This window comes from Salmo salar, chromosome ssa11 (assembly GCF_905237065.1).
Source record: "Salmo salar chromosome ssa11, Ssal_v3.1, whole genome shotgun sequence".
Taxonomy (NCBI): domain Eukaryota; kingdom Metazoa; phylum Chordata; class Actinopteri; order Salmoniformes; family Salmonidae; genus Salmo; species Salmo salar.
The window spans coordinates 1,205,032-1,329,335 of NC_059452.1; the positions used below are offsets into that span (position 1 = coordinate 1,205,032).

The 124,304-nt window shown below is 43.1% G+C and overlaps 2 protein-coding genes and 1 long non-coding RNA gene across 9 annotated transcripts; all 3 read left to right on the plus strand.

Moving 5' to 3' along the window:
- The first annotated feature begins 3,116 nt into the window (after nt 1-3,116).
- On the plus strand, nt 3,117-45,969 carry LOC106561879 (lactoylglutathione lyase). Of its 2 annotated transcripts, none has more exons than XM_045688933.1 (6): nt 3,117-3,547; nt 23,458-23,564; nt 24,076-24,216; nt 31,146-31,213; nt 31,632-31,721; nt 45,527-45,969. In XM_045688933.1, exons 1-6 carry the CDS (start codon nt 3,479-3,481, stop codon nt 45,616-45,618), a joined length of 567 nt encoding a protein of 188 aa, XP_045544889.1. In that variant the 5' UTR covers nt 3,117-3,478; the 3' UTR covers nt 45,619-45,969. The 2 variants fall into 2 exon arrangements, with proteins under 2 accessions (XP_045544889.1, XP_013981631.1); XM_014126156.2 differs by having other exon boundaries at nt 3,129-3,547; nt 23,482-23,564.
- Nucleotides 45,970-57,764: 11,795 nt separating this feature from the next.
- On the plus strand, nt 57,765-60,920 carry LOC106562029 (uncharacterized). Of its 2 annotated transcripts, XR_001318955.2 has the most exons (4): nt 57,765-59,198; nt 59,435-59,554; nt 59,912-60,010; nt 60,219-60,920. It is a non-coding gene; the product is annotated as an uncharacterized lncRNA (long non-coding RNA). The 2 variants fall into 2 exon arrangements; XR_001318953.2 differs by having other exon boundaries at nt 59,912-60,920.
- A 7,216-nt stretch (nt 60,921-68,136) lies between these two features.
- LOC106561880 (BTB/POZ domain-containing protein 9) lies at nt 68,137-87,184 on the plus strand. Of its 5 annotated transcripts, none has more exons than XM_014126157.2 (11): nt 68,137-68,336; nt 73,717-73,929; nt 77,552-77,915; nt 78,205-78,475; nt 82,704-82,923; nt 83,253-83,372; nt 83,632-83,741; nt 84,430-84,619; nt 84,777-84,884; nt 85,946-86,051; nt 86,863-87,184. In XM_014126157.2, exons 2-11 carry the CDS (start codon nt 73,745-73,747, stop codon nt 87,034-87,036), a joined length of 1,848 nt encoding a protein of 615 aa, XP_013981632.1. In that variant the 5' UTR covers nt 68,137-68,336; nt 73,717-73,744; the 3' UTR covers nt 87,037-87,184. The 5 variants fall into 5 exon arrangements, with proteins under 5 accessions (XP_013981632.1, XP_045544893.1, XP_013981634.1 ...); XM_014126159.2 differs by lacking the exon at nt 68,137-68,336 and adding an exon at nt 68,864-69,125; XM_045688935.1 differs by lacking the exon at nt 68,137-68,336 and adding an exon at nt 68,864-69,027.
- Nucleotides 87,185-124,304: the final 37,120 nt, after the last annotated feature.

Below are 124,304 nucleotides of genomic sequence, written 5' to 3' on the forward strand. Positions count from 1 at the left end.
TGGGTGGAATATACACTAGAATGATAAAGAACTGACCGAATTCTTAAGGAGCTCCACATCTGATGAGCAGTGATATCTGCTCCACGCTTTCTCGAAATAAATGCAAAATCTTCCTCTGTGCTTTTTCCCATTGCTCGCATAGTCTCTGTCAAGCCTGTATGGTGTACCGAATGTCCAAACTAAGCTCGGAGTCAATGATTGTCTCATCTAACCATGTTTCAGAAAGTAAGACAGATAAGGCTGGCCTCTCGGTATGCCCATTGGAACATAACGTTGGCATGTAGCGTATCCATTTTATCACAGAGAGATCTTTGTTTGTAAAGAAGTATTCATACAAAAAGCTATGTTTTAAGTGAAATATTAGCTTTTGTCTGAAGCGGAAAAAGACTGGAAATTCTAAAGCTAATTTTACCTATGCACTAACAAGGCTTTTCAGCATAAGCAGCTTGACTACTGCTAGAGTACTGTAGCTTTTTTTGATCTACTTTACCTCAACAACAGATGTACTCACATTGGATGGGTTGATTAGGATTCAAACATTCTCTCAAACAGCCTATTGCATACTCTTAGAGGAGGTTTAGCCATTAATATACTTGGTACTGTAAATAGGATTTTTCATGTAAGACCTCATCCCATTTCACTCATTTAAATATTATGGGGAAGTTTTCCCAGACACAGATTAAGCCTAGTCATGGACTAAAAAGCAAGATAAATGGAAAATCACCAGCCAAAAGGATTTCTAGTCCAGGGCTAGGTGTAATCTGTGTCCTCGAAACTGCTCGTAACCCTTCATTTGACCTAGCCTAATAAATAAGCCTTCAAAGTAGTTGACAGCTTTTAACATATTTTGAAACTATACATGGTTTATATTCCTATTATAAACAATGGAGTAATGCAAACTTATATTTTGGTTTATGATAGGGTAAGACATAAGTTATAGTATTTAAAGCACAGATACACAACAGGTTCAAAAGTGGTATGGCAAAATTTCTACGTGTCTTTTCTGGGGCCGGCAGTTTTTCCTAATCTCATGACCTTGTCAGGTAAACCTTTGGTTCCTATTTATAGGCTATGACTGGGTCCAAAGCTAACTTTTTTTCTCACTGGCACGACCAGGCCAGCTGGCCAAAAATCTACTGGCCGAACAGCATTTCTACTGGCCCGGACATGGTGTAGTTTTTAATGCAATGGGGTCATGCAGGGCCTATAGGTTGGCATGCTTTCTCTCTATTTGCAGCTATTAATAGGCTATATTAATAATAAATAAATACAAATAATTTGGTGGGTTCTTATGTTTGTCCAACCCCAAATATGTACTTCTTCAACTGAATTGTTTGTAAACAATGTAATTTTTTGTAATTGGTATGCTGACTGCAGGAATGTCCACCAGAGCTGTTGCCGGAGAATTTAATGTCCCATTATCGTGCCATTCTTCCGCTGCTATCACCTCATGTTTCAGCATGATAATTCACAGCCCCATGTTGCAAGGATCTGTACACAATTTCTGGAAGCTGAAAATGTCCCTGTTCTTCCATGGCCTGCATACTCACCAGACATGTCACCCATTGAGCACGTGTTGGATGCTCTGGATTGATGTGTACAACAGCGTGTTCCAGTTCCCGCCAATTTCCAGCAACTTCGCACAGCCATTGAAGGAGTGGGACAACATTCCACAGGCCACAATCAACAGCCTGATCAACTCTATGGGAAGGAGATGTTGCACTGCATGAGGCAAATGGTGGTCACACCAGATACTGACTGGTTTTATGATCCCCGCCCTTACCCTTGTTTTTAACGGTATCTGTGACCAACAGATATATCTGTATTCCCAGTCGTGAAATCCATAGATATGGGCCTAATTTATTTATTTTGACTGATTTCCTTATGAACTGTAACTCAGTAAAATCTTTGAAATTGTTGCATGTTGTGTTTATATTTTTGTTCAATGTATGTAAATGCATTATTTATACATTCTGTCTGTATATTCTGTGTATTGTCTGTCTTTTACGTTTATTGTGTACATTCTGTTAATTGTGTATATTCTATTTATTGTTGCAGCAACATTTGACCATGTCAAATTCCTGGTACATGCAAATGTACTTGGTGAATAAAGGTGTTTATGATTCTAAATATTATTTCCATTATACCCATTTTCACCAGATTTGACCTTTGATCATTGAAAATGCCCTTAAAAATCTAAATTTAACTGACAGCAGATCTATTATGGATGACAGCCTGTAACAAAAATAAATTCAAGCACTCCTTTCAGGCTGGTCTACTATTATACTGGGTTATATTCGCTGCTCTGGCACCCCAATGCTCTGGCACCCCAATGGTGGAACAAGCTCCCTCACGACGCCAGGACAGCGGAGTCAATCACCACCTTCCGGAGACACCTGAAACCCCACCTCTTCAAGGAATACCTGGGATAGGATAAAGTAATCCTTCTAACCCCCCCTTAAAAGATTTAGATGCACTATTGTAAAGTGGTTGTTCCACTGGATATTATAAGGTGAATGCACCAATTTGTAAGTCGCTCTGGATAAGAGCGTCTGCTAAATGTCTTAAATGTAAATGTAAAATGTAACTATTTTAGCTTGTGCATGCACTAAACTAGTAGGCTAAATGGTATTTAGTTGTACTATGCCTTCATCTTGTGGCAACATTAATAAACTAACTTCCAGCTGTCTTCATTATTCCATATATCACGGAAAAGTTACTGCATATTAATGAAAGGTTTTAATTATTTTATGAGCCGTGTTAATATAGCAAAGTACAAATTAAACAAACATTTGCATATGTATTGAACTTCGGCGCTTTAAATTTCTGTACAGTTTTACATAATACGACGTGGCCAAAGATATGTATAACTAACCCAAGATAGTTCATCTGTGTAGTTTACAGTGGGAGCAAATTAAGCAGAGTGGGCAGAACAAGCAAGGACGTGGGCAAAGCCATGCACGAGCTAGAGATCCTATTGGCGAGTTGTAGCATATATTTGCATATTTCCGTTAGTGAACGCCTCTTCTGAAGTGCGCGTGTGCACAAACTCAATTCGACCTCGCACTCTTTCTAAACAACACCATTTTTTAAAACTTTGGCAAAGCGTCAAGTCTATAAAACTTAGTCCACTGTGTTCGTAATATATTATAGTTATGGGAACATAAAAATGTATTGAGATCAGATGTTTCATAGATGAGAGAATTTGCAGAATGTCGGCCCAGTCTCACTGAGTTCCATCCTCTCCCACTACCCGCGACTGGACTTTCTCTCACTACTCCCATATATGGTGGTGAGAACACGTTCTAAACGGTTGCTTAGCTGTTGAGCCCTGACTGACATAGCTGGACGCTCCCAGTCGAGCAGTTTTTGGAGGTGGCTCTTTATTTCCTCACTTCAGTGGCCGTGCCTTGCTGCTCACCGCACACACTAACAACCTAGCACTCCTCGGTCTTCTAGAGGTAGATATCCAAGCAAAATGACCGACCAAGGGTTATCAGACGAGGCCGCGGCAGCAGCTTGCAAAGATGGAAACCCACTTACGAAGGTGAGTAGCTATATCTAGTAGCCCACACTTGAATTCTGCCCAAATGCAACTCGCAATACTAAAGTTAGGCACATAGGCCGGTTATGCAGTTTCATAGTTTTACAACTGGGCTCACGCGCAGGTGAACGTCTTCTGCCAGATGCAACGTTTTCGAAAGTGAAATTACTCTTGCTGTTTGCGTCTTATTTATAGACTTAGTGCATTCTACTGATACACCGTCCGCAGTGCTACTGACTATGAAACTCTATACTTCGAAGTGACATTTGGACTTTGGAAGGGTACATCCGACCATGTATGTTTGTTGTGCCTCTGCCAGCACTGCTAGTGTATGCAACTGCAAAACAGGAACTCAGAGTAGATTTTTTTTTGCATACTCTCCTATAGAAATTGACACACACACTTATAGATAGGCTTTACATTTACTTACTTTACTATATTTCTGTTATGTAATGATGCTGTTTTAGTATTTTTGTTTATTTGCCAGCCAGACCTAGGTCTGTGATAAGCAAGTCCGTGTTGAGCGCTTGTGTAGGCCAGAGCGTCCCTGTATTACTGATACTTGACTATATATGATGCTATTACAAAATCGTATCTACAGTGTTTGTAGTTGCAACAGTTTTTTTTAAATAACTTAAATGCTTCGTTCTCATGCACATTTCTGGCCATTAAGGAACGACGTGCTACCTTTTTGTAGCATTTCTAAGTAATATAACACCAGATCGGTTGCTCAGCAACAACACAGCTGCTTGCACCACGCTGCCACCCATAAGAATTGTATGCGAACAAGCCTAGGCTATTGTGTATATAGCTAACTGTGGTCAATCAATAAATGCAAACAGGTATTTTGATTAGCTAGCTAACGTTAGCGTGCTTGGACAAAGTACAGCAGCTAGCCTCTGACTGTAACTAGCTAAAACCAGTCAGCTGAAAGCTAACCTAGCTAACGAACAGGCAAGTAGTTAGCTAGCTAGCCAATAAATGTGTCTTTTTTTAAAAATTATCTAGCAAAGGTAACGTTATACCAGTCGGATGAGAGCTGACATTCCCTGTGGCTCAGTTGGTAGAGCATGGTGTTTGCAACGCCAGGGTTGTGGGTTCGATTCCCACGGGGGCCAGTAGGGAGAAAAAAAAAATGTATGGATAAGAGCGTCTGCTAAATGACTAAAAATGTAAATTGGCTAGATGTCGGCCCAGGCAGCATCCCTAGACGTGTCCTCAGAGCATGCGCAGACCAGCTGTTTCCTGACATATTCAATCTCTCCCTATCCCAGTCTGCTGTCCCCATTTGCTTCAATATGTCCACCATTGTTCCTGTACCAAAGAAAGCAAAGGTAACTGAGTTAAATGACTATCGCCCCATAGGACTCATTTGTCATCATGATGTGCCTTTGAGGCTCCACCTTACCTGACACCCTAGACCCACTGCAATTTGCATACCCCCCCAATAGATGATGCCTGCACACAGCCCTATCCCATCTGGACAAGAGGAATACCAATGTAAGAATGCTTTTCATTCACTATAGCTCATCAACCCCGTCCTGTGCAACTAGGTCCTGGACTTCCTGACGGGCCGCTCCCACACCTCCACTTCGCTGATCCTCAACGCAGGGGCCCCACACGGGTGCGTGCTCAGCTCCCTCCTGTACTCCCTTTTCACCCATGACTGCGTGGCCACACATGCCTCCAACTCAATCAAGTTTGCAGACGACACAACAGTAGGCCTGATTACCAACAATTACGAGACAGTATACAGGGAGGAGGTGAGTGGTACCAGGAAAATAATCTCATTCAACGTCAACAACGAAGGACCAGATTGTGGACTTCAGGAAACAGCGGAGGGAGCACGCCCCTATCCACATTGACGGGGCCGCAGTGGAGAAGGTGAAAGCTTCAAGTTCCTTGGCGTACACATCATTGACGATCTGAAATGGCCCACACAGACAGTGTGGCAAAGAAGGCGCAACGGCGCCTCTTCAAACTCAGGAGACTGAAGAAATTGGGCTTGGCCCCTAAAACCCTCACAAACTTTTACAGATGCACAATTGAGAGCATCCTGTTGGGCTGTATCACCGCCTGGTAACCTACCTGCCCTCCAGGACACATACAGCACCTGATGTCACAGTGAGGTCAAACATATCAAGGACAACGACCACCTGAGCCACGGCCTGTTCACCCCGCTATCGTTCAGAAGTCAAGGTCGGTACAGGTGCATGAAAGCTGGGACAGAAGCTGTTTTTCGGTCTCTAACTCAAGGCCATCACTAGCCAGCTTCCACACGGTTACTCAACCCTGCATCTTAGAGGCTGCTGCTGCAAAGACTTGGAATCACTGGCCACTTTAAATACACTGCTCAAAAAAATAAAGGGAACACTAAAATAACACATCCTAGATAAAAGTATTTAATAAGATTTTCTTTACATAGTTGAATGTGCTGACAACAAAATCACACAAAAATAATCAGTGGAAATCCAATTTATCAACCCATGGAGGTCTGGATTTGGAGTCACAGTCAAAATTAAAGTGGAAAACCACACTACAGGCTGATCCAACTTTGATGTAATGTCCTTAAAACAAGTCAAAATGAGGCTCAGTAGTGTGTGTGGCCTCCACGTGCCTGTATGACCTCCCTACAACGCCTGGGCATGCTCCTGATGAGGTGGCGGATGGTCTCCTGAGGGATCTCCTCCCAGACCTGGACTAAAGCATCCGCCAACTCCTGGACAGTCTGTGGTGCAACGTGGCGTTGGTGGATGGAGCGAGACATGATGTCCCAGATGTGCTCAATTGGATTCAGGTCTGGGGAACGGGCGGGCCAGTCCATAGCATCAATGCCTTCCTCTTGCAGGAACTGCTGACACACTCCAGCCACACGAGGTCTAGCATTGTCTTGCATTAGGAGGAACCCAGGGCCAAAAGCACCAGCATATGGTCTCACAAGGGGTCTGAGGATCTCATCTCGGTACCTAATGGCAGTCAGGCTACCTCTGGCGAGCACATGGAGGGCTGTGCGGCCCCCCCAAAGAAATGCCACCCCACACCATGACTGACCCACCGCCAAACCGGTCATGCTTGAGGATGTTGCAGGCAGCAGAACGTTCTCCACGGCATCTCCAGACTCTGTCACGTCTGTCACATGTGCTCAGTGTGAACCTGCTTTCATCTGTGAAGAGCACAGGGCGCCAGTGTTGAATTTGCCAATCTTGGTGTTCTCTGGCAAATGCCAAACGTCCTGCACGGTGTTGGGCTGTAAGCACAACCCCCACCTGTGGACGTCGGGCCCTCATACCACCCTCATGGAGTCTGTTTCTGACCGTTTGAGCAGACATATGCACATTTGTGGCCTGCTGGAGGTCATTTTGCAGGGTTCTGGCAGTGCTCCTCCTTGCACAAAGGCGGAGGTAGCGGTCCTGCTGCTGGGTTGTTGCCCTCCTACGGCCTCCTCCACGTCTCCTGATGTACTGGCCTGTCTCCTGGTAGCGCCTCCATGCTCTGGACACTACGCTGACAGACACAGCAAACCTTCTTGCCACAGCTCGCATTGATGTGCCATCCTGGATGAGCTGCACTACCTGAGCCACTTGTGTGGGTTGTAGACTCCGTCTCATGCTACCACTAGAGTGAAAGCACCCCCAGCATTCAAAAGTGACCAAAACATCAGCCAGGAAGCATAGGAACTGAGAAGTGGTCTATGGTCACCACCTGCAGAACCACTCCTTTATCGGGGTGTCTTGCTAATTGCCTATAATTTACATCTGTTGTCTATTCCATTTGCACAACAGCATGTGAAATTTATTGTCAATCAGTGTTGCTTCCTAAGTGGACAGTTTGATTTCACAGAAGTGTGATTGACTTGGAGTTACACTGTTGTTTAAGTGTTCCCTTCATTTTTTTGAGCAGTATATGTTTACATACTGCTTTTCTCATCTCATATGCATTCTATTCTATTGTATTTGAGCAATGTTGGAGTGGCATTTACTAAATCTAATATTTATATTTTTCTTCCAGTCTTTTACAATGATTTTTGTGTACTGTTGTAAATTGTTAGATACTACTGAACTGTTAAAGCTAGGAACAAGCATTTTGCTACACCTGCATTTCGCTACACCCGCTATATATATATATATACACACACACACACACACACACACACACACACACACAGTTAAAGTCGGAAGTTTACATACACCTTAGCCAAATACATTTAAACTCAGTATTTCACAATTCACGACATTTAATCCAAGTAAAAATTCCCTGTCTTAGGTCAGTTAGGATCACCACTTTATTTTAAGAATGTGAAATGTCAGAATAGGAGTAGTGATTTATTTCAGTTTTTATTTCTTTCGTCACATACACTCAATTAGTATTTGGTAGCATTGCCTTTAAATTGTTTAACTTGGGTCAAATGTTTCAGGTAGCCTTTCACAAGCTTCCCACAATAAGTTGGGTGAATTTTGGCCCATTCCTCCTGACAGAGCTGGTGTAACTGAGTCAGGTTTGTAGGCCTACTTGCTCGCACATGCTTTTTCAGTTCTGCCCACACATTTCCTATACGATTGAGGTCAGGGCTTTGTGATGGCCACTCCAATACCTTGACTTTGTTGTCCTTAAACCAGTTTGCCACAACTTTGGAAGTATGCTTGGGGTCATTGTCCATTTGGAAGACCCATTTGCGACCAAGCTTTAACTTCCTGACTGATGTCCTGATGTTGCTTCAATATATCCACATAATTTTCCTGCCTCATGATGGCATCTTTTGTGAAGTGCACCAGTCCCTCCTGCAGCAAAGCACCCCCACAAAATGATGCTGCCACCCCAATGCTTCACAGTTGGGATGGTGTTCTTCAGCTTGCAAGCCTCCCCCTTTTCCCTCCAAACATAAAGATGGTCATTATGGCCAAACAGTTATATTTTTGTTTCATCAGACCAGAAGACATTTCTCCAAAAAGTATTGTCTTTGTCTCCATGTGCAGTTGCAAACAGTAGTCTGGCTTTTTTTATGGCGGTTTTGGAGCAGTGGCTTCTTCCTTGCTGAGCGGCTTTTCAGGTTATGTCGATATAGGACTCGTTTTACTGTGGATATAGATAATTTTGTACCCGTTTCCTCCAGCATCTTCACAAGGTCCTTTGTTGTTGTTCTGGGATTGATTTGCACTTTTCACACCACAGTACGTTCATCTCTAGGAGACAGAACGCGTCTCCTTCCTGAGCGGTATGATGGCTGCGTGGTCCCATGTTGTTTATATTGCATACTATTGTTTGTACAGATGGACGTGGTACCTTCAGGCATTTGGAAATTGCTCCCAAGGATGAACCAGACTTGTGGAGGTCTACAATTTGTATAATTTTTTTCTGAGATCTTGGCTGATTTCTTTTGATTTTCCCATGATGCCAAGCAAAGAGGCACGGAGTTTGAAGGTAGGCCTTGAAATACATCCACAGGTACACCTCTAATTCACTCAAATTGTAGAATAATACTGAAGGCATCAACTATGAAATAGCACATATGGAATCATGGAGTAACTAAAAAAAAATAATTTTTTTTAACAAATCAAAATATTTTGGATTCTTCCAAGTAGCCACCCTTTTCCTTGATGACAGCTTTGCACACTCTTGGCACTCTCACCCAGCTTCACTTGGAATGCTTTTCCAACAGTCTTGAAGGAGTTCCCACATATGCTGAGCACTTGTTGGCTGCTTTTCCTTTACTCTGCGGTCTGACTCATCCCAAACCATCTCAATTGGGTTGAGGTCGGGTGATTGTGGAGGCCAGGTCATCTGATACAGCACTCCATCACTCTCCTTCTTGGTCAAATGGCCCTTACATAGCCTGGAGGTGTGTTGGGTCATTGTCTTGTTGAAAAACAAATGATAGTCCCACTAAGCCCAAACCAGATGGTATGGCATATTGTTGCAGAATGCTGTGGTAGCCCTGCTGGTTAAGTGTGCCTTGAATTCTAAATAAATCAGACACTGTCACCAGCAAAGTGTGCCAACACCATGACACCTCCTCGCATTGGGAAAAACAAATGCCTTGATCATCCGTTCACCCACACCACGTCTCACAAAGACATGGCGGTTGGAGCCACAAATCTCACATTTGGACTCATCAGACCAAGGGGCAGATATCCACTGGTATAATGTCCATTGCTCAGGTTTCTTGGCCCAAGCACGTCTTTCCTTATTGTTGTCCTTTTGTGGCGGTTTCTTTGCAGCAATTTGACCATGAAGGCCTGATTCACGCAGTCTCCTCTGAACAGTTAATGTTAAGATGTGTCCGTTACTTGAGCTCCGTGACGCATTTATTTGTGTTGCAATCTGAGGTGCAGTTAACTCTAATGAACTTACCCTCTGCAGCAGATTTACCTCTGGGTCTTCCATTCCTGTGGCTGTCCTCATGACAGCCAGTTTCATCATAGCGTTTTTGCGACTGCGTGTTTTCCGTGTTGACTGACCTTCATGTCTTTAATGATGGACTGTTTCTCTTTGCTTATTTGAGCTGTTCTTGCCATAATATGGACTTAGCCTTATTTGGTTAAAGACTGTCTTCTGTGTACCACCCCTACCTTGTCACAACACAACGAATTGGCTCAAACACATTAAGAAGGATAGAAATTCCACAAATGTACTTTTAACAAGGCACACCTGTTCATTGAAATGCATTCCAGGTGACTACTTCATGAAGCTGGTTGAGAGAATGCCAAGAGTGCAAAGCTGTCATCAAGGCAAAGGGTGGCTACTTTGAAGAATCTCCAACATAAAATATTTAGATTTGTTTAACACTTTTTTTTTTTTTTTTGTAATTTATTTTTTTTGGTTACTAATTTGGTTGTCTTCACTATTATTCTACAATGTAGAAAATAGTAAAAATATAGAAAAATCCTTGAATGAGTAGGTGTTATATAACTTTTGAACGTGTGTGTGTATATGTATAATTTCCATTTTAACTTATTAATGATTTCTACCCATTTGATTTTGAAAATAAAATAAATCCCTTCTGAGCCTAGTTTAACCTCTTACATCTAGACGTTCCGCTAGCGGAACACCGCTCCAATATCCAATGATGGGGCGTGGCGCGAAATACATAGTCCTCAAATCCGAAAACTTCAATTTTTCAAACCTATGACTATTTTACACCATTTTAAAGACAAGACTCTCCTTTATCTAACCACACTGTCGAATTTCAAAAAGGCTTTACAGCGAAAGCAAAACATTAGATTATGTCAGCAGAGTACCCAGCCAGAAATAATCAGACACCCATTTTTCAAGCTAGCATATAATGTCACAAAATCCAAAACCACAGCTAAATGCAGCACTAACCTTTGATGATCTTCATCAGATGACACTCCTAGGACATTATGTTATACAATACATGCATGTTTTGTTCAATCAAGGTCATATTTATATCAAAAACCAGCTTTTTACATTAGCATGTGACGTTCAGAACTAGCATACTAACTTCCGGGGAATTCGCTAACATTTTACTAAATTACTCACGATAAACGTTCACAAAAGCACAATTATTTTAAGAATTATAGATACAGACCTCCTCTATGCACTCGACGGTGTCCGATTTTAAAATAGCTTTTCGGTGAAAGCACATTTTTGCAATATTCTGAGTACATAGCCCGGCCATCACGGGCTCGCTATTTAGACACCCGCCAAGTTTGGCACTCACCAAACTCATATTTACTATTATAAAAATTGGCATTACCTTCTGCTGTTCTTCGTCAGAATGCACTCCCAGGACATCTACTTCAATAACCAAATGTTGGTTTGGTTCCAAAATAATCCATCGTTATATCCGAATAGCGGCGTTTTGTTCGTATGCGTTCAAGACACTATCCGAAATAGTAAAGCAGTGTCGCGGCGTGCATTCCTGACAATAAATTCAAAGTATTCCATTACCGTACTTCGAAGCATGTCAAATGCTGTTTAAAATCAATTTTTATCGAATTTTTTTTTTCTCGTAAAATAGCGATAATATTCCGACCGGGAGTCGTCGTTTTCGTTCAAACAGACGAAAAATGTCAAATGGACTCTTCACGTGTCACGCCCGTACTCATTGTCTCAGATGGGCCACTATCCGAAATGCGCTACTGTTTTTCAGCCTGAGACTGCAGAGTAATCACTCAATGTTTTTCCTGGGCTTCTGAGAGCCTATGGGAGCCGTAGAAAGTGTCACGTTACAGCAGAGATCCTCAGTTATTGATAAAGAGGATATAGAAGTCCAACAAATGGTCAGACGGGCACTTCCTGTTTAGGAATCTTCTCAGGTTTTTGCCTGCCATATGAGTTCTGTTATACTCACAGACACCATTGAAACAGTTTTAGAAACTTTGGAGTGTTTTCTATCCAAAGCTAATAATTATATGCATATTCTAGTTTCTGGGCAGGAGTAATAACCAGATTAAATCGGGTACGTTTTTTTTATCCGGCCGTGAAAATACTGCCCCTAACCATAACAAGTTAACTGTCGTTCTCTATCAGAACCCAAAATACAAGCTTGGTTAACTCCGATGTTAGTAAAGAAAAATTGAAAAAAAAACACAATTCTCAAAACATGGTTAAAAGGATAATTTTCATACCATGGATGGTCAGTCCGTGCATTTTTAACTCTGTCTATACATTTTAGTGGTTACGTTTCTCCAGCCCTATCCCAGCTTTTTACCCAAACAGGGCCGGGAGAGCACTTTTTTATTGTTTCAACTGCTGATTGGCTCTTTAAGAGGGTCTTACTTTGGCAGATACCCATCTTAAGTTAAGGTAACTTCATTTTTTTTTATATGTTTTTTTGTTTATGGGTATATGGACCATTGTTCATTGTTATGCTGTAAATGGCTATTTTATGGTTGCGAGTGAAAATTAAGTAACACATTTTATATCTTGCAATTCTGAGTAATTATTACTTCAGTAAGGATTACTATACATGTATTCGTTTTCTTGGCTTTAGAAACTTGTTGATGATATGATCAGTATATATTTTTTTTATGGTACTGCTAAATATTTCCAATAGATGGCAGTATAAGACCACAAATGAAATTTATGAATGTTACTAATCCCTGGAAGCACCCCCTAACCCCACCCTTCACCCTCATAGAAACTCCGCACTTGCTTTTTTTTTCTGTCCCTTTTCACGCTGCTAATGCAAGTGGAAGGACTGAAACATAATTTTAACAGGTTACTATAATGATTGTTTATTATTACTATATCATTAATTCAGTAACCTATGGTCGAGGAAAAACACATTTTCCTATTGCATTGAAAGTCAAATCAACCAGCATCGAGCCACTACAGCAAGTAGTCGTAACCTTGTTAATAATAAGTTACATGAGGTAAGACGACAATGTTAACGTGGGCAGGTCTAATTGCCAGCAATAGCAAAGCTGGCATTGTGGCGCAGAACAATGCGCTGGGAATAGAATGTTCGGAAGGCGAGTTGGTGCCATGGTGCTCAATAGAACTGTTAGGAGCTGGCAGGGTACGAAAAATGCCCCAAAATAAAGCCTGTTTTTTTCACGACTACATCAAAATTACAGAAAGCCTCTGGGAAATATGGTAATATTAGGAAACTGGGCTCCATGGCAGATGCCCCAAAGCCAACACCTCCTTTGGCCGCCTTCCAGTTCTCTGCTGCCAGTGACTGGAACGAATTGCAAAAATCGCTGGAGACTTACATTTCCCTCACTAACTTTAAACATCAGTTATCTGAGCAGCTAACCAATCGTTTGCAGCTGTACATAGTCCATCTGTGAAGAGCCCACCCAATCTACCTACCTCATCCCCATATTGTTTTATTTACTTTGCTGCTCTTTTGCACACCAGTATCACTACTTACACACCATCTGCTCATCTATCACTCCAGTGTTAATCTGCTAAATTGTAATTACTTTGCTACTATGGCCTATTTATTGCTATACCTCCTCATGCCATTTGCACACACTGTATATAGACTTTCTTATTTTTTATTGTGTTATTGACTGTACGCTTGTTTATTCCATGTAACTCTGTTGTCGTGTCTGTCGCACTGCTTTGCTTTATCTTGGCCAGGTCGCAGTTGTAAATGAGAACTTGTTCTCAACTAGCTTACCTAGTTAAATAAAGGTTAAAAAAAAGTTAATCAGAAGAAATCTTGTTATTTTGCCAAATAAGTTTTTTCATATTAAGGCTGAAGCCGTGTGTAAACTGCTGATCTAGACACTTGCCTGTAATCGGAGCACAAACAAATAAGCTGTGATAGCTAGCTAGGTAATGTTAGCTAACGTGTATGCACTACAATATATTTCTTACACAAAACATAACCAAAGTTTGGTGGTTTTAAACTAGCTAACTGCCATGTTGCTCACGTTCATTTGCATTGCACAGACCAAGCTACGGTAATAGGAGGTAGCCAGATTTCAGACAGGACAAACACTGCAGGTTACATTACATTTCCTCGACTAAGAACCAAGACCACACAAACCATAGCCGAGAACCAATTGTAAGATAGTTATGAACCCCATACAGTAAATGGTTGAACCCCAGATGCACATGTAAACAGAACCTCAGTTGTGCATGCTAGCATCAACTTACCAGACTTACAGCATCGCTGTTTCAGACATGTGTAGAATAAATTCCATCTCCAACGTAAACTCTCTCCTGCAGTCTTGTCATTATAATCCAAATTTGTGCTGACTGATCAACAGTGTCAAGTTACTTTTTAAAGTGTGTTCACAGAGAATTTTAAATCGCCATGCACAAGTAAAATGTAGTCGGCTGTCAATGGTGCACCAGGGTAAAACAACATCAGAATCATTGCTTGCAGGACATGCTTTTTGCCAGTCTGGTCTCATACTCTAGATGTGTAAAGTGTCTAGCAACCATGAGATTTGAATGTTCAAATCGCATCATGGACAACTTTAACATTTTAGCTAATTACAAACTTTGAAACTACTTTTATTGCAACTACATACTACTTGGCAAATACTTAGCATGTTAGCTGACCCTTCCCCCAACCCTTTAATGTAACTTCTAACCTAAACCCTAGCCTAGCTAACATTAGCGTTGGCCACAAATGGAAATTCTTATCGTGTGCATTGGAAATATGTAACATATGAGAAATGGATGATGGACATCCACAGTTAATATATCATACCAAATGTTGTATTTTGGTTTACAATGGATTTACGTACAGAATAATAAAAAATGATATTCAATCAGGTTGCAGCAGCGTGCAATCAAAAGAAAACAAAATTAGATGTTTTGACCATTCTTTCGTTAACCTCTTACATCTAGACGTTCCGCTAGCGGAACACCGCTCCAATATCCAACGATAGGGCGTGGTGCGAAATACAAACTCCTCAAATCCAAAAACTTCAATTTTTCAAACATATGACTATTTTACACCATTTTAAAGACAAGACTCTCCTTTATCTAACCACACTGTCGGATTTCAAAAAGGCTTTACAACGAAAGCAAAACATTAGATTATGTCAGCAGAGTACCCAGCCAGAAATAATCAGACACCCATTTTTTCAAGCTAGCATATGTCACAAAAAACAAAACCACAGCTAAATGCAGCACTAACCTTTGATCCTCATCAGATGACACTCCTAGGACATTATGTTATACAATACATGCATGTTTTGTTCAATCAAGTTCATATTTATATCAAAAACCAGCTTTTTACATTAGCATGTGACGTTCAGAACTAGCATACCCCCCCGCAAACTTCCAGGGAATTTGCTAACAATTTACTAAATTACTCACGATAAACGTTCACAAAAAGCATAATTATTGTAAGAATTATAGATGCAGAACTCCTTTATGCAATCGCGGTGTCCGATTTTTAACCTGTTGGGTCTAGGGGGCAGCATTTGCACGTCTGGATAAAAAAAATGTACCCGATTTAATCTGGTTACTAATCCTACCCAGTAACTAGAATATGCATATACTTATTATATATGGATAGAAAACACTCTAAAGTTTCCAAAACTGTTTGAATGGTGTCTGTGAGTATAACAGAACTCATTTGGCAGGCAAAACCCTGAGACATTTTCTGACAGGAAGTGGATACCTGATGTGTTGTATTGACTTTAAACCTATCCCATTGAAAAACACAGGGGTTTAGGAATATTTTGGCACTTCCTATTGCTTCCACTAGATGTCACCAGCCTTTACAAAGTGTTTTGAGTCTTCTGGAGGGAGATCTGACCGAACAAGAGCCATGGAACGGTGATGTCCCATTAGACACCTGGCGCGCTACTTCATGTTGGGTACCCTCGTTCCAATACGTTATAAAAGGCTATGCATTCGTCCACCTTGAATATTATTCATGTTCTGGTTAAAAAGGCCCTAATGATTTATGCTATACAACGTTTGACATGTTTGAACGAACGGAAATATATTTTTTTCCCCTCGTTCATGACGAGAAGTCCGGCTGGCTTACATCATGTGCTAACGAGACGGAGATTTTTGGACATAAATGATGAGCTTTTTTGAACAAAACTACATTCGTTATGGACCTGTGATACCTGGAAGTGACATCTGATGAAGAGAATCAAAGGTAATGGATTATTTACATAGTATTTTCGATTTTAGATCTCCCCAACATGACGTCTAGTCTGTATCGCAACGCCGTATTTTTCTGGGCGCAGTGCTCAGATTATTGCAAAGTGTGATTTCCCAGTAAGGTTATTTTTAAATCTGGCAAGTTGATTGCGTTCAAAAGATGTAAATCTATAATTCTTTAAATGACAATATAATATTTTACCAATGTTTTCTAATTTTAATTATTTAATTTGTGACGCTGACTTGACTGCCGGTTATTGGAGGGAAACGATTTCCTCAACATCAATGCCATAGTAAAACGCTGTTTTTGTATATAAATATGAACTTGATAGAACTAAAAATGCATGCATTGTCTAACATAATGTCCTAGGAGTGTCATCTGATGGAGATTGTAAAAGGTTAGTGTATCATTTTAGCTGGTTTTATGGTTTTGGTGACCCTGTCTTTGACTTGACAAAACATTACACACAACTCTTGTAAATGTACTGTCCTAACATACTCTAAATTTATGCTTTCGCCGTAAAACCTTTTTGAAATCGTAAAACGTGGTTAGATTAAGGAGATGTTTATCTTTCAAATGGTGTAACATAGTTGTATTTTTGAAAAATTTGAATTTTGACATTTATTTGGATTCAAATTTGCCGCTCTTGAAATGCACCTGCTGTTGATGGAGTGCACCACAGGTGGCACGCTAGCGTCCCACCTAGCCCCAAGAGGTTAAAATAGCTTTTCGGTGATAGCACATTTTGCAATATTCTGAGTAGATAGCCCGGCCATCACAGGCTAGCTATTTTGACACTCACCAAACTCAGATTTACTATAAGCAAAATTGGATTACCTTTGCTGTTACCTTTGCTGTTCTTTGTCAGAATGCACTCCCATGAGTTCTACTATAATCCATAGTTATATCCAAATAGCGGCGTTTTGTTCGTGCGTTCAAGACACTATCCGAAGGGTGACGCGCCGGCGCGTTTCGTGACAAAAAAATTCAAAATATTCCATTACCGTACTTCAAAGCATGTCAAACGCTGTTTAAAATACATTTTTATGCGTTTTTTTTTCTCGTAAAATAGCGATAATATTCTGACCGGGAGTAGTTGTTTTCGTTCAAAGAGTGAAAATGTAAAATGGCCTCTTCACGTTCACGCGCGCACCCGTCTCATTGTTCTCTGATCGACCACTATCCAAATGCGCTACTGTTTTTCAGCCAGAGACTGCAGAGTCATCATTCAATGTTCTGGCGCCTTCTGAGAGCCTATGGGAGCCTTAGAAAGTGTCACGTTACAGCAGAGATCCTCTGTTTTGGATAGAGATGACAAAGAAGGCCAAGAAATGGTCAGACAGGGTACTTCCTGTACAGAATCTTCTCAGGTTTTGGCCTGCCATTTGAGTTCTGTTATACACAGACACCATTCAAACAGTTTTATAAACTTTGGAGTGTTTTCTATCCAAAGCCAATAATTATATGCATATTCTAGTTTCTGGGCAGGAGTAATAACCAGATTAAATCGGCTACATTTTTTTTTATCCGGCTGTGAAAATACTGCCCCCTATCCATAACAAGTTAATAGTTTAGACGGCCCCCTCCCGACACGTTTATTAAAATGTATTCGGTGGCTCTTAAGAGTCTTTGGGTTTGAAGTGGCAGAGTGTGAGGGTGTGTCTTACTAGAGACCAGCTCTCAAGGCCTTGATACATTGGACATTTTTTAGGCAATGTTACTGGCAACGGAGTGGGATATGAGACACTTGAGCAATTAGCACATGGACATGAATAATAGATTTCATATTAATCATTAACTACATTTTCCCATTTATTTACTCATCTCCTATAGCTTCTTGTTGCCTGTTGACTGCCACATCTGTACTGGAATTTCTTAGCAAATAGACAAGCAACAGAGGTGTTGCCGCTGCTCTTGGCATCCACTCAATCTAATGCCGGTCAAGTCAATGGCAATGCAGACAAAAGGATAACTAGATTTAGAAAATGTTTTACTTCACAATTCTAAACTAGGAAGTATAAATGGTATTCATCAAGATGGCAAGCTTGTTAAACATACAAAAGAGAATCTAATACAAAACTAAATGTACAATCTACATGGCGACCAGAATACCAGATCTTATAGCCTTTACCATACCCTCATCCTATTCCTCCTCTGTTCCTCTGGTGATGTATAGGTTAACCCAGGCCCTGTGTGTCCCCTAGGCGCTCTCATTTGCTGACTTCTGCAACCGTAAAAGCCTTGGGTTCATGCATGTTAACGTCAGAAGCCTCCTCCCTAAGTTTGCTTTATTCACTGCTTTAGCACCTCTGCTGTTTTCAACCAGGAGCTCAGCGATCACTGCCTCATTGCCTGCGTCCGTTATGGGTCCGTGGTCAAACGACCACCCCTCATCACTGTCAAATGGTCCCGAAAACACTTCTGCGCGCAGGCCTTCCTATTCGACCTGGCCCGGGTATCCTGGAAGGATATTGACCTCATCCCGTCAGTAGAGGATGCCTGGTTGTTCTTTAAAAGTGCTTTCCTCACTTAAATAAGCATGGCCCTTTCAAAAAATGTAGAACTAAGAACAGATATAGCCCTTGGTTCACTCCAGACTTGACTGCCCTTGACCAGCACAAAAACACCCTGTGGCGTACTGCACTAGCATCGATTAGTCCCCGCGATATGCAACTTTTTAGGGAAGTCAGGAACCAATACGCACAGTCAGTTAGGAAATCAAGGACTGGCTTTTTCAAACAAATTTGCATCCTGCAGCACTAATTCCAAAAAGTTTTGGGACACTGTAGAGAATAAGAGTACCTCCTCCCAGCTGCCCACTTCACTGAGACTAAGAAACACTGTCACCACTGATAAATCCACAATAATTGAGAATTTGAATTAGTATTTCTCTATGGCTGGCCATGCTTTCCACCTGGCTGCCCCCCCCCCCAGCTTCTCCTTCACCCAAATCCAGATAGCTGATGTTCTGAAAGAGCTGCACGATCTGGATCCCTACAAATCACCCACCATTGTTGTAACCCCTATTACTAGTCTGTTCAACCTCTCTTACGTATCGTCTGAGATTCCTAAAGATTGAAAAGCGTCCGTGATCATCCCCCTCTTCAAAGGGGAGACACTCTCTAGACCTAAACTGTTACAGACCTATAAAGCCAAGTGAACAAACAGATCACTAACCATTTTGAATCCCACCGTACCTTCTCCGCTATGCAATCTGGTTTCCGAGCCGGTCACAGGTGCACCGCAGTCACGCTCAAGGTCCTAAACGGTATCATAACCGCCATCGATAATAGGCAGTACTGTACTGCCGTCTTCATCGACCTGGCCAAGGCTTTCGACTCTGTCAATCACCGTATTCTTAGCGGCAGACTCAACAGCCATGGTTTCTCTGACTGCCTCGCCTGGTTCACCAACTACTTCTCTGATAGAGTTCAGTGTGTCAAATCAGAGGGCATGTTGTCCGGACCTCTGGCAGTCTCTATGGAGGTGCCACAGGGTTCTCGGGACGCCTCTTTTCTCTGTATATAACAATGATGTTGCTCTTGCTCTGGGTGATTATTTGATCCACCTCTACGCAGACGACACCATTCTGTATACATCTGGCCCTTTGGACACTGTTAACAAACCTCCAAACAAGCTTCAATGCCATACAACACTCCTTCCGTGGCCTCCAACTGCTCTTAAATGCTAGTGAAAGAAATGCATGCTCTTCAACCGATGGCTACCCGCCCTCCCGACTAGCATCACTACTCTGGACGGTTGTGACTTAGAATATGTGGACAACTATAAATACCTAGGTGTCTGGTTAGACTGTAAACTCTCCTTCCAGACTCACATTAAGCATCTCCAATCCAAAATTAAATCTAGAATCGGCTTCCTATTTCACAACAAAGCCTCCTTCACTCATGCTGCCAAATTTACTCTGGTTAAACTGACTATCCTACTGACCCTTGACTTCAATGTCATTTACAAATTAGCCTCCCACACACTACTCAGCAAATTGGGTGCAGTCTATTACAGTGCCATCTGTTTTGTCGCCAAAGCCCCATATACATCCCACCACTGCGACCTGTATGCTGTCGTTGGCTGGTCCTCGCTACATATTCGTCGCCAAACCCACTGGCAACAGGTCATCTAAGTCTTTGCTAGGTATAGCTCCGCCTTCTCTCAGCTCACTGGTCATCATAGCAAATGCCACCCGTAGCACATGCTCCAGCAGGTACAGTTGACGTCGAAGTTTACATACACCTTAGCCAAATACATTTAAACTCAGTTTTTCACAATTCCTGACATTTAATCCTAGTAACAATTCCCTGTTTTAGGTCAGTTAGGATCACCACCATTGATTTCCACTTTTCACACCATAGTACGTTCATCTCTAGGAGACAGAACGCGTATCCTTCCTGAGCGGTATGACGGCTACGTGGTCCCATGGTGTTTATAGTTGCGTACTATTGTTTGTACAGATGAACGTGGTACCTTCAGGCATTTGGAAATTGCTCCCAAGGGTGAACCAGACTTGTGGAGGTCTGCACATTTTTATTTCTGAGGTCTTGGCTGATTTCTTTTGATTTTCCCGTGATGTCAAGCAAAGAGGCACTGAGTTTGAAGGTAGGCCTTGAAATACATCCACAGGTACACCTCCAATTGACTCAAATGATGTCAATTAGCCTATCAGAAGCTTCTAAAGCCATGACATCATTTTCTGGAATTTTCCAAGCTGTTTAAAGCCACAGTCAACTTAGTGAATTGTGATACAGTGAAATAATCTGTCTGTAAACAATTGTTGGAAAAATTACTTGTCATGCACAAAGTAGATGTCCTAACCGACTTGCCAAAACTACAGTTTGTTAACAAGAAATTTGTGGAGTGGTTGAAAAACAAGTTTTAATGACTCCAACCTAAGTGTATGTAAACTTCTGACTTCAACTGTATATTTCACTGGTCATCCCCAAAGCCAACCCCTCCTTTGGCCGCCTTTCCTTCCAGTTCTCTGCTGCCAATGACTGGAACAAATTGCAAAAATCACTGAAGTTGGAGACTTAAATCTCCCTCACTAACTTTAAGCTGCTCTGACAGCTGATGCTTACCGATCGCTACAGCTGTACGCAGCCCATCTGTAAATAGCCCATCCAACTACCTACCTCATTCCTGTTATTTTTGTCTTTTTTTCTGCTGTTTTGCACACCAGTATTTCTACTTGCACATCCTCATCTGCACATATCACTCCAGTGTAAATTGCTAAGTTGTAATTACTTCGCCACTATTGGCCTGTTTATTGCCTTTCCTCCTTACTTCATTTGCACACTGTATACAGATTTTTCTATTGTGTTATTGACTGTATGTTTGTTTATCCCATGTGTAACTCTGGTGTTTTTGTCGCACTGCTTTGCTTTATCTTGGCCAGGCCGCAGTTGTAAATGAGAACTTGTTCTCAACTGGCCTACCTGGTTAAATAAAGGCAATTTTGTATATATTTTTTATAAATAACTGGTGAGTTGACTAACGCGCAACACCTGTTGAATATGGGAAGTGTCAGTGAAGGGTATCAAAAAAACGGAATTAAATTGTTGCAAGCAGCACAGTTGGTCACTAATGCTCTGGATAACATGAAAACAGCCTAACTAGTAGCTAGGCAACTTTAGCCCGTTTGGGCTCATGATTGCCTTCGTGAGGTCAGAACACTCGCATCAACCCGACTCCTCGGCCAGAGCGTCCAGTGTGCACTCTGAACACTCAGAGCAAAACGCTTTGAATTTACGAACAGAAAATCTGACTAAGCTCTAAATTTCCTAACAGCACAGAGCGCACTCTGACACACTGGAGGCAATTTTAGGAACGCACCCTTAAAGGCGCTACATGGTCATTTCCATGTCTACATTGGCCATGCAGCATTTGCGTTGTTTTGGCCTCTGCAGAAGTCAGGGCTATCTGGCTATGCCTCCGGAGGCTTCGCAATTGCATCACACCATCCATACGGCGTCTCCGACCAGATTTTCAGATCAAGAATAAATTCTCTTTATGCCAATTCAAATGCTCGAGGTACACATGGTACTTTTGTACACTATCAATACTTAAAATGTATGTTATGTTCCAAATCTGAGTTCTCCCACCTGTTTTCATATTTATGCTGCCATTTATAAATGAGGCCATGTGCTCTTTTACTTGAGTTGGACAGCTGTTTACTACATTATTTAGGACAGTACTACATTATTTAGGACATTTTTGTAGCTGAAGTTCTTTATTCAAGGATTTAGAGCACTTGTCCAATTTCAGATTTGTAAATAAGTCTAATTGTTCAAAAGTGTTGTACACATTTAATTACTATTTTACAGGTGTTTCTCAGCAGTTTTGTTGCAGTGTTTTGTACCAGGAGTTAACAACATTGCTCTTGATGATCCACAGCGGTATGCAGGCTTTTCTGTTCAAGCCCAGTGCTACCGCACCTGATTCTACCACTCAGCTGTTCGTCAAGACTTCAGCTCTTCAACGAGACCATCATTTTGGTGTGGTTAGAACTGGGCTTGAACAAAAAAGCCTGTATAAACCTGTAGCTTGTCAAAAGCAATTGTGGCCATCCTTGAGTTATATTTCCAAAGTTGACTATCTGATGAATGTACGTGTGGTTGTACATTAAAAAAAAAAATGTTTTTGTTCTAACTCAGTTTTATTTACAGGTAATGTAGTACTAGTCCTTTCTTCAGTAAACTATAAGGTACACGTTCATGTTTTTCGCTTCCCAGTGGAAAATCAGCTGTTAGTATTGATTTAATATTATCTACATTATTTGACACATTTGTCATTATTGTTTAAGTCTACTTTTATTGCTATATTATGTTGCATAATCACCGAGGTTTTCCAGCATACAGCTTTGGCCTACTACAGTAGCTGTGTTGGTATTGCACTTATGTATGTAGGCAGGTTGCTTAGGATTCAAACCTTCTCAAACAGCCCAATTCATAATCTTCAGAGTGATAAAGGCCTTTACAGTGTCCTGCTGTTAAAAGGATGGGGGTTGCCTGAGCTGCAGACAGCTGTATTGGCCCTCTAATATAAAAGTATTTAAAGGCCCAGTGTACAAAACAAAAACATTATTTATTTAGGACAGTATGACAAATCCTGCAAAGCACGACTGTTTCGGAATGTACAACGTTTGACTCCCATTACTGTACTGAAACATAATGATTCATCTTAGATCATTGTTGTTAGGAGGATGTTTGCTCCAAAACACGTCAGCAAGCATGAATGATTATTGAAGGAAATCAAGTTGCCACCCTGAATTTACAGGTGTACCTGTTTTTCTTTCAATGCTCACTACTTTTTGAGGTGAAACATGAGTCCTACAATTAAGAATAATTCCTAGAATTGGGAATTCTTGGTGTTCCAGGATTTCATGATGCAGCAGACCATGCTGAGGGTGAAGGATCCAGTGAAATCCTTGGACTTCTATACCCGGATCATGGGAATGACGTGAGTGCCAACCGTAGCCCCACCAATGTTGTCTGGTCATTGGATCACAAGAAATACAGTACCTCTACTCTTTCAAATAAAGCTTTAACTAGATTAATTTTATGCAAAAGTTTTAACCAGTAAATTGACGAGCAGTAATAGAAATAGAACGAGCTGGAGGCACTTATTTACTAACTTGACAGTTACTTAAATGCTACGATAAGCTAGCTTTGGTACCTGACTGGTCCTGCACTTCTTGGAATGAAGATGACAAGTTGGCTAAAGTATTAAACAAATGGCATAACCCTGAAACCAGCCTGAACTCTGTGCTCAACACGTGGCACATGTATTGAGCGCAGCTGTCAGGCTGGTTCATGAGACTACTGACTGGCAATAAGCAAATGGTAAAACACTACAATCCTCCTGACGCGTCAATAGAGCAGATACTTTGTCATTTTCCAATATGTAGTGCTGTTTCTCCTCAAATGCAGTCATACAACACGGGTAACTTTTTTATGTCCCTTCCCTCAAGGTTACTCCAAAAGTTTGACTTCCCCTCCATGCACTTCTCCCTTTACTTCCTGGGTTACGAGGACAAGAAGGAGATCCCTGGCGACGTGAAAGAAAGAACGGCCTGGACCTTCTCCAGACGAGCCACCATTGAGCTCACCCAGTAAGGCCGCTTTGGATTTTGGGCGATAGGCAATAGCGCTCCTCACTCTTCACAAGAGACCTGGGCATGATCAGAAGGTCTATGATAGGCTACTCTTACTCCAGTCCTAGAGATATCCTTGAAATGGTTGTTAATGCTGGCATGGTGTGAATTATCAGAGGAGCCAGGGGGGCTCAACTCCCCTGAAGGAGACGTTGGCTCCCCTAAATGCAACAAAAGTAAAACTGGGGGATCTCCTAAATAATTCCAATTTAACCATTCTCCTATTTGTTGAAAATGCAGTGGTAAATATGAAAATGAACCGAACACCCCCACCTCTCTGTCATGGTTTAAACCATTTTATTTATGTGGCGGGGATGTCCATTCAGTAGTGCAGATTATTTATTTTTTTGCCTCGGCTGAGATTTTCATTTTCACCATTTGTTTGACATGCGTCCTTGATAAAAATAGCCTTTATTCCAATGCATTAGATGTACAGTGCATTCGGAAAGTATTCAGACCCCTTGACTTTTTCCACATTTTGTTACGTTACAGCCTTATATTAAAATGAAGTACATTTTTCCCTCGCTCTACACATAATACCCCATAATGACAAAGCAAAAACTGGTAAATCTGAAATATCACATTTACAGATGTATTCAGACCCTTTACTCAGTACTTTGTTGAAGCACCTTTTGGCAGCAATTACAACCTCGAGTCTTTTTGGGTATGACGCTGTCGAGCTTGGCACACCTGAATTTGGGGAGTTTGTCCCATTCTTCTCTGCAGATCCCCTCAAGCTCTGTCAGGTTGGATGGGGAGCGTCGCTCCACAGAAGTTTGATTGGGTTCAAGTCTGGGCTCTGGCTTGGCCACTTAAGAACATTTAGACTTTCCCCGAAGCCACTCCTGCGTTGTCTTGACTGTGTGCTTTGGGTCATTGTGTTGTTGGAAGGTTAACCTTTGCCCCAGTCTGAGGTTATGAGCAGGTTTTCATCAAGGATCTCTCTGTACTTTGCTTCGTTCATTTTTCCCTCGATCCTGACTAGACCCAGTCCCTGCCGCTGAAAAACAACCCCACAACATGTTGCCACCACCATGCTTTACCGTAGGGTTGTTGCCAGGTTTCCTAGATGTGACGCTTGGCATTCAGGCCAAATAGTTCAATCTTGTTTTCGTCAGACCAGAGAATCTTGTTTCTCATGGTCTGAGAGCCCTTTAGGTGCCTTTTGGCAAACTCCAAGCGGGCTGTCATGTGCCTTTTTTTAATTGGCTTCCGTCTGGCCACTCTACCATAAAGGCTTGAGATGCAGAGATGGGAGAACTTTCCAGAAGGACAACCATCTCCACAGAGGAACTCTAGAGCTCGGTCAGTGACCATCTGGTTCTTGGTCACCTCCCTGACCAAGGCCCTTCTCCCCTGATTGCTCAGTTTGGCTGGGCGGCCAGCTCTAGGAAGAGTCTTGGTGGTTCGAAACATCTTCCATTTAAGAATGATGAAGGCCACTGTGTTCTTGGAGACCTTCAGAAATGTTTTGGTACCCTTCCCCAGATCTGTGCCTCGACACAATCCTGTCTTGGAGCTCAACAGACAATTCCTTCAACCTCATGGCTTGGTTTTTGCTCTGACGTGCACTGTCAACTGTGGGACCTTTGTATAGACAGGTGTGTGCCTTTCCAAATCATATCCAATCAATTGAATTTACCACATGTAGAGTCCAATCAAGTTGTAATAACATCTCAAGGGTGATCAATGGAAACTGGATGCACCTGAGCTCAATTTTGAGTCTTAGTAAAGGATCTGAATACTTATGTAAACAAGGTATCTGTTTTTTGTTCTTAATACATTTGCAAACATTTCTAAAAAGCTGTTCGCTTTGTCATTATGGGGTATTGTGTGTAGATTGAGGAAAAAATGTATTTCATCCGTTTTAGATAAGGTTGTAACGTAACAATGTGGCAAAGGGGAAGGGGTCTGAATACTTTCCGAATGCACTGTATCTGTTGATTTATCATTGTTAAATCAGCTGTTTATCAGGTGCGTGCAGGTGTTTTACTTGAATACCTGATGATCGACAATATTACTAGACAACTAGCTACAGCTAGACAACTATGCATCCAATCCATCCAAGTATATATTGATGACATTAGGCCCATAGTTAACTCTTTCGGTCAGAAGCATTACATTTTGTAATGGCATTGGCATACATTTACATTTAAGTCATTTAGCAGACGCTCTTATCCAGAGCGACTTACAAATTGGTGCATTCACCTTATGATATCCAGTGGAACAACCACTTTACAATGGTGCATCTAAATCTTTTAAGGGGGGGGGGGGTTAGAAGGATTACTTTATCCTATCCCAGGTATTCCTTAAAGAGGTGGGGATTCAGGTGTCTACGGAAGGTGGTGATTGACTCCGCTGTCCTGGCGTCGTGAGGGAGCTTGTTCCACCATTGGGGTGCCAGAGCAGCGAACAGTTTTGACTGGGCTGAGCGGGAACTGTGCTTCCGCAGAGGTAGGGGGGCCAGCAGGCAAGAGGTGGATGATCGCAGTGCCCTTGTTTGGGTGTAGCGCCTGATCAGAGCCTGGAGGTGCCGTTCCCCTCACAGTTCCGTAGGCAAGCACCATGGTCCTGTAGCAGAAGCGAGCTTCAACTGGAAGCCAGTGGAGTGTGCGGAGGAGCGGGGTGACATGAGAGAACTTGGGAAGGTTGAACACCAGACGGGCTGCGGTGTTCTGTATGAGTTGTAGGGGTTTAATGGCACAGGCAGGGAGCCCCGCCAACAGGGAGTTGCAAGAATCCAGACGGGAGATAACAAGTGCCTGGATTAGGACCTGCGCCGCTTCCTGTGTAAGGCAGGGTCGTACTCTGCGAATGTTGTATAGCATGAACCTACAGGATCGGGTCACCGCCTTGATGTTAGCGAAGAACGACAGGGTGTTGTCCAGGGTCACGCCGAGGCTCTTAGCACTCTGGGAGGAGGACACAATGGAGTTGTCCACCGTGATAGCGAGATCATGGAACGGGCAGTCCTTCCCCGGGAGGAAGAGCAGCTCCGTCTTGCCGAGGTTCAGCTTGAGGTGGTGATCTGTCATCCACACTGATATGTCTGCCAGACATGCAGAGATGCGATTAGCCACCTGGTTATCAGAAGGGGGTTAAAGGAGAAGATTGTGTGTCGTCTGCATAGCAATGATGGGAGAGACCATGTGAGGATATGACAGAGCCAAGTGACTTGGTGTATAGCGAGAATAGGAGAGGGCCTAGAACAGAGCCCTGGGGGACACCAGTGGTGAGAGCACGTGGTGCGGAGACAGATTCTCGCCACGCCACCTGGTAGGAGCGACCTGTCAGGTAGGACGCAATCCAAGCGTGAGCCGCGCCGGAGATGCCCAACTCGGAGAGGGTGGAGAGGAGGATCTGATTGTTCACAGTATCAAAGGCAGCAGATAGGTCTAGAAGGATGAGAGGAGAGAGAGTTAGCTTTAGCAGTGCGGAGAGCCTCCGTGACAGAGAAGAGCAGTCTCAGTTGAATGACCAGTCTTGAAACCTGACTGATTTGGATCGAGAAGGTCATTCTGAGAGAGATAGCAGGAGAGCTGGCCAAGGACGGCACGTTCAAGAGTTTTGGAGAGAAAAGAAAGAAGGGATACTGGTCTGTAGTTGTTGACATCGGAGGGATCGATTTGTAGGTTTTTTGAGAAGGGGTGCAACTCTCACTCTCTTGAAGACGGAAGGGACGTAGCCAGCGGTCAAGGATGAGTTGATGAGCGAGGTGAGGTAAGGGAGAAGGTCTCCGGAAATGGTCTGGAGAAGAGAGGAGGGGATAGGGTCAAGCGGGCAGGTTGTTGGGCGGCCGGCCGTCACAAGACGCGAGATTTCATCTGGAGAGAGAGGGGAGAAAGAGGTCAAAGCACAGGGTAGGGCAGTGTGAGCAGGACCAGCGGTGTCGTTTGACTTAGCAAACGAGGATCGGATGTCGTCAACCTTTTTTTTCAAAATGGTTGACGAAGTCATCCGCAGAGAGGGAGGAGGGGGGGAGGGGGAGGAGGATTCAGGAGGGAGGAGAAGGTGGCAAAGAGCTTCCTAGGGTTAGAGGCAGATGCTTGGAATTTAGAGTGGTAGAAAGTGGCTTTAGCAGCAGAGACAGAAGAGGAAAATGTAGAGAGGGAGTGAAAGGATGCCAGGTCCGCAGGGAGGCGAGTTTTCCTCCATTTCTGCTCGGCTGCCCGGAGCCCTGTTCTGTGAACTCGCGTGAGTCGTCGAGCCACGGAGCAGGAGTGGAGGACCGAGCCGGCCTGGAGGATAGGGGACAGAGAAAATCAAAGGATGCAGAAAGGGAGGAGAGGAGGGTTGAGGAGGCAGAATCAGGAGATAGGTTGGAGAAGGTTTGAGCAGAGGGAAGAGATGATAGGATGGAAGAGGAGAGAGTAGCGGGAGAGAGAGAGCGAAGGTTGGGACGGCGCAATACCATCCGAGTAGGGGCAGAGTGAGAAGTGTTGGATGAGAGCGAGAGGGAAAAGGATACAAGGTAGTGGTCGGAGACTTGGAGGGGAGTTGCAATGAGATTAGTGGAAGAACAGCATCTAGTAAAGATGAGGTCAAGCGTATTGCCTGCCTTGTGAGTAGGGGGGAAGGTGAGAGGGTGAGGTCAAAAGAGGAGAGGAGCGGAAAGGAGGCAGAGAGGAATGAGTCAAAGGTAGACGTGGGGAGGTTAAAGTCACCCAGAACTGTGAGAGGTGAGCCATCCTCAGGAAAGGAACTTATCAAGGCGTCAAGCTCATTGATGAACTCTCCAAGGGAACCTGGAGGGCGATAAATGATAAGGATGTTAAGCTTGAAAGGGCTGGTAACTGTGACGGCATGGAATTCAAATGAGGAGATAGACAGATGGGTCAGGGGAAAGAGATAATGTCCACTTGGGAGAGATGAGGATTCCTGTGCCACCACCCCGCTGGCCAAATGCTCTCGGGGTATGCGAGAACACGTGGGCAGACGAGGAGAGAGCAGTAGGAGTAGCAGTGTTATCTGTGGTAATCCATGTTTCCGTCAGCGCCAGGAAGTCTAGGGACTGGAGGGTAGCATAGGCTGAGATGAACTCAGCCTTGTTGGCCGCAGACCGGCAGTTCCAGAGGCTGCCGGAGACCTGGAACGCCACATGGGTCGTGCGCGCTGGGACCACCAGGTTAGAGTGGCAGCGGCCACGCGGTGTGAAGCGTTTGTATGGCCTGTGCAGAGGGGAGAGAACAGGGATAGACAGACACATAGTTGACAAGCTACAGAAGAGGCTACACTAATGCAAGGAGATTGGAATGACAAGTGGACTACACGTCTCGAATGTTCAGAAAGTTAAGCTTATGTTGCAAAAATCTTATTGACAAATGACGAAAATGATACAGTACTGCTGGTTGGTGAAGTAGGCTAGCTAGCAGTGGCTGCGTTGTTGACTTTGTTTGAACGTGTAGCTGGCTTGGTAACCTCGATAGTTTCAGTACTACACCTTATCATGATACAAAAGCAACTATGTAGCTAGCTAACATAGCACTAATCAAGACGTTCCTTTGTAATGTATTTAGTTTCTTCAATGCTGCTCGTCGGTGATAGTTGGCTAGGTTTGGAAAAATGGCGTCGCGGGTGACAAATAGCTGGCTAGCTAACCTCGATAATTACTCTAAACTACACAATTATCAAGCTATGACAAAGATAACTGTTGTAGCTAGCTAGTGCACTAGTCAAATCGTTCCGTTGTAATGTATTAGTTTCTACAGCGCTGCTAGTCGGTAACGGTTGGCTAGCTAGCAGTGGGTTTGACGATGACTAGGTGTGTTGACTAAGTCTGGAGTCTGGACAACGGCGTCGCGGCGCGGCTGGCTAGCTAACCTCGATAATTACTCTAAACTACACAATTATCTTAGATGCAAAGACAACTATGTACTAGCTAACACTACACTAATCAAGTCGTTCCGTTGTAATGTTGTAATGTAATAGTTTCTACAGTGCTGCTAGTCGGTAGAAGTTGGCTAGTTGGCTAGCTAGCAGTGTTGACTACGTTAGGAGGACGAAAATAGCTGGCTAGCTAACCTCGATAATTACTCTAAACTACACAATTATCTTTGATACAAAGACGGCTATGTAGCTAGCTAAGAAAAATTGCTCAGATCAAACCAATGTAATGAAATGTAATATTACCTGTGGAGCGAAGCGAAGCGCGACTACTCGCTCCAAACCGGAAGTCAGAGCATACATTATTTGGGATTTGTGTGCCCATGAGAATTGTTTTTACGGTGAAATGTAATTAAATGTAAAAAATGTTTTTAATCAATTCTTGTATTATATTGAATGTGGGCTACCTATTCTGCGTGTGTTCGTGTTTAAAATTGCCTTGGCTGAGAGGGTAGGCTACCGGCAGTGGTGTAGGCCTAGTGGGGATTTTTGTTTTGTTGACTTAAAACGCAATTGAATGCATGGTGAGCGTTACTTTTTTGACTGCGACAGGCAAATCAGTCAACACTACATCACTGGCGTCTGGTAGGCCTATTTGAAGTTCACAGTAATACACATTGTAGCCTAGCCCAATAAGTTGACCTTGTGTTTAGGGTGACCATCCTGTTTTCCCCAGAACTGTTTCAGCCTCATTTCAGGTGTCCCAACTTCAGGCTACATTTGTTTTCAATTTGTCATCAAGACATACAGATGTCTATTACCATTCATCAAATGGCATGAGTAAACATGCAGTTTGGATGCTGGAATTGTTTTGAAATGGACGTACATGCTTACTTTTTAAAGTGATTTCTTTGACAATCAGATAAATGTTATGCGTTTTGTTCATGCCACATTAAAAGATCATTTATTTTTTTACAATTTCTAAATATCGGATTAAATGTGTTATTTTACAACTTTATCAAATTATAGGAATGTATTGCATTGTTTTTTTCTGTGCCTCCTAGTAACTGGGGCTCTGAGAGTGACGCTAGCCAGTCTTACCACAATGGCAACTCGGACCCTCGTGGCTTTGGTGAGTCTGTACTCTACACTGAAGCTCAGTAATCATCCCATAGTACCTTGCCGTACCACTGTACATAAAGTCTGCTGGAATAATCCATTATTTTTTTCAGTTATAATGCATTGTAAGACTTCTCATTGACATGTTTGACCCACTTTTGTCTTATTGTATATCTGTAAGAAGTACACTTTAAAAGGCCCATGCATGCTTATAACAAGTTATAAAGCATAATATCTGCAGGCTTCGTTGTTACCCACCCTGCCATTTATATGTTTTGGATTGTTAGTCATCCTAATGGATTAAGTTTTTGTTCAAGACTTGGAGAACAGCTGGGGGTATATATATATCTAAGTCGTTGAGTTGATTAACTGCATAAGTGGCGTAAACTAGTTAGTCAGCAATGTGTTATGTTCATTTTCACGCATCATAGGGCACATTGGAATTGCAGTGCCTGATGTCTATGCTGCCTGCAAACTGTTTGAAGAGCAAGCAGTCACCTTTGTCAAGAAGCCTGATGATGGTAAGAGTAGCCCCACAGTACTACTCATACTTGGCTTTTTTTTAAAGCAAGATTTGGGTGTGTGTGAAACATTTGCTTGGTTTCGTAAAATTTGAGACAAGATTGAGAAAGTGGGTTACGGTAGGTGTTTGGACACCTACCGTAATTTCCGGACTATTGAGCGCACCTGAATACAAGCCGCACCCACTGAATTTTTAAAATATTATTTTGAACATAAATAAGCCGCACAAGTCTATAAGCCGCAGGTGCTGTTTCCAACTTCTTATCATCGACTCATTAAGACCAAGCTCCCGTGCAGCAGCTCTATTTCCTTTTCCAACAGCCAGATCAATCGCCTTCAACTTGAAAGCTGCATCATATGCATTTCTCCGTGTCTTTTCCATGATGAGGGTGACAAAATGACTACCGTAATCAGAATGATGGGAAGCTTGAGCATGCTCGATTTAATCTAAACGGTAAACAAAAAAGTTGTTTGACCTTAACCCGTTCGGCAATTTCATTGGTCTAATGAAAGCTTCATGCCGCCAAAAAACTGAGCACGTCACAGAAGCGGGAAAAATCCATATTAGCAGCGTTATTGTTTAAGCCGCGAGGTTCAAAGCGTGGGAAAAAAGTTGCGGCTTATAGTCCGGAAATTACGGTACTCATTAAAGGGTTTTTATTTTTGTAGAATAATGTTGAAGACATCAAAACTAGGGGTCTGACGGGGTCTGTCTTCCCCGTCAGGCTCCCAGAGGTGTTCCCAAGCCATTTTTTTCACTTTGCTCCCGATCTCCTTCCTCCATAGCCACCTGATGGGGTGTGTGTGTGTGTGTGTGTGTGTGTGTGTGTGTGTGTGTGTGTGTGTGTGTGTGTGTGTGTGTGTGTGTGATATATGTGCGGTGGCCTTAATCAACTTTACTTCAAGATGAGGTAAAGTTGATTAATTCAGCACTGTATATGCGTTTCAACATCAATGCCCTCAGAGGATGATATCCCAACAATTTGTATAAAAAAAATTTATTTCACCTTTATTTAACCAGGTAGGGTAGTTGAGAACAAGTTCTCATTTACAACTGCGACCTGGCCAAGATGAAGCAAAGCAGTGTGACAGACAACAGAGCTTATTGTGTTATTGGCTTGTTTATTCCATGTGTAACAAGTTAATGACACAGTAGAAAAAAAAGTCTATATACAGTGTGTGCAAAAGGAATGAGAAGGTAGGCAATAAATAGGCCATAGTAGCGAATAATTACAATTTAGCAGATTAACAATGGAGTGATAAATGAGCAGATGATGATGTGCAAAAGAGCAGAAAAGTAAATAAAGTGTGGGGATGAGGTAGGTAGATTGGGGGGCTATTTACAGATGGACTATGTACAGCTGCAGTGATCGGTTAGCTGCTCAGATAGCTGATGTTTAAAGTTAGAGGACAATGTAAGTCTCCAGCTTCAGCGACTTTTGCAATTCGTTCCAGTCACTGGAAGCAGAGAACTGGAAGGCGGCCAAAGGGGGTGTTGGCTTTGGGGATGATCAGTGAGATATACCTGCTGGAACGTGTGCTATGGGTGGGTGTTGTTATCGTGACCAGTGAACTGAGATAAGGCGGCGCTTTACCACGCATAGACTTATATATGACCTGGAGCCAGTGGGTCTGGCGACGAATATGTAGCAAGGGCCAGCCGACTAGAGCATACAGGTCGCAGTGGTGGGTGGTATAAGGGGCTTTGGTAATAAAACGGATGGCACTGTGATAGACCGCATCCAGTTTGCTGAGTAGAGTATTGGAAGCTAATTTGTAGATGACGTCGCTGAAGTCAAGGATCGGCAGGGTAGTCAGTTTTACTAAGCTAAGTTTGGCGGCGTGAGTGAAGGAGGCTTTGTTGCGAAATAGGATGCCGATTCTAGATTTTGGGTTGGAGATGCTGAAGGAGAGTTTAGTCTAGCCAGACACCTAGGTATTTATAGTTGTCCACATATTCTAGGTCATAACCGTCCAGGGTGGGGATGCTAGGCGGGCGGGTGCAGGCAGCGAACGGTTGAAAAGCATGCATTTGGTTTTACTAGCGTTTAAGAGCAGTTGGAGGCCACGGAAGGAGTGTTGTATGGCATTGAAGCTCGTTTGGCGGTTAGTTAGCACAGTGTCCAAGGAAGGGCCAGAAGTATACAGAATGGTATCGTCTGCGTAGAGGTGGATCAGGGAATCTCCCGCAGCAAGAGCGACATCATTGATCTATACAGAGAAAAGAGTCGGCCCGAGAATTGAGCCCTGTGGTACCCCCACAGACTGCCAGAGGTCCGGACAACATGCCTTCTGATTTGACACACTGAACTGTCTGCAAAGTAGTTGGTGAATAAGGCGAGGCAGTCATTAGAGAAACGAAGGCTATTGAGTCTGCCGATAAGAATACGGTGATTGACAGAGTTGAAAGCCTTGGCCAGGTCAAGGAAGACGGCTGCACAGTACTGTCTTTTATCGATGGCGGTTATGATATCGTTTAGTACATTGAGCGTGGCTGAGGTGCACCCATGACCGGCTCGGAAACCGGATTGCACAGCGGAGAAGGTACGGTGGGATTCGAAATGGTCAGTGATCTGTTTATTAACTTGGCTTTCGAAGACTTGAGAGGCAGGGCAGGCTAGATATAGGTCTATAGCAGTTTGGGTCTAGAGTGTCACCCCCTCTGTAGAGGGGGATGACCGTGGCAGCTTTCCAATCTTTAGGGTTCTCGGACGATACGAAAAAGAGATTGAACAGACTGGTAATAGGGGTTGCAACAATGGCGGCGAATAATTTTAGGAAGAGAGGGTTCAGATTGTCTAGCCCAGTTGATTTGTACGGGTCCAGGTTTTGCAGCGCTTTCAGAACATCTGCTATCTGGATTTGGGTGAAGGAGAAGCTGGGTAGGCTCGGGCGAGTAGCTGCGGGGGGGGAGCTGTTGGCCGGGGTTGGAGTAGCCAGGCATGACCAGCCGTAGAGAAATGGTTATTGAAATATAAGATTATCATGGATTTATTGGTGGTGACTGTGTTGCCTAGCCTCAGTGCAGTGGGCAGCTGGGAGGAGGTGCTCTTGTTCTCCATGGACTTTAGTGTCCCAAAACTTTTTGGAGTTAGAGCTACAGGATGCAAATTTCTGCTTGAAAAGGCTAGCCTTTGCTTTCCTGACTGACTGCGTGTATTGGTTCCTGACTTCCCTGAACAGTTGCATATCGCGGGGACTATTTGGTGCTATTGCAGTCCACCATAGGATGTTTTTGTGCTGGTCAAGTGCAGTCAGGTCTGGAGTGAATCAAGGGCTATACAGTGGGGGGAAAAAAGTATTTGATCCCCTGCTGATTTTGTACGTTTGCCCACTGACAAAGAAATGATCAGTCTATAATTTTAATGGTTGGTTTATTTGAACAGTGAGAGACAGAATAACAACAAAAAAAATCCAGAAAAACGCATGTCAAAAATGTTATAAAAGGTTTTGCATTTCAATGAGGGAAATAAGTATTTGCCCCCCTCTCAATCAGAAAGATTTTTGTCAGTGGGCGAACGTACAAAATCAGCAGGGGATCAAATACTTTTCCCCCCCCCCACTGTATCTGTTCTTAGTTCTGCATTTTTGAAAGGGGCATGCCTATTTAAGACGGTGAGGAAAGCACTTTTAAAGAACAACCAGGCATCCTCTACTGATGGGATGAGGTCAATATCCTTCCAGGGTACCTGAGCCAGGTCAATTAGAAAGGCCTGCTCGTGGAAGTGTTTGAGGGAGTGTTTGACAGTGATGAGGGGGTGGTTGTGCATCCATAAAGGATGCAGGCAATGAGGCAGTGATCGCTGAGATCCTGGTTGATAACAGCAGATGTGTATTTGGAGGGCAAGTTGGTCAGGATAATGTCTGAGGGTGCCCATGTTTAGGGTTGTACCTGGTGGGTTCCTTGATGATTTGTGTGAGATTGAGGGCATCTACTTTAGATTGTAGGACGGCCGGGGTGTTAAGCATATCCCAGTTTAGGTCACCTAACAGAACGAACTCTGAAGCTAGATGGGGAGCGATCAATTCTCATATGGTGTCCAGGGCACAGCTGGGAGCGGAGGGGGGTTGGTAACAGGCGGCAACAGTGAGAGACTTATTTCTGGAGAGATTAATTTTTAAAATTACAAGTTTGAACTGTTAGGGTATAAACCTGGAAAGTATGACAGAACTTTGCAAGCTATCTCTGCAGTAGATTGCAACTCCTCCCCCTTTGGCAGTTCTATCTTGATGGAAAAAGTTGTAGTTGTGTATGGAAATCTCAGAATTTTTGGTGGCCTTCCTAAGCCAGGATTCAGATATGGTAAGGACATCAGGGTTGGCGGAGTGTGCCAAAGCAGTGAGTAAAACAAACTTAGGGAGGAGGCTTCTGACGTTAACATGCATGAAACCAAGGCTCTCTTGATCACAGAAGTCAACAAATGAGGGTGCCTGAGGACCTGCAGGGCCTGGGTTTACCTCCGCATCACCCCAGGAACAGAGGAGAAGTAGGGTGAGGGTATGGCTAAAGGCTATAAGAACTGGTCGTCTAGAGTGTTGGGGACAAAGAATAAAAGGAGCAGATTTCTGTGCATGGTAGAATAGATTCAGGGCATAATGTGCAGACGGGTATGGTGGGGTGCGGGTACAGCGGCGGTAAACCCAGGCACTGAGTGATAAGAGGTTGCATCTCTGGACATGCTGGTTATAATGGGTGAGGTCACAGCATGTGTGGGAGGTGGGACAAAGGAGGTATCAGCTGTACCAACTGTGGCTCAGTTGGTAGAGCATGGTGTTTGCAATGCCAGGGTTGTGGGTTCGATTCCCACGGTGGGCCAGTATAAAAAATGCATGAAATTAAATGTATGCATTCACTACTTTAAGTCGCTCTGGATAAGAGCGTCTGCTAAATGACTAAAATGTAATGTAAATGTATGATGAGTTGAACTAGGGGCTCCATTGTGAACTAAAACAATGATAACTAACCTAAACAACAGCATACAAGGCATATTGACATTTGAGAGAGACATAAAGCAATCACAGGTGTTGATTGGGAGAGCTAGCTAAGACAACAGCGAGTAAGACAACAGCTAATCAGCTAAAACGACAACAGGTAAAATGGCAATGAATGGGCAGAGAGGGTCGGTTAACTACACACAGAGCCTGAGTTTGCGGCTGGGGCCGACAGATAAACAGAATGGAGTACCGTGATTAATGGACAGTCCAGCAGGCATCAGCTATGTAGCCAAGTGATCATAGGGTCCAGGGGACAGCAATAGATGGAACAGGGAAGCCGCGGAGTAGTCGCTAGCACGCGGGAGACGCGCCGTTTAAAGTTAGCAGCCCGGGGCTAATAGAAGCGTCTGCGCCGACGTCCGACGGAGACCGGTTGAAGCACAGTGGATGGAGTATTCATCAGCAGACCAGTCGTGGTGGTGCGGCGGGGCGCCGTGTCGACAAAGGATCCAAGCCAGGTGGCGAAAGAGGTGTTGTAGTCATTTAGTTTGCTAGCTGGGAGATGCGCCTGGCTCACGGCTAACTGGTGCTAGCTTCAGGGCAGGGGGGTTAGCCACTATAACATCTCGGTAGCAGCGGTGATCCGGTGCCACGGTCCAGAGCTTACGGCAAGGATCAGGTGGAGTAGTGGGTTCTAGCCGTGTTTGGGTGGAGTCCGGGTGAACAACTGAGTAGGCCGGGAGGTGAGCCTCAGGGATAGCTTCGGTACTGGGTCACTCGGTGGCAGCTAGCTAGCTGTGAAGATCAGGAATAATGGTTCAGGGTTTACGGCAGGAATCCGGCGTTGCAGTGGAGAAACAGTCTGATACTGGTAGGCTGGCGAATTATCCAGGGGGGGAAAAAAAAAAAGGGCTGGTATCTGTACAGAAGGTAAAGGCTGCTAGCAGTGGCTAACAATGACTAAATAGCTTGTAGCTGATTAGCTTCTGATGACCAGGTGGTTCTGGCTATAAGGTCTAAAAATAATAGCGGTTCCATATCACATTGGGTGAGGCAGGTTACCGGAAGGTATAATTTAATTAAAATGGAAAAGAGATTGAAAATACATTTGAAATGTATACAAAACGATAAAATACAAAAGTACACGAGAGGATGAACAAAACACGTCTGCACTGCTACGCCATTTTGGATTTAGTGCTACAATGCTAATAATGTAACCCCTGCTACTACTAACGCTGCATATTTCAAAATACTCCTAATTTGCGCTGTAGTCCAGTTCATGCTGGACTATTATTTGTGGTTCACTGATAGGTCTAGGACTCGCCCTTTCAGACACTCCCTGCCTGTCTCCCAACTCATACCCGGTTCCCTAGCCACCAACATCTCCATTGACCTCTTGTGCTCTGCTACAGTCGGTACCTGTGGATAATACTTTCCTGTGCTCAGGTTAGGTACACATCGCTCATCCCAAGGTCGATCTACACCCCACCCCTTTGAACACCCTCGTTATAGTGTGAATGTTGGGTCCCAACAGTTGATAAGCAGCCACCTTTGCCGTCACTCGGTCCCAATCTTCTGGGAGATGTGTCGTGTTATCTGGCTGTTATGAATGGGGGAGATATTAGTGGCGTTGGAAGAGTGTCCAACCTTACAAAACTCTGAGTCACATGTTTCTTAATCACACTCTGCAGGAGATGTGATGCTATTATTACAGCAAACTTCCCCTTCGGTGATGTGGCCTCCTGTATACAGGGATCTGACTATTCTTTTAAGCTTTGTACCTTCTTTGACGAACCCCCCATTGAAAGTTGACAATAGTGTCTGAAATGACAACACTATCTCTGCTACTCTCACCATGATCTGGGTATGTGTGACATTCAGTTTGACTTAATAGCAGTTTCTATTGTGCACAGTTAGCTGTCCTTCCTCTCCTACAAGCTATCCCCTGTAACAATATACATATGGAAGTGGTTTAGTTCCCCAGAGACTCTTACCCACTTCCTTCATTTATTAGCCACACATATCTCCGCCCCAGTCACATTCCATTTCGCTTTCCCACTTCCCTATAATGTTAACCTGTTATGGATAGGGGGCAGTATTTTCACGGCCGGATAAAAAACGTACCCGATTTAATCTGATTATTACTCCTGCCCAGAAACTAGAATATGCATATAATTATTAACTTTGGATAGAAAACACCCTAAAGTTTCTAAAACTGTTTGAATGGTGTCTGTGAGTATAACAGAACTCATTTGGCAGGCCAAAACCTGAGAAGATTCCAAACAGGAAGCGCCCTCTCTGACCATTTCTTGGCCTTCTTGATCATCTCTAACCAAAACAGGGGATCTCTGCTGTAACGTGACACTTCCTACGGCTCCCATGGGCTCTCAGAAGGCGGCAAAAAGCTGAATGGTGGCTTTGCAGGCCCTGGCTGAAAAACATTAGCGCATTTTGATAGTGAATTAGCGCATTTCGATCAGAGACTGGAGGCGCGTGCACGAGGCGTCCCCATGTTTTTATTCTTTCGTCTTTGAACGTAAACAACGACTCCCGGTCGGAATATTATCGGTTTTTGTACGAGAAAAATAGCATAAAAATTGATTTTAAACAGCGGTTGACATGCTTCGAAGTACGGTAATGGAATATTTACACTTTTTTTGTCACGAAACGCGTCGGGCGCGTAACCCTTCGTCACCCTTGGATAGTGTCTTGAACGCACGAACAAAACGCCGCTATTTGGATATAACTATGGATTATTTTGAACCAAACCAACATTTGTTATTGAAGTAGCAGTCCTGGGAGTGCATTCTGACAAAGAACAAAGGTAATCAAACTTTTCTAATAGTAAATCGGAGTTTGGTGAGGGTCAAACTTGGTGGGTGTCAAAATAGCTAGCCTGTGATGGCGAGCTATCTACTCAGAATATTGCAAAATGTGTTTCACCGAAAAGCTATTTTAACCTGTTAGGGCTAGGGGGCAGTATTGACACGGCTGGATAAAAAACGTACCCGATTTAATCTGGTTACTACTCCTGCCCAGTAACTAGAATATGCATATATTTATTGGCTTTGGATAGAAAACACCCTAAAGTTTCTAAAACTGTTTGAATGGTGTCTGAGTATAACAGAACTCATATGGCGGGCCAAAACCTGAGAAGATTCCATGCAGGAAGTGGCCTGTCTGACAATATCTTGCCCTTCTTGATTATCTCTATCCATTACAGAGGATCTCTGCTGTTATGTGACACTTCCTACAGCTCCCATGGGCTCTCAGAAGGCAGCAAAAAGCTGAATCGTGGCTTTGCAGGCTCTGGTTGAAAAAAAGTAGCGCGTTTGGGTAGTGGCTGGTTACAGTACTGTGAGACTCAGGCGCGTGCCCGCGTCGACCCCATGCCTTGTTTTCTTTCGTCTGTTTACCTAAACGCAGATTCCCGGTCGGAATATTATCGCTTTTTTACGAGAAAAATGGCATAAAAATTGATTTTAAACAGCAGTTGACATGCTTCGAAGTACGGTAATGGAATATTTAGATTTTTTTTTGTCACGAATTGCGCCATGCTCGTGACCCTTATTTACACTTCGGATAGTGTCTTGAACGCACGAACAAAATGCCACTATTTGGATATAACAATGGATTATTTTGGACCAAACCAACATTTTGTTATTGAAGTAGCAGTCCTGGGAGTGCGTTCTGACGAAGAACATCAAAGGTAATCAAACTTTTGTAATAGTAAATCGGAGTTTGGTCAGGGCTAAACTTGGTGGGTGTCTAAATATCCCAGCCATCACGGCTAGCCATCTACTCAGAATATTGCAAAATGTGCTTTCACCGAAAAGCTATTTTAAAATCGGACACCTCGATTGCACAAAGGAGTTCTGTATCTATAATTCTTAAAATAATTTGTTTTTTGTGAACGTTTATCGTGAGTAATTTAGTAAATTCACCGGAGGTTTGCGGGGGGTATGCTAGTTCTGAATGTCACATGCTAATGTAAAAAGCTGGTTTTTGATATAAATATGAACTTGATTGAACAAAACATGCATGTATTGTATAACATATTGTCCTAGGTGTGTCATCTGATGAAGATCATCAAAGGTTAGTGCTGTATTTAGCTGTCTTCTGGGTTTTTGTGACATTATATGCTAGCTTGAAAAATGGGTGTCTGATTATTTCTGGCTGGGTACTCTGCTGATATAATCTAATGTTTTGCTTTCGTTGTAAAGCCTTTTTGAAATCGGACAGTGTGGTTAGATTAACGAGAGTCTTGTCTTTAAAATGGTGTAAAATAGTCATATGTTTGAGAAATTGAAGTAATAGCATTTCTAAGGTATTTGAAAATCGCGCCACGGGATTACACTGGCTGTTGCGTAGGTGGGACGATTTCGTCCCGCCTAGCCCAGAGGTTAACATATTTTCCTTTTTATATGCAGACTGAACAAAATACATTTGCATATTTACCAATGGGCAGGGCCCCAGCGAACTGGTTATTTCCCCTTGAACACATGACTGTCATCGTGATTAAAAAACAAACACTGCCTGTTAAATCAAAAATAAACTAATTAGAATAAAGAATCACATTAGAATTACAGCTCTTGATAACTCCATAAGGAAATAATTGTATCTCAAAAGGTAATGGTAAAATAGACTTTAGACAGATGTCCATTCATATTAAACTTATCTCACCATTTGTAATGAGGTTGATCAGGCCTCACCAGAAAGTCAGGACAACGGTCATTCAACACCATTAAGTGTTTTCTTTCCCTGTACTTCATAAACCTTTTAACAACATTTCAAACATTTTCAATCATTCTGCATACCCAGTTCACAACCAATTTTTAAGAAGACCCCATACAATAATATAAACACGATATTAACACCACTAACACATATTCATAACCTATGAGGGGGGTGTGTGTGTGCATGGTAAACCCTAGGGCTAAAGCACACAAATGGCCAGGCCTTACTTATCTGGGAGCTCCCTTTTATAGCCTAATCCGGATACCTTTATACTTATAAAACTGCAGAATTTCACTAACTGCTCTCCCAAGACCACAGTCTCGGGAAACATTCCAAAAAGATAATGACACCCCCTCTCCTGGAAGAGAAAATGTACATTTCGTTAGCATTCACTATGCTGCATCTTAATCAGCAACCCAAAAGTGAATTAATCCAAACATGATAATGATAAGTCCACTCTCCACCCTCCAATCATCGCTGTCAGAGCAGCTCACCGATCACTGTACCTGTACACAGCCAATCTGTAAATAGCACACCCAACTACCTCATCCCCGTGATGTTATTTATCTTCTTTCTCTTTTGCATGCCAGTATCTCTACTTGCAGTGTTTTCTAAATTGTAATTATTTCACATCTATGGCCTATTTGTTGCCTTACCTCCCTAATCTTCTACATTTGCACACACTGTACATAGATTTTTCTATTGTGTTATTGACTGTATGTTTGTTTAACTCTTGTTTTTGTCGGACTGCTTTGCTTTATCTTGGCCAGGTCGCAGTTGTAAATGAGAACTTGTTCTTCACTGGCCTACCTGGTTAAATAAAGGTGAAATAAATAAAAACATCATTAATCATTTGTTTTAATCCACCCCTTCTATGTATAATTTATTTAGCATGTACTACCCTTAGACACGGCAACATTCATCTCGCCACCGAGTCTAACGATTTACTCCCATATATATGACTAGTCTCTCTTCCCAATCATTTTTTTTTTGTGTATCTACAGGACCACAATGCCCTTTATGAACAAACATTTTAAATGGTAATTTTAGGTTTGGTAACCCCAATGCTGTCACTTGACAGAATTGCTTCTTTAAACTCCACTAAGAATTACTCACACTAACTCCACTCTAATTTCTCGTGACCCCTCCCTCCTCCCTCCATTCGTCAATTCTATAAATCTATTTCAGATTAAGACATAAAATGTCGGTTTCAAAAAAAAAAAACTTTGTGACATTGGCTGGTGTAAAAAGGGATTTAAATATATTTGATTTCATAATATACAAAATAAAACATCTCAAGATGTAACCCCCCCCACCCTGTCTTTTTAGGATCTATTCCCCTGGCATTTTGCATAGATTCTCTAACCCCAAAATCAGCTCCACTTCCTCCCATGTAAAATTATCTGGCTATTGTTACTGGTCCTATGATCAGAGACATGGGTAGTAGCTGGATCGCTTTCGATTCTTCCCTGGTTACCTTGCTGAATGTAACACTTTTCCCTGTCGTAAATTTTGCATATTTCTCATTGTAAGGAATCAGCTATATTTGATCCCAGGCAACTATTAGAAAGTTGTGTGAGACGTGGCCTCCTATGTCTCCCTTCACATAGAAACTGTCATCTCTATGAACCACGATTGAACGAAGGCCATACACCCCTATGTTTGAGTTTCCTGCCCCACTGCTTTCAAGAGTGTTTGCTGCTGGTTCTTTTGTCACAAATGCAAATTCCCTCCGAATGCAGCCGGTGCAGTCGTCTCATTACCATTCTACGCTCGTTCTTCCAATGGCCCCACATCTAAAGTGGGGATCTGTCACCCTACTCTACTTTTCCCTCCCTGTTTCTTTGTCTTATCTTGGCCATTGAAACACTGTTAGTGACTTTCACTAGCTGTGTTAACCCCTCGCATGACTGCGACGTGAGCGGAGTTAGATTCCACTCTCAAAGCATCCTGCTCCATTTCATCCACTACCCCCGCAACTGCAGTTTTGTCAAACCTGCCATCAAAGTAGACGTACAAATTCTGTCAATGTACTCACGTACCCAGTCTTTTTGCAGCTGAGTACATCTACTAATTTTTTTAATTTTTATTTTATTTTTTGCTAGAATGCTGACATCAAAACGCTGGTGTCTTGAATGTTCGAATATCTTCTTGCTTTATTTATTTTTTTTACCATGAATGTGGCTCTCGTGAACACGCTGTGCTCCAGTCTAATCTATTAGGGGGCTAAACCCTCCTAGGTATGCAGTACCTAAATCTCAACTGGGTTGAGGTCAGGTGATTTGTGGAGGCCAAGTCATCTGATGCAGCATTCCATCACTCTCCTTCTTGGTCAAGTATCCCTTGCACAACCTGGAGGTGTGTTTTGGGTTATTGTCCTGTTGAAAAACTAATGATAGTCCCACTAAGCGCAAACCAGATGGGATGGCGTATTGCTGTAGAATGCTGTGGTAGCCATGCTGGTTAAGTGTGCCTTGAATTCTAAATAAATGACTGACAGTGTCACCAGCAAAGCACCATTACACCACCTCCTTCATGCTTCACGGTGGGAACCACACATGTGGAGGTCATCCGTTCACCTACTCTGCATCTCACAAAGACGAGACCAAAAATCTAATTTGGGAAAAAATAATAATATTGACTCATCAGACAAAAAGGACAGATTTCCACCGGTCTAATGTCCATTGGTCGTGTTTCTTGGCCCAAGCAAGTCTTCTTATTGGTGTCCTTTTTGTAGTGGTTTCTTTGCAGAAATTTGACCATGAAGGCCTGATTCACACAGTCTCCTCTGAACAGTTGAGATGTGTTTGTTACTTGAACTCGGAAGCGTTTGTTTGGGCTGCAATTTCTGAGGCTGGTAACACTAATGAACTTAGCCTCTGCAGCAGATGTAACTCTGGGTCTTCCTTTCCTGTGGAGGTCCTCATGAGAGCCAGTTTCATCGTAGCACTTGATGGTTTTTGCAACTGCACTTGAAGAAACATGAAAAGTTCTTGACCTTTTCCAGATTGACTGACTTTCATGTCTTAAAGTAATGAACTGTCGTTTCGCTTTAATTATTTGAGCTGTTCTTGTCACAACTGATTGGCTGAAAAGCATTAAGAAGGATTCAAATTCCACAAATGTACTTTTAACAAGGCACATCTGTTAATTGAAATGCATTCCAGGTGACCACTTCATGAAGCTGGTTGAGAGGATGCCAAGAGTACAAAGCTGTCATCAGGGCAAAGGGTGGCAACTTTGAAGAATTTTAAATATAACATATTTTGATTTAACACTTTTGGTTACTACTTGATTCCATGTGTTATTTCCTAGTTTTGATGCCTTCACTATTATTCTACAATGTAGAAAAGTGTCAACTTTTGACTGGTACTATATATTTATGCCAGATGCATAAACAGACTCTTGAGGATTGTTGTGCTAGCTAAGCTGCTGGCATTCCTCAATGGTGTTAGTGTTCATAGCTTAGCGTGTTGCCAAACGGGTGAGGGAATCGTCATATTTGTCTAGAGTTCTCTGTAGTCAGGTAGTTAAAACATCAGATTGGGTTACATGTAAACATGAGAACTGTCTTGGCAACATGACATACTTTTATGTGAAATCAATGGAGGCAGTTTTGGTCAATAACATTACCACTTCATGGCCACATTCAGAGGCCACGTGATTCCTTATTCAACATGTCAGAGGCATGTTCTATATGACATATCAAAGTTCACAACGTTGGGCCCTACTGAATGTGGCCCAGGTCGTACTGTTGGTGAGTATGATTAACACCTTTTCAATGTGTATTGCTTCAGTCACAGGGAGATCATCATCCTGGTGTTTTTATGGTTATTTATGTATGAAACTGGGAAGAGAATTTCCCTTTACTGTTTGGAGCTTACAGAAAAGTTATTGTAAATTCAATAAAGTAAATTGGTAATGCAATTATTCTATAAATAACTTTTCTTAGATGCAACAGTTCATTTAGGATATTTCTTTCTCTGGAAATATTTTAATTCAGCTCATGTGCTCTTTGGATGTTAAAATTCTATTCTTGCTCCAATGTGTATCCTGACAATTTTATCAGGAGCATTTCTATCTCATGGTGTTGTCTTCTACTCCTCTCTATCGCCCTCTGCTCTTCTCTCAGGTAAAATGAAGGGGCTGGCGTTTGTACAGGACCCTGATGGCTACTGGATCGAGATTCTCAGCCCCAACAACATGGTCTCCATCACCTCTTAAAGAGGCAAGAAGGATCCCTCCCCCCAACGGGATACAGTGCCGTGGCGTTATTTGGAATGTAGATTTTGCCAACAATTTAGGAAAACCCACCCAGTTCCATGAAGGATACTTATGGGAGTAGCAGTGATGGGACAGAAGGACAAGGCTCACTTTTCTACTGTCATGAGAGCTCGTGGCAATGAAATGCAGCCGGCATTGGGAAAAAGGCCAATCGTAAATAATTAGGGTTGTATTTCTCATTGAGTTTAATGGCTAAGTGCAGGTTTGGCGGACATTTTGTTTTGAGTATACAGCGATGCCTAACTTAACCTTCTAATGTGCAGTAAAGCTAAACGCCACTGTTCAAAGCTACAGTTACTGTTGTCGTTTTTTCTTTACTTAAACTCTGTTTTACATGAAGGTAGTGAGCAGTATAACATTAGTGGTAGTCTTGGCAGATTGGAATTCTACTGTGGACCACAATGCTGTCTATGAAGATGTCATATTGTGGAATCAACCTTTTACTGCAGACTTATACAATCAAAAACCTGTCTTTCAGTTTTACTAGTCCTGGTCCCGGTTTCCCAAAAGCATCTTAATTAAGGCTAAGTTTATTGTTAGGATCCCACAGTTCTATTCTAACGATGAGCTTTGCCTTAAGATGCTTTTGGGAAACCGGGACCAGGGACTGTATCCACAAAGCGTCTCAGAGATGGAAAATTTGGTCTTAAGTGCTGAGAAAAGACATTTAACTCCTACTCTTATGCTAAAAGCTATGCATGAAGCCTCTAGTCATAGGGGTCCTACCTAGTCGACATATGTAGGACACCTCAGGAGTTTAGTTGAAAGAATGTTTTGATATTTCTGTATGAGTAATCTGGACCAACATGCTTTTGAAAATGATTTCACATGAGCCATATGATATGCCTAAATACTTGAAATTATTTTTTATTGTCACCTACACCAGAGAAGTGCAGTGAAATGTGCTAATTTACAGGGTCAGCCATAGTAGTACAGAGACCCTGGCGCAAATTAGGGTTATGTGCCTTGCTCAAGGATACTGACATATTTTTCACTTTGACATTTTGGGTATTAGAACCAGTGACCGTTCAGTTGCTGGCACAACACTATAACTGCTAGGCTAACTGCTGCCCTATAACTGCAGGTTAATACATTTTTGTTGAGTATTTAATTAACCTTAAGATGTAGGTTGTCAAATATCCATTTGTAGCGCAATAACATGTTTTAAATAAGTGCCTAAATTGGGAAATTAACATAGGCCTAGATGCGTTTAACTTTGATTCTGTAAGATGAAAAATGATATGCAACATTATCGGCAAGTGAAATGATGCCAACGGTACCAAAGCGTGTGTTGATTTAACTAACAGGCGCAACTTTAGTTTTAGAAGTGGGGGGGGCGGCATAATTTATTTTTTCAGGGGTAGATCAGCTTTTATATTGCAGATTGTGGTTTACAGCAATGTAATTGTCTGCATTTCCAATCCCCCATATTTTTTGTAAATATATATTTTCATTTTATTAACCCTACCATTCCTCCACTAATTGAAGTAAACTAATGGACACTTAGGCTTCCAGCTTATACATACTATATACATTTCACAGACACAGTATATTTGACAATAGTTATCTTGTTTTGTTTTTAGTCCCATCCTTCAGCTACACTCAAGCCCTCCCATATCTGAACACCATTGCCATCTATTTTTTTCAACTGTGCTGTGATGTTTCACAAGTTCTACAGTGAGGGGGGAAAAAAGTATTTGATCCCCTGCTGATTTTGTACATTTGCCCACTGACAAAGAAATAATCAGTCTATAATTTTAATGGTAGATTTATTTGAACAGTGAGAGACAGAATAACAACAAAAAAATCCAGAAAAACACATGTCAAAAATGTTATCAATTGATTTGCATTTTAATGAGGGAAATAAGTATTTGACCCCCCTCTCAATCAAAGATTTCTGGCTCCCAGGTGTCTTTTGTACAGGTAACGAGCTGAGATTAGGAGCACACTCCTAAAGGGAGTGCTCCTAACCGCAGCTTGTTACCTGTAAATAAGACACCTGTCCACAGAAGCAATCAATCAGATTCCAAACTGTCCACCATGGCCAAGACCAAAGAGATCTCCAAGGATGTCAGGGACAAGATTGTAGACCTACAGAAAGCTGGAATGGGCTACAAGACCATCACCAAGCAGCTTGGTGAGAAGGTGACAAGTTGGTGCGATTATTCGCAAATGGAAGAAACACAAAAGAACTGTCAATCTCCCTCAGCCTGGGGCTCCATGCAAGATCTCACCTCGTGGAGTTGCAATGATCATGAGAACAGTGAGGAATCAGCCCAGAACTACACGGGAGGATCTTGTCAATGATCTCAAGGCAACTGGGCCCATAGTCACCAAGAAAACAATTGGTAACACACTACGCCGTGAAGGACTGAAATCCTGCAGCGCCCGCAAGGTCCCCCTGCTCAAGAAAGCACATATACATGCCCGTCTGAAGTTTGCCAATGAACATCTGAATGATTCAGAGGACAACTGGGTGAAAGTGTTGTGGTCAGATGAGACCAAAATGGAGCTCTTTGGCATCAACTCAACTCGCCGTGTTTGGAGGAGGAATGCTGCCTATGACCCCAAGAACACCATCCCCACTGTCAAACATGGAGGTGGAAACATTATGCTTTGGGGGTGTTTTTCTGCTAAGGGGACAGGACAACTTCACCGCATCAAAGGGACGATGGACCGGGCATGAACCGTCAAACCTTGGGTGAGAACCTCCTTCCCTCAGCCAGGGCATTGAAAATGGGTCGTGGATGGGTATTCCAGCATGACAATGACCCAAAACACACGGCCAAGGCAACAAAGGAGTGGCTCAAGAAGAAGCACATTAAGGTCCTGGAGTGGCCTAGCCAGTCTCCAGACCTTAATCCCATAGAAAATCTGTGGAGGGAGCTGAAGGTTTGAGTTGCCTAACGTCAGCCTCGAGACCTTAATGACTTGGAGAAGAGTGGGACAAAATCCCTCCTGAGATGTGTGCAAACCTGGTGGCCAACTACAAGAAACGTCTGACCTCTGTGATTGCCAACAAGGGTTTTGCCACCAAGTACTAAGTCATGTTTTGCAGAGGGGTCAAATACTTATTTCCCTCATTAAAATGCAAATCATTTTATAACATTTTTGACATGTGTTTTTCTGGATTTTTTTTGTTATTCTGTCTAACTGTTCAAATAAACCTACCATTACAATTATAGACTGATCATTTCTTTGTCAGTGGGCAAACGTACAAAATCAGCAGTAAATCACTGTAAATCTTTTTATTCTCATAGATTATACATATTGTAAATTACGTCCCCGCCTGCTTCTGGATTGACTGCAACTCTACCACCTGTACTGACACACGTGATTGTGTAAGAGAGAAAGAGCGAGAACCTGCAACTCTGACAAGTCCAAAATCAATGTCTACCTCACAACATAGATGTTATTTAACGTGGCAAGTCAGTTAAGAACAAATTGTTATTTACAATGACGGCCAACCAAAAGGCAAAAGGCCTCCTGCTGGGACGAGAGCCTGGGATTAAAATAAATAAATACAATATAAATATAGGACCAAACACACATCACAAGAAGAGACACAACACTACATAAAGAGACCTAAGATGATAACATAGGAAGGCAGCAACACATGACAACAGCATGGTACAAACATTATTGGGCACAGTCAACAGCACAAAGGTCAAGAAGGTAGAGAAAACCATACATCACACAAAGCAGCCACAACTGTCAGAGTGTCCATGACTGAGTCTGAATGAAGAGATTGAGATAAACTGTCCAGTTTGAGTGTTCGTTGCAGCTCGTTCCAGTTGCTAGCTGCAGCGACCTGAAAAGAGGAGCGACCCAGGCATGTGTGTGCCTTGGGGCCCTTTAACAGAATGTGACTGGCAGAACGGTTGTTGTATGTGGAGGGTGAGGGCTGCAGTAGATATCTCAGATAGGGGGGAGTGAGGCCTAAGAGGGTTTTATAAATAAGCATCAACCAGTGGGTCTTGCGACGAGTACACAGAGATGACCAGTTTACAGAGGAGTATAGAGTGCAGTGATGTGTCCTATAAGGAGCATTGGTGGCAAATCTGATGGCCGAATGGTAAAGAAAATCTAGCCGCTCGAGAGCACCCTTACCTGCCGATCTATAAATTATGTCTCCGTAATCTAGCATGGGTAGGATGGTGTTCTGAATCAGGGTTAGTTTGGCAGCTGGGGTGAAAGAGGAGCGATTACGATAGAGGAAACCAAGTTTAGATTTAACTTTTGACTGCAGCTTTGATATGTGCTGAGAGAAGGACAGTGCACTGTCTAGCCATACTCCCAAGTACTTGTATGAGGTGGCTACCTCAAGCTCTAAACCCTCAGAGGTAGAAATGACACCTGTGGGAAGAGGGGCATTCTTTTTACCAAACCACATTACCTTTTTTATTGCTCTGTTTATCTGGTACCGGGTGCATCTAAATAGTTTAGTTTCTCGATTCACACTATGTATATTTGCCTGTGCTGTTATGTATGACTGTCTACACCCCATCCATCTTTAAGGCGTTAGATGCCCATTAGGGTCAGCTGAGTCACTGGGGCTGACTGACCTTTGAGCGAGGCCCACACACAGAGGTCGGCCAGGGTCAGGCTGTGGCCCACCAGTAATGTGCGCAGAGCCAAGGCCTTGTCCAGCTCCTCCCGGGCCGTAGCTAGGCCCGACTGGCCACACGCGCCGCGTACTGAACTCCAGCCAGTGGTCCACCTGGAGAGAGACGGGAGGGTATTGAAAAAGAGAGGTTGAGCAATAGTAAGGAGGGGAGGGGACCGAATGGCACACAATCTGAAATGCCTTAGATATAGCTGCATTGCAACTGATAAGACTCAAGTAATAATAAGTTGATCCATTAAATAGCAGTGAATGGCTGAATTAATTAATTTAGTGAGGGCCTCCCGAGTGGTGCAGCGGTCTAAGGCACTGCATCGCAGTGCTAGCTGCGTTACTACAGACCCTTGTTCGATATCGGGCTGTGTCTCAGCCGGCCACGACTGGGAGACCCATGGGGCGGCGCACAATTGGCCCAGCGTTGTCTGGGTTAGGGGAGGGTTTGGCCGGCAGGGATGTCCTTGTCCCATCGCGCTCTAGTAATTCCTGTAGCGGGCCTGGCGCATGCACGCTGACATGGTCGCCAGGTGTACGGTGTTTCCTCATACACATTGGTGCGGCTGGCTTCTGGGTTAAGTGTGCATTGTGTCAAGAAGCAGTGGCTGGGTTGTGTTTCGGAGGACCTTCGCCTCTCCTGAGTCTGTACGGAACTTCCAAATGGATATGATGAAAATTAAGGAGAATCTTTTTTTTCTTCTTTTTTTTTATAAACATTTATTTAGTGGGGCCTCCAAGCTCTGAGTGGAGTAGCCATGACACAGCGAGAGCTAAAGCTAATAATGCTGGGTAAATTATATTGATCGAATGACTATGACTTTGTAAATCACCCAGCAGTGCTATTTGTAGAGGGGGACATAACTTGGCAGGGGCTCTGGGGGTCCTCCCGTTTTTTGAGGCAACTTAAGCACATTTCCTGCATTTCTACACAATCTAATATGACCCATCGCCCTTCAAGCCGTCTATTTAGAACAACAAAAAGCAAGCAAAAATGCCCACAGTCATCAAGCCAGGTAAGAGGTTATTAAATGTTTGATAAGACTGAACTAGATCCATGATAATTCAATAATCAATATGGTATTGCACCTTTACCCAACAGCCTAACAAATAAACAACTCTTACAAATAAAGTACAAAGACAACTCTTGATTCTTAAGACATCCACATTTCAGCCAGACCGCCCAGCCAACCCAAGCCGCCTACATGCCTGATCCCCACCAGTTTAGTCAATAACTCAACTTTCTCCAACACAACTTCCCATCTTTTTCTCAAATTAAAGTTTTGGAAAACAAAAGTTGAGTTAAAACACACACATACACCGATACTATAACAGTACACCCTCCGTATAATTAATATCATAGGCCTAATAGTACTGTAGAGCTATTTTTGCTTGCACAGAATATATAGCTGGGTCACCCAGTCCTGCTCCTAGGGGTCCACGGCCCTGTAACTCACCCAACACACCACACTCAGCTTTAGGATCTTAGTGAAACATTCCTTACTGGTTTCATGTGTGATAGGCGAAGGCCGGAGTGACAACAGTACAAGAGACCCACAGGGCCAAGACTGAGCAGCACAGCAGCTAGGGATTGCCTAAATCTCTCCTGACGTGGACATGTTTTCAATACAGACAATTTATTTTGTACAGTATTCCAAAGAAGGCATCCAGACCTTATGAAAGTTGCACAGTATACCCTTAATCTTAAAACAAATCTAGTGATACTGAACATAACGACATTTCTTCCATACATTGTTGGACGAAAACCAACCTTCCAATTAATGGCAATGCATTTATTAGCCACTATAAATGCTAGGTTACACAGTTTCTTCTGATAAGTCTCCTGTATCAACATTTCTAAGCAAACAAAAACAGGGAGAATCTGTAGACAGAGTATGTTCTCAGAATTCAGCCAGCCTTCACAAGACCACAACATATGCAAATGTGTCCCCTTTTGTGCTTTACACCTCCAGCAGAATAATACAATTTCTGAGTGCATGATATTCAGTTTCACTGGCATATAGCACATTCTATTGATGGTCTTAAACTGCAGTAATTTATGTCTGAGATTATATGAACGTGACTGGGCATTCTAACATATTTGTATCTATTCATCATCAATACTGTCTTTCTCACATTTTTGTATCACATGTTTTGTGTCATCGGGAAAAGCCTCTATCAACCCTTGATACAGTTTGGAAATCAACTTGAGGTTTGTCCAACTGCCTTAAAAAAGCATCTGTCTTGTCCAGTGTTTGCTGGACAGAGAGAATAAAGTGTTGTGTCCGCAAAAATTCACCTCACCTCTGTCACAGTCTGGTTTTCCCTGGCTGCCTGACTCTGCTGAGACCCCTGTCACCATCTGATCCTCCTAAAATGAGGCATCACAAAGAATTACCATGGTGTACATTTATACATTGTATAATACAACAATAGAATCAATGGTTCAATAACTGAAATTACCATTATTCCCAGATCCCAGACTGTACAGTGGCTTGTGAAAGTATTCACCCCCTTGGCATTTTTGCTATTTTGTTGCCTTACAACCTGGAATTAAAATAGATTTTTTGGAGGTTTGTATCATTTGATTTACACATGCCTACCACTTTGAAGATGCAAAATATGTATTGTGACACAAACAAGAAATAAGACAAAAAAACAGAACTTGAGCGTGCATAACTATTCACCAACCCCAAAGTCAATACTTTGTAGAGCCACCTTTTGCAGCAATTACAGCTGCAAGTATCTTGGGGTATGTCTCTATAAGCTTGGCACATCTAGCCACTGGGATTTTTGCCCATTCTTCAAGGCAAAACTGCTCCAGCTCCTTCAAGTTGGATGCGTTCCGCTGGTGTACTGCAATCTTTAAGTCTTATCACAGATTCTCAATTGGATTGAGGTCTGGGCTTTGACTAGGCCATTCCAAGACATTTAAATGTTTCCCCTTAAACCACTCAAGTGTTGCTTTAGCAGTATGCTTAGGGTCATTGTCCCGCTGGAAGGTGAACCTCCGTCCCAGTCTCAAATCTCTGGAAGACTGAAACAGGTTTCCCTCAATAATTTCCCTGTATTTAGCACCATCCATCATTCCTTCAATTCTGACCAGTTTCCCCGTCCCTGCCGATGGAAAAACATCCCCATAGCATGATGCTGCCACCACCATGCTTCACTGTGTGGATGATCTCGGGGTGATGAGAGGTGTTGGGTTTGCGCCAGACATAGCGTTTTCCTTGATGGCCAAAAAGCTACATTTTAGTCTCATCTGACCAGAGTACCTTCTTCCATATGTTTGGGGAGTCTCCCACATTCCTTTTGGCAAACACCAAACGTCTTTGCTTATTTTTTTCTTTAAGCAATGGCTTTTTCTGTCCAGTCTTCTGTAAAATCCAGCTCTGTGGAGTGTACGGCTTAAAGTGGTCCTATGGACAGATACTCCAATCTCCGCTGTGGAGCTTTGCAGCTCCTTCAGGGTTATCTTTGGTCTCTTTGTTGCCCCTCTGATTAATGCCCTCCTTGCCTGGTCCATGAATGTTGGCGGCCGGCCCTCTCTTGGCAGGTTTGTTGTGGTGCCATATTCTTTCAATTTTTTTATAATAAATTTAATGGTGGGATGTTCAAAGTTTCTGATATTTTTTATAACCCAACCCTGATCTGTACTTCTCCACAACTTTGTCCCTGACCTGTTTGGAGCGCTCCTTGGTCTTCACGGTGCCGCTTGCTAGGTGGTGCCCTTTGCTTAGTGGTGTTGCAGACTCTGGGGTCTTTCAGAACAGGTGTATATATGCTGAGATCATGTGACAGATCATGTGACACTTAGATTGCGCACAGGTTTATTTTATTTAACTAATTATGTGACTTCTGAAGGTAATTGGTTGCACAGATCTTATTTAGGGGCTTCATAGCAAAGGCGGTGAATACATATGCACACACAACTTCTCAATTTTTAGTTTTATAGAATTGTTTTAAACAAGTAATTTTTTAAATTTCGCTTCACTAATTTGGACTATTTTGTGTATGTCCATTACATGAAATCCAAATAAATAAATTACAGGTTGTAATGCAACAAAAAATGAAAAACGCCAAGGGGGATGAATACACTGTATGTGCATCCTTTCAGTTACACCCTTCTCATTAACCTGTGGTGAGTTATTCACAATTTTCATTGAACAAATAAAGTTTTATATGTAAGATGGCTAAATAAACAGCAACATAATTAATTATTATATTATTATTTGTGCCCTGGTCCTATAAGAGCTATTTGTCACTTCCCACGAGCCGGGTTGTGACAAACTCACACTCATTCTTATGTTTAATAAATGTATCATGTAGTGTGTGTGTGGCAGGCTTGCAATGATGGCAAAAAAACATTTGAGAGTGCGCTGACCCTGGTGCTAGAGAAGGTACACAGCTGGAGGTTGAATGTCTGAAGGGGTACAGGACTATAGAAAGTTTGGGAACCACTGTGCTAGTGTATAAGCCTGGGCCTTCTTATCAAAGCTCCAGCAATAAACTGAGGAATGACAAATTTCAAAAAAACAACACGTTACAGTATGTGTCAGTGAGATGATTTTAATAACTAGATGAATAGCGTAGCTGTACTTCAGCACCTCAACATTTTGCCCACCATTTGTAGTTGAAATGACAAATAGACATTTGCTTACATGAAATATTGCAGTATTTAGAAACCTCAACATGATTAATTTTACCTGTTTTACAAATAGTTTTTTTTTCTGTACTACTTGTTAATTGTTGTTTGTGACTGTTTTGTTCCTGCTATTAACAGGCCAACCTCCCTGTTAAAACTATTAAAGAGATTAAAATGTACTTTTATTGGTAGTCTAGTAAATGTTGGTAAACTTTAATTGGTAGTCTGCAACCACAGACCTCAATGTTAACTTTTCTTGCACTGAACATTCCACATTCAATCCATTTAAAATAGTAGTGCAACCACACTTTTTACATGTCTTTAAAATTGGAATGTATTGGAGCCAAAACTGGAAGCCATCTTTTACTGACAAACAGAATGCCATTTCTGCCTGGGTTAATCTCTATTCAAAATAAAAACGGATGTGCTGATCCACCGTGGGCTCTGCCGCCTCAGCCATACTGTCAATCTATCATCAAATTGTTTCGTGATCTCGACAAAACAAAGGAATTTTTAAATGTTAGCTTGTAGCCTGTTAGCTAGTAGCCTGCTTCAAATTTGCATGAGCTGAATATCGTTAGCTTTCATAGTCGCTTACTTGGCTAGGTAAACACCATTATCTCACTATCTAGCTAGGTCGTTAATATTAACTACAATTGGGCTTGTGTAGTTAACTACATTGGTCATTGCATCTACATTGCTTGATTTTGCTGCAATAGTTTTTTTTCGGGGGGCTAGGGTCAGTCTGTTATATCTGGAGTATTTCTCCTGTCTTATCTGGTGTCCTGTGTGAATTTATGTATGCTCTCTCTAATTCTCTCTTTCTTTCTCTCGGAGGACCTGAGCCCTAGGACCATGCCTCAGGACTACCTGGCCTGATGACTCCTTGCTGTCCCCAGTCCACCTGGCCGTGCTGCTTCTCCAGTTTCAACTATTCTGCCTGCGGCTATGGAGCCCTGACCTGTTCACCGGACGTGCTACCTGTCCCAGACCTGCTGTTTTCAACTCTCTAGAGACAGCAGGAGCGGTAGAGATACTCTCAATGATCGGCTATGAAAAGCTAACTGACATTTACTCTTGAGGTGCTGACCTGTTGCACCCTCTACAACCACTGTGATTATTATTATTTGACCCTGCTGGTCATCTGTGAACATTTGAACATCTTGGCCATGTTCTGTTATAATCTCCACCCGGCACAGCCAGAAGAGGACTGGCCACCCCTCATAGCCTGGTTCCTCTCTAGGTTTCTTCCTAGGTTCTGGCCTGTATAGGGAGTTTTTCCTAGCCACTGTGCTTCTACACCTGCATTGCTTGCTGTTAGAGGTTTTAGGCTGAGTTTCTGTACAGCACTTTGTGACATCGGCTGATGTAAGAAGGGCTTTATAAATACATTTGATTGATTGACAGCAAAGTTGTTTGACACAGAGCAGATGAAAACTTGGTCACAAATTATGTGGTGGGGGGCTTTTGTGTCTTCAAATGGGTATAAAATAGGATATAACCTTTTAGTGTCAATTAAGGATCTACATTTGAAGAATGCGCTCTTGTTACATTATTTTGTGTAGGGACACTATGTACTTCTACTAGTAACCATTTCACTGTCCGTTTATTTTGTCACTAGGGATGTTGGTCTTTCTTTGAAATGTTTAGTATAAATTGAAACGGCTATGCAACTAATAAAAAAAGGATTGCTTCCTTTTCTAGCCTACTATTAAATACATATTTTTCCACAGGTTTCCTTTTCATGACAGGCCAAGGCTGTAACAGTGGGTAGAAAATGTCGGGCGGATGGATTGGGAACCCACCCGACACTCAACTCTGTGCCCATCACTTTGAAGATGAGTGTTTTCGCCGTGATGACATGAGAACAGTCAGCCTCACCCGGACTGCTGTGCCCACCATTTTCTCCTTTCCAGTTCATCTACAAAAGCGGTCACAAGGCCCCAGGGAAAAACAAAGGAGTAAGGTAAGCACAGAGGTAAGTGACAATGTTTATCATGCTGCACATGATCACACTTACTGTGCTGAGGTTGAAGATCTTGATGAGGTAGTTGATAATGTTGATGTAGACATTGATCACAGCGATGTCACTGTGATGCTGGATATGCATGATGATACTCATTTTGTGTCAGATGTAGGCCTACATTACAATGATATAGCTGTGATGGTGGATGTATGTGAGGAAAGTGTGGCGTCAGACTATCGATCATAGTTATGCCGTTCAGGACACCTGTTCCTGAACACAACGACACTGTGGAGGATGGAATCACCCAGAACACTCACGCGTAACTTGAGGTCAGTAGGAGACAAACTGGAAACATGTCGAAAGAAGTTTAAATTGGAGAAGGAAAAAAACTAAATATCCACTTTGTTTCCGCCAATGACGGCATCCTGCATTCGTTGTATTGATCTCTTTACTGTATCTTTGTTACAGGGATTGACGTCCCATCAACGGGACAGTTGTAAATCATGCTGCGCCTTGTCACCAACGCAGATTTTAGAGAAACAACAAATGTCGGTACATATAAGTGTCTTATATCGGTTGAAAGCTTAAATTCGTGTTAATAATGTAAATGTAAATATAACTGCACTGTCCAATTTACAGTAGCTTTTACTGCCAAAAATGCCATGCTATTGTTTGTGGAGAGCTCCTAACAACAAAACACTTTTTTCACCGCGATAGGTTTGATAAATTCACCTCTGAAGGTGAAATGTGTACTTACATTCTGAAATCTTGCTCTGATTTATCATCCGAAGGGTCCCAGAGATAACATGAAGTGTTGTTTTGTTAGATAAAATAATTTTTCATATCCTAAAAAGTTCCATATAGAATGCACGATCGATTTTGTATTTCCACTTGTTCAATTTGTAAAGAACGGAATCTGTGAAAATCTCACCCTAAACGTTGTTTCAACCAGTCAAATCGCATTCGTATGTATTCCTCAGAGATCCTAGAACGTAACCAGACTTCACTATATCATTAGAGATGTAGTATATCCTATAGGACACCATATTTGGTCAGAGAGCAATACCTTCATGGCATGCCAACGACGCGGGCTGTCTTCACTTGAACGACTGTATCTTTGTCAAATAAGCACCAATCGGGGTCAAACAAAGCTAGCTAGATAGCCAATGAGCTGGGCTTCAAGTTATCCATCTGAAACTTTGCACATGCACTGCCATCTTGTGGACACCATCGGAATTACAACCAGAGTGATGAACAGGGACCTTTCTGCTGCATTTCAAAGATGTATTGTGTTGTATTTTCTTCTACCAGATCTATTGTGTTATATTCTCCTACATTCAATTCACATTTCCACAAATGTCAAAGTGTTTCCTTTCAAATGGTACAAAGAATATGCATATCTTTGCTTCAGGGCCTGAACTAACATTGTCTTTGTCTACTAACAACCCACTCGTACCTTGACGTGGTGAGTGGGCTTCAAACCAAGACAGGCGATTCATTTATAATTTCATTAAAATGTTTAGATAACCACCTGTGTGTGTGTCCTTTCCCTCTCCCTTCTGCAGGACTACCTTCTGTATGGATCCAGGTGTGACTGTCACAGCTGCAACATAACTATTCAACATTACCGAGTGAGTAGTTATCGGACATTGAGTGTGACTTCAACTATGAATATTGCTCCAGTGTTAATGTTATGGTGTGGCACTGGGTGTGCTGTGTTTTGGTAGCTTTGGTAATATTCAGGCAACCTGACTCGGACACAGTGTGGCAGCTCTACCCACCTGGTGGCCTGTAATTGGCTGTTATCTTATCTGCAATAAGAATGGAGGCAACAGAGACAATGGGAGGATGTCGCCCAGGAGGAAGTCCTGCAAAGAGCTAATATTTTTTCCATACTTCCTTATTGGCGCGTGAGTGTCATTTACGGTTTATGTTCACATGCCACTTACCTGAGGTCCTCCTGTGTGTTCGTTTTCTGACCCCTGAAGCAACGCTGCCACCACTACTGCACCTTCAGCACAGACAAAACTTCATACTCCGCTAGCGTCTCACGTAAACGTAAAGGATGGACATTTCAAATTCCTTCATTAGAGTGTGACCGCTTACGTTGTTAATCACATGCCATTTATCCTACTTTCACTTGTGTGTTCCAGGCTGCCTGTTGCCGGAGCTCCAGAGACTTTGCTTAGCTGACTACAGTGGAGCTGCAGGCCGCTGATGTCACCAGGCTAAGTTCCCACACTTTGTCTTAGCAGAGAGGATCCGAGATGGACAAACTTAGCAGAAAATCAATGGTACATTAGTACAGCATATTGGTTAAGTGCAAAGATTCTCTTTTCTATATTTTACTCTCTACATTTGGTTATGTGTTGTCTGACTAGTACACCCTACTGTCTTTCAGTTGGCTTTAGTTCTGCATTGACTGAATACATCTTTATCATCGAGTTTAGTTTTGCACTACATACATACAGTACATTTTAAATGTTCTGTATTCTAGTGTCCCTGTGTGTCTGCTCCCACTGTCACTGAGGTTGCTGAGCTGTTGGTGAGAAACAGGGCATCGGTCAACGTAGCTGACCTGTGGAATTTCACCCCCCTCTTTGAGGCTGCAGCCAAGGGAAAATAGCGAAGAGATCTGCTGATGCTCAAGGTTAGTCTTCCTTCCTTTGCCTTTCCTATTGGCTCTTCAAAAATAATTGTTTGATTGACTGAAGGCTACTTGGATGCTTTTTTAAAAAAGAATTGTCATTACCATGCAATATATATAACGATAGCCTTTTACGTGAAATGCATGACAATCTATGCATTGTTTAGTTCAGAAAACCATCCCGTCAATCACATAAAATATCACCCATTCTGTGATGAGACATAGTGGAAAGCCTACATATGTATTAGTGTGAATGTCATCAGTCTTTAGGCATGTCATGAGGATGTTAAATCATGTCCTCTGTCTCTCTTGCTTTTTTTCTTCTGTCCTCTTCTCTCCTGTCACTTCTCTCCTCTACAGCACATGCACATTGCGGCCCTCCTGATCAAGTACAATGTCCGTATGAACGCCACAGACAAGTAGTGAGCCTCCAACCTGCTCCACATGGCAGCTCAGAATGTAAACATAGTGAATGTATGCATGTGTTATCTCTCTAGTTGAACAAAGTCTTCGTCTTGCAATGACGTAGTCTGGTCACAATAATTCCAATCCAATATATTTTTACACACATGGCTAGAGAAACCCCTTATCACCCAGTAACTCTCCCTCTGATCATGTTCTCCTCCTTCCTCATGCTGATGATAATGTATATGTGCCCTGTTGATAGACACTATTCCCCCGAGATGCAGAGAAGAGGGATCACCAGCTCAGCTCATCAAACTGTCCAATCTCTGGAGGGGACAACAGACATTTCTCAAATCTGTGCTTGCCACCCAGCCAAATGAACTAATGCATAAATCCTTTAGCTTAACATTTTGTGTGTATTTCATACAATCCTGCAGGTTCTTTGCAACTCACAGCAAATGTGTAATCATATCCTGTAATCGTGTCCCTCAGGGCTACAATGTTGATCGTCAAACTCCATTCTCTAATACGCAGAAGTGAACTGATGTACAGTGGACCAGCAGCAGTCAGTTTGTAACCTGACACCACTGGAGGTCTTGATGGTATTTGAGAACAAGAAAGAAAACAAGTAGGCAGTCAGTAAAAGCATAAAGCTTTTGGGAACTATTTACAGATAACATATATAAAAGAATACATATAAGTAGGACCAGATCAGCCTATAGTTTACAGCAACATGATCGGGCCCATATCCCTGGCCAACGCCAGGGAGCTCCCTCATCCTTATACTATTCCTCCTCCTGTATGTCCTACTCGCCCATTAGGAGTGCCCACTGAAGCTCCCTTGTCTTCTCCTGCATCACCCCAGGGTGCCGGTGGAGTGGTGGCAGGCCATCCAAAAGAGACACTCGAAGTGAGTTTACATACACTTACAGTGAGGGAAAAAAGTTTTTGATCCCCTGCTGATTTTGTATGTTTGCCCACTGACAAAGAAATTATCAGTCTATAATTTTAATGGTAGGTTTATTTGAACAGTGAGAGACAGAATAACAACAAAAAAATCCAGAAAAACGCATGTCAAATATTTTTTATAAATTGATTTGCATTTTAATGAGGGAAATAAGTATTTGACCCCCTCTCAATCAGAAAGATTTCTGGCTCCCAGGTGTCTTTTATACAGGTAACGAGCTGAGATTAGGAGCACACTCCTAAAGGGAGTGCTCCTAATCTCAGTTTGTTACCTGTATAAAAGACACTTGTCCACAGAAGCAATCAATTAGATTCCAAACTGTCCACCATGGCCAAGACCAAAGAGCTCTCCAAGGATGTCAGGGACAAGATTGTAGACCTACAGAAAGCTGGAATGGGCTACAAGACCATCGCCAAGCAGCTTGGTGAGAAGGTGACAAGTTGGTGCGATTATTCGCAAATGGAAGAAACACAAAAGAACTGTCAATCTCCCTCGGCCTGGGGCTCCATGCAAGATCTCACCTCGTGGAGTTGCAATGATCATGAGAACAGTGAGGAATCAGCCCAGAACTACACGGGAGGATCTTGTCAATGATCTCAAGGCAACTGGGCCCATAGTCACCAAGAAAACAATTGGTAACACACTACGCCGTGAAGGACTGAAATCCTGCAGCGCCCGCAAGGTCCCCCTGCTCAAGAAAGCACATATACATGCCCGTCTGAAGTTTGCCAATGAACATCTGAATGATTCAGAGGACAACTGGGTGAAAGTGTTGTGGTCAGATGAGACCAAAATGGAGCTCTTTGGCATCAACTCAACTCGCCGTGTTTGGAGGAGGAATGCTGCCTATGACCCCAAGAACACCATCCCCACTGTCAAACATGGAGGTGGGAACATTATGCTTTGGGGGTGTTTTTCTACTAAGGGGACAGGACAACTTCACCGCATCAAAGGGACGATGGACCGGGCATGTACCGTCAAACCTTGGGTGAGAACCTCCTTCCCTCAGCCAGGGCATTGAAAATGGGTCGTGGATGGGTATTCCAGCATGACAATGACCCAAAACACACGGCCAAGGCAACAAAGGAGTGGCTCAAGAAGAAGCACATTAAGGTCCTGGAGTGGCCTAGCCAGTCTCCAGACCTTAATCCCATAGAAAATCTGTGGAGGGAGCTGAAGGTTTGAGTTGCCAAACGTCAGCCTCGAAACCTTAATGACTTGGAGAAGATCTGCAAAGAGGAGTGGGACAAAATCCCTCCTGAGATGTGTGCAAACCTGGTGGCTAACTACAAGAAACGCCTGACCTCTGTGATTACCAACAAGGGTTTTGCCACCAAGTACTAAGTCATGTTTTGCAGAGGGGTCAAATACTTATTTCCCTCATTAAAATGCAAATCATTTTATAACATTTTTGACATGCGTTTTTCAGGATTTTGTTGTTGTTATTCTGTCTCTCACTGTTCAAATAAAGCTACTATTAAAATTATAGACTGATCATTTCTTTGTAAGTGGGCAAACGTGCAAAATCAGCAGGGGGATCAAATACTTTTTCCCCCCAATGTATATGTAGATGATACAGTCTTATACTCAGCTGGCCCCTCCCCAGATTGTGTGTTAAATGCTCTCCAACATAGCTTTCTTAGTGTCCACCAAGCTTTCTCTACCCTTAACATTGTTCTGAACACCTCCAAAACAAAGGTCATGTGGTTTGGTAAGAAGAATGCCCCTCTTCCCACAGGTGTTATTACTACCTCTGAGGGTTTTGAGCTTGAGGTGGTCAATGCATACAAGTATTTGGGAGTATGGCTAGAAGGTGCACTGTCCTTCTCTCAGCACATATCAAAGCTGCAGGCTAAAGTTAAATCTAGACTTGGTTTCCTCTATCGTAATTGCTCCTCTTTCACCCCAGCTGCCAAACTAACACTGATTCAGAAGACCATCCTACCCATGCTAGATTACGGAGACATAATTTATAGATCGGCAGGTAAGGGTGCTCTCGAGCGGCTAGATTTTCTTTACCATTCGGCCATCAGATTTGCCACCAATGCTCCTTATAGGACACATCACTGCACTCTATACTCCTCTGTAAACTGGTCATCTCTGTATACCCATCGCAAGACCCACTGGTTGATGCTTATTAAAAAAAACCTCTTAGGCCTCACTCCCCCCTATCTGAGATATCTACTGCAGCCCTCATTCTCCTCATACAACACCCGTTCTGCCAGTCACATTCTGTTAAAGGTCCCCAAAGCACACACATCCCTGGGTTGCTCCTCTTTTCAGTTTGCTGCAGCTAGTGACTGGAACGAGCTGCAACAAACACTCAAACTGGACAGTTTTATCTCAAGCTCTTCATTCAAAAACTCAATCATGAGCACTCTTACTGACAGTTGTGGCTGCTTTGTGTGATGTATTGTCTCTACCTTCTTGACATTTGTGCTGTTGACTGTGCCCAATAATGTTTGCACCATGTTTTTGTGCTCCTACCATTTTGTGTTGCTACCATGTTGTGTTGCTACCATGCTATGTTTTCATGTGTTGCTGCCTTGTTATGTTGTCTTAGGTCTCTCTTTATGTAGTGTTGTCTCTCTTGTTGTGATCTGTGTTTTGTCCTATATTTATATTGTATTTATAAAAATATATATATATCCCAGACCCCCGTACCCGCAGGAGGCGTTTTGCCTTTTGGTAGGCCGTCATTGTAAATAAGAATTTGTTCTTAACTGACTTACCCAGTTAAATAAATAAAGAATTTTACATTTGGACTCATCAGACCAAAGGACAGATTTCTACCGGTAAGTCTCCTCTGAACAGTTGATGTGATATGTGTTACTTAAGATCTGTGAAGTATTTATTTAAACTGCAATTTCTGAGGCTGGTAACTAATGAACTTATCCTCTGCAGCAGAGGTAACTCTGGGTCTTTCTTTGGCGGTCCTCATGAGAGCCAGTTTCATCATAGCGCTTGATGGTTTTTGCGACTGCACTTGAAGAAACTTTCAAAGTTCTTGACATTTTCCGGATTGACTGACCTTCATGTCTTAAAGTAATGATGGACTGTCGTTATCTTTGCTTATTTGAGCTGTTCTTGCCATAATATGGACTTGGTCTTTAACCAAATAGGGCCATCTTCTGTATCCCACCCCTCCTTTGTCACAACACAACTGATTGTCTCAAACATATTAAGAATTAAAGACATTTTTAAAACTATTTTGTTTACCCTTTATCTCCCCAATTTTGTGGTATCCAATTGGTAGTTAGTCTTGTCTCATCGTTGCAACTCCCGTATGGACTCGGGAGTGGCAAATGTTGAGAGCCGTGCGTCCTCTGAAACACAACCCAGCCAAGCCACACTGCTTCTTGACACAATGCCGCTTAACCCGGAAGCTAGTCATACCAATGTGTTGGAGGAAACCACGTACACCTGGTGACAGTGTCAGCGTGCATGCGCCCGGCCTGCCACAGGAGTCGCTAGAGCGCGATGGGACAAGGACATCCCTGCCGGCCAAACCCTCCCCTAACCCAGACGATGCTGGGCCAATTGTGCGCCGCCCCATGGGTCTCCTGGTCACGGCCAGCTGCGACAGAGCCTGGACTCGAACCAGGATCTCTAGTGGCACAGCTAGCACAAATTAACTTTTTAACAAGGCACACCTGTTAATTGAAATGCATTTCAGGTGACTGCGACTGAGAGCCAGACCTAATCATCCAACATCAGTGCACGATGTCACTAATGCTTTTGTGGCTGAATGCTGCAGGGACTTGCTTCCAATGTTCCAACATCTAGTAGAAAGTCTTCCCAGAAGAGTGGAGGCTGTAATAGCAGCAAAGGGGGACCAACTCCATATTAATGCCCATGATTTTGGAATGATGTTCGATGAGCTGGTGTCCACATACTTTTAGTCATGTAGTGTATATGCTTCAGTAAGATTGGCTTTTTAGCGTGCTTAGCGATGGTTATCAACTGTACCACAGAGATGGAAAGTTAGTGACAGAAAATAAAGGTTGTGGCGGGTGTACGAGATTTGACGTCAGAAGAGTTAGAGGGTGTTTTGAGTGGTGGAGTCCCGTCCTCCCAGGCCATTGGCCTGAGGTAGGACCAGATAGGTTTAAATAGTGGAATAGGGTGGTGGGTTTTCAATGAATGTAGGGTTAGATGACAGGGCATTTTCTATTTATATTTTCCCTTTCCCTTTATTCCATGCAAAGTATAAGGGATTTATACCCCAGTCTAATTGGTGGCGGTAATGCAACATTTATTGGATTCCAACCGCCATTAAACCTCATCATTATATCCAAATCTCTGGTTGATTTTACTGCTGGTTTAGACTTTTGTCTGGGCAGTGTCTTAACATCATCCTACAGCCTCTGAACTGGGATTTTTCTTCTTCTTAAAAATAGGTTTTAACAGGATTCCTAGAACCTTTTCTAAGATTCTTTGTGGATATGGGCCCTGGAATCTATCTCGTAAAGAAACTACAATTTCTGAAGACTTTCAACACTTGTGTTTGAAGTGTAGTAGGATTTCATAGAATCTGCAGAGCATTTGCAGCAACCAGCATACCATCCTGCATTCCACTGCTGCATTACTGCTGACGCTAAGCAGGGTTGGTTTTGGTTGGTACCTGGATGGGAGACCAGATGCTTCTTGAAGTTGTGTTGGTGTGTGAGTAGGAGGCACTCTTTCCTCTGATCCCAGGGCAGTTATTGGGGACATTATCCTTTGTGGGGTTCTGCATTTTGGATGGGACATTAAAAGGGTGTCCTGACTATCTGTGGTCACTTATCGTAAGAGTAGAGGTGTTAACCAAATCAAATGTATTTATATAGCCCTTCTTAAATTAGCTGATATCTCAAAGTGCTGTACAGAAACCCAGCCTAAAACCCCAAACAGCAAGCAATACAGGTGTAGAAGCACGGTGGCTAGGAAAAACTCCCTTGAAAGGCCAAATCCTAGAGAGGAACCAGGCTATGAGGGGTGGACAGTCCTCTTCTGGCTGTGCCAGGTGGAGATTATTACAGAACATGGCCAAGATGTTCAAATGTTCATAAATGACCAGCATGGTCAAATAATAATAATCACAGTAGTTGTCGAGGGTGCAACAAGTCAGCACCTCAAGAGTAAATGTCAGTTGGCTTTTCATAGCCGATCATTGAGAGTATCTCTACCGCTCCTGCTGTCTCTAGAGAGTTGAAAACAGCAGGTCTGGGACAGGTAGCATGTCCGGTGAACAGGTCAGGGTTCCATAGCCGCAGGCAGAACAGTTAACTGGAGCAGCAGCACGGCCAGGTGGACTCGGGGACAGCAAGGAGTCATCATGCCAGGTAGTTCTGAGGCATGGTCCTAGGGCTCAGGTCCTCCGAGAGAAAGAAAGAGAGAATTAGAGAGAGAGCATACTTAAATTCACACAGGACACCGGATAAGACAGGAGAAATACTCCAGATATAACCTGTGGAACTGGGTCCTGGACTTCCTGACGGGCCGCCCCCAGGTGGTGAGGGTAGGTAACAACATCTCCACCCCGCTGATCCTCAACACTGGGTCCCCACAAGGGTGCGTTCTCAGCCCTCTTCTGTACTCCCTGTTCACCCACGACTGCGTGGCCATGCACGCATCCAACTCAATCATCAAGTTTGCAGACGACACTACAGTGGTAGGCTTGATTACCAACAACGACGAGACGGCCTACAGGGAGGAGGTGAGGGCCCTCGGAGTGTGATGTCAGGAAAATAACCACCCGATGTCACAGGAAGGCCAAAAAGATCATCAAGGACAGCAACCACTCGAGCCACTGCCTGTTCACCCCGCTAACATCCAGAAGGCGAGGTCTGTACAGGTGCATCAAAGCTGGAACCGAGAGACTGAAAAACAGCTTCTATCTCAAGGCCATCAGACTGTTAAACAACCATTACTAACATTGAGTGGCTGCTGCCAAAATACTGACTCAACTCAAGCCACTTTAATAATGGGAAAATTGATGTAATCACGGTCCCGTGTGGCTCAGTTGGTAGAGCATGGTGTTTGCAACGCCAGGGTTGTGGGTTCGATTCCCACGGGGGACCAGTACGGAGAAAAAAATGTATGAAATGTATGCATTCACTACTGTAAGTCGCTCTGGATAAGAGTGTCTGCTAAATGACTAAAATGTAAAAATGTAAATCACTTGCCTATTTATATTAGATAATGTTTACATAACCTACATTATTCATATCATATGTATATACTGTACGCCATACCATCTACTGCATCTTGATGTAATTAGATGTATCACTAGCCACTTTAAACAATGCCACTTTATATAATGTTCTCATACCCTACATTGCTCATCTCATATGTATATACTGTACGCTATACCATCTACTGCATCTTGCCATCCTGATGTAATGTATCACTAGCCACCTTAAACAATGCTACTTTATATGTTTTCATACCCTACAACACTCATCTCATATGTATATACTGTACTCCATACCATCTACTACATCTTGCCTATGCCATTCGGCCATCACTCATTTATATATTTTTATTCATTCCTTTACACTTGTGTGTACAAGGTAGTTGTTGTGGAATTGGTAGATTACTTATTAGATATTACTGCATGGTTAGAACTAGAAGCACAAGCATTTCACTACACTTGCATTAACACCTGCTAACCATGTGTATGTGACAAATAAATTTGATTTGAACTAACCCTAGCCCCCCGACACATAAACTACTGCAGCATAAATACTGGAGGCTGAGACAGGAGGGGTCAGGAGACACTGTGGCCCCATCCGATGATACCCCCGGACAGGGCCAAACAGGCAGGATATAACCCCACCCACTTTGCCAAAGCACAGCCCCACACCACTAGAGGGATAGCTTAACCCCAGTGTCTTGGTTAAAATTCCCAATCTGACCATCATGGCCACTTAATCATTCCCAGTTTCCAATTGGCTCATTCATCCCCCCTCCTTTCCCCTGTAACGATTCTCCAGGTCGTTGCTGTAAATTCATGTGTTCTCAGTCAATTTACCTGGTAAAATAAGGGTAAAAGAAAAACAATTAGCTAATCTACAAAATATTATTTACAATATTTTAGCTGATTCAACTTCAAAATGCTTTATAGTCAAATATAAAAATGCATTAATTTTAGTGCTAGAAAGATTTTTTACGAGCACACATTTTGCTGTTAGGTAGGATATGTATGTGTCCTCGCCACAGAGGCGCTCATAAATGACTGATTACGTATCTGCCGCATTTCATTACTTAACAACATCCGGTTAGCATCCATAGCTACTTGTTTGCAACTGAAATCCCTGTGCTTAATTTTGCATCTATGTTATTTGACGTTTTCCACTGACAGTGTTCAGGTTTGTTAAAAGAAGGTGCTGTCACTTGAAAGGGGCAGACAAGATAACGACTTTAGCTCAGGTAAGGGAATCGATTTTGTTTGCTTGTTACGTTAGCAGAGCAAGCTAGCTAACCAGAACTAGCTGGCTAACGCTGGTAACTTTACATCGCTAAGCCTCCCGTGGCGTATGGCTATTTAATAGGGTCAGTGATTGAGTTACACGCAAATGTCAGTGAGATAAATAAACTGGCTAATTAACGTTAGATGGAAGCGACCTCAGTTGTACTAACTATGGGGTGACTAACGTCAAGATGGCGACAAGTGCAGTCGCAACAACCGTGTGCGCCTAATTTAAACTTTATCCCTCAAACTTTTTGGGGGAAGCCATGAAAAAACGTTAAAACTAAGACTATAAAGCAATTCCTCCATTAGTCGAAAGAACCTTCTAACATGTCGCAAGACGAAAATGTAAAGAAGGCTAAGTTAGCCACAAGGATGCTGTCAAGAATAGAAACGTTAGCTAGCCTAGTTACTGAACATGATTACTCCCCTTGACAGACATCCCCTTGGCCCTGACTCATCTGAGGACGAAATGTTTACTGATGCGGAAGGAGTTTTAAGTGACTCGGATATCGCAGTGAACAGACTCAAATAAACCTCTGCCCACAAGATGAAGCGAAATGATATCGCCCTTTATGATCTGCATGCGAACATCATCCAAGGAATTACGCGGTTAAAATAGACGAGAGGGCTGACAACCTGGAGAAGATGGTAAAGGAGAACGTATTATGCGTCTGTGAATGTTGCATTTAGCGAGATTCAAGTTGTCAAGAAACGGGGTTCCAGAAGAGACCAACGAAAATGTAAAGGTGATATCAGCCTGAATGTGGCACCAGAGCTTTGAAAGAAGTACATGGATAATGCTGTAGATTTTGACCATCGCCTTGGGAGTCAAAAATAAAACGGAAGGTCCCACTCGGTGGTAATCGTGTTTTGCATTCCGTTTAGCGAGTTTTTTTCTAAACCGTTTAATCACTTAATCCCAGATAAGTTATTTATTTCTCTTATTTTATTTGACTTTTAATGAATTTGAATCTGGTTACTATTTTGTATTTTGTAAAGACGGTGATGCGGATCTTATTTTTGTACAAGAGACGCATTCATGTTCGGAAGACGATACTTTTTGGAAATGTCAATGACATGGTTAGCGAACGGCTCTCTTCATTCAGCGGGGGTTGCCATTCTAGCCCACAATTTTAAAGGCGAAGTTTTAATTTCTAAAGCAGATACCAAATGACAGTGGTTATTGATATTCCTGATAGACAATGTGTAATACACTGAGTGTACAAAACATAAAGAACACCTTCCCTTTTGCCCTCAGAACAGCCTCTATTCGATAGGCCATGGACTCTACAAAGTGTCAAAAGCATTCCATAGGGATGCTGACCCATGTTGACACCACAGTTGTCACGTTGGCTGGATGTCCTTTTGGTGGTGGACCATTCTTGATACACACGGGAAACTGTTGAGAATGACACAAACCTGTGCGCCTGGCACCTACTACCATACCCCTTTCAAAAGCACTTAAATATTTTTCACCCTCTGAATGGCACACATACACAATCCGTCTCAATTGTCTTGAGTCTTAAAAATCCTTTAATCTGTCTCCTAATCTTTTAATACATAAAATGTACTTAATGGGTACATTTTTTTTTAAACTTCTCTAGGGTAGGGGGCAGTATTTTGACGTCCGGATGAAAGGCGTGCCCAAATTAAACTGCCTGCTACTCAGGCTCAGAAGGTAGGATATGCATATTATTAGTAGATCTGGATAGAAAACACCCTAAAGTTTCTAAAACTGTTTGAATGATGTCTGTGAGTATAACAGAACTCATATGGCAGGCAAAAACCTGAGACAAATCCAACCAGGAAGTGTGGAAATCTGAGGTTTGTAGTTTTTAAAGTGATTGCCTATACAGAATACAGTGACTTAGGGCTCATTTTGCACTTCCTACGGCTTCCACTAGATGTCAAGTCTTTAGAACGTTGTTTCATGCTTCTACTGTGAATATGGAGCAAACAAGAGGGCCTGGAAGTTGATGAGTGAGAAAATGACATGATCTCAGAGGCGCGCGCTCACACGAGCGTTAGCTGTGTTCCTTTCCTGAAGACATTGGAATTGTCCAGTTGGAATATTACTGAAGATTTATGTTAAAAACGTCCTAAAGATTGATGCTATACATCGTTTGACATATTTCTACGAACGTAAATATAACTTTTGAACTTTTCGTCGTGACATTTCGTGCACGCTTCCTGCATTTGGAGTAGTGGACTGAACGCGTGAACCAAAAAGGAGGTATTTGGACATAAATGATGGACTTTATCGAACAAAACAAACATTTATAGTGGACCTGGGATTCCTGGGAGGGCATTCTGATGAAGATCATCAAAGGTAAGTGAATATTTATATCATTTCTGAGTTTTGTTGACTCCACAAAATGGCGGGTTTGGTTTCGTGTCTGAACACTGAACTCAGATTATTGCAAAGTGTGCTTTCGCGGTAAAGTTTTTTTGAAATCTGACACAGCGGTTGCATTAACCTCTTACATCTAGACGTTCCGCTAGCGGAACACCTGCTCCAATATCCAATGATAGGCGAATTACAAACTCCTCTAAAATCTGAAAACTTCAATTTTTCAAACATATGACTATTTTACAGCATTTTAAAGACAAGACTCTCGTTAATCTAACCACACTGTCCGATTTCAAAAAGGCTTTACAGCGAAAGCAAAACATTAGATTATGTCAGCAGAGTACCCAGCCAGAAATAATCAGACTACCCATTTTTCAAGCTAGCATATGTCACAAAAAACAAAACCACAGCTAAATGCAGCACTAACCTTTGATCTTCATCAGATGACAACCCTAGGACATTATGTTATACAATGCATGCATGTTTTGTTCAATCAAGTTCATATTTATATCAAAAACAAGCTTTTTTTACATTAGCATGTGACGTTCAGAACCGCCGGTGAATTTACTAAATTACTCACGATAAACGTTCACAAAAAACATAATTATTTTAAGAATTATAGATACAGAACTCCTCTATGCACTCGATATGTCCGATTTTAAAATAGCTTTTCGGTGAAAGCACATTTTGCAATATTCTCAGTAGATAGCCCAGCCATCACGGCTAGCCATTTAGACACCCAAACGCGCTACTTTTTTTCAACCAGAGCCTGCAAAGCCACGATTCAGCTTTTTGCCGCCTTCTGAGAGCCCATGGGAGCCGTAGGAAGTGTCACGTAAGAGCAGAGTTCCTCTGTAATGGATAGAGATAATCAAGAAGGGCAAGAAAATGTCAGACAGGGCACTTCCTGCATGGAATCTTCTCAGGTTTTGGCCTGCCAAATGAGTTCTGTTATACTCACAGACACCATTCAAACAGTTTTAGAAACTTTGGAGTGTTTTCTATCCAAAGCTAATAATTATATGCATATTCTAGTTTCTGGGCAGGAGTAATAATCAGATTAAATCGGGTACATTTTTTTATCCGGCTGTGAAAATACTGCCCCCTAGCCATAACAGGTTAAGGAGAAGTGTATCTATAATTCTTTGAATTACAGTTTAATATTTTATCAACGTTTATGATTAGTATTTCTGTAAATTGATGTGCTCGTTCAACGGAAGTTTTGGAGGCAAAACATTTCTGAACATTACACGCCAATGTAAAATGGGGTTCTTGGATATAAATATGAACTTTATCGAGCAAAACATACATGTATTGTGTAACATGAAGTCCTATGAGTGCCATCTGATGAAGATCATCAAAGGTTAGTGATTAATTTTAGCTGTATTTCTGGTTTTTGTGACGCCTCTCCTTGCTTGGAAAATGGCTGTGGTTTTTCTTGTATAGGTGCTGTCTTAACATAGTCTAATGTTATGCTTTCGCCGTAAAGCCTTTTTGAAATCGGACAATGTGGTTGGATTAACGAGAAGTGTTACTTTAAAATGGGATATAATAGTTGTATGTTTGAGAAATTTGAATTGAGATTTTTGTTTTGAATTTGCCGCCCTGCTATTTCACTGGCTGTTGAATAGTGTGTCCCGCGGGTGGGACTCTAGCGTTCCACATACCCCAGAGAGGTAAAAAATATTTTTGGCATTGGTTTTACTATATTATTTAACATCCCTAATAGGTATAAATCGCAAATTATCAAAGTATCTAGTGTTTGTCAATGTAACTTGTCTATAGTGTAAAATGCTTTTTTTGTGTGTCTCTGGTTTTATGCATGTGCTTTTGTTGTGTGGTGTTTTGCACAATGTTCGTGTGACGCAATACAAAAAAAAACAGCTAGCTAGCACAAGTTATCTAGTACAGTGTCAGGTAGCTAATGTAATGTTGATGTCAACAATTTGATATCTAGTTAACTAACAGTTGGTATGGTCAAAGTGATTTAGAACTAACCCAAGATAGACCATAGCCTGTTTCCAATGGTAGCAAATTAATCATAGTGGGCAGAGCCAAGCATGAGCTAGTGGGATCCTATTGGCGTGTTCTAGCATTTATTTGCATATTTCTGTTAGGGAACGCCTACTCTGAAGTGCACGTGTGCAGTAACTCAATTAGCCTTGCACTCCTTCTAAACTCAATTTTTTTTTTTTTTTTTTACTTTGGTAATGGGTAAAGTTTTCAAAACGCAGTCCACTCTGTTACAGATTTTGGTTTTGGGAAACAGAAAACTGTATGGAGATTAAATGTTTCATCGATGAGAAAATTGGCAAAATATTGGCCGACATCTATCTAAATCCATCTTCTCCCACTTGCTGCCCACTGTGCTTCTTTGCATCACCATATTTGGTAGTGAGTGGAAACTCCAACCGGATGCTTCACAGTTATAGATCCAGTGAAATGTCTGTCTCATTGTTCTATCTGTGGTATGGCTGTGATAAGTTTACTGTACGTTCTCCATCAGATAGCTATGTCATCATTGCCATCTCACACCCCTTGTATCATTGCCAAATCATCAGTACTTGGACTGCACGAGTAGCATGATCTGCTGTACGTTTGACAAGTGAATTTTGTTAATGTCAGCTACTTCCTCAATAACAAGGTTACTTTCTTGTCTTGAGACTGACTTTCTGGAGCCCTTGACACACTTTAATTAGTAAAGGTGGTCTTATAGGCCTAGATTAACCTAACCTAATTGTTACTTTTCAGGAAATGGCCGTACTGTGCATGAAATCCAAATTGCAGTTGTGGTTCTGAATAATCAGTGACTCATTCAAGAATTCTGATCGCTTTGTAGCCTGTAGGCCTATCTCGGATACCAATGCCAAGAATGTGTTCAATAACATTCTCTAACCCAGTTAGTCACGTGACTTGGCTTTGATTTAAACTGAAATTCATTGAAAAACAAGCATTGAATGTAAAATTACTCCTCTCTCTCGCTCCAGATGTGACGGCGCCGTCTTGCTGTGTGCCATGAGTAACAGCCACCCCCTGCGGTCACTGACCTCGGTGTCAGAGATAGACCATCTGCACCTGCTGTCGGAGCACCTGGGCGCTCTGGTGTCTGGCGAGGAGTACAGTGATGTCACATTTGTTGTCGAGGGGAAGCGCTTCCCTGCCCACCGGGTCATCTTGGCGTCACGGTGCCAATATTTCAGGTAACTAGTAACTAGGGCTGGGACAGTTATTGGTCAGCCAAATTACTGCGGTTACCGTAATCCTTTTTTTTTTTTTTTTTTAAGACTCACATTTTATCCTCTCATCTGTTCATGACTGCATGTGCTGCTGCAGGAGAGGGGCGATGCCTAGGCATCCAAAGACTTGTTTGCAACAACATCTTGCATGTTTCAGCTAGGAGCAACAACGTTTCATGTCCATGTTAGTGTAGAGTCCATGTTACAGCAGAAACTGACTCAACCACACAAATCACGGCTGTCTGCTTTGTCAGCTGTTATGAGGCTTATTTTGTTTTTATGACGGTCTTCATCCATAATTGTTGGTAACACAGTTATACGGTAATTGTGCCAACCCTACTAGTGACTACAGGTTACTTTAGTCACTGTCTCTGAAGTCTAAACCATGAGTAGGCAAGGCTGGGTTGTGTTCATTTAGGGCATGGAGATTAGCGCGTTCTAGCCAATTGGTCAAGGTAATCCCTCCCTGTTTGTTTGGTGCCTAAGGAACATGACACTGGTCCTTGTATAACCTCTTACATCTAGAGGTTCCGCTAGCGGAACACCTGCTCCAATATCCAATGATAGACGTGGCGCGAATTACAAATTCCTCAAAAATACAAAAACTTCAATTTTTCAAACATATGACTATTTCACACCATTTTAAAGACAAGACTCTCCTTTATCTAACCACACTGTCCGATTTCAAAAAGGCTTTACAGCGAAAGCAAAACATTAGATTATGTCAGCAGAGTACCAAGCCAGAAATAATCAGACACCCATTTTTCAAGCTAGCATATAATGTCACAAAAACCCAGAAGACAGCTAAATGCAGCACTAACCTTTGATGATCTTCATCAGATGACACACCTAGGACATTATGTTATACAATACATGCATGTTTTGTTCAATCAAGTTCATATTTATATCAAAAAACAGCTTTTTACATTAGCATGTGACGTTCAGAACTAGCATACCCCCCGCAAACTTCCGGAGGAATTTGCTAAGAATTTACTAAATTACTCATGATAAACGTTCACAAAAAGCATAACAATTATTTTAAGAATTATAGATACTGAACTCCTCTATGCACTCGATGTGTCCGATTTTAAAATAGCTTTTTGGTGAAAGCACATTTTGCAATATTCTAAGTACATAGCCCAGCCATCACGGGCTAGCTATTTAGACACCCGGCAAGTTTAGCACTCACCAATATCAGATTTACTATTATAAAAGTTTCATTACCATTGTTGTCTTCGTCAGAATGCACTCCCAGGACTGCCACTTCAATAGCAAATGTTGGGTTGGTCCAAAATAATCCATCGTTATATCCGAATAGCGACGTTTTGTTCGTGCGTCCCAGACACTATCCGAATGGTAAAGAAGGGTCGCGCGCATGGTGCAATTCGTGACAAAAAAATTCTAAATATTCCATTACCGTACTTCGAAGCATGTCAACCGCTGTTTAAAATAAATTTTTATGCCATTTTTCTCGTAGAAAAGCGATAATATTCTGACCGGGAATCTCCTTTTCGGCAAACAGAGGAAAAAATCACAAAGACGGGGGCGGCCAGGTCACGCGCCTAAGCCCACAGTCCCTTGATCGGCCACTTGAGAAAGGCGATAATGTGTTTCAGCCTGGGGCTGGGATGATGACATTCTGTTTTTTCCCGGGCTCTGAGCACCCATGGAAGACGTAGGAAGTGTCACGTTAGAGCAGAGATCCTTTGTAAAAGATAGAGATGGCAAAGAAGTTCCAGAAATGGTCAGACAGGCCACTTCCTGTAAAGGAATCTCTCAGGTTTTGACCTGCCATTTGAGTTCTGTTATACTCACAGACACCATTCAAACAGTTTTAGAAACTTTAGGGTGTTTTCTATCCATATATAATAAGTATATGCATATTCTAGTTACTGGGTAGGAGTAGTAACCAGATTAAATCGGGTACGTTTTTTATCCAGCCGTGAAAATACTGCCCCCTAGCCATAAGAGGTTAACCTGTTAGGGCTAGGGGGCAGTATTGACACGGCCGGATAAAAAACGTACCCGATTTAATCTGGTTACTACTCCTGCCCAGTAACTAGAATATGCATATAATTATTGGCTTTGGATAGAAAACACCCTAAAGTTTATAAAACTGTTTGAATGGTGTCTGTGAGTATAACAGAACTCATATGGCAGGCCAAAACCTGAGAAGATTCCATGCAGGAAGTGGCCTGTCTGACAAGTTGTGTTTCATCTTGGCTCTTTTTATTGAACACTGAGGATCTTTGCTATAACGTGACACTTCCTATGGCTCCCATATGCTCTCAGAGCCCGGGAAAAAGCTGAACGATATCGAGGCAGCCTCTGGCTGAAACACATTATCGCGTTTGGCAAGTTGTCGATCAGAGTACTATGGGCTTAGGCGCGTGCCCGAGTCGACCCCATGCTTTATTTTCTTTCGTCTGTTTACCTAAACGCAGATTCCCGGTCGGAATATTATCGCTTTTTTATGAGAAAAATGGCATACATTCATTTTAAACAGCGGTTGACATGCTTCGAAATACGGTAATGGAATATTTAGAATTTTTTTTGTCACGAATTGCGCCATGCTCGTCACCCTTATTTACCCTTTCGGATAGTGTCTTGAACGCACGAACAAAACGCCGCTATTTGGATATAACGATGGATTATTTGGGACCAAACCAACATTTGTTATTGAAGTAGAAGTCCTGGGAGTGCATTCTGACGAAGACAGCAAAGGTAATAACATTTTTCTTATAGTAAATCTGACTTTGGTGAGTGCTGAACTTGCTGGGTGTCTAAATAGCTAGCCCTGTGATGCCGGGCTATCTACTGAGAATATTGCAAAATGTGCTTTCACCGAAAAGCTATTTTAAAATCGGACATATCGAGTGCATAGAGGAGTTCTGTATCTATAATTCTTAAAATAATTGTTATGCTTTTTGTGAACGTTTATCGTGAGTAATTTAGTAAATTCACCGGCAGTGTTCGGTGGGAATGCTAGTCGCATGCTAGTCACATGCTAATGTAAAAAGCTGGTTTTTGATATAAATATGAACTTGATTGAACAAAACATGCATGTATTGTATAACATAATGTCCTAGGGTTGTCATCTGATGAAGATCATCAAAGGTTAGTGCTACATTTATCTGTGGTTTGGGTTTATGTGACATTATATGCTAGCTTGAAAAATGGGTGTCTGATTATTTCTGTCTGGGTACTCTGCTGACATAATCTAATGTTTTTCTTTCGTTGTAAAGCCTTTTTGAAATCGGACAGTGTGGTTAGATTAACGAGAGTCTTGTCTTTAAAATGGTGTAAAATAGTCATATATTTGAGAAATTGAAGTAATAGCATTTCTAAGGTATTTGAATAACGCGCCACAGGATTCCGCTGGCTGTTACGTAGGTGGGACGATTTGGTGCCACCTACCCTAGAGAGGTTAACCAATGTATCCATTCGAGATTGACCCAACAAGCCTATTTGAATCAGGTACTGCAGTGCTTGGTTGAAATCCTCCCATAGCTCTTCAGGTTGAAGGTGCACCCAGCTCCCTACCCCTTTACACAAACCTGACAAGCGTCCCTCCATCCCTCCACAGAGCCATGCTCTTTAATGGCATGAAGGAGTCCCAGCCCCAGGCAGAGGTGCCCCTGGAGGACACGCAGGCTGAGGCATTCTCCATGCTCCTGCAGTACCTGTACACGGGCCGGGTGAGCCTGAGTACGGCCCGCGAGGACGTTTTACTGGACTTCCTGGGCCTGGCGCACCGCTACGGCCTCCAGCCACTAGAGGACAGCACCTGTGATTTTCTGCGCACGGTGCTGCACACGCAGAATGTATGCTTGGTGTACGATGTGGCCAGCCTCTACTGCCTGGGGGGCCTGGCGCAGGCGTGCTGCGCCTACATGGACCGGCAGGCGCCCGAGGTGCTGGCATCAGATTGCTTCCTCACTCTCTCTAAGGTGAGACAGTGGCAAATGTGGAAGGGAAGGGTGATGTGGAAATACCTAGTAATAAAGTGCTGTATATGGACAGATGGATAAAAGGTAAAACTGTATGAAAGAAGTTGAAAAGGCATGATGAGATGGATGGCTGGACAAACTAACAGTTGAAAGAAGTTATGATGACGGGATGGATGAAAGTATGATGCATGGATGGATAAAAGATGACGCTATGTTACGGTGGCTGGATGAAAGCATGTTTTGATGGATTTAGATGAAAAGGGTCCATGTCCTTTCTCCCTCTCTGCAGACTGCTCTTCTGGCTGTGGTGCAGCGAGACTCGTTTGCCGCCACCGAGCGGGACATCTTCCAGGCGCTGTGCCGCTGGTGCCGGCACAACTGTAACAACGAGGTGGCAGCGCAGGAAGTGATGTCGGCAGTGCGCCTGCCCCTCATGAGCCTGATGGAGATGCTAAATGTGGTGCGGCCCTCTGGCCTCCTCAGTCCTGACAACTTGCTCGACGCCATTAAGACGCGCTCGGAGAGCCGCGACATGGACCTTAACTACCGAGGCATGCTCAGTGAGTAACTGGTCAACTATCCAGCCATAATTACACTATTAAACGTGGACATCAATCTTTGCCAAAACTGTGGTGGTGTGTAAACTTGTTGAAATTACACTGAACAAAAATATAAACGTAACATGTAACAATTTCAAAGATTTTACTGAGTGACAGTTCATATAAGGAAATCAGTCAATTTTAAATAAATTCATTAGGCCCTAATCTATGGATTTCACATGAATGGGAATACAGATATAGTGAGGGGAAAAAAGTATTTGATCCCCTGCTGATTTTGTATGTTTGCCCACTGACAAAGAAATGATCAGTCTATAATTTTAATGGTAGGTTTATTTGAACAGAGAGACAGAATAACAAAAAAAAAAATCCAGAGAAACACATGTCAATGTTATAAAATGATTTGCATTTTAATGAGGGAAATAACTATTTGACCCCTCTGCAAAACATAACTTAGTGGCAAAACCCTTGTTGGCAATCACAGAGGTCAGGCGTTTCTTGTAATTGGCCACCAGGTTTGCACACATCTCAGGAGGGATTTTGTCCCACTCCTCTTTGCAGATCTTCTCCAAGTCATTAACTTCTATGGGCTAGCGTCCCACCCTAGTTAACAGCCAGTGGAATCGCGTGGCGCGAAATACAACTACCTCAAATGCTTTAACTTCAATATCTCAAACATATGACTATTTTACACCGTTTTAAAGACAAGACTCTCGTTAATCTAACCACATTGACCGATTTAGAGAAGGCTTTACAGCGAAAGCAAAGCATTAGATTATGTCAGGAGAGTACCCTGCCAAAAATAATCACACAGCCATTTTCAAAGCAAGCATATATGTCACAAAAACCAAAACCACAGCTAAATGCAGCACTAACCTTTGATCTTCATCAGATGACACACCTAGGACATTATGTTATACAATAATGCATGTTTTGTTCAATCAAGTTCATATTTATATCAAAACCCAGCTTTTTACATTAGCATGTGATGTTCAGAACTAGCATACCCACCGCAAACTTCCAGTGAATTTACTAAATTACTCATGATAAACGTTCACAAAATACATAATTATTTTAAGAATTATAGATACAGAACTCCTTTATGCAATCGTGGTGTCAGATTTAAAAAAGCTTTTCGGCGAAAGCACATTTTGCAATATTCTGAGTACATGGCTCGGCCACCAAGTTTGGGACTCACTAAACTCAGAATTATTATTACAAAAATTGGATTACCTTTGCTGTTCTTCGTCAGAATGCACTCCCAGGACTTCTACTTCAACAACAAATGTTGTTTTGGTTCGAAATAATCCATAGTTATATTGAAATAGCTCCGTTTTGTTCGTGCATTCAGGTCACCATCCGAAGGGTGACGCGCGAGCGCATTTCGTGACAAAAAAATTCTAAATATTCCATTACTGTACTTAGAAGCATGTCAAACGCTGTTTAAAATCAATTTTTATGCTATTTTTCTCGTAAAATAGCGATAATATTCCAACCGGGTGACGTTGTATTCATTCAAAGGCTGAAAGAAAAAAAATGGAGTAGTCTCGTGACTGCGCATCTCAGTCTCACTGTCCCCAGGCTGACCATTCACAAACTCTGCTGCTGTTCTTTGCCCAGAGACAGCAGACGCCCCATTCCACTTTCTGGCGGCTTTAGAGAGCCAATGGAAGCCTTAGAAAATGTCACGTTACAGCACAGATGCTGTATTTTCGATAGATATGCAACAGAAAGACAACAAATTGTCAGACAGGGCACTTCCTGTATGGAATCTTCTCAGGTTTTGGCCTGCCATATGAGTTATGTTATACTCAGACACCATTCAAACAGTTTTAGAAACTTTAGAGTGTTTTCTATCCAAATCTACTAATTATATGCATATTCTCGTTTCTGTGCAAGAGTAGTAACCAGTTTAAATCGGGTACGTTTTTTATCCGGCCGTGCAAATACTGCCCCCTAGCCCCAACAGGTTAAGGTTTCGAGGCTGACGTTTGGCAACTCGAACCTTCAGCTCCCTCCACAGATTTTCTATGGGATTAAGGTCTGGAGACTGGCTAGGCCACTCCAGGACCTTAATGTGCTTTTTCTTGAGCCACTCCTTTGTTGCCTTGGCCGTGTGTTTTGGGTCATTGTCATGCTGGAATACCCATCCACGACCCATTTTCAATGTCCTGGCTGAGGGAAGGAGGTTCTCACCCAAGGTTTGACGGTACACGGCCCCGTCCATCGTCCCTTTGATGCTGTGAATTTGTCCTGTCCCCTTAGCAGAAAAACACCCCTAAAGCATAATGTTTCCACCTCCATGTTTGACGGTGGAGATGGTGTTCTTGGGGTCATAGGCAGCATTCCTCCTCCTCCAAACATGGCGAGTTGAGTTGATGCCAAAGAGCTCCATTTTGGTCTCATCTGACCACAACACTTTCCCCCAGTTGTCCTCTGAATCATTCAGATGTTCAGACGGGCATGTATATGGGCTTTCTTGAGCAGGGGGACCTTGCGGGCGCTGCAGGATTTCAGTCCTTCACGGCGTAGTGTATTACCAATTGTTTTCTTGGTGACTATGGTCCCAGCTGCCTTGAGATCATTGACAAGATCCTCCCGTGTAGGTCTTGGCTGATTCCTCAACGTTCTCATGATCATTGCAACTCCACGAGGTGAGATCTTGCATGGAGCCCCAGGCCGAGGGATATTGACATTTCTTTTGTGTTTCTTCCATTTGCGAATAATTGCACAAACTGTTGTCACCTTCTCACCAAGCTGCTTGGCGATGGTCTTGTAGCCCATTCCAGCCTCCCTTTAAGAGTGTGCTTCTAATCTCAGCTCGTTACCTGTATAAAAGACACCTGCGAGCCAGAAATCTTTCTGATTGAGAGGGGGTCAAATACTTATTTCCCTCATTATAATGCAAATCAATTTATACCATTTTTGACATACGTTTTTCTGGATTTTTTGTTGTTGTTATTCTGTCTCTCACTGTTCAAATAAACCAACCATTAAAATAGACTGATCATTTTTTTTGACAGTGGGCAAACGTACAAAATCAGCAGGGGATCAAATACTTTTTTCCCTCACTGAATGCATCTGTTGGTCACAGATGCCTTAAAAAAAAAGGTAGGGGCGTAGATCAGAAAACCAGTTATCTGGTGTGACCACCATTTACCTCATGCAGCGCGATGCATCTCTTTCGCGTAGAGTTGCTCAGGCTGTTTGGTGGTTGTGGAATGTTGTCCCACTCCCAATGCAATTGTGTTCGTTGTCTGTGGCTTATGCCTGCCAATGCCATAACACCACTGTCACCATGGGGCACTTTGTTCACAATGTTGACATCAGCAAACCACTCGCCCACACATCATAATACACTCATCTGCCCGGTACAGTAGAGTGGCCATCGACGGTGAGCATTTGCCCACTGAAGTTGCCGAGCTGCAGTCAGGTCAAGACCCTGGTTAAGACTACGAGCACGCAGATGAGCTTCCCTGAGACGGTTTAAGACAGTTTGTGCAGAAATTCTTCGGTTGTGCAAACACATTGTTTCATCAGCTGTCCGGGTGGCTGGTCTCACATGATCCCGCAGGTGAAGAAGCCGAATGTGGTCCTGGTCTGGTGTGGTTACACGTGGTCTGAGGTTGTGAGGCCGGTTGGCCGTACGGCCAAATTCTCTAAAATGAAGTTGGTGGTGGCTTATGGAAGGGAAAGAAACAAAATTATTTGGCAATGGCTCTGGTGGATATTCCTGCAGTCACCATGCCAATTGCGTACTCTGAACTTGAGACATCTGTGGCGTTGTGTTGGATGATAAAACTGCACATTTTTAGTGTCCTTTTATTGTCCCCCAGCACAAGGTTTACCTGTGTAATGATCATGCTGTTTAATCAGCTTCTTGATATGCCACACCAGTAAGGTGGATGGTTTATCTTGGCAAAGGAGAAATGCTCACTAACAGGGACGTAAACAATTTTGTGGGGGGAAAAACATTTGCAAAAAGCTTTCTGTGTGTATAGGAAATTTATGGGATATTTTATTTCAGCTTATGAAACATGGGACCATGTTCAGTATAGATAGAGTGATTAGTAAATGTGAAGAGCATTAACTGGGTAGCAATTAGTGATGGTAACTGATGGTATCTTCTGTGAGGATTGGGTTATGCTTCCTCTTTCTAATGCTTTTGAATACACCACTAGCTGATACCAAAAGTGACCTAAACTGTGCCCCTTGACACCCCCCCCACCAGTCCCAGAGGAGAACATTGCCACCATGAAGCACGGTGCCCAGGTGGTGAAGGGCGAGCTGAAGTCAGCGCTGCTGGACGGAGACACGCAGAACTATGACCTGGACCACGGCTTCTCACGGCACCCCATTGAGGAGGACGGGCGTGCAGGCATCCAAGTCAAGCTGGGCCAACCCTACATTGTCAACCACGTACGCCTGCTGCTGTGGGACCGCGACAGCAGGTAACACCATTGACAAATTGTTGGTGGTGAAGGTTTTTCTTATTTTTTTCTTGTAATTGCACATCTCCATGATATTAATGCGTTTCCTTAGACAAACACTTCTACAGCCAATTTGAGATCTGATCTCTGCATTGCCACTGCAAAAGAGACAACCCCGTAACACATTTCAAACCTGGGTGAAATTCTTCATTCCTGTTAGGCAGTCTGAAAGTTCACTTTTCTGCTTGCATTTTCCATATATTAATGCATCTGTTGGATTGTGTCAAGAAATTAGTATGGCCCTAAGCATGGATTTGTAATACTGTACATCACTCTTTCTCTCTATCTAGGTCGTACTCTTACTATGTGGAGGTGTCTATGGATGAGCTGGACTGGGTGCGTGTAGTGGACCACTCCAAGTTACTCTGTCGTTCCTGGCAGAGTCTATTCTTCACAGCGCGTGTCTGCAGGTAAACTAACACAGAGCCGCAAAGCAAAAACTTGCTTCCCCCTCTGATATAAATGAGAATTTTGAAAATCATTGTAAATAAGAATTGGTATTGAAGGTTAAATTAATGAAGTTGACGTTTTTCAATGGGGGTAAAATGACAACTGTGGATATATTTGGTTAAATATGATGGTCTAGCATAATAATGCACCTATAGACTTGTGTGATATGGTATCTTTACATACATGCATACATGTCTCATGAGCTGTTTTGTCTCACAGGTATGTACGCATTGTGGGGACACACAACACCGTGAACAAGGTGTTCCACCTGGTGGCCTTTGAGTGCATGTTCACACAGCGACGATACATTCTGGAGAAAGGACTCCTGGGTAAGGATGTTTTTCTGTCAGTTCTTGGGGATATTTTCATAGCTTTTCTATTAGGGATTTGATTGAAAAATGTCCCCAGATCGGTTTTGTGACAAAACTGTGACAACTGCACATTTTAGTGACCTTTTATTGTCCCAGCACACGGTGCACCTGTGTTGACCATGCTGTTTAATCAGCTTCTTGACATGCCACACCAGTCAGGTGGATGGATAATCTTGGCAAAGGAGAAATGCTCACGAACAGGGATGTGAACATATTTGTGTGAGCTGAGCTTGTGTGTATGAAAGATTTCTTGTGATCTTTTATTTCAGCTCATGAAACCATGGGAACAACGCTTTACATGTTGCATTTATATTTTTGTTCTGTATATGTTGAGCCTATTCCTGGACTAAAAAGCATGTTTCTAGTCAGCACATGTATTCAAAAGGTCTCTGTTAGAGTGCTGATCAAGGATCTGGTCCTCCTTGTCCATGTCTTATTCCTTATGATCTAAAATGGATCAAATATCACCACTCCTACTCTGTTACTTTGGGAATTTGCTTCCAGTACTTGACTTGGTCCCAGTTTCCCAGACCCCAGATATTTTTTTTGTTTGTTGTAAGAAACCTCTTGGGCCTTAATAGCCCGAGATGATTAAGCTACTAGCGAAATCCCTCACTCACCTCTCCCTCAACACCCCCTACTCAAGTCCCTGACCGTAACGTGGCAACCATCGCATGCGGGGCCAGTGTGATCGAGGGTGTGAGCCGGAGCCGCAACGCCCTGCTCAACGGGGACACCTCCAATTACGACTGGGACTCGGGCTACACCTGCCACCAGCTGGGCTCAGGGGCCATCGTCATCCAACTGGCCCAGCCCTACATGTTGGGCTCACTCAGGTAAGGGGGCTGTGCCTGAAATGGCACCCTATATAGTGCACTAATACAGTGCACTACTTTAGCCAGAGTTGATGCCATTGTCATCCAGCTCAGGTACGGGGAGTGACTGAGACCCTGCCCTCGGCATCAGTCCAATGGTTTGTGTGTTTCTGGACAGACTGCTGCTCTGGGATTGTGATAACCGCAGTTACAGTTACTACATCGAGCTGTCCACCAACCAGCAGCAGTGGACCAAGGTGGTGGACCGTACCAAAGTGGCTTGCAGGTGAGAATGTGAATCCCCCTGTTTCAATGTATTCTTCTCTTGTCTCTCCTCTGCTGGTCTCTGTTATTTGCTTACAGTTTTTTTTTTGTGGACAACTGTAAATTCTAAGTTTCCACTGTAGGGAAACATGGACAAGGAAAAATAATGGAGCCTTTTTTTTTTAATAGGGTTGTGAAAATACCTGTTTTTGTGACAAAAATGAACTCGAGCAGACAACTATTTGGTCCTTTAAAACCCAGCTTTATGTCAAATGGTATGTGCTATAGCTTAGACAGTAAACACATGTGACTCAACATAATGTTAGTTTCCAACATTAGGTCTGCTTTCTTGAAGAAATTTTAAATCTGCTTCATGTTTAAAAAGTTATGACCTCTGTTTGGTTTCCTTGCCACACTTTTTCTGAGTATCACGATACTTGTCACAAGCCTACTTCTTGGTTGTCAAGGTTTTGGCTGCTCTACAACTACTTAAATGTTGCAAGAGTAGCATTTTATCTAACCATTTTAGATTGGCCGTAAAAAAAAAAGACAGCCACTTAAGCTTATGACCATGTTGGTCAGATCAGGGTGGCAGGTAGCTTAGTGGTTAGAGCGTTGGACTAGTAACCGAAAGGTTGCAAGATCGAATCGCTGTGCTGACAAGGTACAAATCTGTTCTGCCCCTGAACAAGGCAGTTAACCCACTGTTCCTAGGTTGTCATTGAAAATAAGAATTTGTTCTTAACTGACTTGCCTAGTTAAATAAAGGTAAAGTAAAAACTCTAGAATTTAACAAGAAAAGACAACGAGTCACTCACTTATATATATATATAAGCTTTTTGTTTACATTGATTGAACAATGGATTTGTTCAAAATCCAACTACTCTGTCATTATATTGGACACTTTGTCAAATATAATATGATGGACTGCTTCCCACATAGCATCCTATTTCCAACAGGTCCTGTAAGGAATAGAGAGCAATTCGGGACATAACCATAGAAATATCAACATTTTATTTATTAATTGGACCATCCTCCGTGGAGGACAAAAGAATATCAACATTGTTTGTCTTGGTGTTGAAGGTCTTGGCAGACGCTGGTGTTTGACAAGCACCCCGCCTCCTTTGTGCGCATCGTGGGGACCCACAACACATCCAACGAGGTGGGGAGAGATGAGCAGGCTCGGGAAGTGAGCTGAACCTCGATGAGTCACACACCCCTAATGGCGTCCCAAAGCTCTCTCTTTCCTTATTTTCTGTCTTCCATCCCTTTCTTTTTCCCTCTTCCATTCCTCCCCCTCTTTCTCGCTCACCCTTTCTCCCTTCTACATACTACCTAATTTTTCATCGATATCGAAGTAACACACCTGCCTTTCTTTCTCAGGTCATTTGAATATGATGTCTGACCACAACCATGTAGAAAAGCATTTAACAATCTAACATGTGTAAGGAGTTGATGTTATTCTTCAATAACACAGATCCCAAAGCAAATCAGGGGGACAAAAATAGGTTTATTCAAAGAGAACAAATCTTAGTTATGCTGGAAAGTAGGCAATTCTTCCCTGTCCTCAGTGATTCTCCTCCACAGAACAAAGTGACAGGATATAATTTATAACCCAACCCTAGTCTGTGGTTGACCAATTACAATTCATTGCAATAAAACTGGGCTAATGGCCAATACCAAGTATCTTGTTTCAGTCTCAATGTATAGACAATAAGAACTTGCCACATGTAGCTATGAGTCCCGGACTGAAATTCCTCCCATGTCTCTGACCCATTACTCTTCAGTTCTCATTACAGAAAAACAACTATTTCCATTGATCATTAATTCCCTCTTGACCTTAAGTCCTCTGCATTGTGCATTTATCTTTGAATATTCTTAGACATGCATAGCTGTAAAAGTAACCAAATATAAACATACTTTCTAAAACAATGAAAATCACAGCACTTACGTTGTGTTTATTATTTTAATCTGTATTATAACCCCTCTCTGTCCCTCAGGTGTTCCACTGCGTCCACTTCGAGTGCCCCGCCCAGCTTGACACAGAGGTCAAAGAGGGCAGCCCGAACTCTATGTCCCAGCAGCCTCCGCTACAGCCCCAATCACCCTCCCAGCTCCAACTCCCCACCCGGCCTTCCTCTGCCTCCTCGTCCTCACACTCCCACCCCCTCTAAGGGGTTTGCCAACCCCAACCTCCCCCCTTAGACTCCAGGGGAAAACCACAGAGACTACCCGAGGCATCTCAATCCACACAAGCTTTTGTGATGTTGCTCTACATAATATGCTGCTCAAATGAAATAAATATATTTATATGAAATTAAACCCTTGTTGAATGTGATGTTTAAGTTGATGTCGCGCATGACAAAGGAAAGTTCAACATTTCTCTTTACTTTTAATGAAGCAGCTGATTCTTCATTTTAATTACCAATTTAACCATCCCATCCATATTGACTCCATTTACAGTGCTTTCTCCATGTGTTTGGAGACGAAAGCTACAATTGTTCTTTTAGCTCTCTACTCCAGTGTTTTAGATTTGATGACAAGACAGAATTCAATAACAAGCATGAATTAATAAAGCATTTATGCAATCAAATGTACATTTCATGGAATCAGATTCACAAACTTGGCTAGACTTTAAATCAAATGAACCCTAAATGGTAGGTATGGTGTTGAGATTTGGGCCAATCTGGAATGGACCCCTAGATGCTATAACATGCACTTGTGGACATCCTACTAAATTACTTTTGATTCTGTATGCTTGTGGAGATGTGATAAAAGTTGACCGGTGCACCACAGTATCAGCCATAAAACCTAGTGGTCAAACAATGAAATTGTTCCAATAGTTTTTCCACCATTCATTTTTCCTGTAGGGGATTTTAGAAACACTTAAAATAAGTGTTTCGTGTAGGCTTACCCATGTGTGCTGTTTTGATAACCTTGTAAATCTCTAGGAAATTGTGACATCAATTTATTCCCCCCCCCCCCCCCAAAAAAAATGAAATGCTTATTAGCAGCTAATGTGTTCATATTTTCTGAGATCTGAATACCAAGTATGTCTACTTCACCATCCGCCCATTTTATTGATAAACTACAAGGTAGTGTAAACATTTTCTTTTAACGATCCAATACTTAATATCATACACTTATAATAATTAGGGTTTAGTCCTTGAGATGCTAGTAAAGAGATCAAGATCTTCAATGAGACTGCAGGGATCCAGATTGCGGATTTAAGAAAAACCTGAGTCATCTGCATACATTGACATTTTTTTTTTTTATCCGCTGGATTAATAACCCTTTGTTCTTGTTAGATCTAATTTTAATAGCTAGCATTTTGATGGCCATATTAAATTGATATGGAGGCAACGGACAGCCTTGTTTTACTCTTAAAGCTCAATACTTTCTGAGAAGTAACCATTATTTACTATTTTACACCTGGGATTGCTGTACTTAACTTTAACCCATTGTATAAGAGATTCACTGAAATTAAAGTACTCCAGGCCTTTATATATACATTCTAGACATACTTTATCAAATGCCTTTTCAAAATCTTCTATAAAGACCAGGTCTGGTATCTTTGATGTTCCATAATGTTCAATTGTTTCAATTGTCATATTATCTCCAATATATTGTCTATGTAAAAAGCCTGTCTGATCAGAATGAAAAATATCTGGTAAAACCTTTTTTATTCTATGCGCTATGCATTTCACCAGGATTTTCGCATCACAACATTGAAGTGTAAGAGGCATCCAGTTTAAATGGACTGGATCTGTATACTTGTTTAAAAAGTAATGAAATTAGATCACCTTGTTGAGTACCTGAAAGGCGACCATTTTTATAGGAGTAATTAAAACATGCTAATAAAGGATCTTTGAGTACATAAAAAAAAGGTCTGATATACCTCTACTGGTATAACATCAAGCCCTGGTGTTTTTCCAGACTGAAAAGATTTAATTGCCTCAAAGTTCCTCCTTTTTAAATTGTCCATCACACAGGTCTAAGGTGGGCATTGGGAATATTATGGTCAACCCTCAGAGTATCGAATGAGACGAATGTATTATCAACAAATAGGTCACAGAAAAACACCAGACTGTTCCTATGCCAGAACTGGAATGCCGTGTCAATCTGTGACGCTGGGAAGAGATTATTAGATGTTAACGGAGAGAAGCCACTTGCTTGTTTAAGGCTAAAGTGATTTCGGAATTGGGACCAGATTTTAAGGGAGTTATTAACAAAGGGGTTCAACCATGGGTGCCAAGGTTCATGGGCATTGTGGAGCACAGGAGAGAGACCGGAGAAGTTGGAAGGCTGGACTGTAACTCCATGATGGCCAAATTAGACCATCCTTGTTTTCAAATGTAGAAACCCAATAAACACATTTAGATATATTTGCTGACCAGTAGTAGTGTAAAAAATTGGTAAGGCCCAGCCCGCCTGCGGGCTTAGGCCTCCCTAGATATACACTACCGTTCAAAAGTTTGGGGTCATTTAGAAATGTCCTTCTTTTTGAAAGAAAAGCTACTTTTTTTGTCTATTAAAATAACATCAAATTGATCAGAAATACAGTGTAGACATTGTTAATATTGTAAATGACTATTGTAGCTGGAAACGGCTGATTTTTTTATGGAATATCTACATAGGCGTACAGAGGCTCATTATCAGCAACCATCACTCCTGTGTTCCAATGGCATGAAGGGAGTAGAACGCAGCATTGTACGAGATCTTCAGTTTCTTGGCAATTTCTCGCATTGAATAGCCACAGGGTTAGATCGTCTGCATATAAGGACACCTTGTGAGTTATGTTGCCCCTTAATATTCCCTTAATCCTCTCCTACGCCCACAGGGCGATAGCAAGAGGCTCAATAGCCATATCAAAGAGGAAAGGGGATAAACAGCAACCCTGCCTGGCCCCCCTGTGGAGAAGGAAGTAGCTGGAGGTAACATTGTTGGTGTATACAGAAGCCACTGGGGACATATATACACATATATACATACACACATACTTTAAAAACATTTAATTAAATAAATAAATAAATAGGAAAACAAACCCAGTAAAATTCAACATTTCTATAAATGTAACCCTCTGTTAAACATCCTAACAAGCCAGAACACTGAAAATTGACTGGCAAATGCTTGGTATTTAATACCCGTCCTGCAATGTTCGCTCGGCTATACAATCTGCAAACCCGTGCCATCCACCACCAAGCACCAGGGCGGACCAACCAGTCAAATAGTAAAGAATAATATACTCCTTTGGGAGTATAAACTTGTATGTATTGAACATGCTCACAGTATGCTAGTAGGGTATCCTATTAAGGCATGGAAAGAGAGCTCGGTGGCTGGCCTTACAGTGGGGGGAAAAAAGTATTTGATCCCCTGCTGATTTTGTACGTTTGCCCAATTACAAAAAAATGATCAGTCTATAATTTTAATGGTAGGTTTATATGAAGAGTGAGAGACAGAATAACAACCACAGAGGTCAGACGTTTCTTGTATTTGGCCACCAGGTTTGCGCACATCTCAGGAGGGATTTTGTCCCACTCCTCTTTGCAGATCTTCTCCAAGTCATTAAGGTTTCGAGGCTGACGTTTGGCAACTCGAACCTTCAGCTCCCTCCACAGATTTTCTATGGGATTAAGGTCTGGAGACTGGCTAGGCCACTCCAGGACCTTAATGTGCTTCTTCTTGAGCTACTCCTTTGTTGCCTTGGCCGTGTGTTTTGGGTCATTGTCATGCTGGAATACCCATCCACGACACATTTCCAATGCCCTGGCTGAGGGAAGGAGGTTCTCACCCAAGATTTGACGGTACATGGCCCCGTCAAATGATGCGGTGAAGTTGTCCTGTCCCCTTAGCAGAAAAACATCCCCAAAGCATAATGTTTCCACCTCCATGTTTGACGGTGGAGATGGTGTTCTTGGGGTAATAGGCAGCATTCCTCCTCCTCCAAACATGGCGAGTTGAGTTGATGCCAAAGAGCTCCATTTTGGTCTCATCTAACAATAACACTTTCCCCCAGTTGTCCTCTGAATCATTCAGATGTTCATTGGCAAACTTCAGACGGGCATGTATATGTGCTTTCTTGAGCAGGGGGACCTTGCGGGCGCTGCAGGATTTCAGTTCTTCACGGCGTAGTGTGTTACCAATTGTTTTCTTGGTGACTATGGTCCCAGCTGCCTTGAGATCATTGACAAGATCCTCCCGTGTAGTTCCGGGCTGATTCCTCACCGTTCTCATGATCATTGCAACCCCACGAGGTGAGATCTTGCATGGAGCCCCAGGCCGAGGGATATTGACAGTTCTTTTGTGTTTCTTCCATTTGTGAATAATCGCACCAAACTGTTGTCACCTTCTCACCAAGCTGCTTGGCGATGGTCTTGTAGCCCATTCCAGCCTTGTGTAGGTCTACAATCTTGTCCCTGACATCCTTGGAGAGCTCTTTGGTCTTGGCCATGGTGGAAAGTTTGGAATCTGATTGATTGATTGCTTCTGTGGACATGTGTCTTTTTTACAGGTAACAAGCTGCAGTTAGGAGCACTCCCTTTAAGAGTGTGCTCCTGATCTGGGACAAGACTGTAACTAATAATTGGATATCACGAAATTGTGTAGAAAAAGGGGTAAAAAAAAAGCACCATGATGATTAAGTGTCCATATAGCTGTACCATAATATTTGCACTGTTAAGCATAGTGTAGCTGCAACTGTGTAAACCTAATATTCCTCCCACTAAATCCTCTCCCCATATCTAGGTCTGTTGTCACTAAGACCATCAGACCATCTACCTGACTCATGATGCGCCTTTGCATCCTAAGGCAAACCCTTGACTGCCAATTGGCGTAGGCCAGAGGGAAATATGAGCAGTCCCATGATAACATAATTCAATACTGCCACCCTTCACTCAAACATTCAAAGCCCCATAGGTCTATTGCATATCAATTAGGGTGCTTTTTAATAAGAGAACTAACCAAATAACATGGAAAACAGTCTGAAAAAAATTATTAATTACAATGATAGATTATATTAATAGAAATAATAACAGCACAATATTATAGATTCATGCTCATATTTAGAAGGTCCTAGCAAGGCTATAAGCATGTCAATTCATTGGATCCAATTGTTCGAAAAAGAAAAAATGGAGAAAAAGACCTACAAATATTGCACAACCAGTTCTTTACGTCCATTACACGCAAGACATATTTCATGTAGTCCTCATTATATCCTGTTTTATTCTGACAAAAAGGAAGGAAAAAGGAACACAGATTCTAACAGACGCTAATGACTGCCAGTAAAAATCTGTCTTTGGCATCACACTACCCATAAAGGAATACCTAAGTTTAACTTCCAATCGACCCTGACACATCCATGGCACGATAGCAAAGAAGACATGCAGTACTGACAATCCAGAGCGAGTAAACCTGTAAAACCAACCCTCTCTCCACCCATACACATTTTGTTTTTATTCCAGGGTTGTTGCTTTATCACCTCGGCTGTTTTACACCCATGCCTATATCATTAGGATCAAGAATATAAAAGGTAGCATAAATAGCTCATATAGAAATATATAATATACTTCTCGCTTAGAGAAGTGCTTCCATAAGCCAGTTACTGTTGGTTCTACCCTTAACTTTAATCAGTTTAAAACCTGTTGGGGATCTTATCCCGGTATAGGGATTCATTGTCAAGAGACCATGGCGGGAAATTCAAAACTGCAAGAATCTAATAATTTCAATTTCTCAAACAATCAACTATTTCTCACAATTTGAAAGATAAACATCTCCTAAATCCAACCACATTGTCCGATTTCAAAGAGGCTTTACCGCGAAAGCATAAAGTTAGGTTATGTTAGGAGAGTACATTGAAAATAGCTGTGTGTAATGTTTTGTCAATTCAAAGACAGGCGTCACCAAAAGCGGATAACCAGCTAGAATTATGCACTAACCTTTGACAATCTTCCTCAGATGACACTCCTAAGACATTATGTTATACAATTCATGCATTTTTTGTTCCATCAAGTTCATATTTATATCCAAAAACAGAATTTTACAGTAGCGGTGAAATTCAGATTTTTCTTTTCTCTCAAATGCTTCCGGTGAACAACGTTACAAATTACAAAATTACTATTCTAAAACATTGGTAAATTATAATATTGTCATTCAAATATTCATAGTTTAACATTTCGTAAATGCTACTGCATTGCCAGATTTCAAAATAACTTTACTGGGAAATCACAATTTGCAATAAACCGGGTGCTGTGCTAAGAACAATAGGCTAGGCTATACAGGTTAGCACCATCTTGTAACCATGTAATATCAAAATTACTATTGTCAATAATCCCTTACCTTTGATTATCTTCATCCATTGGCACTTCCAGGAATCCCATGTCCACAACAAATGTGGTTTCTTTCAACAAAGTTCATAATTGATGTCCAAATAACTCCAAGTTGTTAGCGCTTCGGTAGGCTACTAAAAAGTAGCGCGGGGGGGGGGGTGTCACGGCGAAAAGTACAACAATTAAATCTATTTACGTTCAATCTTTAGAGCCATTATATTCACCTTGTGATATCCAGTGGAACAACCACTTTACAATTGTACATCTACATCTTTTTTGGGGGGGGTTAGAAGGATTACTATATCCTATCCCAGGTATTCCTTAAAGAGGTGGGGTTTCAGGTGTCTACGGAAGGTGGTGATTGACTCCGCTGTCCTGGCGTCGTGAGGGAGCTTGTTCCACCATTGGGGTGCCAGAGCAGCGAACAGGTTTGACTGGGCTGAGCGCGAACTGTGCTTCCGCAGAGGTAGGGGGGCCAGCAGGCCAGAGGTGGATGAACGCAGTGCCCTTGTTTGGGTGTAGGGCCTGATCAGAGCCTGAAGGTACGGAGGTGCCGTTCCCCTCACAGTTCCGTAGGCAAGCACCATGGTCTTGTAGCAGAAGCGAGCTTCAACTGGAAGCCAGTGGAGTGTGCGGAGGAGCGGGGTGACATGAGAGAACTTGGGAAGGTTGAACACCAGACGGGCTGCGGCGTTCTGGATGAGTTGTAGGGGTTTAATGGCACAGGCAGGGAGCCCCGCCAACAGGGAGTTGCAGTAATCCAGACGGGAGATAACAAGTGCCTGGATTAGGACCTGCGCCGTTTCCTGTGTAAGGCAGGGTCGTACTCTGCGAATGTTGTATAGCATGAACCTACAGGATCGGGTCACCGCCTTGATGTTAGCGAAGAACGACAGGGTGTTGTCCAGGGTCACGCCGAGGCTCTTAGCACTCTGGGAGGAGGACACAATGGAGTTGTCCACCGTGATAGCGAGATCATGGAAAGGGCAGTCCTTCCCTGGGAGGAAGAGCAGCTCTGTCTTGCCGAGGTTCAGCTTGAGGTGGTGATCTGTCATCCACACTGATATGTCTGCCAGACATGCAGAGATGCGATTCACCACCTGGTTATCAGAAGGGGGAAAGGAGAAGATTAATTGTGTGTCATCTGCGTAGCAATGATAGGAGAGACCATGTGAGGATATGACAGAGCCAAGTGACTTGGTGTATAGCGAGAATAGGAGAGGGCCTAGAACTGAGCCCTGGGGGACACCAGTGGTGAGAGCACGTGGTGCGGAGACGGATTCTCGCCACGCCACCTGGTAGGAGCGACCTGTCAGGTAGGACGCAATCCAAGAGTGAGCCGCGCCGGAGATACCCAACTCGGAGAGGGTGGAGAGGAGGATCTGATGGTTCACAGTATTAAAGGCAGCAGATAGGTCTAGAAGGATGAGAGCAGAGGAGAGAGAGTTAGCTTTAGCAGTGCGGAGAGCCTCCGTGACACAGAGAAGAGCAGTCTCAGTTGAATGACCAGCCTTGAAACCTGACTGATTTGGATCGAGAAGGTCATTCTGAGAGAGATAGCAGGAGAGCTGGCCAAGGACGGCACGTTCAAGAGTTTTGGAGAGAAAAGAAAGAAGGGATACTGGTCTGTAGTTGTTGACATCGGAGGGATCGAGTGTAGGTTTTTTGAGAAGGGGTGCAACTCTCACTCTCTTGAAGACGGAAGGGACGTAGCCAGCGGTCAAGGATGAGTTGATGAGCGAGGTGAGGTAAGGGAGAAGGTTTCCAGAAATGGTCTGGAGAAGAGAGGAGGGGATAGGGTCAAGCGGGCAGGTTGTTGGGCGGCCGGCCGTCACAAGACGCAAGATTTCATCTGGAGAGAGAGGGGAGAAAGAGGTCAAAGCATAGGGTAGGGCAATGTGAGCAGGACCAGCGGTGTCGTTTGACTTAACAAACGAGGATCGGATGTCGTCGACCTTCTTTTCAAAATGGTTGACGAAGTCATCCGCAGAGAGGGAGGGGTGGGAGGATTCAGGAGGGAGGAGAAGGTGGCAAAGAGCTTCCTAGGGTTAGAGGCAGATGCTTGGAAGTTAGAGTGGTAGAAAGTGGCTTTAGCAGCAGAAACAGAGGAGGAAAATGTAGAGAGGAGGGAGTGAAAAGATGCCAGGTCCGTAGGGAGGCTAGTTTTCCTCCATTTCTGCTCGGCTGCCCGGAGCCCTGTTCTGTGAACTCGCAATGAGTCATCAAGCCACGGAGCAGGAGGGGAGGACCGAGCCGGTCGGGAGGATAGGAGACATAGAGAGTCAAAGAATGCAGAAAGGGAGGAGAGGAGGATTGAGGAGGCAGAATCAGGAGATTGGTTGGAGAAGGATTGAGCAGAGGGAAGAGATGATAGGATGGAAGAGGAGAGAGTAGCAGGAGAGAGAGCGAAGGTTGCGATGGCGCAATACCATCTGAGTAGGGGCAGAGTGAGTAGTATTGGAGGAGAGCGAGAGGGAAAAGGATACAAGGTAGTGATCGGAGACTTGGAGGGGAGTTGCAGTGAGATTAGTAGAAGAACAGCATCTAGTGAAGATGAGGTCAAGCGTATTGCCTGCCTTGTGAGTAGGGGGGGACGGTGAGAGGGTGAGGTCAAAAGAGGAGAGGAGTGGAAAGAAGGAGCCAGAGAGAAATGAGTCAAAGGTAGACGTAGGGAGGTTAAAGTCACCCAGAACTGTGAGAGGTGAGCCATCCTCAGGAAAGGAACTTATCAAGGCGTCAAGCTCATTGATGAACTCTCCAAGGGAACCTGGAGGGCGATAAATGGTAAGGATGTTAAGCTTGAATGGGCTAGTGATTGTGACAGCATGGAATTCAAATGAGGAGATAGACAGATGGGTCAGGGGAGAAAGAGAGAATGTCCACTTGGGAGAGATGAGGATTCCAGTGCCACCACCCCGCTGACCACATGCTCTCGGGGTGTGCGAGAACACGTGGTCAGACGAGGAGAGAGCTGTAGGAGTAGCAGTGTTTTCTGTGGTAATCCATGTTTCCGTCAGCGCCAAGAAGTCGAGGGACTGGAGGGTAGCATAGGCTGAGATGAACTCTGCCTTGTTGGCCGCAGACCGGCAGTTCCAGAGGCTGCCGGAGACCTGGAACTCCACGTGGGTCGTGCGCGCTGGGACCACCAGGTTAGAGTGGCAGCGGCCACGTGATGTGAAGCGTTTGTATGGCCTGTGCAGAGAGGAGAGAACAGTTATAGACCGACACATAGTTGATAGGCTACAGGAGAGGCTACGCTAATGCAAAGGAGATTGGCATGAAAAATTAACTAAACAACTGGGGAAGCGAGAGAGCAGGGCCTCCCTCACTAACAATTCACTGAAACACTAAAACGCTAAAATATAACTTTTCTAGCTACCACTAGAAATTAAAATTGATGTAAACTACAGTGGTTCAATGTTTCCAGGAATAGGCTCAAACTTAGTTTATTCCGCTAGATAACTTGGTACAGTATTCTTCCGTGAAAACCCACCTAGTGCACCGTGTCCTATGACGCCGTAGCTAACTAGCTAACTAGCATGCTAGCATCCTATAAACACACGGTTAGCACCAATACTTGGTAACAACAAGCTACCAATGGATCATTCGTGTCCGTGTCTAGTTCATAACGCAGAAGTAATTAAACGTTGGCTAGCTAACACAAAGTCAGTCCTGCTAGCTACACAAGTGGCCTACACATCTCAAATGTTCAGAAAGTTAAGCTTACGTTGCAAAAATATTATTGACAAAAATGATACAGCTAGCTGGTAGGGTTAGCTAGCTAGCAGTGGGCGCGTTGTTGACTATGTTAGAGAATGTAGCTGGCTAGCTAACCTCGATAGTTACTCTGTACTACGCCTTTATCTTGATACAAAGACAACTATGTAGCTAGCTGACATTACACTAGTCAAATTGTTCCGTTGTAATGTATATAGTTTCTGTACTGCTAATTGGTCAAGTTGGCTAGCTAGCAGTGGCTGTGGTGTTATGGTGTTGACGCTGTTTCGAAAACGGCGCGAACGAATGAATACAGCTGGCTAGCTAACCTTGTTAGTTCCTCAGAGCTACACCTTTATCCTTGATACAAAGACAGCAGATACAACTATGTAGCTAGCTAACAATACACTAATCAAATCATTCCAATGTAATGTAATGTAATGAAATGTAATATTACCCGCGGAGCGAGGTGCAGCACGACCACTCACTCCAGCATCCAGCATCCAGCATCCGGCCATTTCGTCGAAGAAGTTAATGAATTCATCACTGCTGAAGTGAAGGCCAAATTCACTTGAGGAATGCTGCCTTTTAGTTAGTTTTGCAACAGTATCGAAAATAAATGTTGGTGTCTGTCTGACAATGTTTCACGTAAACACGAAGCCAACCCAGTTGTTGGACAATCAGCAGCAGCCGCACTCCTCGTGTCCTTCACCTTTTTCAGATTGCAACCATACCGGTCCCGAATCGTTCTCCATTTTTCTTTTCGGTATTGGTGTTAAAAAATTTTGATATCTCCCACCAGCTAATATCTTTTGCATTCCTGTCTGAATACAACCACATTGAAAGATTGTAGAGGTTATTGTATCATCTCACTTCCTTGCACAGATGCTCCTTAAAACTGGATAGACATAATTGTGCGTAGCAAAGGTTAAAATAAAAGCGCAAAAAAGGACGCTTGCAAGTAGAATAGCAATATCAGCAAAGTAGCAACATGTCCATCTCTTCTGTGTTTATACCAGAAGGGATACCAGAAGGGATGTGAGGTAGACACAGGGCGGGACTTTTGTAGAAAAAGTTTTTGCAAGGAATGATACGGCGTGTCTCAATTTCCAGGTAACAAAAAACTGCGTCGAATGCAGGAGCATATTATAAGGAGCCACCCATTTTAAGATGAAAAACGACATTGCAGCACTGCGGTATGCACCGTAAATCTTGTCTCCGTAGTGTATGGGTTTCAGAGGAGGCTGGCGGGAGGAGCTATAGGAGGACGGGCTCATTGTATTGGCTGGAATGGATTCAATGGAATAGTATCAAACACAACTTTACTTTTAAAACCCTGGATGAGAGACCAAATGGATAGCTGTAGATAGAGCAACTTTCCAGATGGAGATGTGGCCCAGCCTATAGTTTTATAGTGGATATAACGTTGAAGATCTGATGTTTTAAAGATACAATTTCAACATATTTTTTACAAGATTTGTCTATGTTGAAAATTGGTTATAATAATAACATAATCCTGTGGTTGAAATTTCACCCTCAACACAACAGTTTATGTTCATTACTTTTTTATGTAATTTGTCACAATTTGTTGACAAATTACATAAAGCACTTAAATGAGCAGGCCTTCATACACTACCTGGCATCTGTACACTGGCCCAGAATTGACCTTATCGCCTAGCTTGGTCCAATTTTCTCACAGTCCTTAATAAACATGCTCCACTCAAGAAAGTTAGAACCAAAAATCCCTACAGCCCCTGGTTTAGCACTGAACTGTCTGAGCTAAAACACCTGCTCTGGCGCAAAGCAAAGGCCTCCATGATTGTCAACTCTTTAGGGAAACAAGAAACAAGTGCGCTCAATCAGGAAAGCAAAAGCAGGATATTAGAAACAACAATTCGCTGCCTGTGGTTCTGACTCTAAGAAGTTTTGGAACACTATGAAAACCTTGGAAAATGTAAACTCATCATCTTAGCTACCTACTGCACTTAACTGTGAGAACACTATGACCTCTGACAAAGTCAGAATGGTTGAGAGCTTCAACAAGCACTTTGTCAGGGCTGGCAATGCCTTTCATTCTACTATGCCCACTCCCACTGCCAGCCATGCTGCCACTCTCCCCAGTAGAGGTCTCCCTCAGAAAACCTTCCGCTTATCTTTTTTAAAATATTTTAAAGGTTACCTTTATTTAACCAGGAAAAGCCCATTGAGAGCCAGAGTCTCTTTTTCAATGGAGACCTGGCCAAGAAGGCAGCAACAATCAATAAATTACAGAATTAAAACATACCACAATACAACATGATCCAGCCTAAAAAAAAGCATTTACACTCCTCTGTAACAGTCTCCCATCAATATTTTAAATTCATTCAGTGGCACTAACATATATAGATGAAGCATGGATTGTAGATTATTCCATGCGTCTGGTGCACAAGAAGAGAAGGCAGTCTTGCCTAATACTGTGAATGTCCTGGGGACTTTAAGTAGCAACCACCTAGCAGACCGGGTATGGTAACTGCTGGTGGTGAAGGAGACCAGACTACAGAGGTAAAGAGTGAGTTTACCCAAAAGGGCTTTGTAGATGAACACATACAAATGTATCTTTCTGTGCATATAAAGTAAGGTCCAACCTACCATTTGGTACAATGTGCAATGGTGGCTGAGTGACTTGGCATTTGTAATAAAGCGCAAGGATGCATGATAAACAGAGCCCAGTCTCTGTAAGACGGAGGAGGTTGCATGCATATACAACAAGTCACCATAATCAATTACTGAGAGAAAAGTGGCCTGAACAAGCTTCTTTCTAGCCATAAGCGGCAAGCAAGCCTTATTACGAAAATAAAAACCCAATTTCAATTTAAGCTTTGTCACAAGATTATCCACATGAACTTCAAAGGACAACTTGTCATCCAACCAAATACCAGGGTATTTGTAGGATGACACTTTTTCAATGGATAAGACTTTTTCAATGACAATGCTAAAGTTCTCTGGCAGAGTTCTAGCTCTTGTAAAGGTCATGAATTTAGTTTTTTGAATATTCAAGACCAGTTTGAGACCATAAAGGGAGGCCTGCAGTGACTGAAAAGCAGTCTGGATCTCTTCAACAACCTGAACCAGAGAAGGAGCACATGAATATATAACTGTATCATCTACATATAGATGTAACTTTGCTAGTTCCATCCCATTTCCCAAATCATTAATAAAAATTGAGAACACAGGAGCTAAAATGTAACCCTGGGGCACACTTCTATTAATCTCAAGAAAGTTAGACTTGTGATTGTCAGTATATACACGTTGTGTTCTGTCAGAAAGATAATTCCTAAACCAATTTACTGCCCCTTCACTGAGACCAATGTTTCTGAGTCTAGCTAGCAACAATTCATGGTCAACTGAATCAAAGGTCTTTGATAAATCCACAAACAGAGCAGCACAATGTTGTTTTTTATCAAGTGCATTAATGATGTCGTTTGCCACTGTCATAGCTGCAGTTGTGGTGCTGTGCCCCGATCTAAAGCCAGACTGAACCCCGCTCACTATGTTCTTTTCAATTAAGAAGTTTAACTGTGAGTTCAGTAGGGATTCATAGACTTTGGCCAGGATAGGGAGTTTAGAGATATGACGATAGTTATTTGCATCTGAAGGATCTCCACCCTTTAGCAGTGGGAGGACATACGCTGATTTCCAAATGCTGGGTATGGAATTGGTCAAGAGACTCAAGTTGAAAATGTGTGCCACAGGTTCAGTAATAATACCAGCTGCTATCTTTAAGAGGTAGGGGTCCAGGTTGTCTGGACCTGCAGACTGTTTAGTGTCTATTGCCTTTAGTGCTTTATAGACCTCAGTATAAGAAACAGCCTCAAAGTTAAAATGGTTCACATGAGGGCCTATATCATAGTTGACTGTAATATAGCTTACATTAGAGGCCTGGGCCCCACCATTATAAAAAACTGAACCAGCAGATATGAAGCGCTTGTTTAAAACCCCTACAGTATCACCTTTATCCTTCACTTCATTAGAATCCATCATTAAATGGTCAGGAAGGCCAGAGGATACATTAAAACCTGCCACTGATTTGATTAGCTTCCAGAACTTGGTAGGGTTGTTTAGGTTCTCTATGACTGCATTTAAATAGTAATCTGATTTGGACTTCCTGATCAAGCCTGTGCATTTGTTTCTTAGTGCTCTGGAGGCCCAGTCAATAGGAGCATTTGTATGTCAAGCTTGAGCCCAAGAGATATTTCTCTTTCTAATTAATTGTCACAGCAGTCGATGAAAAGGCACCAAGACGCAGCGTGGATAGTGCTCATTCTTAATACTTTAATGAAAACACTTCAATAGTAAAACAAGAAAATGACCAACAGTCCCGTCAGGTACAACGAGTAGAACGGAAAACAACTACTCACAACCCCAAAGGAAAAACAGGCTGCCTAAGTATGGCTTCCAATCAGAGACAACGAAAGACACCTGCCTCTGATTGGAAACCATACCCGGCCGAACATGAAAACCAACACATAGAAAATGATAACTAGAACAAACCCACATAGAAACAGAAAACCCCTAATTCCTACAAAACAAACCCCCCTGCCACGCCCTGACCATACTACTATGGCAAATGACCTCTTTCACTGGTTAGGACGTGACAGTACACCCCCCCCAAAAAGGTGCAGACCCCGACTGCACCCAAACAAAAACCCAACAAAAACAACCCCAAACACAAAGGGAGGGAAGGGAGGGTGACAAACGTCTATGGCGGCTCATGCGCTACACCCAGACCCCTCCTCTGCCTCCGATCCTCCAGCAATGCAGGTGGCTCCGGATCAGGGCGCCGGCCGCCGCTGGAGGATCTGGGCTGCAGGCCGCCGCTGGAGGATCTGGGCTGCAGGCCGCCGCTGGAGGATCTGGGCTGCAGGCCGCCGCTGGAGGATCTGGGCTGCAGGCCGCCGCTGGAGGATCCGGGCTGCAGGCCGCCGCTGAAGGCCCCGGGCTGCAGACCGTCGCTGTAGGCCCCGAGCTGAGAGGCGTCGCTGTAGGCCCTGGGCTGAGAGGCGTCGCTGGAGGCCCCGGGCTGAGAGGCGTCGCTGGAGGCCCCGGGCTGAGAGGCGTCGCTGGAGGCCCCGGGCTGAGAGGAGTCGCTGGAGGCCCCGGGCTGAGAGGCGTCGCTGGAGGCCCCGGGCTGAGAGGCGTTGCTGGAGGCCCCGGGCTGAGAGGCGTCGCTGGAGGCTCTGGAGGCTCCGGGCTGAGGAGCGTTGCTGGAGGCTCCGGACTGGGGAGCGTCGCTGGAGGCTCCGGACTGAAGAGCGTCTCTGTAGGTTCCGGACTGGGGACCTTCGCTGCAGGCTCTGTGACATGGATCATCACTACTGGTTCCGCGCCATGGATCATCACTGGAGGCTTTGTGCCATGGATCATCACTGGAGGCTCCGGGCCATGGGTTATCACTGGAGGCTTCGTGCCATGGATCATCCCTACAGGCTCCGGGCCATGGGTCATCACTGGAGGCTTCGTGCCATGGATCATCCCTACAGGCTCCGGGCCATGGATCATCACTGGAGGCTTCGTGCCATGGATTATCACTGAGTCTCACCAGACTGAGGAGACGCACTGAGGACCGCGTGCTCAAAGCAGGCACCGGCTGTACTGGGCTATGGAGGCGTACTGGAAGAGTGCGAGAAGCAGGCACAGGACATACTGGGCTATGGGGGCGCACTGGAGGGAGAGTGCGCGGAGCAGGCACAGGACGTCATAGCACTGAGACTGCACTTGTGAAGGTGGTAAATGACCTTTTAATGACGTCAGACCGAGGCTCTGCATCTGTCCTCGTGCTCCTAGATCTTAGTGGCGCTTTTGATACCATCGATCACCACATTCTTTTGGAGAGATTGGAAACCCAAATTGGTCTACATGGACAAGTTCTGGCCTGGTTTAGATCTTATCTGTCGGAAAGATATCAGTTTGTCTCTGTGAATGGTTTGTCCTCTGACAAATCAATTGTAAATTTCGGTGTTCCTCAAGGTTCCGTTTTAGGACCACTATTGTTTTCACTATATATTTTACCTCTTGGGGATGTCATTCGAAAATATAATGTTAAATTTCACTGCTATGCGGACGACACACAGCTGTACATTTCAATGAAACATGGTGAAGCCCCAAAATTGCCCTCGCTAGAAGCCTGTGTTTCAGACATAAAGAAGTGGATGGCTGCAAACTTTCTACTTTTAAACTCGGACAAAACAGAGATGCTTGTTCTAGGTCCCAAGAAACAAAGAGATCTTCTGTTGAATCTGACAATTAATCTGGATGGTTGTACAGTCGTCTCAAATAAAACTGTGAAGGACCTCGGCGTTACTCTGGACCCTGATCTCTCTTTTGAAGAACATATCAAGACTGTTTCAAGGACAGCTTTTTTCCATCTACGTAACATTGCAAAAATCAGAAACTTTCTGTCCAAAAATGACGCAGAAAAATTAATCCATGCTTTTGTTACTTCTAGGCTGGACTACTGCAATGCTCTACTTTCCGGCTACCCGGATAAAGCACTAAACAAACTTCAGTTAGTGCTAAATACGGCTGCTAGAATCCTGACTAGAACCCAAAAATTTGATCATATTACTCCAGTGCTAGCCTCCCTACACTGGCTTCCTGTTAAGGCAAGGGCTGATTTCAAGGTTTTACTGCTAACCTATAAAGCATTACATGGGCTTGCTCCTACCTATCTTTCCGATTTGGTCCTGCCGTACATACCTACACGTACGCTACGGTCACAAGACGCAGGCCTCCTAATTGTCCCTAGAATTTCTAAGCAAACGGCTGGAGGTAGGGCTTTCTCCTATAGAGCTCCATTTTTATGGAATGGTCTGCCTACCAATGTGAGAGACGCAGACTCAGTCTCAACCTTTAAGTCTTTACTGAAGACTTATCTCTTCAGTAGGTCCTATGATTAAGTATAGTCTGGCCCAGGAGTGTGAAGGTGAACGGAAAGGCTGGAGCAACGAACCGCCCTTGCTGTCTCTGCCTTGCCGGTTCCCCTCTTTCCACTGGGATTCTCTGCCTCTAACCCTTTTACAGGGGCTGAGTCACTGGCTTACTGGTGTTCTTCCATGCCGTCCATGGGAGGGGTGCGTCACTTGAGTGGGTTGAGTCACTGACGTGGTCTTCCTGTCTGGGTTGGCGCCCCCCTTGGGTTGTGCCATGGCGGAGATCGTTGTGGGCTATACTCGGCCTTGTCTTAGGACGGTAACTTGGTGGTTGGAGACATCCCTCTAGTGGTGTGGGGGCTGTGCTTTGGCAAAGTGGGTGGGGGTTATATCCTGCCTGTTTGGCCCTGTCCGGGGGTATCATCGGATGGGGCCACAGTGTCTTCTGATCCCTCCTGTCTCAGCCTCCAGTATTTATGCTGCAGTAGTTTATGTGTCGGGGGCTAGGGTCAGTCTGTTACATCTGGAGTATTTCTCTTGTCTTATCCGGTGTCCTGTGTGAATTTAAATATGCTCTCTCTAATTCTCTCTTTCTCTCTTTCTGTCTTTCTCTCGGAGGACCTGAGCCCTAGGACCATGCCTCAGGACTACCTGGTATGATGACTCCTTGCTGTCCCCAGTCCACCTGGCCGTGCTGCTGCTCCAGTTTCAACTGTTCTGCCTGCGGCTATGGAACCCTGACCTGTTCACCGGACGTGCTTGTTGCACCCTCGACAACTACTATGATTATTATTATTTGACCATGCTTGTCATTTATGAACATTTTAACATCTTGACCATGTTCTGTTATAATATCCACCCTGCACAGCCAGAAGAGGACTGGTCACCCCTCATAGCCTGGTTCCTCTCTAGGTTTCTTCCTAGGTTTTTGGCCTTTCTAGGGAGTTTTTCCTAGGGAGTTTTTCCTAGCCACCGTGCTTCTTTCACATGCTTTGCTTGCTGTTTGGGATTTTAGGCTGGTTTTCTGTACAGCACTTTGAGATATCAGCTGATGTACGAAGGGCTATATAAATAAATTTGATTTGATTTTGATTTGATTTGACGTACTGGGCTATGGTGGCGCACTGGAGGGAGAGTGCGCGGAGCAGGCACAGGACGTACTGGGCTATGGTGGCACACTCGAGGGAGAGTGCGCGGAGCAGGCACAGGACGTACTGGGCTATGGTGGTGCACTGGAGGGAGAGTGCGCGGAGCAGGCACAGGGTACACTGGGCCTTGGAGGCGCACTGGAGGTCTGGCGCTTAGGGCTGGCACAACCCGTCCTGGCTCGACGTTGGTTATAGCCCGGCAAGGGCGGAGCGCTGGTACAGGACGCACTGGGCCGTGCTGGTGAATGGGGGGTACCGTTCAGGTGCAGGATAACCTGGGCCGAAGACACGCACCGGAGACCAGACACGCTGAACCGGTGCACTTCTCCTTGGCTGCCGACCAACTCTAGCACGGCAACGGTGAGGAGCTTGCACCGAGCGCACCGGGCTGTGAGTGCGCATGGGCGACGCCGTGCGCACCACCGCATAACACGGTGCTTCTACCGTCACTCGCTCCCCATGGTGAGCACAGGGAGTTGGCTCAGGTCTTAACCTCGCCTTCGCCAATCTACCCGTGTGCCCCCCCAAAACTTTGTTTACCGCTGCCTCTCGGCCTCTTCTTGCCTGCCTAGCCGTTCCTCCCAGTATCGTCGTTCCTCCTTTGCTGCCTCAATCTCCCACTGCGGTCGGCGATACTCCCCAGGGCTTGTCCAGGGTCCTGCCCCATCTAAGATCTCCTCCCAGGTCCACTCCTCTGAACCATGCTGCCCATGCTGAACCATGGTCCTGCTCTTCCTCCTCGAGAATGCACGCTGCTTGGTCCGTTGGTGGTGGGTAGTTCTGTCACAGCGGTCGATAAAAGGGGACCAAGACGCAGCGTGGACAGTGCTCATTCTTAATACTTTAATGAAAACACTTCAATAGTAAAACAAGAAAACAACCAACAACAGTCCCGTCAGGTACAACGAACGGAAAACAACTACCCACAACCCCAAAGGAAAAACAGGCTGCCTAAGTATGGCTTCCAATCCAAGACAACGAAAGACACCTGCCTCTGATTGGAAAGCATACCTGGCCGAACATGAAAACCAACACATAGAAAATGATAACTAGAACAAACTCACATAGAAACAGAAAACCCCAAATACCTACAAAACAAACCCCCCTGCCACGCCCTGACCATACTACTATGGCAAATGACCTCTTTCACTGGTCAGGACTTGACATTAATTCTGCCAAGATATCTGAAAACCAGGGATTGTCACTTCCACTAATTCTAAATTTCTTCACAGGGGCATGCTTATCTCAAATCAACACAGATTTCAAATAAAAATTCTCCCAGGCAGTGTCAACATCGGGAATCAGGCTTACTCTGTCAATATTATGGTACAGATCATGTAAGAATGCTTGCTCATCAAACTGTCTAAAATGTATTTAAAAAATATAACAGGGTTTGGCTTTGGTCATTTTTGTATTTCTATCACAAGCAATTGCACAGTGATCACTGACATCATTACAGAATATCCCAGTATTTGTGAGGGGTATTCGTTAGAATAATGTCCAGACAGTACAGGAGAATGAGGTGCTATGATGATCTGGATCCCTTCTTTTTGAAGCTGTCGGCTTCCATCATCTCAGCCCCTATTACTTGCTTCTTCAACCTCTCCTTACAAACATCTCAACTGCCACAGGATTAGAAAGCTGCGGCCGTTATACCACTCTTCAAAGGGGGCAACAAGCTAAACCCCAACTGTTACAGGCCAATCTCCATCTTGTCTTTCCAAAGTTTTTGAAAGTCTGGTCAATGAACAGTTAATGGAGTCCCACAGTGTTCTTTCTGCGATGCAGTCTGGCTTCAGAGCTGGCCTTCTGTGTACCTCAGCAACACTGAAGGTTCTAAACGACATCATATCTGCTTTTGTCAACAAGCAGTATTTTGCAGCTGTTTTTAATTGATCTGGGTAAAGGCTTTGATTCTGTTAACCAATGCATCTGGCTCAATAGACTAAGCAACCTAGGGTTCTAAGAGGATTGTCTAGCCTGGTTTGAAAACTTTTTCTCAGTCCATTTACAACGTGTTATCCGAGGGCCTTCTGTCTTATCTCCTTGCTGTATCTATGGGAGTTACATTTTACTTCTTTTTTTTAAAAAACATTTTTAGTCATTTAGCAGACACTCTTATCCAGAGCGACTTACAGTAGTGAATGCATACATTTCATAAAAACATTTCTCCATACTGGTCCCCCGTGGGAATCGAACCCACAACCCTGGCATTGCAAACACCATGCTCTACCAACTGAGCCACAAGGGGGGATGTAGGTGAAGATTAGAGCAGTTCCACAAGGATTGATTCTTGGGCCGTAATCTCTTGGGCCCTAATCTCTGTCTATATTAACTATGTTGTGCTTGCTGCTGGTGACTCCCTTCATCCACCTTTATGCCGGTGACACTATCCTGTACACAGCTGGCGCCTCCCTAAACACCGTGCTGACCACCTTACAACATAGCTTTAACAACAACCAGCAAGCCTGCTCTAACCTTCACCTACACCTCAATACCCCAAAAACAAAATGTATGCTCTACAACCGGAACCTGCCTCAAACTGCCTGCCCCCTAACATCCTCGCCCTGAATGGATCAGAGTTACAGTATGTTGACACCTATAAATACCTTGGTATATGGCTGGACTGTTTACTCTCATTCCATACCGACATCACCCACCTTCAATCTAAAGTTAAATCCAAAATTGGCTTCCTGTACCGCAACAAAGCATCCTTCACCCACTCTGCCAAACACACCCTTGTAAAAATGACCATCCTGCCAATCCTGGACTACAGTGATATATTTTATAGGCTTGCCCCCAAAACCTCCCTCAATAGACTAGAAATCATTTACTGCTCTGCCATCCGCTATGTTACAATTGCCCCTTTAACACTCATCAATGTGACCTTTACACCCTGGTCACCTGGCCCTCATTACATACACGAAGCCAGACCCACTGGTACCAAATTATTTACAAGTTCCTTATAGTAAAGTCCCCCCTCTACCTCAGCTCATTCCTCAACATCTCCACTACCAATAACAACCTGTGCTCTGGTAGATAAACTCAGCAAAAAAAATAAACGTCCTCTCACTGTGAAATAAATGTATTTTCAGCAAACTTAACATGTGTAAATATTTGCATGAACATGGCAAGATTCAACAACTGAGACAAACTGAACAAGTTCCACAGACATGTGACTAACAGAAATTGAATAATGTGTCCCTGGACAAAGGGTGGGGGGTCAAAATCAAAGTAACAGTCAGTATCTGGTGTGGCCACCAGCTGCATTAAGTACTACAGTGCATCTCCTCCTCATGGACTGCATCAGATTTGCCAGTTCTTGCTGTGAGATGTTACCCCACTCTTCCACCAAGGCACCTGCAAGTTCCCGGACATTTCTGGGGAGCATGGCCCTAGCCCTCACCCTCCGATCCAACAGGTCCCAGACGTGCTCAATGCCATTGAGATCTGGGCTCTTCGCTGGCCATGGCAGAACACTGACATTCCTGTCTTGCAGGAAACCACGCACAGAATGAGCAGTATGGCTGGTGGCATTGTCATGCTGGAGGTCATGTCAAGATGAGCTTGCAGGAAGGGTACCACATGAGGGAGGAGGATGTCTTCCCTGTAACGCACAGCATTGAGATTGCTTGCAATGACAACATGCTCAGTCCGATGATGCTGTGACACACCGCCCTACACCATGACGGACCCTCCACCTCCAAATCGATCCCGCTCCAGAGTACAGGCCTCGATGTAACGCTCATTCCTTCGACAATAAACGCAAATCCAACCATCACCCCTGGTGAGACAAAACCGCGACTCGTCAGTGAAGAGTGGGGTTTGTGGCCATAGGCGACGTTGTTGCCTGTAATGTCTGGTGAGGACCTGCCTTACAACAGGCCTACAAGCCCTCAGTCCAGCCTCTCTCAGCCTATTGCGGACAGTCTGAGCACTGATGGAGGGATTGTGCGTTCCTGGTGTAACTCGGGCAGTTGTTGTTGCCATCCTGTACCTGTCCCGCAGGTGTGATGTTCGGATGTACCGATCCTGTGCAGGTGTTGTTACACGTGGTCTGCCACTGCGAGGACGATCAGCTGTCCGTCCTGTCTCCCTGTAGCGCTGTCTTAGGCGTCTCACAGTACGGAAATTGCAATTTATTGCCCTGGCCACATCTGCAGTCCTCGTGCCTCCTTGCAGCATGCCTAAGGCACATTCATGCAGATGAGCAGGGACCCTGGGCATCTTTCTTTTGGGGTTTTTCAGAGTCAGTAGAAAGGCCTCTTTAGGGTCCTAAGTTTTCATAACTGTGACCTTAATTGCCTACGGTCTGTAAGCTGTTAGTGTCTTAACGACCGTTCCACAGGTGCATGTTCATTAATTGTTTATGGTTCATTGAACAAGCATGGGCAACCGTGTTTAAACCCTTTATAATGAAGATCTATTAAGTTATTTGGATTTTTACGAACTATCTTTGAAAGACAGGGTCCTGAAAAGGGACATTTATATCAACATTTTCGTCTCTCAGAATAAAAACCTTAGTGTAACAACAGTTTTGGTAAGTAATATTCTACAGTCCAGTTACAGCTTCTTCTGACCTTTCATGCCCTGACCATAGAGAGCCCTTGTTTCTCTATGGTGTAGTACGTCAGGGCGTGACGAGGGGGTGTTCTAGTTTAAAATTTCTATGTTGGTGTTTTGGTTTGGTTCCCAATTAGAGACAGCTGGTAATCGTTGCCTCTAATTGAGGATCATATTTAAGTAGCTATTTTTCCCACCTGTGTTTGTGGGAAATTATTTTGTGTTTGTGCATGTGCACCACGTAGTCACGTTTTGTTGTTCGTTTATTGTTTTGTTTTGCTGAAGTCTCACTTGATAATAAAGATGTGGAACTCTACGTACGCTGCGCCTTAGTCCAGTTCTTACGACAACCGTGACATGACCAAGTAGAAACAAAAAAATAAGTCACTTTTCGGGTGTGTGTGCATGACAGAGGAATAGCAATTCTTACACTATTGTTCTAAATTCAATCACCTTCATCATCTTTCAGTTCATTGAAATTCAATTTTGAAGTTGTGCAAAATTATCAGTTTCTATTTGGTTTATATTGCCCATTCATTGACAGCATTCACTGTCAGTTAGAGACATGTTAACGCCTTGGGTGGTCTGGAGCAATGAAGCAGTGACGCAGGGTGCTGTACTAAACCACAAATTACCACTAAATCCTGCGCCATAATCTCAAAACTTTTAGTTGAGCAACCACTGTAAGCAAGCCCGAATGAAATTAACAAACTTGCAAAGAGGGAAAGGAGTAACAGGACTATCCGTACCAAACTTTACATTGTATTTCCAGGCACTAGCATTTTGTCCCATCATAAATTGGTTTAGACATGATTTTTCCTTGGCTGAGTATAGAGAGAAATATGGTGTCCCCTATTGCCCTGCAAGAGGTAGTCTTAACTGATATATCACTTAAACAATTTAAACTACGCTTTGGTCCTATTATTGCTCATACAATTTTATAGTACACTAGAACACAGCAAACATGGACCACAACAGTCTAAACATAGTTGAGGGCAATAGAGCAAAATGTCCACTAGATGACAGCAAATGTACCTATCACGACCCTACAGGAAAGGCGATAAATCCATTTCTTCATTTAAACCAGGGTACTTAGTGGCCGGTAGTTTGTAAATCAAAAAACTTTCCCTTTGGTTTAGCTGTTTAAGATGGTCCCCCTTTCTAATTGAGCCGGGAACATGATTAATACCCATAGCTTGTAGGGAGGCATGGTCGCCATGGTGTAAGGACTTGTAGTGCCTTTCCATGGGGTAGTCTTCATTGCCTAGCCGTATGGCGTACTTGTGTTCCGCTAAGGGGTCTTGAAGGCGTCTCTTTGTCCATCCTATGTAGAACACCTTGCACTGTGGACATTCCCATCTGTAGATGACATCAGTGCTTTTACAGTTAATGAAATTCTTGACTTGATACACCATTTTAGAAGCTGTATCAACAAAATACTTTTTCTGTGCAATATTTCTGCAATGGTTGCACTGGTTACATTTAAAAGAGCCCTTGGGTTTGTGGTCCAGCCAAGTTTTTTGAGAGTCACCAGGAAGATAGCTGTGAACTAATTTGTCATTTAGGGTAGGACATCTCTTAAATCTTATGACTGGTGGCTCTGGGAAGACTTGGCATAGTAGCTTGTAGAAAAGGAGGAGGATGGGAAGCTCTGCTAAGGTACACAATAGTAGATTTTGGTAGACAGAAGGTGCTCTTTGGTAAAAGGGGTAAATTGGTCATCAAAAATAAAGGAAGACCATTAATTAAAATGCCTTTATTTGTATGGCATGTTCAATGGAAACAAAGTTTAAAAACTCTGATGCATTTCGGCTGCATGGCCTTCGTCAGGGAGTACAAAGATATGATAATACAATGTCCTCTTTTGAACAGCTTTTTCAAATCAACCCTGAGTTGAAGAGGGAGTGGTTACAGAATTCATTGGACAACACCTAGTAAGCAATACTATACACATTAAAAAGTGAAATACTGTAGATATGTTATCAAAAATGCAACTCAAGGCTAGAAAATAAAATCATAGCCTATAGATAATTAGCAGGCAGCGTGCATTGGTTTGATGTCAGTGCGGGATAACTGTCCTGTTGAGTAACAATCACGTTGTGGAACAGTTCTGCATTCTGACATCACGTGCATAAAAAAACTCATGCTGGGGCGAACGTTAGAGATATTTGGAACTCACACGTGAAAAGGTTAAATCACTCAGTGAAAAGTAAAAGTATTCTTGCGCGTTTATATCAACTTAGAGTAGATATCTCCTGTCTTCAGTAGAAACATCTCCGTAGTTTAGATCACTTTCAAGGAGGGGGGATTGGTCAGTCATATCATTCCAATTTTCATTCTAAAACTATAGTAGAAGCCATTTTAGTAAGAACATACCATTTGCAATGTCAAGTGTAGAGGCAGACTCAGCAGGCCGTTTCATTATTGTAGTAGGAAGACTGTATAGTACACCTACCTGTTATCTTAGCTAACATTTATGCACCAAATCGGGATAACAGTTCATTCTACACAAATTTATTTCCTCAATTGCCAAATATGGATACACATCACCTGAATTGTGTACTGTCGCCCAATCTGGATCGTAGCTCTCCTAGCGTATCATCTACATCAAAGACGGTACTCGCAATTCAGCTATTTCTTAAGACATAAGCAAATCTGATGCGTGGCGTTTCCTCAATCCCACAGCTAGGGAGTATTATTTTGTCTTGCCATTTCATAGACTAGCTTTTCCTAGACAATAGATTTCTGCCACTTATCACGGAGTGTGATTACCAAGCTATAGTAATTTCAGATCATTTTCCCGTTACTATGATACTACTTATACCAAATACACCGCCTAATTATCACCCTTGGCGGCTTAACTCTACTGCTATCAGATGAAACCTTGGTTGCTTTTATATCATCTCAAATTGAGCTGTTTCTTGAGCTTAATCAAACTCCTGGAATGTCTCCTACAACAATATGGGAATCAATGAAGGCTTATCTAAGGGGCCAAATTATTTAGTACAATGCAAGATTAAGGAAGTGCAATATTCAATACCTTGGGGAATTTACAAATAAAATCTTGGCCTACTAAAACAACGTTTGACACTTCAGACAAAGTTTGATCTTCTTTCAACTCGACAAGCTGAGAATCTTATTAGTAAATCTTGATTCCGAAATTATGAACATGGAGAGAAATCAGGGAAAATGTTAGCACACCAGCTGCGTCAGAGAACCTCAAACCATACCTGAGATAAATGTTGAGCTGGGTAATAAATGTATTGATCATTTAGAGGTGTAACAGTATAGCTTCCGTCCCTCTCCTCGCCCCAACCTGGGCTTGAACTGACACCCACGAAGCATCGTTACCCATCGCGCCACAAAAGCCACGGCCCTTGCAAAGCAAGGGGAAACCCTACTTCAAGTCTCAGAGCGAGTGACGTCACTGATTGAAATGCTATTAGCGCGCACCACCGCTAACTAACTAGCCATTTCACATCGGTTACACTCACCCCTCCTTTGGCCTCCTCGTTTTCCGCAGCAACCAATGATCCGGGTCAACAGCATCAATGTAAGAGTGTAGGTTCCGTCCCTCTCTTCACCCCAACCCGGGCTCGAACCAGGGACCCTTGCACACATCAAGAACTGACACCCACGAAGCATCGTTACCCATCGCGCCACAAAAGCCACGGCCCTTGCAAAGCAAGGGGAAACCCTACTTCAAGTCTCAGAGCGAGTGACGTCACTGATTGAAATGCTATTAGCGCGCACCACCGCTAACTAACTAGCCATTTCACATCGGTTACAGAGGTCAATTCATGCTTTCATAACTTTTACTCACAATTATACACTTCAGAATCCACTGGTAATGCTACCTTACTCCACACCTTCTTTGAGAACTTACAGTGCATTCAGAAAGTATTCAGACCCCTTCACTTTTTCCACATTTTGTTACGTTACAGCCTTATTCTAAAATGGATTACATACATTTTTTCCCCTCATCAATACCCCATAATGACAAAGCGAAATCAGGTTTTTAGATTTTTTGGCAAATTTATAAACCCAAAAAACCTGATACCTTATTTACATAAGTATTCAGACCCTTTACTATGAGACTCGAAATTGAGCTCAGGTGCATCTGTTTCAATTGATCATCCTTGAGAAGGTTCTACAACTTTTATTTAGGGGGTGGATCAGCTTTAATATTGCAGATAGATTGTCGCTTCCATCAATGTCACGTTCGTCCTAATGGATGGACCAAGGCGCAGTGGGTACGTGAATGCTCATTTTTATTCACCAAAAATAAACAAGAAAACGAACAGACGAACAGTCTTGTAGGCTCTCACAGCAGTACAAAGAAACAATCTCCCACAAACCCCAAAACAAACATACTCTAAAAACGAAGAAATAATAACAACTATATAGAACATAGAAATAAACTAACATAGAACAATAACCAAAAACCCCGGAATACATAAATCTAACACCCCTCTACAACACAACCACCCCCTGCCACGTCCTGACCAAACTATAAGAACAAATAACCCCTTTACTGGTCAGGACGTGACAATCAATGTAATTGTCTGCATCATTTCCAATCCCCCATATATTTTTGGGGTAAATATATATATATATATATACACATACACACACACCTACATAAATATATACACATACATATATACATCTTTTTAGAATATACCTTCCTTTATTATTCCCTGCAAACCCTAACACCCCTCACCCAATTGAAGTAAACTAATAAACAACAACACTTAGGCTTCTACTTCCAGCTTATATACTGCTCAAAAAAACAAAGGGAACACTTAAACAACACATCCTAGATCTGAATGAAAGAAATAATCTTATTAAATACTTTTTTCTTTACATAGTTGAATGTGCTGACAACAAAATCACACAAAAATAATCAATGGAAATCCAATTTATCAACCCATGGAGGTCTGGATTTGGAGTCACACTCAAAATTAAAGTGGAAAACCACACTACAGGCTGATCCAACGTTGATGTAATGTCCTTAAAACAAGTCAAAATGAGGCTCAGTAGTGTGTGTGGCCTCCACGTGCCTGTATGACCTCCCTACAACGCCTGGGCATGCTCCTGATGAGGTGGCGGATGGTCTCCTGAGGGATCTCCTCCCAGACCTGGACTAAAGCATCCGCCAACTCCTGGACAGTCTGTGGTGCAACGTGGCGTTGGTGGATGGAGCGAGACATGATGTCCCAGATGTGCTCAATTGGATTCAGGTCTGGGGAACGGGCGGGCCAGTCCATAGCATCAAGGCCTTCCTCTTGCAGGAACTGCTGACACACTCCAGCCACATGAGGTCTAGCATTGTCTTGCATTAGGAGGAACCCAAGGCCAACCGCACCAGCATATGGTCTCACAAGGGGTCTGAGGATCTCATCTCGGTACCTAATGGCAGTCAGGCTGCCTCTGGCGAGCACATGGAGGGCTGTGCGGCCCCCCAAAGAAATGCCACCCCACACCATGACTGACCCACCGCCAAACCGGTCATGCTGGAGGATGTTGCAGGCAGCAGAACGTTCTCCACGGCATCTCCAGACTCTGTCACGTCTGTCACATGTGCTCAGTGTGAACCTGCTTTCATCTGTGAAGAGCACAGGGCGCCAGTGGCGAATTTGCCAATCTTGGTGTTCTCTGACAAGTGCCAAACGTCCTGCACTGTGTTGGGCTGTAAGCACAACCCCCACCTGTGGACGTCGGGCCCTCATACCACCCTCATGGAGTCTGTTTCTGACCGTTTGAGCAGACACATGCACATTTGTGGCCTGCTGGAGGTCATTTTGCAGGGCTCTGGCAGTGCTCCTCCTGCTCCTCCTTGCACAAAGGCGGAAGTAGCGGTCCAGCTGCTGGGTTGTTGCCCTCCTACGGCCTCCTCCACGTCTCCTGATGTACTGGCCTGTCTCCTGGTAGCGCCTCCATGCTCTGGACACTACGCTGACAGACACAGCAAACCTTCTTGCCACAGCTCGCATTGATGTGCCATCCTGGATGAGCTGCACTACCTGAGCCACTTGTGTGGGTTGTAGACTCCGCCTCATGCTACCACTAGAGTGAAAGCACCGCCAGCATTCAAAAGTGACCAAAACATCAGCCAGGAAGCATAGGAACTGAGAAGTGGTCTGTGGTCACCACCTGCAGAACCACTCCTTTATTGGGGGTGTCTTGCTAATTGCCTATAATTTCCACCTGTTGTCTATTCCATTTGCACAACAGCATGTGAAATTTATTGTCAATCAGTGTTGCTTCCTAAGTTGACAGTTTGATTTCACAGAAGTGTGATTGACTTGGAGTTACATTGTGTTGTTTAAGTGTTCCCTTTATTTTTTTGAGCAGTGTATATATATATATATGAGAAATCCTCGATCTCCACAAGTGCATAAAGGGTGTAGGGTTTGATCGGGGATGTGGCGACAGATTGGTAGCCTAGACACTTCGGGAGTCCTACCAATAGGGCAAGGTGGAGCTACTACCATAACTGACTATATTGGCATGTCAAACTATTGTTGATGTAGCCATTTTATTGAGGTGAAAAGGTGCAATAAAACTCAGGTTATCTGGAGTCATTGCATAGTGCCCTGCTGAAAAATACCCCAAAGTCGGGCATTTTGGGTACACAAGCCTGAAGTAGGAGTGGACACACCATGCGGTTATGGAGCACAAGATTGTGGCACAGAAACCTCCAAGCACACAAAGGTATAAAATCAAGATTACAACAGTAATGACAAAACCACCTCATTCTTGTCTCTGCAGATTCTCAAAACACAATACAAAGACATGTCTACAAAATTCCCCTGCAAAGGGCTACTATTGACAAGAATGCGATCTGTCAATTGGCTGGGGAGGTTTACAGACTGTACTTTGAGATAAGGAAGGTTTTTTTGGTTGTGCTTAGACAGTAAATGTATTGTTGTGTATGAGAGCGATTGAGGTGCCATTTCTCCTCAATGTCCCATACACAACTATTCATACTGTGTAAGAACCATACACAACAATTCATACTGTGTAAGAACTGCCTTCCTAAGACTTTTCACACCTTCTTTAGCCCCCAGCCGTTTCACTTTGTTGACAGATCTATGCTCTCAAAAGTAGCTCCCATTGTCTCTAAACAACACTCTAGCCGGTTCCATTCAGTTGATACCTTTACCAACAAAGGCGTGTTGCCCTACATCCCTTCCACAAAAAGTGTAAAATGCTAATGCTTCCAGGAGACGTGCAGTACCAGCAAATCTTTCGGCAGACTTATCCAGCTGGCCGTTCACAGCAGACAGGACAAGACCATTGCTATTAGCACAAAGAGTCTGCTTCCCCAGCCCACAATTGCCAGTGTACAGAAGCCGGATAAAGGACTATGGCTACGTTTACACAGGCATCCCAATTCTGAACTTTTTTTCACTAACTGATCTTTTGACTAACCAGATCAGTTCTGAAAAAGATCTGATGGGATTAAGACCAATTAGTGGAAAAAAGATCAGAATTGGGCTGCCTGTGTAAACACAGCCAGTGTCGCTCAGCATAAGACCATCTTGAACAGGGGTCTCCAACCCTGTTCCTGGAGAGCTACCCTCCAGAAGGTTTTTGCTCAAACCCCAGTTGTCACTAACCTGGTTCAGTTTATCAACCAGCTAATTATTAGAATCAGGTGTGCTGGATTAGGGTTGGAGTAAAAACCTCCAGGAACAGGGTTGGAGTGCCTTGATGTAGAACCACCATAAAATAAATATCTATATTTTCTATCAACCTTAGAAATGTATCAGCCCTTATGGATTCACAGAAGATATTTGTATTGTATTGTATTTGTATTTATTATGGATCCCCATTAGCTGCTACCTTGGCAGTGAAATGTGAAATGCCAGAATAATAGTAGAGAGAATGGTTTATTTCAGCTTTTATTTCTTTCATCACATTCCCAGTGGGTCAGAAGTTTACATGCACTCAATTAGTATTTGGTAGCATTGCCTTTAAATTGTTTAACTTGGGTCAAACGTTTTGGGTAGCCTTCCACAAGCTTCCCACAATTAGTTGGGTGAATTTTTGTGATGGCTGTCATAATGAGAAGGGGACCAAAGCACAGCGTGATAAGTACTCATGATTTTATTTGACTATGAAACACTCAAACAAAATAACAAAACGAAAACAAGCCAACTGTCAGGTAAGAGAAAACTAAACAGAAAACAACTACCCACAAAACCAGGTGGGAAAAAGGCTGCCTAAGTATGATTCCCAATCAGAGACAACGATAGACAGCTGCCTCTGATTGGAAACCATACTCGGCCAAAACAAATGACATATCACACCCTGACCTAACTAAACAGATAAAAACGACTCTCTCAGGTCAGGGCGTGACAATTTTGGCTCATTCCTCCTGACAGAGCTGGTGTAAATGAGTCAGGTTTGTAAGCCTCCTTGCTCACACACGCTTTTTCAGTTCTGCCCACAAATGTTCTATAGGATTGAGGTCAGGGCTTTATGATGGCCTCTCCAATACCTTGACTTGTTGTCCTTAAGCCATTTTGCAACAACTTTGGAAGTATGCTTGGGGTCATTGTCCATTTGGAACACCCATTTGCTACCAAGCTTTAACTTCCTGACTGATGTCTTGATGTTGCTTCAATATATCCACATAATTTTCCTCCCTCATGATGACATCTATTTTGTGAAGTGTACCAGTCCATCCTGCAGCAAAGCACCCCCACAACATGATGCTGCCAACCCCGTGCTTCGCAGTTGGGAAGGTGTTATTCGGCTTACAAGCCCCCCCCTTTTCCTCCAAACATAACGATGGTCATTATGGCCAAACAGTTCTATTTTGTTTCATCAGACCAGAGGACATTTCTCCAAAAAGTAAGATCTTTGTCCCCATGTGCAGTTGCAAACCGGAGTCTGGCTTTTTATGGCAGTTTTGGAGCAGTGTCTTCTTCCTTGCTGAGCGGCCTTTCAGGTTATGTCGATATACGACTCGTTTTACTGTGGATATAGATACTTTTGTACCTGTTACCTCCAGCATCTTCATAAGGTCCTTTCCTGTTGTTCTGGGATTGATTTTCACTTTTTGCACCAAAGTACGTTCATCTCTAGGAGACAGAACGCGTCTCCTTCCTGAGCGGTATGACGGCTGCATGGTCCCATGGTGTTTATACTTGCGTACTATTGTTTGTACAGATGAGCGTGGTACCTTCAGGCGTTTAGAAATTGTTCCCAAGGATGAACCAGACTTGTGGAGGTCTACAATTTATTTTCTGAGGTCTTGGCTGATTTCTTTTGATTTTCCCATGATGTCAAGCAAATAGGCACTGAGTTTGAAGGTAGACCTTGAAATACATCCACAGGTACACGTCCAATTGACTCAAATGATGTCAATTAGCTTATCAGAAGCTTCTAGAGACATACTTTTCTGGAATTTTCCAAGCTGTTTAAAGGCACAGTCGACTTAGTATATGTAAACTACTGACCCACTGGAATATGTCAGTGATACAGTGAATTATAAGTGAAATGATCTGTCTGTAGACAATTGTTGGAAAAATGACTTGTGTCATGCACAAAGTAGATGTCCTAACCGACTTGCCAAAACTATAGTTTGTTAACAAGAAATTTGTGGAGTGGTTGAAAAATGAGTTTTAATGACTCCAACCTAAGTGTATGTAAACTTCTGACTTCAACTGTATGTTTTGACCATGACACTTTACAATCTAGGGTTACTCCAAGCAGTTTAGTCATCTCAACTTGGTCAGTTTCCACATTATTTATTACAAGATTTAGCTGAGGTTTAAGGTTTAGTGAATGTTTTGTCCCAAATACAACGCTTTTAGTTTTATAAATATTTAGGGTTAGCTTTTTCCTTGCCACCCACACTGAAACTAACTGCTGCTCTTTGTTAAGTGTTGCAGTCATTTCAGTCACTGTAGTAGCTGACGTGTATAGTGTTGAGTCATCCACATACATAGACACTCTGGCTTTACTCAAAGTCAGTGGCATGCCGTTAGTAAAAATTGAAAAAGTAAAGGGCCTAAACAGCTACCCTGGGGAATTCCTGATTCTACCTGGATTATGTTTGAGAGGCTTCCATTAAAGAACACCCTCTGTGTTCTGTTTGACAAGTAACTCTTTATCCACATTATAGACTATGATTGATAACGTCAAAAGCTGCTCTGAAGTCTAACAAGACAGCCCCCACAATCATTTTATCATCAATTTCTCTCAGCCAATCATCAATCATTTGTGTAAGTCCTGTGCTTGTTGAGTGTCCTTCCACTGTAAGCGTGCTAAGAGTCTGTTGTCAATTTGTTTACTGTGGAACAATATTGTATCTGGTCAAACACAATTTTTTCCAGAAGTTTACTAAGGGTTGGTAACAGGCTGATTGGTCAGCTATTTGAGCCAGTAAAGGGGGCTTTGCTATCATTAGGTAGCGGAATGACTTTAGCTTCCCTCCAGGCCTGAGGGCACACACATTCTAGTAGGCTCTAATTGAAGATGTGGCAATATCGTCTGCTATTATCCTCAGTAATTTTCCATCCCGATTGACAGACCCCAGTGGCATGTCATTGTTGATAGACAACAATAATCTTTTCACCTCTTCCACACTGACTTTACGGAATTCAAAAGTACAATTCTTGTCTTTCATAATTTGGTCCGATATACTTGGATGTGTAGTGTCAGCGTTTGTTGCTAGCATGTCATCCCTAAGTTTGCTTATCTTGCCAATTAAAAAGTCATTAAAGTAGTTGGCAATATCAGTGGGCTTTTGTGATGAATGAGCCATCTGATTTTTGTATTTATTTTCACAACAGTGCATTTTCTAAATTCAAACTGGCCCCTTGCAACACAGACATCATTTTATGAGACTCGTGTTTCCCCGAATAGAGGACGAAGACAGCATAGCTAAGGTTGGTCAAAAAAGTATCTGTACTACACCAAACAGTACCTCTCCTATAACTCCCAGTGTAACAGTCTGTAGCTTAGAGAACTGGTGATCAGCAGATGATGGGAGACGTGGTCATTATGAAATTGCCATTCCAAAGAAACAGACAGTAAGTTCAGGGAATACTTGTAAAGCTGTGGGATGAGAGTTTTGACCAAACTGCCATTTAGCTCCTCATGAGTCATCTGCTTGAAAACAGTACTCTGAGAGCGACACAGTTCTGCTACAACGACAGACGCAGACAAATAAATAATATTTTTGTATCCAGAATCCACTCCATGAAGATGCCCAGGTTGTCAAAATTATACTTAGTTTGTACAGTTTGAACAACTATTGAACCATGCCAGCATAACATCAACATTAAGGTAGACTAATTGTACATGTATACAGTGCATTCGGAAAAGTATTCGAGACCCCAGGACTTTTTCAATTTTTTTAAGCCATATTCAAAAATATATTAAATGTTTTTTTTTCTCTCATCAATCTACACACAATATTCCATAATGACAAAGTGAAAACAGGTTTTTGGATTTTTTTGCAAATTTATATATAAAAAAATGTATACCTTATTTACATAAGTATTCAGACCCTTTGCTATGACACTCGAAATTGAGCTCAGGTGCAGCCGGTTTCCATTGATCATCCTTGAGACGTTTCTACAACTTGATTGGAGTCCACCTGTGGTAAATTCAATTGATTGGGCATGATTTGGAAAGGCACACACCTGTCTGTATAAGGTTCCACAGTTGACAGTGCATGTTAGAGCAAACACCAAGCTATAAGGTGGAAGGAATGGTTCCGAGACAGGATTGTGGAAGGGTACCAAAAAATGTATGCAGCATTGAAGGTCCCCAAGAACACAGTGGCCTCCATCATTCTTAAATGGAAGAAGTTTGGAACCACCAAGACTCTTCCTAAAACTGGCCGCCCGGCCAAACTGCAAAATGGAGGGAGAATGGCCTTGGTCGGGGAGGTGAGCAAGAACCCGATGGTCACTCTGATAGAGCTCCAAAGTTCCTCTGTGGAGATGGGAGAACCTTCTAGCTGGACAACCATCTCTGCAGCACTCCACGAATTAGGCCTTTATGGTAGAGTGGCCAGACGGAAGCCACTCCTCTGTAAAGGCACATGACAGACTGCTTGGAGTTTGCCAAAATGCACCTAAAGGACTGTCAGACCATGAGAAACAAGATTCTCTGGTATGATGAAACCAAGCTTGAACTCTTTGGGCTGAATGTCAAGCGTCATGTCTGTAGGAAACCTGGCACCATCCGTATGGTGAAGCATGGTGGTGGCAGCATCATAATGTGGGGATGTTTTTCAGCGGCAGGGACTGGGTCTAGTCAGGATCGAGGGAAAGATGAACGGAGCAAAGTACAGAGAGATCCTTGATGAAAACCTGCTCCAGAGCACTCAGGACCTTAGACTGGGGCGAAGATTCACCTTCCAATGGGACAATTAAACTAAGCAACGAAAATGGCTGTGCAGCGACGCTCCCAATCCAACCTGACAGAGCTTGAGAGGATCTGTAGAGAAGAATGGAAGAAACTCCCCAAATACAGGTGTGCCAAGCTTGTAGTGTCATACCCAAGAAGGCTGTAATCGCTGCCAAAGGTGCTTCAACAGAGTACTGAGTAAAGGGTCTGAATACTTATGTAAATGTGATACTTCAGTTATAGAGATTTACAACAGTAAATTGTTGTATTATTGTTTCTCCTCAATGTTTGCTAGTAAACTTAGCTAGCTTTCTGGATATGCAATACTTGTTATTTACATCTGTTTGGAATCTTATCTTGCGTCATGCTTATAATTTTGTGATTGAAATGCATCCAAGTTCATAATCATAACCAATGTCAACCCTCGTCAATTAGGTTACATAGCTAGCTAGTAAAATTTACAGTTGCTGATCCGACACATTTGCTAACAAGTTACAATTGCCATCCTCAAATTCGTGTTGATGAGAGGAATCACTTGAAGCCATTGCGTCTGGTCAGTTCTTTCAGTTTTGCCCAAAGCATTGTTGTTAGTGTCTGCCTCCTTTAAAAAAAGCTTGCCTTGGGGTAGGGACGAGGTAGTAATCTTTCAGAGACTTATATATTTAGCAATGAATATGCTGATAGGAACATCTCTGAAATACATCCAATGGCTCTATCGAATGAGGACAACCATATCTACACCCACAAAAACGTATATTGTGCGATCTGTATAACATAGACCCTTCGCAAAATACCACAAAGCAGGATTATATGTATTTTTAGATCTCGCCCCACCTCACCCTTTTCTTATAGCGCGCTATCGACTGTGCCCCAAAAGCATGCTCAAGCGGCAGAGTCGATATCCGCGCTTATTAACCCAGGGTCGTTACACTACTCCCTCCTTTCAAAGAGCACGTCCTCGCGCTAGCTTGCGACTCTACGTCTTATAGGAACGCGCTCACTGGCCAAGCACACGCACAATCGTGGATGCAAGGTCAGATCACTTCTGACACCAATGTAATGAAACAGGCAGGGAGCAGGTCTTGAACCCTCAACCTTCTAGCCCGAAGTCCAGCGTGCTATTGACTGTGCCCCAAAAGCATGCTCGAGTAGCAGAGTCGATATCTGCGCTCATAAACCCAGGGTCGTTCCACAACTAAGAAATCTGGGAAACCTAGAACTAAAATCTTCTGCCAGCTACTCGATTTAAGTTCTGGGTAGAGATGTGGCGAAAGCAGGTCAGTAAGTTCTCTCTGCAAGTTTCCCCTTACGAAATTCTAAAGATGCACACACCTGCAAAATCATGTTGGTCCAGATAGCCTAATCAGTGATGAAAAACATTTCACAAGAACAATGTTCCTCATTAGTCATCACATCCGTTTATGTTACCTGTGTCTGTCCAAGAGACATAATTTCTAAAGCTGCGGCTTATAGCTGGATCTACACAACTGATGCTGTAGGATGTAGACTCATCTAGACGACTTTCGCAGCCTGAAAATATCAGACAAACTTTGATTTTGGAGTATAATGTCCCTTTAATACTTATAGAGCTTCGTTGAGGCCATCTTCCCCTTCAGCTCATCATCATTTCTGTCACCTTGTAGGTCAGTATTATCATGCAATATCATCAAAGCAAGTCAACAACAAGACAACAAGAGATGGCACAAACAGATTCTCACCTGGCTGTGCACAAGCTAAAGCCCCTTTCATTTTCTCAAGTCCCCAATCAACTTTAGATCTCCACAGAATCAAAAATAACACAAAACTTTAGGTCGTCTCCCACCAGTTTTAATCTCCACGGTTTCACAAGCTTTGATTTATAAGTGGATGGAACCAACGAGCACGGCATTAAAGTCCTATCTCCAGGGGAAATAATAAGGTGGCGCGTCAATCAAGCGTGGCGGCCTGGTGAGTGACAACATAATGCCACTTTCATTAAAGATGGAGGAGAACACAAAAACAGCTACCATCACAGAGCCGCAATTACCGCCAGTCTCCGACAGCTAGCATAATCAGGGGACCTATCGTTGTGGGGGACTCGGGGGAGGAAAGGGAGCCATAAGCATTGAGAGACAGCTAGAGAGAGGCTGTGTTTGAAAACGTTTCTAAGTTGTTACCCCAGGTAGTGGTCTGATACAGAGAGACGGCAAGAGAGAACTGGTAAATGCGATGGTCCACACTTTGCTCTCAGTAGCACTTTCATTGTCATGCATCTGATGGAAGTACAGACCTACACTTTTCCAGATGCAATCTCCTGATGGACCAATGATGAACAACCATTTACACCAGTTTGAAGAAATGTAGTTGCCTCCATACACTCACACACACACACACACACACACACACACACACACACACACACACA

Bases quoted from the DNA above. Each gene is read 5' to 3' on its own strand.
- LOC106561880 (XM_014126157.2), top strand. From the start codon at position 73,745: ATGAGTAACAGCCACCCCCTGCGGTCACTGACCTCGGTGTCAGAGATA. The intron at 83,742-84,429 runs GTAAGGATGTTT...CCCCTACTCAAG, and splicing joins TCTGGAGAAAGGACTCCTGG to TCCCTGACCGTAACGTGGCA. The intron at 84,620-84,776 runs GTAAGGGGGCTG...GTTTCTGGACAG, and splicing joins TACATGTTGGGCTCACTCAG to ACTGCTGCTCTGGGATTGTG.
- LOC106561879 (XM_045688933.1), top strand. From the start codon at position 3,479: ATGACCGACCAAGGGTTATCAGACGAGGCCGCGGCAGCAGCTTGCAAA. The intron at 3,548-23,457 runs GTGAGTAGCTAT...AATAATTCCTAG, and splicing joins ATGGAAACCCACTTACGAAG to AATTGGGAATTCTTGGTGTT. The intron at 23,565-24,075 runs GTGAGTGCCAAC...CCTTCCCTCAAG, and splicing joins ACCCGGATCATGGGAATGAC to GTTACTCCAAAAGTTTGACT.